This window comes from Castanea sativa, chromosome 2 (assembly GCF_040712315.1).
Source record: "Castanea sativa cultivar Marrone di Chiusa Pesio chromosome 2, ASM4071231v1".
NCBI lineage: Eukaryota > Viridiplantae > Streptophyta > Magnoliopsida > Fagales > Fagaceae > Castanea > Castanea sativa.
In genome coordinates this window covers 36402935-36545900 of record NC_134014.1, presented here as the reverse complement: position 1 = coordinate 36545900, position 142966 = coordinate 36402935, and the positions used below count along the sequence as shown (strand labels likewise).

Genomic DNA, 142966 nt, shown 5'->3' with positions numbered 1-142966 from the left:
TAATTGAACAAGAGATCCTATTAATTATAGGTCCACCACTGGTTATTGCTTTCTTCTTGGTTCTTCTCTGATTTCTTGGCAAAGCAAGAAACAAACTCATGTGGCCCGCTCTAAACTGAAGCAGAATATTGTGCCCTTGCTAATACCACAATTGAGCTTATTTAGCTACGATGGCTTCTCAAAGATTTAGGTGTGTCCACATCCTCTACTACTCATTTTTATTGTGACAACCAGAGTGCCATTCATATTATTCACAATGATGTCTTTCATGAATAGACTAAACACATCGAAATTGATTGTCATTTTATCAGTTATCATCTTGTCCATGGTACTCTCAAGCTTATCTCAGTCTCCTCTAAAGATCAACTTGCAGATATCTTCACCAAGTCACATCCTAAGGGACGTCTTCGTACTTTGGTTGACAACCTCAAGTTGGTCTCACATCCACCTTGAGTTTGAGGGGGGCTGTTAACGTAGGGTAGGCCCACTCTGTTTACTTGTATAGCACACTTACTTGTACTGCACACTCTGACTCCTATATAAAGGCGCTAATGTATATTCTATTACTTGAGAAATACAATACAATCTTTCAGTATTTCTAACATTGAAAACTCTCTTTTCTTGGAACTTGGGACTGATTGTAAGAGTATTATCATCAGGAGTGTCAAATGCCAAATATTTGGCATTTGACACACCAAACACCAATATTCATACCTCATGAGATGTTCCAAATCTCAAAATTTTTTGCAACATGCTACAGTGTGCTTTCATAAATGAAAGCGCACTATAGCATGTTGCAAAATATTTTATCCTTTGTTTATTTCTTCTCTCTCTCTCTGTCTCTTTCAGACTCTCTATCTCATTTCTTCTCTCTCTCTCTCTCTGTCACTCTCTATCTCTTCCCTCTCCTCCTTGCTCAAGAATGTTGCTCAAGATCACTCCAGTCCTCGTTGCGATCTCGCTGCCTCACTCTCGAGTCTTTGTCGCCAATCTCGCCGCCTCACTCTCCAGTCCTCGCCGCCAATCTCGCCAGTCCTCGCCGCTGATCTCACTGCCTCATTCTCCACAACTAGTCGCCTCATTCTCCAGCCCTCACCCCCGACATCCACAACCCTTACCACTGACCTTCAAATCTCTCTTAATTGGGTTGTGGGTGTGAGATTTGGGATGGGTTCCAATGTGGGTTTTAGGTTGGCGTTGTGTGGGTTATGGGTCGAGGTTTTGGGTTGGTTGGGCTAGGGTTTTAGGCTGATTGTTGGTTGAGTTTGGGTTGGTGTTTTATTCTCTGTTTTGTTGGTTGGTTGAGGGGTTTCCCCCCCCCCCCCCTCTTTTGTTGAGGTTTTTGTATTTGGAATTTGTAGGAAGATCCAATGATTGTGGTTGTAGTTTGTGGCGGTTGATTTGCTGTTAGTGGTGGTTGTTGGTGGCCGTTGTTGTGGCAGTGGTGGTTGTGGGTTTGTTTGATTTGGTATGGATTTTGAGATTTGTGAATGTGGTGGGTTGTTGTAGATTTTTTTTTTTCTGGTTGTGTTTTTTTTTTTTTTTTTTTTAAGGTGGCGTTGGTGGATGTGGGTTTTTGCCCATGGTGGCTGTCAGTGTTGTTACGACAGTGGTTGTTGGTGACCGTTGTTGAAGCAGTGGTGGTTGTCTCGTTGTTGTTGTTGTTGTTGATGATGATGGGAAGGAATTAATATATTATTTTAATGTGTTATAAATATTATTATAATGTATAAAATTGAAGAATAAAACATGTGATGAATGAAATATTGTAAAATAATGTGGTAAAATAATAAAGTAGGCTTTTGGTATGTCAAAATTGCAAAAATTTTTTTTTGTAGAAGAGCTGATGGGAATGCTTTAATAAGCTCAAATTCATTGCTTCTCTGAGTGTGTGTTTAACTCCAGCTTGAAAAACCAGTTTATTTTACTATTCAGCTTATTTTTGCTACTATTCATGAACCTCATCACACTTTTTGGTGCTATTTATAGGTCTTATTGTACTATTTCAGTTAACTTTTACCTTTATTTAGAGTACTTTTAGCAAAATGAGCAGATCTCAAACAGACCTTAAATCGGAGAAACATGATATTAGGATAGGAGGCCATAACATTTTAGCATAAGATCCTCATAGTGGGTTTGTGTATTAATTTTGTATTGACCCTAGAGGCCCCATTATATTGTAAAACTCATGTATACTTGCCCCTAACTTCTAGTGATCTATATATATCTAACTCAAAGTTCATTGTAACAATTCTTGATTATATAATAAAAGTATAGCTGTCAAGTACTTTTTCTGTGAACATAGACCGTCAAGTCGAACATTTTTCTCTCACTAAAATTTTCCTTTACATTATTTTTTATTTCACATTAGTTCCAAACACTTTTTTTTTTTTTGTCTTTTTCTTTCTATCTTATAGTTAATTTTTGTAGCATGTTGACAATATGTATGTAGTTATCTTTCAATGTCATTAATATGATGAGCCAATCTTAATAAATAACCAAATATGATCTACTCAAAAATCTATTGTGAAGATTTTTTTATTATTTTATTTTATATATATATATATATATATATATATATATATATATATATATATAAAGTGTTGTGAAGAGATTCTAAATTGACACACTATCACTTATATTTATTTCATGGCATTATAAAAAATTAAATGGAATTTAGTCATAGCAAAAGAGAAAACAAAAAACACCAGTATACAAGTTATAAGCCAATAATTTTCAAGTAGCATTTTTGAGGGAATTCTTGAATTTCTATATAAAGATGAATAAATCTCTCTTAAAGGCACATTTAGGAGACACTTTGGTTAGTTTTGATACTAACAAATGTTCACAAGACTCACTACCAGTTTGATACACTTAAAAATAGTTTTGATAAATTCGGAAGAAAAACTACTTTCCCAAATCTCAACCAATTAAGATGTACACTTCAATTGATTGAGATTTAATGACTCAATTGATTGACCAGCTATCAATGCATGTATTGAGTGAGCAGAAAGGTACTTCAAAAATAAATGACATTTGTTAAGTCTCGATTGTCACTCAACCGAACCTCATGAGTATTAAAGTTTAATAATTAAAATTCTCTCCAATTTACCTTTTAAAGTAAACTTAGTTACACATATTGCAACCCACTTGTATATATCTATAGACACTTTTTGCACATAAATCCATAGGCGTTATTGGCCACATTAGTATGTTGTGAAATTATGTGCGAAATTTGATTTATCTAAAGTATTGTTCAAAAAACACAATAGATAGATATAACTTAGCCAAATAAAAAAACCTAGAGAAGAAAGAGCAATGCTACTAACACAAAAAAATTTGACTTAGCCAAATAAAAAAACCTAGAGAAGATTAGAGTAATGCTAGTATGCTAATAACACAAATAATTGATAATTTTTTTCACACATGTTGACTTGACAAGTTTTTACTGGCCCACCATTCACATAACTTTTTTTACCTAAATTTTGCTAGTGTCTAAGATTTGTTGTTGCCTGTCTTTACTGCTACTGTCTAAGCATTGCATGTCCATACGACTGTGTCGTTTCTGGTCTCACTATGTGTCGCACAGCAGAAGCATTTCCACACTACGAGTCGTTCAGTTATAAGGCCGTTACTTTTAGACTGAAGTGTCTGTTAACAAAAAGCCCAAGTCCAAGAGGGATATTTTGGGAAACACATTTTGGAGCTTCAAGCATTTGTGTTTGTTTCCGTTTTTAAGCGGGCAAAATCAAAACTCGCACAGTGTACAGCAATGTCCTCTGCCGAAGAAAACCCTAGAAAATGGCGGTTCACATGGGAAGCTCAATCTCAAATCCCAATCCTCCGCTTATTCCTCTTCGATTCCCACACTAAGCCCTCAATTCAGTGCCAAAATCTCAAGGTCGACCCAAATCTCTCACAATCTCTGCTTCAGCTCAGCTGGTTCGATGACCGCCACGTCTCGCTTAGGGTTCCGATTCCCAGGGTTTTGCTCGACCCTGAGTCGCCGCTCAGTTTCACAGCCTTCGATGATCACATTCAGGTCAAGCTCGTCCTTCTTCTTCCTGTCGATCATCCAATCGTTTCCAGCTTCGATTCCGTCTTGAATTTCTCTCAAGGTTTGGAAAATGCTTCCTTCGATGCTTTGAAGCCGCTAGAAATGGACTCTGGTGAGCTCTCTTTTAAAGCTTTAACAAGATATTAACGAAATTCGAATGCGTTTGGTTGCCGTGAAAGTTAGGGAAACAGATATAAGAAAATTAGAGTAATTGTAATCATGTTATTATTATGATGTAATTGTAATCAGCTTCATTGTAGAGAATGAAGTTCATATGAATGATTTTTTCGCTTTGCTATAATTTGTTGTTTAGCCTACTAAGAAAATGTTGGTTCTTTGGTGCTAATGGTTGTGTGGTTCAGATCTGAAGACGCTATCTTCTAGTGAAGGAGTTCATTTTCACTGTAGAAGTTGCTCATTCAAGCTGACTAAAACTCCTCTCAGGTAACTTATTATGCTACTATGCTTATGTTCATCAATTTACACTATATTCACTGCTCACTAGTATATCTCGCTATTTATTTCGAGTTAAACTATGTATTTGTTTATTTGTTAAGAGTTTATTAAAGTCGCAAATTTGTTACCTTTAAAAAAAAAACGTTTATTAAAATATATTTACAGAAAAGGGGAGACTTAAAACAATGTACATAAGCAAATAAACTAAAAAAAAATCAAAAGAAAAAGCTAGCGACAAACGTACACTATATTAAACGCGTCTACACGTAACAATTTAACAATATATTTGCTAATCAGTAATTGCTAATATTTCTTGCCATTTTAGTTCAAGACAACTTCGCCACTTTACTATTGCCACCAGATTTGCGTCTTGAACTTGCATTGGAAGTTCCATGGCCCATAACTTTAATCAAAGAACCAATGAGCTCTCTAACTCAAGTGGTCCCTCCTATTATGTGAACAAGGTGGATGGGTGCATGAATAACTTACAATCATCAAACATGTAATGCAAAAGAGGATTAGAGGTGTAAAGACTGATATATTTACTTATCTAGGTGCATGGTTATGACATGGGACCATGAGGCTACTTAACATATGGTTCTATTCCGCTTTTATGCCTTCATTTTGTTTCTTTGTTAAATCCAATTTGGTTCAAGTTTTTGGTTCCTTTACTGAGATCTGATTTTTCTAAAATCTTCTATTTGATTTTTCTTTGAATAAATTGAAAAGAAAAATCCACTGCTATTGGTCAGCTAGTTTACAGACTTTCATTGGACCTTACATATGATTGTTCCAGAGGTACAGGGTTCTTATATATGCTACCCTAACTTGGTAGCTTGCATTCAACTATTTGAATCCATATAACATTATTTTTGCCCACTAAATTTATGTACGCAGAAATTTTGTGGAAATGCCATCAGTCAACTGGAGAGAGGCGGCTGATAACTGGTTTGGAAATTGCTGTTGTTCCTTTGGAGGTGTAAGTGAGAAGCTGGTGAATGGGTATGCAAATTCTTATACATATGCTAAGGGTATGTGCCACTTAAGTTCTACGACTGTTACCCTTTGCAAGGATGACCTTATGGAGTGGAAATTTCCTGACCAGGTTGGATGCCAGAGGTATGATCCTGAACTAGATTTCAATGGTGATAATGTATTTACTGAAGCAAGTCTAGATTCTAGAAGTAATTGTGGAAGAGTCATAACCTGTGATGAACCAAGTGAGGAAATGCCTGCTTCTGATGAATCAAAGTTGATGCATTTTAAGGACGAAAATTTTGCTGCAAAATTCTGTTGTGAAGTTACTGAGGAAGAAACTAATGATGATGCTTCATTTCCTTTGTTGCTAGAATCAGTTGATTCAGATCTCTCTAAAGATGTGGCATCAGCACCTGGTTGTTGTGTTCATGTGGAAAGTAAAGTTATAAATCATGTTGATAAAGATTGGAAACATCAGGTATCTGAAACTACAGAGATCAAGGCAAATCAGAAATCTTTTCTCAATGGCTTTCTTGGAAATATTTTCATGGTTAGATCCTTCAATTATTCAGTAGATGTTGAGTGGATTGAATATGTTTGCCCTCAATGTTCATCTCTTCTTGGAGCTTACCCTTGTGGCAATGGTTATGCACCTGTAGATTTTGGAGTTCGATTGTTCAAATGTTATGTTTCCACTTGTTTGCCAGTCAGTGGATCAGGGGATTTATTCAGGTATGCAAAAAGTGATCTACAGTTCCTACAGTTCTGTCTTTAGTATGATTTTGGTTGTTTTATTCATTTTTAATCAGCCTTGTTATGCAAAATTTGGACTCTTCAATTTAGAAGTATTTTTCAGGTGCTAAGTGGTTCAAGCTCTGAGCTCAAACTAGGGAAGATGACTGTGATTGGAGTTGTTGGCTAGATTAGCTATAAGATTCAATCTCAATGGAAACTAATTTAAGTATCCCTAAAGACTTGAGCTCTAAAAATAATTGCACATGTACATTTGTATCTAGAAAGTAGTATTATTTGCTTATGTAGATTGTCCTTTAAGGTGCAAGAACAACTGCTGAGGGTTTTATGGAACTGAATGTATGTCCTTAGATTATGGGCTTGTAGTGTTTTGACATGGACCTGGCTACTCCAAAAAAATCTAGACATGATATATATATTTGTGAATTTGTAATATTAAAATTCATGTTTACATGTACTTATCACCAAAAAAAAAAAAAAACTTGTGTTTACGTATGTTTGAGTGTATGTTTGCTTGAAAAAGAATCAAACATGGTAATACTTAGGAAATTAGACAGAAGGTCTAGAAAAAATTCATTATACCTTTATGTACTGCATTCTGCATATATATTTTAAAATGCGATTTTTTTTTTGGGTCTCTGAAGTATGTAAAAGTCACAGTTATGTGACATTTCAAATAGAAGAAGTGCACTACAAATCATAGATCCCAAGATATAACATTGCAAACTTGTTGAAGAGAGACATTCTTATGGTGCTGCTGCATGTATCTAAATTCTATTGATGCTGCTACATGTCCTCTCTCTCTCTCTCCCTCCTTATAATTTGGGCTATTATTTTCAGTTCTTCTTTAACTAGTCACTGTAGATATACCTTGAATAGGAGTTTTTTTGGAGGCAGAATAAATTTTGAAGTTTTATTCTTGACTATTAATTTGATTGTCAAAAGTTCAGTACTTAAATTTTTTTTGCTTTTATGGACAGGAAGTATACCTTGGAAAGAATGTTTGCAAGTCAGCTCCTGGAAAGTGCAGAGGATGAATCAACATATCGAACTGTGGTTAGGGATGTGAAAACCAAATCTCCCTTGCTGCAAATTGTTCTTCTAAATCCAAATTCTTGGTCCTGTACTGGTTTCTGTGTGGCTGCAGAGGGGGCAAACACAGGACCAATTTCAAAGATGGATCTATGCCCTGTCATGAAGGTGCTTTTTTCTGACTGCAGCAAAAACACAGATTTTCATTCAAGGTTGGTTAATTGATTTTGCTCTTTTGGTATCTGTTTTTAACTCCATCATGATTGAATAAAAACGGGAGAGGGAGGGTGTTGGTGTTGAGGGGGGGGGAATGGGGAGGGACTGTGTGGACTGAAAGCCTATGCCTTCCAGTCTTGATTGATAATAGTACCATATTCAACAGAAAGGCGAACTACATTTTATTTTCACCGTAACATTGTTGACACAAACAAACCAGCAGCACTTTCTCTGTGGAGATAGTTGTTGTCCTGTGGCAATCAGAAATTTGAACTGATATTTAGTCTCATCTACTTTTTTATTTCATTTGAGATGACCAAATATAATTTTATTTCCATCCTATTCCTAAAATTTGCCTTAGAAAAACATGCATCCTTTGTTTTCGTGACATGTTTATGTTTCATGTGTTTACCATTTTGGTGAAATCTAAATTTTCATCTGAGAGTTCCTTTGCCCCTCCCTCACTCCAATGCTTCTATACTTATTAATGTAACTGAGGTGTATGCAGGATGATAAAAGACTGGGAAACAAAGAATTTAGCCGATGAAGTTTTCATGTTGACACGCCAAATAAAAGAACTAATTAAATCCCTGGTGTCAGGAAAGGATTTACTTCCACCGTCATGTTCTTGCCTCCAGGGTTTATCTTTGTCATCTATACAGAGGTAATAGTACGCCTTTTGAATGGCTTAGATCTTCTGTAACTTCAAACTTGATGTTTGGCAAGGAATAGAGCTTTGTTTCTGGTCTAACCTTATTTGAAGACCAAGAAAATGCACTCTCTAATTTTAGTTCTCGTGATTCTTCAAAAATTAAACATTGATGATATCAAAGAGTAACAAAATAGATTTTTCCAAGTTCTAAAGGAGTCCAAATACCAAAATCATTAAGTATGTGCTAACACAAATTGTATTAACACTTCGTGCCTATTTGGCTCAGCTGTTTGCATTGCAAAGTAAAATTAGTATTTTCGTTATTCGATGGTTTTAAAAGACTAATCTCTATTCATAAAATCATCTACCTAAGGTGCATGCCCTGGACCACTTTTGCTATGCAAATAAGTCATGGCAGGTCTGTAGATGAAGTGGTAGGAGAAACAGGAACATACTCACAGAATCAGGAGGTATAGTTGCTTAATCATTGTGGGAATTTTCGGTTAAAGATTGTGCTTAGTATAAGGAAAGAAGATATAGAAGCGTAGGCCAAGAGATGCCAAGGGCATGCTCTCCTGGAGGACAATGGATTTTTCATTATCCTTCTAAACATGCAGAGAGAGAGAGAGAGAGAGAGAGAGAGAGAGGTCCATGTTGGTTATACATGCTACGTCCATCTGATATATAAAATCTATTCCTTCATGTTAGTCTTTTTTTTTTTTTTTTTTAGTGGATTTTTAAAGATGGTAGATCTCTCTCTCTCTCTCTCTCTCTCTCTCTCTCTCTCTTTTAATGAAGTTGGTAGCAAATTTATTGTTAATATAAATTTTTTTTTGATAGGTAAGAATAATTTTATAGGTATTTACATGGTGGATATGTTAGGGAGAACACAAACCCTTAGTGTCCGTTTGGTTGAAGGAGTGGAAAGTGGGAGGATAGAAAAAATTTGATTTTTTTCTCATATGTGTTTGGTTGGAGGAGTGAAAAAGTGGGAGGGTGGAAAACTCTTTTATTTGATTTTAGAGAAAAATGGAATGATGGAAAATGTAATTTATATAAATTGATTATTATACCTTTATTACATAATATGTGAGGGGTAGGGAGAGGGTATTTGTGTAAAATGAATTTTTCATCCCTCCTCATTTTTCTCCAAATTTGGGAGAATAAAAAAAGTGGGCCTAGGAGGGAAAACTTTTTTCCCTATTTTCTGTCTCTCCTATTTTCCTTCCTTAACCAAATAGTGGAAAACAATATTTTCTACCATATTTTCCTCTTCCTATTTTTCATCCTCCCTACTTTCACCCCAACTAAACACATCTCTATTTTCACCCTAACCAAACACACCCTTAGGGTGTGTTTGTTTGGGGTGAAAACAAGGAGGATGGAAAATAGAAAGAGGAAAATAGGGTGGAAAATGTTGTTTTTCATTGTTCGGTTGGGGAAGGAAAATATGAAGGATGGAAAACTTGGAAGAAAGTTTTCTTTCTGGACCCACATTTTTTTCCTCCCAAATTGGGAGGAAAATGTGGGGAGAAAAGTGCTAGAGTAGCACTTTTACAAAAATGCCCCCTTCCCACCAACTCATTCATAACCGAGTCCAAATCTTCTGTCCCACTTTTCCTGCTCCACTCTATACTCCACCAATAAAAACTTGCCACGTGTCCATCTAATTAATTAAATACTACTATTAATTAATAACGGTAGCATTAATAAGTCAATAATGATAGTATTACTCTCCAACTTATATAACAAGGGTATAATAGTCAATTTATATAAATTATATTTTCCATCAATTTCTATTTCTCTCCAACCAAACAAAAGAGTTTTCCACCTTCTTACTTTTTCACCCCTCCAATCGAACACACAAGAGGAAAAACTAAATATTTTCCATCCTCCCACTTTTCCATCCTCTCACAATTTTTCATCTTCCTACTTTTCCACTCCTTTAACCGAACGGACTCTTAGAGAAAACTACAAGTAAAATAGCTAAGCAAATAGGGCTATTGAGAAGTGAACCGCTTATAATCAAATAGCATTACAAATTGGAAACCATAAATAGATGACCAACACAATTTCAATCCTATGACATAAAGGGTCTGTTTGAATAGGTTGTTTTGAAAACTGTGTTTTTAAAAAATAACGATTTTAAAATGTACGTTTTGAAAACATAATTTTGAAAGCCACAATAAAACATCTGGTAAAACTTGTGAAAATTGCGGTTTAAAAACTATAAATATTTTGTTGTGGGTGCAAATTACCAAAAAAAATTTAATTTTGATGTTGAGGATATACTGTCGTTTTAAATGTAGTTCATGCTAAACATGTTAACATAGTTACCTAGTACCATCACTTCCCTTGTGCGGCTGTGCCCCACTACAAAGCTTTTTATTATTATTATTTTTTTATATATGATCCCCACTACAGTGGTAAAAACAGCTAAACAAAGTAGTAATATTATATATGTTGCTACTTAATATCAACCACAAAAAAGAGAAGTAAAAAGTCTAAAAAGTGAAGAGACCAAATAGAGGGAGAGAGAGAGCAGTGGGTCTCTTCTCAACTAAATAATTTGCAGAGTTCACCATTGAACTCATTCTCACCACTTCTAGTGTGTGTCGCATGATCTTCTTTCCAGCAAAGCTACTTCTGCCAAGGAGTTGCAAGCACTGGAGAGTCGGATCAGACACAGGTGAGAATTTTAAAGGTTGATAAACTATGAAGCACGGGTGCGTTTCCGGATTCGGGTGCGGGTGCGGATGCGGGTGCAAAACTCGGCAATTTTTGAAAAAGTAGGGTGCAGGTGCGGTGATTAAAAAATTATTAACTTTCTATATATTTTTACTATTAAAATATTTTTAAAAAATACATTACTATGCCTTGATTCACATAACAAAGAAAGAAGAAGGCAAGAAACACAAAACAAAAAAGAAAACACAAGAAGCAACAAATATTCAAAATAAAATTGAGGAAGGACTGGTTTACGATGTTTGGGCCTCATTCAAAGCCGATTTTGCTATTCCGGCATGGTTGAAGGCTGATTTCGGCCGTATCGGTCGCCGGCCGATACGACCTAATTCTGCCAATACGGCTTGATTCTGGCTGAATCTGCTTGGATCGGCACGAATCAAGCCGAGTCAACGCGAATCCGTGAAAAAAAAAAAAAAAAAGCTCAGACGCGGCACCGACGAGCGGGTAGCCGCGTCGGACGGTGCACCTCGCGTCAGCTCTGGTGCGGCACCCTCCCAGCCACATCCATGCTTCATAGTTGATAAATTTGTTATTAAGCAAATACTTGAGGGTATATTAGGTATTGAGACCCCTAAAACATTTGTGTTGCTTTTGAGTGATGAGTTTGAAACTAGTGTTTTCATAAAAAGCTAGTTGGAGGCACGGTTTTAAAACTTGATTTTTTACCGTTTTGAAAAACATATTTTGCTGAAAACGTGAGACCAAACACATTGTTTTGCGTTTTCTTCCAAAAATGCGCGTTTGTTCCACACAAACACCTATCCAAATAGGCTCAAACTCTAAAATAGAGAAAATGACAACGATCTCCACAAAAAAGAGTTGCTATATATAAGATCCAAAAAGGACAGTCCAAATAAGTTGATTTCCGAGCTAGACATACAGGGAGGAAAGGATGGCGACCCATGAAGGTAGAGAAAAAGGTTGCAAGTAAAGCAATGAGAGAACTATAGCGATAGACTCCAAATTTGAATCGGTGAATGACCCATAAATGAACTGAACCAAATTGAAATCGACTAAAATGCTAAAATAATATAGCTCAACATGAATTCAGTAACAATAAATACTAAGTTTCAGCTTTTAGTATTATATATATAGATATAGATATAGATATATAGAATCATAGATAGGGCCATAGGTTACTTAGATTACACTTATTTGAATCAATTATGTTCTTTTTTCTTTTTAAAAAATTAAACTTTATTGTTTAGTAAAAAGTGATAACAATATGACAAATTGAGGTCACACAAACATAATTAAGAAATATAATTTAAAAAGCATAGGGCTAAACCTGAATCAATTTTATATATATATATATATATATATATATATATATATATATATATATATTTGTATTAGTAAAAATTAAACTTTATTATCTAATGAAAATTGATATAACAACATGACAAATTAAGGACACACAGATAAATTAAGAAATTTAATTTAAAAGCTTATGGCCATAGGCTACATTACAGCTCTTTCTTTTCTAGAAAATCAGATGAGAATAAAAATGTAAAAACTAATGTAAAGAGACTTAATGAAAATAAAGACTAATAATATCTTGATGTCTCGAGTGCTAACACATAAGTATTGCATCTCCTCAGTTGTTCTGTATCCAGTTATGTCATTCCATTGTATTTCTTCTAGGAAAAGCTAATAAACAGGAAGCAAAAGATATTGTTAGTAAAATTCAGGTCACCTAGCTACATCTAGGTCAGATAAATGGACCTCATTTCACTCTCACTAGGCTGCCCATTATCCTGGTCTCCGCTTAGTTTTTCTTCTTGTTTAGTGTCTTTTTCTTCCTTCTTGGTCTTGGCCTCATCAACTCCGTTCTTCTTTGCACTAAGCTTTTCCTCTTGTTTAGTGTCTTTTTCTGCCTTCTTGGTCTTGGCCTCATCAACTTCATTCTTCTTTGCACTAAGAAATTCCACAAGACTTTCAAGGGCGACTTCAGGTTGGTCACTCTTCATAATCTGCTGTGCTACTTCTGCAGGAGTAATCTCTACCGCTTGAATAAGCTTTTCAATCCTTACAAAGAGATCATGTTCTTGAATTCCAAGATATGTTGAAACAAGCACTCTAAATCCTGCTGGGGTGCAATAGCCCATGTTAATGTGAACATCCATGCGTCCTGGCCGCCTTAAAGCTGGATCCAATTTTTCTCTGAAATTGGTAGTAAAGATGATGATCCTCTCTTCACCACAGCTTGACCAAAGTCCATCAATGAAATTGAGCAGCCCTGATAGTGTCACCTATTGCATTGTGATGAGGAAAAAATGACAAATAAAAAGAACACATAAATGTGAAACGCTGGTAAATGAAATGTCCAAAGCTATTCACAATTGTTTGCAAACACAGTGCATATATATACATATACATGATTCGAATATACCAATAAAAATTTCAAACAATTTACCAAATAAAACTACCACAAAATATCAAATTAACCAAGTGACTGTAGTGTAAAACAAAACAAAACATAAAAGATAAATGTGAAAAGCTAGCAAATGAAGTGTCCAAAGCTATTCACAAATTGTTTGCTAATACAGTGATTAGAATATACCTATAGCATATCCAACAATTAACCAAATAAAAATTACATCGAATTAATCAAGTAATTGTAGTGTATCTATATATGCATGTATTTTAGGCTCTAGTAAAGTAAATTAACTTTCAGCCTCGCTATGATAAGATCCCTTCCATTTTCTTTTACCTTTTGTTTAGGTGAAATGAGAGAGTATTTGTATTTTTTATTTTTTAATCAATTTCAATAATTGTGGAAAAAATACTAGTAGGCTTCAAGCTAAGGCCGATGTAAGATCCAAGTACAGTGCAATTTGACTAGCTTGAAGAGGGCCTAACTCTTTGGTTCATATGAATAAGATAAAACGCACAGAATCAGAAAAGCAGGGAACAAACCATAAAAGAAATTGCCCTAGTAGGAGGGGAATAGAGATTTATGGCAATGTATTATTGTATCATATTATGTAAGAAATTCTATCTGCTCATAACTTGTGTAAACAAATTAATGTATGTACTTTATTCTTATTGTCAAATAACACACATTTGTCAATATCTATATAATTTATTAGGTAGAGGTGAGATGAGGTGGGTTTATGAAGTATATATGTGTACGTGTGTGCAAATTACTTAATATTGTTGAATAAGATTATTATATAAACAAAACCCAGAAGAAATGAGCAAGAACAGATATTATGAAAGCATTAGTTAGTCACCCCTTGAGACGATGGTGGCATAGACTTCTTCTTGACTTTGGCTTTGGCATTGTCATCATCATCATCATCATCGTCGTCATCACTATCCTTGGGACGTTCCTGTGCTACCTTTGAATTTGAACTGCAATCAATGTCTTCAATGAGCAGAATGGACCGGTTGGTTGTTGAGGTAAGAAGACGCCTCAAATCGAAGTCCGACTTAACAGTTCCAAGCTGAAGGTCATAGATATTGTAGCGTACATGATTAGCAATTGCCGCGACCAACGATGATTTCCCAGTTCCTGGTGGACCATAAAGCAAATACCCTCTCTTCCAAGTCCTCCCCACACGTTCAAAGAATACTTTCCGATTCACAAACATGTCAAGGTCTTCCATTATGAACTTCTTCAGGTCTGGCTCCATAGCTAGAGTTGCAAATGTTGATGGGTGCTTGAAAGCTGTGGATTCCCAATAGCAGTGGCTTTGGTCATAGGTGTAAATCCTAAGACCTTTACGATTGTTCAAGATGGACCTTGCAGTGAGAGCAACGTGTGGAAAGTAGTTCTTCATGACTTTGTCTCTGTGATTCTTGTTGCATGTTAGATGAAAGAACTTTCTTTCACGAGAATAAAGCATATTCTTCGACTTTTTTGATTTAAGTGTCCATTTGAGCTTCATGTTTTCAAACTCGTCCACTACATGACCCCAAACTGGAACACCTGTTTCAGGCGGTGTTTCAAATTTGTGTTTTTCTTTGAAACCCAATAGGACAGTTTGGGTGGAAGGGCCTATTTTGGTAGGCAAATAGACCATGGCAGCTCGGAATAGTGCATTGTCTCCAAACTCCCATTCCTCCTCTATCACAAAAGTGAAGCTTGTGAAGAAACGAGAGATTATGTGCTCTTGAACTATTGCTATTATACTCTCCCTCGCTTTTTCTGGAACCATCATATCAAACATGCTCTTGAGGAGCATGAGAAAGGTGGAGATGGTGGCATAGGCTGCGACAAGGCTAGATGTGGATGGTAAGTTCTTTAAGAAAGATGACATTTTTCTTTTCTGGGTTGGTCAAAAAGTTATCGACTTGGAACACAGGCTCACACAGAGAACTCAACACAACAAACACTAAGTGGTGGATTTTATAAAGGAGAGATGAATAGAAATGTGCAAGAAAGAGAGGGACTAGAAGTTATACAGAAAGCAGAGAGAGACTACTTGTTTGTAAAGGAGACTCGGCAAACAAGAATGCGACTTTCCCTTGCACATGACAGTGCAATATATATTTGGACAAGTCACGGCACAACTTGATTGTTTTCTATTTAACATGAAAATGATGTTCTACAAATAACAAACACTTTTATAACTAGTAATAAAAAGACTATTATTAATAAGAATAAAGTATTTGCAGTGGGATTAATTGAAAATTTTATGAAAACACAAATCACATACTAGCGAAATAAATGGACAATGGGTCCTGGCTATAACACATTGTTATTGATAAATGAGAAAAGAATTGGTTCATGATTCATGCAAAAGTAATGTTAAATGAATTACAACTTATCACATTAGTAACCATTGAAAAAAAAAGGAAAAAAAAAATGCAATCATGAGATTTGCTAAAAAGAAATTTCAGAACACAATAGTTTTGTGCTCGGTGGCAGTACAGTGACTACGGTCATTTTCTTCCACATTTGTATAAAGAGAGAAAGGTCCCCACTTCGCAGCCTAGAGTCTGTTGCACTAGTGTCATGTGCACTGCAAGTCTGCAATGATTCTCAGAGTAGCTCCTACTCCAAGCCTTATTTTCTCGTATCAAAAATGGCAAGTTCTAGCTGGAAAATTTTACCACTTTTTGGAAGAGAGAGCTATATTTGGATCCCGACTTCTGAAACATTAGATGATCTTATTTATGCATCTACACTAGGCTGTCCATCACCATCAGTGAATACTGAATACAGCTACCACAAAAGGCCACCTTTCGGGTCAAAAATTGATCAGTTTTTGTATTAGTAATCAACTTAAGACGAAATCAAGTCCATTTTTTGTTGGCAAGGCCTAAGGGCCCAATAAGGTGCAAACTCTATATTCTCAACGAAAATTTTTAAATTTACAATATGTAGCAATTTATTCGAAGGTTTGTATTCGGCAAATGGGGAAGACAATTTGTTTGCCAGCTGGATGCATATGGAGTTTTGCTTTTTTGGATGAGTATGTATATGGAAGTTTTAAAATCTTCATATCTTCCAGATTCTCATTTGGATCATACCAAAAGTAGCGTGACCCATTTAAGTTGTGGAATGCTAGGAAGCACTCTCTGTTCCTTTGAACGATTTATATTGCATTTATAACATTTCTTGATATTCGCCCATGAATACAACAAAACTACAAAAATTATATGATTAAACTTACAAAATACACCTCCAAAGAAGAAAAAAGTGGGGGATGTCATATTCAAAATTTTGAGAACATTACTGGTAGGTAATACTGTTCCATAAAAATACGTACTCTTCATGTCGAAAACAGAGATGACTTGCTTATGAGAAACAAAAATTTCTTTCATCTTCCAATTTAATAACATCAAGAGCCAGATTGAGGTATCTTCCGCTTGATATAGTTCCCAAATCTTTGATGGACCCTATCATCAGATAATACGTCCCATACCTACAAATTCTCAGTGATATCAATCATTATCATCAATTACACAAGGAAAAAAAAAAAACTCAACCAACAAATTCTCAGTGAGATCAATCATTATCATCAATTACACAAGGAAAACAAAACTCAACCAAGTAACAAAATATCAAGATTTTTTCACTCACTTTCAATTTCCCCTTAGAGCCTCCCATAGCCAGCAAAAATGGGCTGTCCTCTGAGAAGGACATGGAAAAGACAGCTCCCTAACAACATCCACAAAAAAGCATGAGAATTTATCTAGAACAATATTAGCTCTAATAAGATGTTTAATAAATTCTTATTTACCTCATGACATCAAATATTAAAAACTATAATAATCACTTACTACTTTAGGATTTGTGGATGCAACACATGAAGGTTGATTGTTTGATAGATCCCAAAGCTTTACCTGCACCAAATGAAGAGCAGCCAACAAAAAAATACAAAACATTAACAATCTGCAGGGTTTATGAATGTCTATGACAAATAATAATAATAAGATAACAGCCACAATTTTTAAAATACCATTTTATCCTCGGATCCAGTTGCAAGAAGCTGTAGAAGAACCCATCATAACCGAAAGTTATACCTAGGAAGTTAATAACGCAAAAGATCTGACCAAGAAATGAGGGGGGGAGGGGGGGAATGATAGTTACGTACATTAGGTGCTGAAGGATTATAGGAGACTGTGCAAACGGCTTTGTCATGTGCATGGAGAGTAAAACTAGGTTTTAACTGAGAAGTTGCATCAGACTTGGCTGCCCGGACATCGAAACCCTGGACAGTACCATCTTCAAGACTCACCTAAGAATACATCGTCTTAATAACTCTCCAACCAAAAACTAATATCTAAAAAAAGATTCTGAAGCAACAATAACAGTCTCCTCAGACAAAAAATGAATTTCGCTTCTTCAAAAGGAAAGCCAAAAATAAATATTGAAATCACCTATATAGGAAGATAGTTTCAACTAAGAGGGCTAAAGCACTCACCACAAATAAGTTTTGGTTGTGTGGATCCCATGCCAAGCTTTCTACATCAGCTGTGACTGACCATTTATAACCAGAATGCTCTGGCATTCTACCATCCTTCTGCAATGCGCAAAACATGATAAATACATCAAGTCACTTTATCTTCAGAGCAATAAAAACTAAAAATTAACAGACAAAGCCAAATTCCTAACCCTCAAATCACTCATTTCAAGCAAACAAATCCTCCATTGGTGGTGGCTCGTGTAGAGGCGAACATATTTATATTCTGAATATAATAAAATAGTTTCGTATTTTTAAAATTGATTTTTTGATTTTATAAATATTTTTGATATTTAATCCAGGTTTCATAACTGTGCAGTAGAGTATGATGACATTTTAACCAAAGGGGAAAAAAGAAGTAATGCAAGTAAAATGTTTATTACCATGACTACTGAACGATCGAAAGATCCACTAAGAATAACTCGTGGTGCATGATGATTCCATGCAACTGCTTGAACCTGCAAGGATTAGGAGGAAGAAGGTGAAAGTAGAAACTCATTAGACATGTCTGCTGTAGAGATTATTAAGATTGCATAAGGTAATATTAAGGTATCTAATATGGAGTCCTGCTTCATTTATATATTTATTTTTAAATCAATAGTAACAACAATAGGGAGGGGAGGATTTGAACCTGGACACATCTCCGTTGGAAACACTATAAAGTGCCAGCTGAGCTACAAGGCTCTTGGCTTACTTTCATGTTCTTGCTAACACTTTTAACAATGCTAGTATCATTTTTTTCTCAATTAATTGAGAAAAAAATCTATTGATTTTTAGATCAATAGATTGGAAGGAAGTCACGCACACAGTGAAAAAAGTCTGCTTGGAGAAAGGAAATTTACCATGGAATCCACATGATTACTGGAAAAAGGCCATTTTGTATTCATACAGACAGATTCGATAAAATATCCACCCACAAAGATGTTCCAACAGGAAAAATTTTCCTCCTATCATATTTTAAATGCATAGAATTTTCTGAACAGAGCATTTATATGTTACAAATCAAATGGTGAAGGGTAAACTCTATAATCAAATGCAACCAAAGCATACAGTTGAATATATATACATATACATGGTGATCTGTCCAGGCCTGGAATGAGACTGATAATGAATGATTGTCATGCATGAAGGCTTCTAGCATCTCAGCTAGTACTTCTCCCCCACTGTTCTTCATTTTTGTCTGTCTTTTTCAATTTATAATTAGTCCTTTAGTTTCTCATCCATAGTCTAAAATCAAACCCAAGGTCACAAGCCCATTTACAAATACCAAAAGCCTAACAATTAGCTTGAGAAGATATAACCCTTACAGCAGAGACTGAACATCAATAACCATTTACATCAGTTACCAACCTTAATTTATCTAATAATTGCTTAGTCTCATCAGCCTAATCTACTACAAAAAGGAGCTTCTGATATCATACCTATATTATTAGTACTTCATTTTGGACCAGTAGATAGCAACAATGTGTGCTCTAATTTATCATTCAACTATGTCATGAAAAAGAAAATATACAAAATCGGACTTAATTCTAACCTTGTCCGTATGATGCTCCATGGTAATATCACATTTTCCAGTAGCCACATCCCAAATTTTAACTCGTTTGTCAGCACTTGCACTAGCAAGTATATTCCTGTGTTATTTTTCATAAAAAGCAAAAGAGAAACAGAGAATTATATCCAGTATACACACCCCAATGAGCCAAGAGAAGGTAAAAGATAGAGTAGAAGGCAACCTGTACTCCTTGTTCCAAGCAAGACCAAGCACTGGACCTTTGTGACTGTCTTTTTTGTACTTGACTGATATCTAACACAAGCAAGTAATAAAATTGGAAAAAAGTTCACTAGAAATTAAATATTTATCAGGTCTATGAAAACATAATTTGGTCAAGAAGGAAACCATAAGAATACAAACCTTCATATTTGATTAATGTAAATTTTTTTAGAAGTTACTTGATGTTTTTCATTCTTTTTTTGATAAGTTAATCGATATTTTCAACACTTATGAGTTATGAGGTAAGTTCAGCATAAACAGGTGTATTGGAGCCATATCTAGACACGCCCATTTTAATACCAACATGACCATAAAATAAAAAATAAAAATGACAGCAGCCCAAGAAAGAAACGTTCTGTCTAGAAATCACAGGTTAATTCACCAAGCATCAAAAGGCACACCAACAGACTTTGATATCCCATTTGGAAAAAAAAAAAAATACAAGTATACAACAACAACAACAAAACCTTAGTCCCAGATTTTTTTTGGAGTCGGCTATGTATCCTCCACAAATTAGTCAAGGTTGGTCACATGGATTCTTTTCCTCCATTCTATTCTTTCCCGAGTCATAGTATTTGTTACTTCCTTATGTATCCTCTACCTTTTTCATTCCTAAAATTGAATTAACTCACTCTTTCTTACCGATGCATTAATCAATCTCCTTTGATCATGATCAAACCATCTCAAGTTACTCTCCCTCATCTTCAGGGTTTATGGATTATCCTAATGATAGTAAATCTCTTGAATTATTAGCACATGAATTTTCCAATTTAACAGACAAATGGCTAACTGCTGGAACAGGAAATTTTTAAATTTTTTTTTTCAAAAATATCTACAACATACACACAATTCAGGGGTGAATGTAATTGAGTTTAGTTTCTGAACACATACCAAATACATAAAGCTGTCAACATGATAATTTCACATGTATCAAGCCACATGCAAGGACATATCACTTACATGTAAAAATTTTAATGGACATCAATCTGCATCAATCTTGAAAGGAATTTACTGACAAACCTTATTTTTTTTCTCCTTCCTCTCAGCAATGCCACCCAGCACCACACATGGTTGTACTTCATCAATCTAAAAAGAAGAGAACAAAACTATAAAGTTTGCAATGACATCTTATTTCGACCTATAGTCTAAACTCCAACTGGATTAATATTAATAATCAACATACAATGTCAAGATCCCATATTTCGATAGAAGGTTCCATTGAGCCAACAGCTATAAAATTCCCTGATAACAGACAGATATCTTTTAGCAACTGCAGAAATTAGAAAACAAACTGAACTTCAAGTGTAAAATAAGTTGTAGGAAACCATCCTTTATGAAGTGAATGATTAATTTTGTCCAAAAGAAAGCTCATAGTTAAGAAAAAAATATAATATGCTACATTGTTTGCTATAGTTTTCTCTTCCAATTAATCATATTATTTTTATAATTTATTAGAACAAGTATTGAAAAATATTTTCAAAGATTTCTGAAATTCTTTTTTGCATTCCACACAAGGGCTGTCAAGAAGTCCAGATTAGATATAATTCAGTCCAAAACTGATTAAATGGCTGGAATTCAAATTCAAATCTATATTTGGTAGACCCAACCCAAACAAGTTCAGACTAAAAAAGAGGGTGGAAAAAACAATAGTCTGGCATGGGATTCAGACTTTTTATTATACCATGCACACACCCCTGTACGTGTTTTAATGGGATTCAGATCTTAATCCAATCTACTCAAGTCAAAATACAAATAGAGAAAATCTATTACATTCAATGCAACCAATTGGATATGATGGCAGATTAAATTTCAATCAGATCTGAATCCTGACCAACCCCATTGATATCCATCTCTTCATTACAATAAGAAAAAAAAAAGTTAATGAAATATAACAGTGAAAATCAAGTGCATCAGTGCTCTTGGATGAACTGCAAACTTCAAACAAAATTAGTATGTCATACCTTTTTCTCCACCTTTAAGTGGACAATCTAGCCATGCAGTACAAAGAGGATTTGCTGAAATGATGATATCATGGTGAACATACATGTTTGAATCACCATCATCAGATTCCTCATATATCCAAACCTGCAAATAGACAATGGGATCACTTAGGACTTAGGAGTGCCTGAAGAATTGGGGAAGGTGTTGGTGTCTGGGTAGAGAAAGAGAGAGAGAAGAAGTAAATTTTAGCTATTACATACCTCAAGCTGACTGACTTCATCCCCACTATGTGCACAAACTAGGACAGCATCAGTTGGATTAATAGTCATGTCCTCAACCTCTTCAGAGTCATCGTCCTGGAAAGGAGTAATCAACAAAGAAGTTGATGTTTTAGAATCACAAGGCAAACAAGTAATGAAAAGCAAGAACACAGCATACTGAAGGAATCCGACTTACACCCTTATCTTTTAGATATGGATCCATGTCATTACTTGGGTAGTAAAGGTCTCCAAGCCCCGTGCTAAATAACTCAATGCCTGAAGTAAGCCATGAGAAGATGCAAATATGTTATACATTGAATATGGCTTTTTTTCTTTTTGTAGGTGGGCGGGTGTGGCATGTGGGGACCAATCAAGTCCAACACAATATTTGATTCAAGGAAAAGGCGGTGAAATAACCTTATTTATAACATAACTTCCTAAGGAATTTATGCAAATGAATCAATTTCATTAATGTAACAATAATTCAACACTGCTGTATGTTTTGATAGTCCATTCCTCTTTAATACAATAAAAAGAAAATAAAACTTAAGAGAGAGGAGATGGGATACCATCATCTTCTTCATCATAATTTTCCATGTCAAGTTCCCTCAAACCATCAGTTATGCTGTCAAAACTAGTCCCTGACTTTGCAGTATTGGAAGGTCTGCCAAGTGCATCTGCTACCTCTAATGCCTGGGCAACTTCACCAGCCTCATTGGACGCATCATCACCATCCATATCTTCATCACCGTCCTCATTGTCACTTTGTCCACTACATAACCCCAAGAGCCTCATAAGTATACAAAGCCAGGAATTACACCAACACATTTATAGAACAAACAACATCAAAATCCAACCTTTTCTTCTGCAATCCAATAATGTTTCTTTACATATCTCCAACTTGTAAGAACAGTGTAATAATGCGGTACATAGTACATACATATCAATGAAAACTCAAAGATAACTACAAATCCCACATAGTCACAACAAAAGCTCAACAATTATCGCACACGCCTTTGAACTCTCATTTTCATCGATGCCCTCATGTTTAATTGCTGTAACATATACATATTTCTTCTCACTCTCAATAAATTTACTTTGAACAGCATGACCACCAGCATTTGTATGAACAAAATCAATGACAAAAATACACTAACAAGCAACATGCATAATAAATTAAGAGTGTTTAATTTCAATAAAATAACGGTTTGGAATTTGAAGTAGTAACTGATTATTATAAAATACAGTAAGTAAATGAAATCAAAGAATGGTAAAAAGGAATAGACCTTTTGTCGAAAGCGGTGGACTTGACGATCTCGTCGATTTCTTCTTTGGAAGGAGGGTCTGCTACGGCGGGTACAGGGTTGGCGGCTCCTTTGGGTAACCAAGAAATTGATGATATCATTTTCTTTTGTAATTTTGGGATACGCAACAACAAAAACACAATGGAGTCTTGGAGCGGTATTTAACAAGAGTGTTGAGGAAATAGGAAAGCTAATTAGCAGCAGCAGCAGCTGCAGCGCCCCAAGGTTGAGGAGTCTCTCTCTCTCGGTGAACAACAAACAACAGCGGTTATATGGGGGGTTTAAGTTTTATGGGAAAAGCCCTCTCTTCTCTTGGTGGCTGGCTGGTGGAGCTCAATGTCTTTTTATTTTTTCATATTCCCAATTTACCCAAAAATAAACATTAATTAATATTATTAGGGTGGGGCTTGCTTTTTATCTGGGCTTTTTAGCCCACGTTAGTTAGACAACTTATTAGTTGCACAGAATAGAATAATAATCACTTATCGTTAGGCTTGGTTGGGCCAGCCCAAATAATCTCTATTGAGATTGAGAAGGTCCAACAATCTCTCTAGACTTTCTTGTTTTCTTTGTGAATCAACAAGCTCTCTGGACTCGAAGCTAGGATATATACACAAGAGGAAGAGGATTAACACCAAACTAGGGGAGGCAGAAACTTTCAAAAGGCCACGTGGACCAAGATTTCCAAGATATCGAGAAGGGTGGCTGGAGAAAGAGATATACAGAATCATTGTCATTGATAATCCAAAGTACCAAATATTTTTTGAACTTACCCAACCAAGTAGAGGCTGAAAGCATCGAAAATACCTTCCTGAAGCCGCCGAAGTTGATTCGTTTTTGGGTAGAGTAGAGTTGATTAAAAATAGGTTAATTTTAAGTCAAATATATTCTACTCCCCTCAATTCAAACAAACCCTCAATTGGGTTAGGGTAGAGATTTTGGGGATGGTTTTTTTTTTTTAATTTTTTTTTAATGGGAAGAGAATTGACACCGTATGGTAATTGTAAGTGCACAATTGCACCTGGCCCCAAGAACAGTTACGGGCTCAGGCCCAATGAGCCTTAAACAATATGAATTTGTAGAGTGTGGGCTCGAAACCCAGGTTAGAAGTGTGTGAGGATTAAATGACAAGCCAAAGATTGCAAATACTCAAAAACAACGGGGAATATTGTAAATCAACCTCCTCGGACGAAGCCAAGAGTTGTTCTTATATTATCTCTTTCTCTTTCTTCTTTTCCTTTTAGATTACAAGGTAGTTCCTCTCCATTTTCAGTTCTAGGTTGCTCCTTAAATACTCTTCTTTTTGATACTTTGTACACGTGTTGCCCCAACTCCCCCTTAGCCTAGATATTTCTTTTCTCAGTGCCTTTGAATAGTAACCAGAAGTTTCCCTTCCACTGTTCAGGTGTCACTTCCCCATTAATGCGGACAGGGTGGTAGGTGCAGGGTCTTTAATGTGGAGGTGGCAGCCTTTATCTTTGGTATTTCTCTAACATCGATGCTTCCAGGACATTCAAGGGTTCACCCCTTTTAACCAATGGTCTTGACCGTGTCCTTCCCTAACCTTTACCATGAAGTCCCGGGTTCTCCGATGTCCGTCCGAGGGGAAGTTCACCCTCGGCTGGATCCTCGGATCCTCGGCGTATGGGCCGACCCATAGTACTAACAAGTTCTAAACCCAGGAGAAGGTCGGCCTTCCTTAGCATGGCCCAAAGGCCCATATACCCATCAGGGTCTTTTTACTCCCCACAGTCATTTCTAGACATTTTTCAAGGTCAAATTGCAAAACTGACTTTCTAAATTTCTTTAGATTTCATTTTAGTCTTCTAACTTCACTTTTGTTCGTTTCAGTTCTCTAAGTTTCAGATTTATTCAATTAAGGGCTTTTCATCAACTTTTATTAAAAAAATTTGAAAAAAAAATTATGGATAACATTTATCAATCATTAATTGAATTTTTTCAATTACAAAAATTTAAAGACAGGTTTAAAAAATTGAAAAATTAATCACAACATATAGCAAAAGTTGATGGAAAAGTTTTGATTGAATAAACTTGAAAGTTAGAGAACTGAAATGAACAAAAACAAAGTTAAAGGACTGAAATGAAATCTGAAAAAACTCAGAGGGCCAGTTTTGCATCTTAGCATTTTTTTATAAATTAAAAAATAATAATAAATATTAAATTAGGGGCAAAAGATGACGTTTTGGAAATTTAACGACAATAGTGGATGTCTACCTAACAAAGGACTGAATTGGGAAGTTTTGAAACTTAGAAGACTGAAATGAGAGAATGCAAACAGAAGATTGAAATGAAAAATAGTGAAACTTAAAGAGTGAGTTTTGGAATTTAGCCTTATAATTTATACAGGGGTTTAACTTTTAAGGGGAAAGCCCTCTTTTGGTGGCTGACAGAGCTAGCTTATGTTTTCTATATCCATGATATCCCTAATTTACCTAAAATAAATATTAATTTTGCTTGACCATCCCAAATTTTCTTTTCACTATTGTGTGAGAGACTGCAAAACCTGGGTGCTTTTAAAAAAGAAATTTTGGTACTTTTTAGTGCATCTCTCTTTTTGGGTAAGTGCTGTGGGATCGCCACTTATTTTTTATACAAAAAAAATAAGAAAAACTAAATACAAAAAATACATGACTGAATTGTACCATTCTCATTGATTGAATGAAAAAATACATGTTTGAGAAATTGAAAATTACAAGACTTTGGGTCTTAGTTACAAACTACTAAATAATTACATAGCTTTGGGTCCTAGTTATAATCTGCCAAAAATAAAACAAAGATAATGCTAGATCTACCTATCCGAAAGACCTAAATTCGGAGGCTAGGTTACGGAATGAGAAGGTGTTAGGCACCCATTCCGCCCAGACAGAGTCTGGTCTTCTAGACTCTTGTGACCAATGTACCCATTTTTATGCATGCTATGAATGATATGTTGTACATGTAAATAAAACTAAATCACACAAATTTATTTATGAATGCATCCTCTTTTTTGTTTTAAAAAAATTCAGATCTGTTGTTTTGAGTAAAAAATTAAATTAAATTTTGGTTTATAAAAAAAATCAGATTTGTTTTTGTGGTGTAAGAAAAAGGTGGTTTTTAGGGAGAAAATTCAAATTTGCTTTTAAGAACTTAAAAAAAAGATTTTGGTTTACAAAAGATCAGATCTGTTTTTATATGTTCGAAGAAAATATGAAAAAGATTGCTTGAGAAGAGTATTTCATCCATGGAATAAATTTATGCTACATATATTGAGTAAAACAAACACAACAAACGCAACCATTCATGATCTTTTTCTTTATTTCAAAATCTGCTATGTTAAAAAAAATCAGATCTATATCTAAGGAAGATATAAATCAGTTTTTGATTTAGGAAAAATTCAAATCTGCATCTAATGAGGATGCAGATCAGTTTTTTATTTGAAAAAAAATTCAGATTTACATCTAATGAAGATGTAGATTCATTTTTATTTTAAGGAAAATTCAGATCTACGTCTAATGAAGATGTAGATCCATTTTTTATCTTAAGAAAAATTCAGATCTACATCTAATGAAGATGTAGATCCATTTTTGAGTCAAGAAAAAGAATTGTTTGCATGAAGATTTTTGAAAATAAGAAAGAGATCACAACAATAATAAAAGAATTAAGAACATGTTTTGACAAAATAAATCAATAATTCATGATATGAATACTTTAAATAGAGAATACCTAAAAAAAGGGATGAGAAATTTGACAGTGTGAAAAGGTGTCTCTCTTAGAGCGTAAAAGAATGTGCTAAATTTTTGAGAACCAGTCTCTATTTATAGAGGCTGGAATGCTTAAAAAATAAGCAACCACAGGTAGAATGCGAATCAAGACACGTCTTTCTGCGAAAAAGTCAAAAAGGGTGTGCTTTATCGGCACCCAAAGAAAATTGGGCCTTAGCTCTTAAAGGTGCAATTTGGCACTTTTAAAGTGCCGATCAGCAATCCAAAAGTGCCGAATGGCACTCTTAGGGCTGATTGCACTTTCGTGTTCGGGTGCATTTTGGACACCTTTTTTAGGTTTCCTTGAGCCGGTCCTTGCACTTAGACATGTTTTCAATCGGTATTCTAAGATTTTTATCTCTTTTCTGGATAGTTCAGGTATTTTCAGGAACAATTATCTTGTAGATAAATACCCTAAAATATGTCTTGATAAAATTCAGATTATCCACAATTTTATTGTTATCCAATTATCCCCTTTAATCCTATGCAAACAATCCTATTTTAGACACTAATTATCAACTAATTACAAAATTATTTAATTAATTTTAATTGTTTAACCAATCAAAATTAATTTAAATTAATCATGCGCGGTCGACTCTGCCTAGACACAATGCATGCTGACCGTGCAAACTTGATTATGTGATATCTTTCGATCCAATGGTCCGATTTGGAAACAGGACATCCCGTCGCGATCATTAGAATCTCAAGATCATTTTTATGATATGCAATGAATGAATTAATGCATGTAATGAATCATGATTTTTGGGGTACATCGATGATCACTTTAGTCATCTTCCTTGATTAAATCATGAGTGCAAAATTGAGTGTCTATAGAATGCCCCATCATTGACAAAGCTTGGAATGCGAATGTCAATGTAAAACAAAGACACTGATTTTAGCAGTCATGATTTAATTGAGGTTGAATTTTTAAAGATTTCCCAGCTTTTGAATCTAAAACTTTGGAACATAAAACTAGTGCCTTACCTTTTGACAAAAATGAAAATACTTGACCTAATTGACAACTGACGAATTTTGGAAATGATTCTTGACAATTGATGTGACCAAGAGGCTTTTCCATCTTGATCTTGATAATGGAGTTGTTTGCGACCAAAGGGCTTTTCAACCTCGATCTTGACGAAGGAACTATTTGTGACCGCGATCTTGACAAAGAAACTGCCTGCGACCTCGATGTAGACAAAGGAACTGTCTGCGACCATGATCTGGACAATGAAATGTCTGCGACCAAAGGATGGACTAAGAAAATGTGACCAAAGGATCTTGATCTGGACTAAGGAAATGTTTGCGACCAAAGGATCTTGATCTTGATCTTGACAAAGGAAATGAAGGGCTTTTCATCCTTGAAACCTAGTTGTTGCTTGCAAAAGTCAAAATTTGGAATTAGTTTTTAACTGATGGGTGTTTTGTTGTTCCCTTGCTTTTTTCAAATGTGTGATTTCATTTGTCTCTTCTTGATTTGAACTTTTTTTATTTTCATCAAGAAAACTTTGATTGTTTCTTGATGGTCCTTTGAAAAAGATTTGAAATTTTGGAGACTTAAGATTTGGAATTTGAAACCTTCAGATTTTGAAAAATTTAAACTTGAGATTTTGAAATTTAAAATTTTGAGACTTAAGGTTTGGGTTTTGAAACTTGAAATTTTGAAAAATTGAAACTTGGAATTTTGAAAATCTGTGATTTGAAATTTTGAACATGAAATCTGAGATTTGAAATTTTTGCAACTTGAAATTTTGGGGAATTTGAATTTAAAAATTGGGTATTTAGAATGTGAAATTTTTAAACTTGGGAATGACAAATTTGAATTGAAAATTTGGGATTTGGAGTTTTTAAAAGAAAACTTGAACTTAATTCATTCCAAAATTTTTTTATCCTTTCTTTTTTTTGAAAATTTGATTTTTTCTCTTTCCATGATGTGATTTTGATTTTTTTCTTTTCTAGGAATGGAAAAGAAAAGGAAATAAAAAAAAAAGAAATTTTGGGAGTTGACTGAGTCAACCCAGTTTGACTCAGCTACTCGGCTGGTTTTTTATGTGGGGGCCGAATTTTGGCCAAGGAAGTCAATACCGTACCGGAGGCTATACCGGTTTGGCCAGCGGTACGATATATTTCGGATACTGGTCAATACCGGTGTACCGTTTCGGGTTTACCGCTATTTTATATATTTAATATATATAAATTATAAATGTGCTACGTCCACAATATTTTCTCAACACTTAATACAACAAATCATATGTGACTATTTTTTATTAGTTCTAATTTGAACCTACCACTAAAATAACTTTTTTACTCTACCAATAAAAACTCATAACAACCTAAAACTTAAAATTTATTGTGAAAATATTGTAAAAAAAATTTTTTAGATACATGTATCTCAATTTTCCACTAATCTCTGCCAACAAATATTTTTTAATAACTCACTTTTTTTTCTTTTTTTTTTCACCTCCATTCATTTTCTTTTACTTTTACAATTTATTTTTCTTTATTTCTATCTTGATTTTATCTCCTCCACATGTTTAACTCTACTGCTGGGTCTTGTCTCATTTCAAATTTCAAAAGGCTAGTACTCCTTGACTGACCATCACGTGGGCACCTGCAACAAGACATAAAAAAGAAAAATAAAGAAAGCATTGGTATCTAAACTCCAAGTAAATGCATCAGATGGGTATACTGACTTTCTCCCCAAGAGTCCGAGTATCAGAGCTCAGACGGAGTTGATTTGCGAAGAAACAGAGCAGAAGCAGAGCATAGAGACAGGTGTGACAGTGGAAGAGCCTGACATTATCAATGTTGAGGAGCTTATGCGAGACCTTGAAGATGAAGAAGATATGGATTTTGATGACGAAATCAACAGCAAGAAAAAGAAGAAGAAGAAGAAGATTAGAGGAACACAGAGTCACAAAGATTAGAGGAGCACAGATTAGGTGAGTGAAAAACTACAAAGAAATCTGTGTTTTTGTTTCAGGCCGGTATCAATTTTCCGGCCGAAATCTGGAATTTCTGCCGATACAGCCGAAACGCTCCCGGTATTGCCGGTATTTAAACCGGTACGAAATGAGGAAGTCTTTGTACCGTTTCAGGCACCGGAATGGAAAATATCGGCCGTACCGGCCGGTACGGTACGAAACTAACTACCCTGATTTTGGCCCCCCACTTCTTTTATCTTTTTTTTTTTTTTTTTTGCCTCTTCCTTCATCACCTTCTCTCTCTCCATTAACACCATTCACCTTCTTCTTCCACTTGATTTTTCTTCTTCATCTCACCATTTCTTCTAAAATAAAAAACACTTTTCTAAGCTTCTCAACCTTCCCTCATCCATCTCCCTTAATATTTCTTTAAATCCTTGTGTTTTTAAGCACTTTTGCCACACACCCATTTTTGGTGGAACCCATTTTCAAACTCATTTTTCTTTACATCAAAATGTCTTTTTCTTCCAATGGATCCTCTTGACTTACTTTTCATGGTAAGAAATATGATCTAACATTTGTTTGGCATGATGAGGAGGGGCTCCTTCAAGACCCCAAGACCCATGCTCCATATTTTCACATGGACATCAAGATGAGTTTTTCTTTGGTTTCTTTGCTTGGAAAAATGTTGTTTCATGCTTCATTGAAAGTTTGACGGTGAGCCATTGTCATTTTGTTGTGTGTTCTTGTTGAAATTTGGGGCATTGTATGATTGATCATGTTGTAATGTTGGTTTTGGAGCATTTTTGAAGTGTTTATTTTTTATCATGGTGTAACTTGGACAATGTTGGTGGCTTATGGAATTTCGACAATGTTGGTAGTTTGTGATGTTGTTGGATGAATTTTGGGAGCATTGGCATTGTGAAAAATTTGTGTTGTGGGCTTGTATGAATATGCTCATGATATATGTGGAAAAGTTTGTTGGCATGTGTAAACTTTGTTTTATGAACATGGCAAAATTTTGTGGGTATGTGCATGGATAAATTTGTGGGTATGGACGAATTTTATGGGCATGAAATTTTGACTTATGGAAAAATTTTGTTGGGTACATGATGTTGGTTCATGGAAAATTTTTGTGGTAATTGTGTATGGACATGTGAAAAATTTTGATTATGGTGAAATTTTTGGTGGGGTATTAGTTTTTTTTTTTTGGTTGTGGTGGGGCATTAACCTTTTTGGGTGCATGATTTTTGGTTGTGAACAATTTTTGGTCATGTGGGTTTTGGTTGTAGGAATTTTTTTGGACATGTGATTTTTTTTTTGGCATGGAATTTTTGGACATGTGGGTTACCCAAAAAGAGAGGTGTCCTAAAGGCACACCACAAAAATCTCTCTTTTTTTTTAGAGGCAACTCAATTTTCGAGGTCTCTCATAGTTTTTACTTTGCTACTTTTTCTTTATTCACCCCTTTTTCATATTGTTGGGATTATTTTGTCATTGAGCCCGTTTGCCAAAATGGGCATCAACACTTGTCTAACCCCGTTTAACTTATAAAGTTATTAGCTTTTGTTATTATTATTTTGTCATTATTGCTTCATTTTTTGTTGTATTTATATGTTAATTACTATATTTATAGTTGTTATTGTATTTTAATTTTAGATATATGGGAATTGATAATAATTTATTCAGGTTAGGTATGACCTATTAATCAAACGGGTTATTAAACGAGTAATTTGTATTGACTTTTACTTGACTTGTTAATTAAATGGGTTAAATGAGTCGTGCCGGATCAACCTGTTTAATAAACAGACCAATTTAGGGTTGAGGATTTTTGACAAGTTTATTGAATAGGTCGAGTTCAAGTCAACCCATATAGCCAAATATTCATAATTCGACACGACACAATCATCACTTAACACTATCTGAAAAATTCTCATAATCCCCATGCTTCCTTCTCCATATCTAGTTTTAATTTATCTACCATTGGCTACTTAAATACTCTCCCACGCATTAATTGTAATAATACAATCACTATGAGACCTATGCAAACAAAACCAGTTGTTGGAAGGAAATAGGAGACTTGGAGGAGCACATAATTTTCAAATAATGTTAAATGTCATTTATGCTTAGGGAGCAAACTAGAAATTTTAATAAATTTAGGTTAATTTTACTTCAACCCCCCCTCCCCCCTCATCCCTCTAAGATGGTACCTAATACACGACACTCAAACTTTTTTGTGCAATATAGAGAATGTTATTGTAGGCAGTCTTTTTTTTTTTTTTTTTGGTGTGTGGAAAAGATTAATTCTCAAACTCAAATTTGTGACCTATTGCTTTTAGTAAAAGACATTTGTCATCGCTTCAAGGCTTGACCTCTAGTTTATACTTACAATGTTAATGATATTTTGTAGATTATTTTTGTCATCTCTTTTGATTATATGAAATATACCGGTATTTATTTGATATTACGAAGAAACATAAGTATTGTCCCAGCTTAATCATAAATGAACTTGTATTTTAATCTTGTTGCAAATCATAGCTTAAGAAGGAAATTTTAATTTTCATCTATAGTACAATTCAACATTGTATTTTAATATTGCACCCATTTGAACCAAAATGATGGCTTTGACACTACTAATGCATTATTATTTGATCATTTTTAACAGGTTTATTTTACAAAATATGAACCTTATTGAATAAATTAGGTTTAATCATTAAAACTCAACATGGTTTTTTTGGAAACTTAAGAGTCAAGAAAATGTATTATGGGATGACTTAAGTGTAGCTTGTCATTTTCAAAAAATTTCTAGCTCAACTAGCACATCTTGGTCTTTTTAATTAAGATGTCTGAAGTTAAAATCTCTCATCTAATATCCAAGTTGGGCTTGCATTTATTTGAGCTTAGCCCACGTTAGACACATAATTACACAGAAAATCACTTATCCTTAGGCATGTGCAGGGCAGTCCAAATAATTTCTATTGAGATTGAGAAGTTCTAACAATCTTTCTAGAATTTTTGTTTTCTTTATGAATCAACAATCTTTCTGGGTAAGTTTCAATTAGTTCAACTGATAAAATATCTGATAGTTGAATAAGAGATTTAAAGTTCAATTCCTGCTTACACAAAAAACTGATTGATGTCTTGGAATAATAATAAAGAAATATCATCATTCATCAAGAGCGGACCCTATAAATTGGAACTCTAAAAAAAAAAAAAGTCTATGTACTATTATATGTGCACAAATTTCTTCCAATGGTTATCTACACGTGGGACCTATGAGATGATCAAATTCGTTGATACCTATACAAAATGATTAACACCAAAATAGGGAGGCAGAAACTTTCAAAAGGCCACGTGGACCAAGGTATTCATCACCGGGGTCCAAGGCTATTCACATGCTTCTATATATAGAAGCTTTGTCCTTGTTTTCATGAATACCGCCACGTGTCGCCACAATTCTTACCTATGGCAGGCATAAATCTACTATCGTATTAGAGTAATGCTATGGACACAAGTTTTTCTTAAAATTTTTTTACAAATTATTTATGTGGAAAATTTACATTGGTTCTCATATAGGTCCACTACTGATAACATTTTGTTATTTTCCAATAACCACTAATAACATTAGCAGTTGTAAAATAATTTGTACCTCTAGCATTTTTCTATCATAGTAACGTGGAAGGTGCTTAAAACTCATGCCACATGTAACAACCTAAAACCATGCACGTTCAATTCCTCTACCACATTTTCTAGCCTATATAAACCCTAATCCAAAACCAAAATTTTCATCCATCTTTGAATATTCACAACCTACTACATAAGACACTTGTTCTTGTTACAATCAATCATTAGCCAAATTGGCTAGCTTTCAGTTTTGCCAGAAGCTCTTGCTTTTGCTCATTATCTTGAAAATGTCAAATTACGAAAACCAATACTCTGGTGCTACACCCGTAGTTGATGAATATGGCAATCCAATTCGCTCAGATGAACATGGGCACCGAACTCATACTGGTGAATATGGCAACCCAACCCACCAAACTAACACCGGATATGGAACTGGTGGGTTTGACACCACCACTCACCAGGGTATGCGTACCAATGCAACCGCGCCTACTTATGGCGGTGATTATCGTAGTGATCAGCAACAAAACCAAGGGCTTTCTGGCACGCTTCATCGTTCTGGAAGTAACTCCTCTAGCTCTGTAAGTCATACTAGCTAATTTTTCCTTTTAACGAGTTTCTTTAGAGGATTTGCTTAAGAAATATTTTTAAAAATTTAAATGAAAAAATAAAAATGAAAGTTATTTTTTTGACATTTTATATTTTTTATAAAAATAGTATCAAGACTTTCATAAAATAGTTTATTAACAAATGCCTTAAGGATACTTATTAACTAGACCCTTTTAAACAATTAACCTAATTAGAATATGGTTAAATGAGTAAATTCATACTTTTATTTATTTTTTAACTGTTTTAGCTTAAGTTTTTGGAAAGTTTTTGAATCATTAGTTAATTTGATATAACTCCACTTTTGTTGACTGTTGTCTTTATGCATTTGTTAATGATCACTTTAAAAGGGTTTAGAAGGGCAACCTTCTTTTTTCTTACTAAATAAAAAACTAGTAAAAGGTAATTAACAAATTTCCTTTAAACAAAAAGTTAATTGAATATCCATAGAAAGATAATCGATTGTATTGTAAAATTCAGTCTTAATAAATGCATTAAGTAACTATTAATTGGATCCATTTAACATAATATCATACTAGTGTGTTATATATCATGCATACTAGTGGGTTAATACTTAATCCTACATTGAAAAATAAGTGTGAGTTAAAGAGGTTTAAAGCATGTGCTGTATATTCAATAATTAAGCTCTTTTAGATATACACCACTGTAAGTTTCTTTAAAACTTTCTCCACTCTTTCTGTGTGTGTTAAAAATATTTAGTATTCTCAAAAAAAAAGAAAAAAGAAGAGATGGTAATTTATAAGCCCTAGTGATATTCGTTTTTTTAATAATTGTTAAAGGAAGGAAGATTAATTTTATTTAATTCATTGGTGAAACACATGTGCAGTCTGAGGATGATGGAATGGGCGGGAGAAGGAAGAAGAAGGGGTTGACAGAGAAAATAAAGGAGAAGATACCAGGCATTGGGCACAAGGATGATGATTCGTACCAGCAAAGTCATGCAACTTCAACTACAACCCCAGGTTACTATGATGGCCAACAACATGAGGAGAAGAAGGGAATAATGGATAAGATCAAGGAAAAGCTTCCTGGACACCACTAAGAGTATCGCATACTCGCATTTATATATGTTCTTTCTTTTTTATATGTAAATAATCCTTGTTTGTAGCCTAAGCGAGTCCTATATATATGGTACCGTTTTTGTTACAAACAAGTGATGTGGTATGATTTTTTGGTTTAATAAGTGATGCATACAAATTTGGTACGATGAATATTAGGTTGTATGCTTCCAATTTTTTGGGTTAAGTATTGTGTTTTGTGTTGTTATTGCTTTCTATATGGTGGTCTACTTTTGTTATTTCTGGCTAATATATGATATGCAATTTTTTTTAAATTCATAATTTAGCTTTGTATTGAGGCTTAAAATTGTATGCAATCGCGTGAATTCATTGCTCAAATTTGAACTTAAACAAAATAATACAATAACACTGATGTAATTATGATGTAATTGTTTATATTTTTCCATGTATTTAATGGACACATTTAAGTTTAAATCTCCCAAATCTTTCATTTCTAACTATTGAATTATTTAAAGAAAAAAAAATTAGAAAAAGGAAATTACTTTCTCATTTTTCTAGAGTTTGTCCCACAAATCCTAGGAGGGATGTTATCTCATAATTGTTGGTAGACTTTTTCATGTAATATAGGCCCACGGTCCTTGATACCACTCCACTTCCTACAGTAGCCCAATGCACGTGTTGGGCCTTTGTGATTGAATATCATTCCTTTATGGACTTCAGTGGTCCAAAAATTTCAAACATGATCCCAATTGAGAGATTTTATTTTCTAGATTTACCAGTATACAAACTGTTGTCTCATTTGAAATTAAAAGTATCATCTAATCTAAATTTAAATTTAGGGTAGTCATCCAGTCATAGCCAAGTTTTAGAAACTCATATTTAAGCTTGTTTGGGCTTGTATTTAGTGGCCAGTTTCACAAAACACGTATCCATATCCTAATGTGTCCAGTAAACTGGCTATTATAAACAAGTTTCACTCCTCTAAAGCTTGCCCAAGATTCGGGTGGGGCTTGCTTTTATCTAGGCTGTAGCCCACGTTAGACAACTTAGTTGCGCAGAATAATCACTTATCATTAAGCTTGGGCCAGTCCAAATAGTCTATATTGAGATTGAGAAGGTCCAGCAATCTCTCTGGACTTTCATGGTCTATTTCTGAATCAACACACTCTCTGGAGTCGAAGCTAGGATATATGTGTTCACAAATTTCATCCAATGGTTATCTACACGTGGGACCTACGACTATGAGATGATAAAAAAAAATCTTTGATACATATCCAACTCCTACAGTAAAGGATTAACACCAAACTAGAGAGAGGCAGAAAAATCAAACGGCCACGTGGACCAATATTCATAACCTGGGGTCCACGGCTATTTTTTTCAAGCTTCAATATGTGGAAACTTGGTCCTTGTTTTCATGAACACGGCGACGTGGCACTACGATTCTTACCATCGCCGACATAGGCGGACACTTGTCCTATTTTATCATAGTAAAAGTTGCAGATGCTTTAAACTCTTGCCACGTTTAACAACCTAAAAGCGCGTCCAACTCCTCTACCACATATGCTCGCCTATATAAATCCTAATCCTAAACCAAAGTTTTCATACATCTTCGAATTTTCACAATCTACTTGCTTTGACACTTGTTTTTGTTATAGTCAGTAATTTGCCAAATTAGTTATAGCTTTGAGTTTTGCTTATTAGAAGCTCTTGCTTTTGCTCTTTCACTTTGAAAATGTCGCAATACCAAAACCAATACGCCGGTGGTACACCCCAAGTTGATGAATATGGCAACCCAATTCGCGTAGATGAACATGGGCCCCGAACTCACACTGATCAATATGGCAACCCAACACACAACACTGACACCAGGTATGGAACTGGTGGGTCTGACTCCACCACTCTCCAAGGTCTTATGCACCCTGATGCAAACGTACCTACTCATGGCGGTGATTATCGTCATGATCAGCAGGGGTTGACACAAGAAATAAAAGAGAAGATACCAGGTGTTGGGCGCAAGCACGATGATCCGTACCAGCAAAGTCACACAACTTCAACTACAAACCCGTACCAGCAAGGTCACACAACTTCAACTACAGCCCCAGGTTACTACGAGGGCCAACATAATCAGGAGAAGAAGGGGTTGACAGAGAAAGTAAAAGAGAACATGCCAGGTGTTGGGCGCAAGCATGATGATCCGTACCAGCAAGGTTACACAACTTCAACTACAAACCCGTACCAGCAAGGTCACACAACTTCAACTACAGCCCCAGGTTACTATGAGGGCCAACATCATCAGGAGAAGAAGGGGTTGACAGAGAACATACCAGGTGTTGGGCGCAAGCATGATGATCCGTACCAGCAAAGTCACACAACTTCAACTACAAACCCGTACCAGCAAGGTCACACAACTTCAACTACAGCCCCAGGTAACTACGAGGGCCAACATAATCAGGAGAAGAAGGGGTTGACAGAGAAAATAAAAGAGAACATACCATGTGTTGGGCGCAAGCAGGATGATCCGTACCAGCAAAGTCACACAACTTCAACTACAGCTCCAGGTTACTACGAGGGCCAACAACATCAGGAGAAGAAGGGTGTGATGGAGAAGATCAAGGAGAGGCTTCCTGGACACCGCTAGGTGGTGTTGATGTAGCATACTCGCATCATTTATATATGTTTTCAACTTTTATATGTAAATTACGCTTGTTTGTAGCCTAAGCGAGTCTATATGGTACCGTTTTTGTTACAAACAAGTGATATGGTATGTTTTTTTTTTATTTTGGGTTTAATAAGTGATGCATACAATCTGGTATGATGAATACTGTGTTGTATGCTTCCATTGTTTGGGTCAAATATTGTGTTTTGTGGTGTTATTACTTTTAATATAGTGGTGTGCTATGTTATTTTTTTGGCTGATATATGATATGCATTTTTTATTTTTATTTTAATTGAGCTTCATATTGAGGCTTAAAATTGTCGGAAATAGCCTGAACTTCTGCTCTGATTAGGATTGTAACTTTGAGAAAAAATGATAGTAACACAATTGTTGGGAGTTGGGACTTTGGGACAAGTGTGTCCCACAAATCCCAGAAGGGATGTCATCTAATATTTGTCGGTAGGTGTTCGTGACAAAATATCCCATAAATCCCAGAAGGGATGTCATCCAATATTTGTCGGTAGGTGTTCGTGGCAAAATAGGCCCATGGTAGTCGACACACTAGTCAATTCTTTACAGAGGCCCAATGCGATTTCTGGGCCTTAGTGAGCTAATACTATGAGTAAGTGAGATAATACTATTTCATATTGGTCCAAAACTTTGAAACTGCTTTTGCTAGGGGGAATTCTCATTACCACGCAAAATAATGAGAGATAAAAAGTTAAGAGACTAGTCAAAGTCACCAAATATGAGGCGAGAAACAAGGCAAACGCAGGAGTATATGATTTTGTTGACAATCACTAAGAGCATCTCCAACAGGAGAGCTAAACACAAACACAAAATACTCTAGTTTCGAGGGTGAAACCACAAAACATTGATTCAACAGTTTCTCTAAACCTCAAAAGTTTTTTGGCTCATATATGGTTCCTCTCCAGCCCTGATGGGTTATTGTAGATTAGTAGTTGAATTTCTTCTAATAAAAATTCCAGTAATTGAAATATTATATCAATTCTTTCTTTCTTTCTTTCTGTATCACGCTCTTTCCATTTCATTTTTTTCAGTCTCTAAAAATTTCTCTAAACGAAGATGAATAATCAAAATACAATCTAATTCTCATAAAAATAGTCAAATTGTAACACCAAAATTGAATCAGAATAAGAAAAGAAGAAGAGGAAGAAAAAAAGAAGAAGACAGAAGTCGATCTGACACGACCTAGTACGCATGCACTTGGAGCTTGGAGGACGGGAGAAGGGCGAGTGGCGGAGTGTGGACAATCTCCATCAGCTTTCACGGCAATCTCTCCCTCTTTCTCTCAACGAAATATGAGTCTGTTTGGATAGAACTTATTGCTGAAAACTGAAAATATTATAGCAAAATAATTTTTAAATGGGTAAAAAATACTGTTCATGTCAAAAATCACTGTTCATTGGCCTAAAATCACTGTTCATGGCCAATGAACAGTGACAGACACGCTGAAAAAAAAAAAAAAAAAAGGAAGCCAGACGTGGAAGCTGAATCCAAACACATTCTATATCTTTGTGCGCTCTCTCTCTCTCTTGCTCTCTCTCTCTCTCAACGAATTTCGTCTTTGCGCTCTCTTTCTCTCTCAATTTGATATTTTTAGATACTGTTTTTGCCGATACTAAGTTTGAAGCTTTTCTTGAATCATCGCGGTTGTAGTATGAATCTGGCAACAATCTCTCTCTCTCTCTCTCTCCCTCTAAGAATAAAAGTGAGTAAATAAATTTGAGGTTGAGAGTAAACGCTTGAGTTAATCCTTGGGTTTTTGTAAGAGTAATTGTGCGGTCTTTAAAATTAGATAGGCTTTAAAAAAAAGAAAAGAGTAAATATAAGTGAGTAAATAATAATAATAATCTAAAAGAATGAGAACTAGGCAACAATTAATGATTTTTAAATGAAAATTTTAATGAATAAATTCATTCCAAATTACTAGATTTCATAAATTTAATGACTAATATAAATTTCATAAATAGAAACTATGATATTAAAAAAAATGTTGGAAAGTACGACTTTTGAGAATCTTTTAAAATATAGCATTTAATAGTCTATAGTTTAAAAGTTGGGAATGAATAAAGGAAGAATAAAAAAATATTAAAAAAATATAAAGGAAGATTAAAGAAATATAAAGGAAGATTAAAGAAATAATATTTAAATGAGATAGACTAAACCGTGAAGCTGACTTAAATCATGGACATCTTGTGTCATGTTTAATTACCTTAAAAGATAGATGTAACTATTCATTCTAAATAATACAAAAACTTAAAAAGACGGTTGAAAATGTTCTAATACACACTTTTGGATATTAAGAAATTGAGTTAGACTAAACCGTGAAACTGACTTAAATCATGGACATCTTGTGTCATGTTTAATTACCTTAATCTTCTTAAACAGCCTGATCCATAATTAAGCTGTTCTTATATACTCGGATCTCGATATTGATAAATTATAATTACTTTGATACACAGGCCCTTAATACTGGAATAGATATCATAAAATCCTTTCCTTTTAAAGAGTACAGTGGTCCTGGTGGACTACAATTTTTGAATGAGTTCATTTTCGCTCACTTAATTTCTTTGTGAGAAGTGTGTGTGTATATATATATATATAGCTTTGATATATAGAGTCTACTACAAGTGCATCAGGACAAACTTAAATGTCCAAGCCCTTAACAAGAAAGCAAGAGGAGAAACCACCCTTATTCAGATCACAACCCCTAGATCTCAGATTCAAGTACCTAGGACCCTTAAGTGGACAGAGGTCTCATTTCCACAAGATTGGACTCTGTAAAATGAAAATTATTCTTTTCAAATCCAACACCCTACTTAAACCCCAGATCTTGACTTTGTCCATCAGTTAACTGTAAGGCTAAGTTTTGACCAGTCCATGTTTAGATTTCCCCTGGATCTTCAGCAACTTAGAATGCAGTCCCCTTTTCTTCTTAGAGATAAACCTGCATCCCAGTGTAGCTCATCCAGACTCCCACCCCTTAAGAAAAAATTGGACCTAGAACTCCAAGGAGTCAAGATTAGATCCCAAGTTAGCACTCCCTATTACATAGCTAAACAAGAGTCAGTGGTAGATAAGGATGAAAATCATGGTCAATCTTCTTTAACTCAGTCAGACTTTGAGCAGACTAAACCCCCAGTAGGCCACCAGCTCAATGTCATAAAAAAGAACTTCACCCCAGATCATAATATATATATATATATATATATATATATATATATATATATATATATATATATGGTTGTACGGTGCACGGTCATCTGCCCATTGCTGTTGGGCCCAGTTAGTATGGATTGCACGATAGATTAGGCCGAAGCCCGTTCGGTTCTAGGTGCTGTTGTTACTCAGATGCATTCCGGAATACATCGGTAATGCCTTAGGGAATGTCGCCATCGAACACCATTCAGTGGCTAGCATGAGTTCCAATATTCAAGTTTCTGTTTCCAAAGTAGGACCCACCTCTATCAGGAATGATCCAAACGGGCCCCACCCACACTAGAATTGTTAGAAAATAATCATTGTTGACCCACTAAAGGAAGACTATAAATGGAGGGAAGGTAAGAGGGAAAGGGGTTGGATACTAGATGGTGGAAAAAGAGTGAGAAAAGAAAGAGAGAGAAAGAGTAGGGAAACACAAGAGTAGTAGTGTACGGTCAGCTCAATTAGCATTCTTTGAGGGTTTCAACCTTCACCCTAAGGAACTTCCCATTGTAGGATATCCTTAACCCATAAAAACAAATAAATCGTAAGCCCAATCTCTTTAGTGGCCCATTAAACGAGTGTGAGGGTCCTTTTTTGGACAGTACCCAAGCCCAAGTAGAAACAAGGATCCTGGGCCCTTTATTTGTTGTTTGGTGGATTGGGTTTGGTTCACTGCAGCTAAATGGGGGCTAATTACGAACCAAGTTGTGCGCAAGTTACATAAATCTCCTCAAGGAAAAAAATGTGATTCCTCCTAAGCAATAAAATACCATTATAAGTGTTTTAGTGTCATAAAATGACCCTTTACTCTTATGAAATAAGTAAAATAAGTATTCATAATATTCACAATGAGAAGGAGATTGAAGTAAAATATTTGAGGCTTATCTTTTATTATGTGAACATTTAAAAGAATTCCTTCACTTGGTACCTCAAGTGTAATATCGTGGTACCTTGGACGTGATGTCATGGTTCTTAGGAGCACTAGGCCTGTAAGAACCCCGAATGCTGATTCTCTGAACTATACTATCTTTCTCCATGCTTATCATGCAATAGAGTTTTGTCATTTCCCTTTACCTCTATAGGTCATGCATAAGAACACACTATACAATACACATATCTTCAAATAATTGTTAGTTTCTTAGGTTAGGATATACATTTTAATACATATACATATATATAAATGAATTTCATGAGAATGATTCAGCCACGAGGATCCTGGCCCCAATTCTCACAGACTTAGCGCTTTTGCACAAAACTTGTGGGATTTGGAACTCAAGTCCAAGTGGCTTTACTTGGGCATTGCCTTCCAAGATAGTTACGTGAGGAGGATTTTTGTAGGAGAGAGTGATATCTGATGTGTGCATGTTTTGACATATGTTTCTTTGGAGGCTAAGTGATATTGATCTCAAGGATATGGGACAAATTCCTCCACCTTGGCTCTCTTATTTTGTTTCTTTATTTTTCTTCCTTGCTGGACTATTAAAGCTCTAAGAATATATCTTTTGAACCCCTGAACTATCCCTCTGAATCCCTATTTTCTCCCCTCCCCCTGCCTGCTATGCCTTAGTGTTCTTTTTATAGTGAACCTGGTTTGGTACCACGGGCGAGGACGTCCCTGGTCTGCTGGGTAAAACCATATCCTCTAGAACCTGAAAAGGTGCATTGGGCAAAAGTTTAGCTTATTTAGGCAATTATAACTCAAAATGGGCATTTGACTTTAGCTATAAATGAAAGATTCCTTCTTAGAAAGTTAAATGAGTGGGTGGGCTGCTCAATGTACTTAATGATAGCTATAGTTGAAAATGACAATTGAGAGGAAATCGTGGGGAGGTGTCATACACATGGGGGAACTGAGTTTTCCATTGGTTCATGCATTCCAAGCAAATATATGAACCAAGGAAAAGTTTTAGGATCCTTTTTTTCACCATAAATCACTCCCCTACCATCTAAACCACTTCTCCCTTACTATTCACTTGGGATCCTACGGGATTGGACCATGGGTTACAAAGAAAATACCTATTTTGTTGGATTTTTAATGGCTTTTTTGCTGGAAATCTGAACATACATCTTGGTTTTCCCATGTTCTAGCCAATGTCCTCTTCTCAAGGTTCAAAAGGACACATCAAGGTCCTAGGGACTTGATGTTCTTTTTGCTGCATATCCTCTAACCGAGATCTTTGCTGCATGTCCTCTGACTGAGATCCTCTTCTTTTTATTATTATTATTATTATTATTATTATTATTATTATTATTATTATTATTTATTTCTTTTTTCTTCTTTTGGGGATTTTGGGCCTTCATGGTCCTTCTTAGCTTCATGAATTAGGTCTTCTTTTGTTAAGGCCCATGGTCTTTCCTTACTTTTCATGGAATGGGCTTTCTTGTGAAATTTTGGTCCTCAACAACGAGAAACTGGGCACGTACAATTGGCGCTATTTGTGGGAATCTCCTACTCAGTTGTAGTTCCAGCGAAATTCGACTGACTGAATGTCTGACCATCATTCGGCGAGCTTTGCAAATAGCAAATCTGGGGGCTTCTCCAAGGGCTCAAGTTGGCGAGAAATGAGGCATAAGGGAGATTAGGACTGGTGGTACGAACAGGATGGGGAGTGCTTCGGCTCGAGAGAAGGATCGTCGTAGACGTATCGATCAGCATCTGAAGTTCCTGAGCAAGAGCATCGTGATAGGAGAGATCAGGAACTAGAGCGCTTACACATGCCAGTTAGGGACTTAGAGCTAGAAGTACGAGGTAGGTGTTGAAGAAGGAACAACGGCAAATCCCCTGAAGGATCTGTAAATACCGGGGATAGTTACGGAGAAGCATCCTACCAAAGTGGTTCCTGCCGATCAAGGGAGAGATTGCAGGACTTTGCTGATAGAATGTCGACTTCTCCCGAGCGGCGTAGGCACCGAAGCTCGGCGATGGATGCCATGAGCTGAGCTTTACACAGAGCGGTCTAATCACTGTTTTTCGATGAAATTGAACACGCACAAATTCTGATGAGGTTTAATAGACCACCGTTAATTTTGTCTGATGGAAAGGCCAACCCCGTTGAACATGTTAGCCATTATATCCAAATGATGTTGCTGTATAGTCAAAATGACGCGCTTATGTGTAAAGTATTCCCTTCCAATCTCAGGCCTACTACTTTAAGGTGGGTTAAGGAAATGATCAATTCATAATTTTGGAGAGTTAATACAAGAGTTCGGCGCTTGGTTTATGGTGTGTAGTTCGGTGCCGTAGTCGGTGGACGCGCTGCTGTCTATGAAGATAGGAGTTGGGGAAACTCTTCAGAGCTATGCTAATAGATATTGGAAGTTGTCCAATGAAATTGGTAGAGGTAATGAGAAAGTAGCGGCTAGCACTTTTAGATTGGGGCTTCTAAAGGACCCAGAGTTAAGAGATTCGTTGACTATGAGGCCTCTTGAGAACATGCAGCAGCTGATGAGGCGGATTGAGGAGTACAAGAGGTTGGAGGATGATTGGTAGCAAAATAAAGGCAAGGCGCCTGCCATTTCGCAGTATGCAAAGGATTCACGGACAGGGGGTTTTCAGTCAAGACCAAGAAGGGAGTTAATAATTCAAGAACCCAACGTCCAGACCGGGGAAGTCAATGTGGCGTTTAAGGAGGTTGTTCATAAGATCCTGGAGAGGATCAAGAATGAGCTGTATTTCTAGTGGCCGAGCAAGATGTCGGGTGACCCGACAAGAAGGAACCAAATACCATCGTGATAAGGGGCATACTATCGAGCAATGCAAGGTATTTAAGGATCACTAGGAGCAATTGGTGAAATTCGAGCATTTGAAGGAGTTTGTCGTGGCACCCGAGGGCGGAGTTACTGGGCAGGTGTCGAAGGCTCGAAGGGACACGCTCCCATCACCATTGGGGGTAATCAAAGTTATCCATGTGGCTTCAATAGGCACAAGTGTGAGCCGACGTAAGGGGGTGTTAAGTGTGGTCTCAATAAAGAACGCAGAATGTGGAGCTTGGCCTGAAAAGAAATTGAAGTTGGCTCGGGGACCGATTGACTTCAGAGACGAAGACTTGGAAGGAACAACCCAGCCACATGATGATGCTCTCATAGTTACTGCCAAAATTAATGACTTTATAGTGAAGAGGGTGTTAAGGAAGGGGGTTGAGGTGATGTACCCTGACCTATTCAAAGGGTTGGGATTAAAGGCGAAGGACCTCTCTAAGTATGATACCTCCCTAGTAGGATTTGATGGCAGAATTGTGATTCTAGAGGGGCAGATTTCGCTACTTGTGAATACAGAAGGAAAAGAGGTGATGGTAAATTTCATTGTGGTAGGATATTTCTCCCCGTACACAACGATCCTAGGTAGGCCTTGGATTCACGCTATGGAGGTTGTTCCGTCAACTCTGCATGTGAAGGTAAAGTTTCACACCGATCAAAGGATTGCCGTGGTAAGGGGAGATCAGCAGGTGGTGAGGTAGTGTTTGGTTGTGGCTGTTAATTGGGAGGTTAAGCAGAAAGAATCAGCTAAGCATGATCTTACATAGCAATTATAGGAGCCCGCAGAGGGCAAACGAGCAGATAGCACCGAAGACCTGGTTAAAGTAGGCATACTTCCATACGAGAACCGGAGTTTCCAAATAGGGGTGAGTATGAAACAAGAAGATCGGGTGAATTTGTTATTGACGTTGGTATAGAATTTGGACATTTTTGCTTGGAGTCCATATGAGGTACCCAGGGTGGACTCGAAGTTTATTACCCACAAACTTAATGTGGATCCTTCTTTTCTCCCAAAGAACCAAAAGCCGAGGAGATCGGCCAAGCAACATGTTGAAGCCGGGAAGTAGAAGGTTGAAAAGCTAAAGCAAGCATGGACAATCAAAGAAGTCTTTTTCCCAGAGTGGTTATCTAATATCATGGTGGTAAAGAAGAAGAACGGTTAATGGAGGGTTTATGTAGACTTTACCGATCTTAATCGGGCTTGTCCTGAGGATCCATTCCCGGTGCCGAAGATTGATCAGCTGGTAGATGCCACGTGCGGGCATTTGAGGATAAGTTTTTTAGATGCTTTTCAAGGCTACCATCAGATTGCTTTAGCCACCGAAGACCAGGAGAAAATGTCGTTTATCTTCCCAGATGCCAATTATCACTACATGGTAATGCCTTCGGTCTAAAAAATGCGGAGGCTACTTATCAAAGGATAATGACTAGGATGTTTTGAGACAAGATTAGGAATACGGTGGAAGTGTATATAGACAATATGGTGGTGAAGAGCAAAGAAAATCAGAGACATGTTGATGATTTGACAGAAGTATTTGAAATACTTAGGTAGCATAGGTTGCGTCTCAATGCTGATAAGTGCGACTTCGGTGTGGGGGCCTGTAAGTTTCTCGGGTATATGATGACACATCGAGGAATAGAGGTGAACCCCGATCAGATAAGTGCCATAGAGCGACTCAGGCCGCTAAGCAATCCAAAGGAGGTGCAGAGGTTGACTAGGATGGTGGCTGCATTGAACTAATTTGTTCGAAGTCTGCCAACTGGTGCCACCCTTTTTATCAGTTGCTTAAGAAGTGGATTGGATTTCAATGGACCAAGAAGTGTGAATGGGCTTTTCAAGATCTGAAGAAATACTTGATGGGCGCGTCGATACTCATTTTCCCACCTTCCTAAAGTTGAGATCCACTCTTGAGTATTTCAAATCTATGGATTTCTTTCTCGATTTGGAATATAAATATTTGTGAATAAGTTTGTGGTTATGAGCATCAACAAATTCCCTAGTAAATTCGCTAACAACTTTATCATCACTGTTGCCTCCTTCAGCAAATTCCTTGTCTCTGACTCTGAATCCAACGCCAAAATCGTCTTGGTGGCTAAGGAGTTGTTCACTTGTAGAGCCATTTAATTTTCAATCATCAATAAACTCTGAGATATTATCTTGGTGGCTATGAGGTTCAAATTAAAGAGGAGGGAGGGTCAGTCCTAAACCCTATCCATTTTCTTTGTCATTGTGCTTAATATCTTTTTTTGTTTCACAAGAAAATGGAGGAAAATATAAACTAAAATATTGTTTAGTTCAAGAGAAAATGGAGGAAAATATAAAACAAGTAGGAGTTTTCAATCTCTTAAAATAATTAGCTCTTTTCTATCTTTTAATATAAAAAAAATAAAATGGTTTATATATTTTTTTAATTTTTTTCTTGAAAATGTAGTCCTCAACTCTTAATTGTCTAATGGGTTAATTGGGTGGGTTGTAAATGGGTTGGTGGATAATGAGTATATAATTTATATTTACACACACACACACACACACACACACACACACACACACACACACACACACAAGAGAGAGAGAGAGAGAGAGAGAGAGAGAGAGAGAGAGATGAGCCATTTTTTTATTTGTGTTAGCTTGTGTGGGCCTCATAGTTAAAATAATTACAAAATTGTCATTTTATCTACATTAAACAGTTGTTAAATATTATCCCTTAATTTGAGGAAATATATCCTAAAAAATAATATAAAATTAATTTACAAATTAAGGAAAGTAGTTATTTAGCGCAACTACGGCTTCTAAGCCCAACTTTTATGATATAATAATATATGATATATACACACACACACACTAGACTCATTACATGCGCTTTGCTCGTACAATAATACTATTTTTTTTTTTTTTTGTATTTTTGGTTTAGTATTATAATGTTTAAAAGTGATATATATATATATATATATATATATATATATATATATATATATATATATATATATATATAACAGTTTGTATTTTTTTTTTTAAAGAAACGTAAAATAATGTTTAAAATGAGATGGTGTCCTAAATTTTAGGCTGAACTAAGAAGATAAAAGAAAAAAAAGCTTAAAATTTAGGAATAGTAAATTACTTTTTTAACTAGTTTGTGTTTTTTCATTTAAAATTATTTAACTAAAAAATATGAGTATTTTAGTAAATTAATTTTTTAACTAGTTTGTGTTTTTTAATTTAAAGTTATTTAACTAAAAAATATGAGTATTTTAGAGAGTTTAAAAATTAGTGTGAAAGTATTTTAGTAAGTAAAATGTTGAACCTCGAACAGGGATGCTAAAAATATGAGTATTTTAGAGAGTTTAAAAATTAGAGCGAAAGTATTTTAGTAAGTAAAATGTTGAAACTCAAACAAGGATGCTATAGTAAAATCTAAAAACTTGATGACTAATCATATACTTGCATGCATGATAACCACACGTCACACAATATTCTGTCAGACCAACCAGATTAATGAAACCAACCAAATTTTGCTAGACCAACTAGTTCTGGTGCCACAACTTGTGTCACAACTTGCCCATGTAGCAAGTTGTGGTTGGTGGAGAGATGTTAGTGGGTCCATGTGGAAACACCCCTCCATCAACCACAACTCACCACATGGGCGAGTTGTGGCACAAGTTGCGGCACCAAACGTTTTCCCAAAAACAAGAAATAGCAAGTCACATAGCCCCACCATCTCCAAATTGTCATCGCTAACATCATTAATAATACTCCTGCCCAATCCACTCACTTTATATGCATTAGGGCCATTCATCAATTTCTCATCCTCACATACCTTTTGCTTATTAGCATAATAGAATATTCACAGTCACACCCACTATCTGATTTGATTTCCCAGTCCAAAAAGAAAGGAAATCATTCATGGAGCAGCAATAGCCTCACTTCCTTCTCGTGACATATCTTGCACAAGGTCATATCAACCCAGCTCTCCAATTCACCAACTGCCTTATTCACTTAGGAGGAGGAGGAGGAGGAGGAAGAAGAGTGCATGTCACCTTTGCCATCACCATTAGTGCCCACCGTCACATGATCAAAAGCCCTCCTTCTGATGCCTTGTCATTTACGACCTTCTCCGATGGCAATGACGATGGTTTCAAACTTGAGGACAAGATGTAGGAGCACTTGGATCAACTCAAGCGCAATGGCACCAAAGCTCTAACTGAACTCATTGTGTCTAACGCCAACCAGGGATGTCCCTTCACCTGCTTGGTCTACACTTTGCTTATACCTTGGGCTACTGAAGTGGCTCGTGAGCTTCACCTTCCTTCCGCACTTTTCTGGATTCAGTCTGCCATGGTTTTGGACATTTACTACTACTACTACAATGGTTTTGCTGATGTTATTGGAAACTGCAACAATGACCCATCGCATTCGATACAATTACCGGGTCTGCCATTACTCACTAGCCGTGAACTTCCCTCTTTCATGCTTGCTTCAAAAGCTTATGATTTTCTTCTCCCAATATTTCAAGCCGACCTTGAGGCCCTTGAAAAGTTGAGCAAACCAAGATTTCTAGTGAATACATTTGATGCACTAGAGATTAAGGCCTCAAAAGCGATCGAAAAACTTAATTTGGTTGCAGTTGGTCCTCTAATTCCATCTGCATATTTGGATGAAAGAGATCCATCGAATGGCTCCAAGGATTATATGGAATGGCTCAACTCTAAGCATGAATCATCAGTAATTTATGTTTCATTTGGGTGTGTATCAATGTTAATGAAGCAAAAAATGGAGGAAATTGCACGCGGATTATTAGATTGTGGGCGCCCTTCTTGTGGGTCATAAGAGCTAAGGAAAATGGAGAAGAGAAAGAAAAAGAGAAGTTGAGTTGCAGAAAGGAATTGGAAGAAAAAGGTATGATAGTACCGTGGTGTTCCCAAGTGTATGTTCTGTCCCACTCTTTAGTGGGATGCTTTGTGACACATTGTGGATGGAATTCAACTTTGGAGGGTTTGTTTTCAGGGGTACCAATGGTAGCGTTTCCACAATGGACAGATCAAGGGACGAATGTGAAATTGATTGAAGATGTGTTGAAGACAGGTGTGAAGGTGACAACAAATAATGATGAGATTGTAGTAGGTGATGAAAGTAAGAGGTGCTTGGAATTGGTCATGGAAGATGGAGAGGGGGAAAGAAATAAGAAGGAATTCCATGAAATGGAAGGAGTTGGCTAGGGAGGCTGTCAACCAAGTTGGTTCTTCCTATGGGAATCTTAAGGTTTTTGTGGATGAGTGTTGTGGTTAGAATGATACAAACCCAAAGGCAGATTATTTCAAATAATAATATCTCGGCGAGTCAGTAATCAATCATAGGGAATGATTGATGTAAAAACCTCTATTATTAAGCAAAAAATAAAATTACTTGTTAGTTTTTTCACTCAAAGATAAAGCAAAATAATTATGAATTGAAACTACAATTGAAAATAACATAATAAATTTGAGAGAAATTAATGGATAAAAATACTAGAGATTCAAAGATTCACCTAGTATTTTATCATATGAACTTAGATTATATTTAATTTAATAAGGGTAGAGATTCAACTCACCTAATTAGAAGATAAAACAATAAAACACTCAAAAAACATGTAGAGTAGATTAAATGTGAGTGATTGAGCAAATAATTCAATTGGTATGTTAAATGGGAGATTAAGAATTTAATATATTCTCAAAGCATTCAATATATCTAAAAATCATATTGAATCTTAAAAACTTGTCAACATGTAATAATTTTATATAGTAAAATCAATCTCAAATTCAATCATTAGTCTATAGAAAACATATAGATAATCCTAAGAACACATGAAATGGTGGACTAAGAAATTCTTTTCAAGTGGGACCAAGCTAATATATATAATATTTATTTATTGTTTATGCATGGAATGTTTGTCATTTTTTTTAACATATGATATTTTCTTACGTAACAAGAATATTTACATTAAATAAGTCTTTACATCTTTGCAAAAAAAAAAAAAAAAAAAGTAAGTCTTGACATGTATAAAAATATACAAGTCAATTTAATAAAAATAAATTATTATTAAATTATGTATGGTATACATTATACATTAAATGCACTTTTATTTTTACCAAACATAGAGGGAGTATTTTTGAAAAGTCAAGGGGGAGGGGGATGATAAAAGTACGTTTTATCTTTAACCTTAATTATTTAAAGATTTAGCTCCACATAGTTATGCAAAATAATTCATAAAAACAATGCTAAACGTCTAAATGAAATAAATAATAAGATGAAAAACATTCTAGGGTTTTTGTGTCTCTATAATTAACCTTAGCCTTCTCCATAGAAAAAGAGGAAATCCCTCAAATTTAGGATGTGAATCCCTTAAGTTTTGGTTTTTTTGTTTTTGTTTTTGTTTTTCACTGTTTGCTTCCAGCCCATGTTTGACCTCTTTCCAAAGTTATGAATACCATTTTGGTTTGTCTATTGGAACGGAATGTTTTGGTATCGATTTATTTTAGCGTGCTTTTGGATATATATTACCGATAAAAATCTCATATAAATTATTACGCTCTGTTTGTTTTGCTGGAAAACTTTCTGTAAAGATAGTTTTCCACATTTTCTAATGTTTGGTAGCACAAAAAAAAACTAGTCAATGGAAAACTATCTTTAGTCAATGGAAAATCCTAATATAAATAAAGCTTGTGTTTTATAGCTTGTTTTCCAAAAAAAAATTTTGGAAAACAATCTCTATCTCACAGTACGCTCTCTCACTCTCACTCTTTCTCTTTTCCCTTTTCTTTTTCTTTCCTCACACCCTCACTATCACTCACTCTGGTATCTCCTCTTCCATAGATCTCTCTCCCTCACTTTCTTTCCATATTTCTCTTCCCCTTTATAACACCGTTTTTTGAGTAGATTTTTTTTCCTTCATTGCTCAGTAATTATTTCATTCCTCTCTACCAACTTGCAAAAGAGAACATATTTGCAACGGTAATTATTCATTCCTCTCTACCAAAATCTCAATTCTTTACTTTGAATTTCAAACTTGATTTTATTTTTTTCTCTAAGAAACTTTTGGTTTGATGGATTCCATGTATAAGTTTTTTTTTGCACATAAAAGTGCTAAAAAAATATATAAAAAATAAATAAGAAGAAAGAATGAAGGAAGGAAGTAAAAGACGAAAATTTTAAACATAGTGCCTATATGGCTAAATTACTTTTACATAGCATAATCTTTTTTATTGATAGATACATTATGCAGATATTATGTAGTGATGATATACTATATAGATACATTATATAAATACATAATTTTGAGTAATATTAAAGACTTCTGGTTGACCATAGTAGACAATTAGTGTACTAGTAAAAAGAGTAGACAATGAAAAGTTATTTTTATTTTGTACTTATTAAAGATGTATTCTCCTGTCAATTTTATGTATATAGACAAATGGTTAATATATATAAATGTGTGTGTGTGTGTGTGTATGTGTGGACGTTCTTGTCCATATATATAAGTAAAACGAGTGGTAGAGATCATGAAAATTTGACAACTAATTTTTATTGTATCTATTGTCAAAATTTTAGTATGAAAACCAAATTCATCCTTGGTTTTTTTTTAAATATTGATTACATTAGTTAGTTTACATAATACGCATGTTTTAAATTACACAAGAAATATAAAAAATAAAAATAAAAATTTGCATACCAAACACCAGAAAACATTCTCAAGCTCATTTTCAAGGTCGTTACCAAACACTGGAAAATGATATAATTTTCTAGAAAATGCTCTTTAAAAAATGAACCATTTTCCAGAAAATGTTGATGCTGAAACAAACAGAGCGTTAAAAGTTAAAAAGGTATAACTTAAAAGTACATATAAAGCCAAATATCAGTTTAATATCATGTGGGTTCAAAAAAAAAAAAAAAAAAGGAAAATTTTTAATTTTAAAACACAAGTGGGTAAAAGAGCATTGAAAGAAGAGTATTACACCAAAGGAAAATACTATAGACGTAAACTATTTTACAAACTGCTAATATGATGAATGATTATTGGTATGTAAAAAAATGATGTTAGTGATGGGCCTAAATGAAACCTAGTAAAAATTTGCCACATAAACCAAGTGGAGGACAGAGCATGCATTGATGGAAGAGTAAAGGAGAACATATCACACAAAATACAAAAGTAAAAAGCAGATACAAATTGACATTTGATAGAGGACCAAAAGTAAAAAAGTAGAATATATATATATATATATATATATATATTATAAAAAGATTCCAAAATTGGCACCGGTCGAAATTCCTCTAAATTGGCCAGTTTTTTATCCAAGGTAGAACATGTGGTATTACCATTTTGGATTGCATGCCAGTATAAGATATTTTAGCTGTTTTGACTGGAACAGAACATAACTAATAACATTGATTTTTTCTGAATTTGTGATGAACTACAAAATTGTATATCTTTGAGTCTTCTTTTCGTGGTCACAAGAATCAGATCAATCAAAAATTTGTGCAAAAATTTATGGTAAAAATAACAAGATAGCGCAGGATCTTTCTAGGTGATTAACAATATTCCATTTTCTGTCTGCTGGCTCTCGCTTGATGAACGGTTCATGAACTTACTCTTCTGTCTCTCAATTGACATTAGAACCCGACACTACAAGATCTCTTTTGGCGATGGCATAAAAAGAATTGGAATCAAACCTTCGAACAGAGAGACTCATAGATATCAAGGTTTTTCCAATTTCGGCTTGAATGAATTTTTTTTTCTTTCCTTTTTTATTCTCACACATCTTTGTCTTGTTTAATACTTTAAAAACCATGTCCTAATTGATCTTGAACTTTGGATTCTTTGGACTGCATATATGTATGATTAGCTGATTGGTTTTAATTTCCTATTAGATAACAATACACTAAATGAGTATATTTCAAAGAAATATTTCAAAATCATATATTTACGTGTAATTAAACATTCAATTGACATGATATTTCCTACCAAAACTAAGATAACAATGTAATTTTAAGCAATTATCAATGAGATTGAAGATGTTTTTGTTAAAAGAGTGTAGGTTTGCTAATGAAATGAAAGCAAATATTTTAGGTGGTTGATTCTTGTTGGCTAGGGAGGCTGCCAACGAAGGTGGTTCTTCAATTTACATAAAGACAATTGTACGTACATAAATACACTAGATCGATGACTATAGAAGAACCGTTATGTAGAAGATGAATTCCCATGAATAAAAAGAAAATTGATAAAACTGAAGGTTTATTCATTTACAACTTATAAAAAAAAATTATTTTTAATGTTATGAACTATAAAAATAAAAGATAACTTAGTTGGTTTGAGGTGACTGACTTCCTAAACTTCATTTTTTTAGGGAAAAGCCTCTTGAACTTGAGAGGGAGAGTATACTTTTTGGGTTAATTTTTTTCTTCACCTTTCATTAATTTTTCAAGCACAAAAATAGCAAAAGCTGAAATCCTAACCACTCCTAAAAAACAAGAACCAACTCCTATTTAAATTTAAATTTATATGAATTCAACTTATGAACTTTTTTTTTAAGATTTTAACTTGAACCGATCCTTATCTTATGTTGTTTGATTTTTGAACATAACAATTCCCAAGTGGATGTTCTATCACATCATTCAGTGGGATGCATGCTTTGTGACACATGGAATTCAACTTTGCAGAGTTTGGTTTTAGGGGTGCCAATTGTAGCATTTTCACAATGGCTGGATCAAGGGACAAATCTGAAGTTGATTGAAGATGTGTTGAAGACAAGTGTGAAGGTGACAACAAATAATGGTGGGATTATAGAAGGTGATGAGATTAAGATGTGCTTGGAATTAGTCGTGGGAGATGGAAAGAGAGGGAAATAAATGAGAAGGGACTGCCATGAAATGGGAGTTGGCTAAGGAGGCTGCCAACGAAGGTGGTTCTTCCTATAACCATGTTAAGGCTTTTGTGGATGAGATTGGAGATGTTTTTGTTAAAAGAGTGTAGGTTTGTTATAAAATGAAAGCAATTATATATTTTAGGTGGTTGATTTTTGTTGGGTTGGGGGCTAGGCTGCTAATGATGGTGGTTCTTCAATTTGCTTTTTTTACCCCCTAAACTTGAAATTTTTGAGATTAATTAAGATCTGTTAATTTTGAGATTAATTTCTTATTCTATTAGTTAATAATTTTTATATTCATGGGAATTGAATTAAGGACTTCACTTTATAATATTTGTTTTAAGTTTCATTAAATTTATGTACAATTGTGTTTTCATGGGTTAGATCAATGACGGTAGAAGAAAAATTCCAAAGAACAGTGATAAAGCGGCGAAAATGGGCTTTTGCCCATTTCGTGCAAAAAAATTAGCGTGTTGCCCCATTTTCCAAACTATCGAGTTAAGCCCTATAGTGGCGTTTTAAAGAGCCTATAGTGATGTTTAAGGAGCCTATAGTGGCGTTTTGGAACTCGAGCTCCATGAACTCGAGTTATAGGTAAAAAAAAAAAAACTTGCATGGAACTCGAGTTCATGGAGCTCGAGTTCCAAAACGCCACTATAGGTCCTTAAAACGTCACTACAGGCTCCTTAAAACGCCACTATAGGGTTCCATAATTTTTTTTTTTTGAAACTCGATTTTGAGATAATCGAGTTTCAAAAAATGAGCATTTCTCTAATTAGTTTGAGAAAGGGGGCAACACATTAATTGTTTTGCACGAAATGGGCAAAGGCCAATTTTCTCCTAATAAAGGTGAAGGTTTATTTATCCACAACATATAAAATCTGTTATTTTTGACATACCCTCAAAATAAATTCCATCAAGTAATTGTCCCACTTATTACAATGTACCTCCACCCATGAAGGTCAAGCCCCTACTCCAAAAAGGCACTTCCATCTCATGCCAGCCATGCAATGTTTGCAGGCAAAAAACTGCTCCTAGCTTCCTATTTTCTATTTAGTTCCACCAAGTCTGAGTTGGGACAGCTTCCAAAATACTTTATTATGGCTTGATGGAACTGGATAAGTCTGAGTTGGGGCAGCTCCCTATTTACTATATCTACAAAAGAACCTAATTATTTAGTTCTTCCAATGCTGAGTTAGGGCAGCTTCCAAAATACTTAATTATGGGTTGGTACCAAGGCTTCTAAATCAGTAATAGCTTGGTCAACTGCATAGATCATTTTCTTGATCTCAAGTTTATCTTCTCTAGCCTTGTGGTTAATAGGAAGTTGTCGGAACTCCTCAGTTAATCGGAGGCACTCGTGGACATTTTCAGGAGAGACAAAGTCAACAGCAACTTTTGTACATGACTTGAGATTCCTAACTTGGTGCGAGCATCCAGCAGGTATAAATACTGCTTCTCCTAGCCTTTGCACAAAGGTCCACGGCTCAACACCAAATTCTTCTTTTAGCTTCCTTTTGTGCTAGCTCCGAAGTTAAATAAAGGATTGGTCATGAATTGGGTGAACAACCTGTACAACAGGTGAACAATAGGTGTGCCTAAATTCGTTTGCATGCTTTCTAAGATATGCCTCTAATTGAGGAACATCTTCCCTCCGAAAAATGTCCCATAAAGCACTGCCTATTTCTTCTTTTTCTTGTTCTGTGGAGAAGCCAGGACAAGTAGCCCCTTCTATGTCACTTTTTGACATATCAATTTTACCATCAATATCAGATGGATTCTTGCTCATATCTGCAATTTCTAGGACCTCCATGTCCTCACCGTTGCTATGAACAAGTTTTTCAGTTGGACAGCTTAACTCCTCTAAAACTATCTGAACACTAATACATAACCCAATTGGCTTTAGTTCAGTTCAAACTTTAGGAGTGTAAATTTAACAATTAAAATTTTTAATTATATTGTGACATGGTCCAAACCACAAGAGGGTAAATTGGAAATGACTAATTATATTTAAGAAACTAATCCTCTCTTTAAGTTGGCAAATCAGTAGCCTTAGCAACAGTTTGGACCTTCTCAAAAAAAAAAAAAAGAAAAAAAAATAGAGCAATAGTTTGGCAGGTAGATACTGAATAGGACATGTTTGTTCCAAAGTATGACATCTGGCCCTCTTCTCTCAATTGTGAACCCCACATACCATGAGATGATTCTCAGTAAATATGATGTCCTAACTCACTCAAATGAGACTCATAATTTAATGAAAAAGTGCAGTTTCATGCAAACAGAAATCCTCTGTGCCACTTTGCATTCTATTTTATGCTCCACTAATCACAATTGTCACAAATTCTTTTTTTTATTTCTTTATAAAATAACCAAAGAATAAAAAATAAAAAATAAAAAACACATGAAAATTTATGATTGGTTGAGCCAGAAGGAAAAATCAATAGGTGGATAGAGTCATAATAGATTTTCTTCTTTTTATGCCAATCTAAAATAAAATAGATCTATAGCCATTACATTAGAAAGAAACTACTTTGTTCTTTACTATCTAATGCTGTGTTTATTTTAATGTTAGATTTTTTTTCCAAGCGTAAAATATATTCACCTAACATTATTTTCTAGAAAGTAATTTATTTTTAGTGTTAAATTGCAATTCAGAAAATGCTTCAAAAAAATTTTCTAGTGTTTGGTTCCTATGAAAAATAATGACGAAAAAGCCTCGGCACCAACAAGTTCACAATATCAAAATCATCGAGATCAAAATCAAAATCACAAAATCAGCTTCACATAGCTTAGCACACAAAACCAAAATTAAAATCACAATATCAGCTCCACATAGCTTAGCCACGCAAAACCAAAACCAAAATCACAAAATCAGCTCCACATAGCTTAGCCACACAAAACCAAAATCAAAATCACAAAATCAACCCCTATACCCATTTGAGAGAGAGAGAGAGAGAGACGTGGGTCGTAGCACTTCTGGTGCCACCACTACTAGTCCCACCATAGCTCATGGTGGTGGTGCAACCATGGTTTCGTCCTATGGTGCTTCTTGATCCTTCTTTACACCCATCTCCTCTTAATTAACTCCTTCATGTTTGGTACTCAATTCTTCTAACCCCAAGATTGTGAAAACAAACCTCACATTCTTCTTTCTTTGTCATTCTCTTTCTAACCCACTCTTTAGTATGTTTGTAGTATGTAAAATGTTGTAGTAGAGTTAATTTGACAACCAATATATGTATTTTTTTTAGATAATTACAATATGCTACTAACCTTATAACTCGAACACCTTCTTTTCTTAAATCTCAAACACTTTGTGCATAAAGAGATGCCAATTAAACTACAATGCTCTTCGCAACCATTAAAGTAAGAGTAAAAAATAATAATAATAAGAGAAAGAAAGAAAAGAAATGAATGGAAAACAAGAGGAAATGCTAAAGTTTGTTTTTGTGCAATTTTAATGCAAATATAATTACTGTTATTTTTCTTTTATTACCTTAAGATCTGATGTTAGTTTTTGTAGATGGGTGTGCAGTTCAATTTAAAGAAAGAGAGATCCGTTGGACATAGGTTTGAATTGAGTAGATTTAAAAAATAGAAAAGTTTGCTTCAGATGTGAGGTTGATGTGTACCTTTTTAATATTAAAAGATTTGTCGTGTCACTTAAAAAAAATTAGCAAGATAGTTAACTAAAATTGACAAGATACTAATAGCGCTCATTTTTTAAAATTTAAAAAGCAATAATGCTCTAGTGAAAATTTAGAGATCAAAATGAAAAAAAAAAAAAAAAATGATGCATGAGCATCATATATGCAATTTCAAGATATTAAGAAGTCAATTAAGTAGCTGCAAATTGATTGAGAAAGTCCTTTTGAAGCTTACACTAGTGGAAATAGCAAAGCAGCTATGTAGCTTGGAAGGTCTTGTGGTTAGTTAGTTAGTTACACTTTCCTTGTTTCCAAACAATGGGCTTCAGGCAATTACAAGGGAGGCAACCACTCTAATCTGTTATGACAGATTCTCATTAGCTAGTTTGTTATTTGGAACAACATTAGCCAATATTAGTTTGACACTTGGCATGCTCCTAAGTGGCTGCCAATTCCTAACATCTATAAATAATGTAGGACTCCATTTTGTACTTAGTTTTTTAACCTGATTCTCCTCAAACTATACTCAAAGTTTTCATCAAAACTTAACACTCAAAGCAACACCTGAACATATTGTTTGCTCTACTGTAAGAATAATACCAATTCAAACTCAAATTAGAAGTAACCCTTGACACAATATTTGAAATCCCTGCATCACCAATCAACAAAATCCGAAAAGAAACTAACCGTCACGATCTAGTCTTCAAGAAATTATACAATCCTCATGGTGGACCACGCTATTTGTCCACCATTCTAGTAAAAAACTCCCACCTATTTAAAATTCCTGAGTCAGTATTAAGTTTTTATTTAAAACTCCACAATTTTAAACAGATGAAAATCTTTTACTGGAATGGTGAACCACATCACTTGTCCACCATGAGGACCTTATAATTTCTCCTAGTCGTCTTGGACCTAAGAGCTAAAACAGGTTTATGGGTTTGAGTCGTTTTGAGCTGAAGGAGGTTTTTCTTTAAAAAAAAAAGTTAAATAATCAACAAATTTTATTAGCAAAGGAACAGAAACTACAAACAAAAAAACAAAGGAACAAAAACTACAAACTAGAAACCATAATCTTAGCTTGCTCAACAGCTAATACATCACAAAAAACAAAAAGGGTAGAGCTAAGAACAAAACAACCTGAGTACTTATTTTTAAGAGACCAGGAAATCAAAACATGAGTAGCTTGATTTGCCTCCCCATTTAAACTAAATAGATTGACAAAGAGCTGCCAACTTGGTAGTGTCTAAACATAGAACTTGGATCCTCCAGGAGATGCTATGGATGGTCCATTAATAGCATCAATACAAATCTTAGCATCACTTTCAACAATAGCTTGACTAATATTGTGTGACATTAATTTTTGGGTTGCCTAGTTGAATGCTTCAGTTTCTATCACAGCCAACTATAGTGTCACAATTAATCCTAATGACTCCTTTCTCTGGATGAGACCAAGTTGCTGCCCTTTGGGGTGATGGATTGGAGGAGACAACAGGTTTGACTTCTCAATACTCTTGGAATCTTCTTTTGATTAGCTGCAAGGATCTTCATAAGTCCAAGGAAGCCCTTTCAAATAGTACTATATTCCTTGACCTCCACCATTGATCCAAAACCAGAATTCCATAAAGCAAACAGGCCTCTGAGTTAAAAACAGTGGCTAATCCTATAGGTGGGGATAACACTAACTCAATTAAATTACTTGGAGAGCTTAGTTACACGCAATCAAGTTTTAGACCTCAACCACTTCCAAATAGCATGACAATAAACAAAAACATGGAGAGTAGTTTCAGGAGACAAGCCGCATGAAGGGCATGAAGGATCAATGCTTGGGTTGAATATGATGATTTTATCCTTCGTTGGAAGGATATCTGAAAGTTGATTTAGGTTTTGAGCTGAAGGAGGTTGTGGTATGTGATTTGGGGAATGGGTTGATGCGACCTCATTGAACAATTTTGTTTTGGGTTTTGATTTTAGCAAAACAAAGTCATTCCATGGGCTGTCAGCAGAGCATTTTATTTTATGTAAAACATTGTCGTTTTAGGAAGCTCATTTAGCTATTTAAAAAAACCAAAAAAGAAAAAAAAAAGACACATCAGACGCCAACATGTCACTTAATGACCATGTAGGCAAGTAACTAATGAAATTGTGAGTTTTTTTGATACAAGATAAAATTTCTACTCTAGCTTAATCTAAGTGTATATGTGTGTGAAACTCCTTCCTGGAGACTTGAACCCCGACCCTTGCCGCCTACACCCTACAAGCAATTATACTTGTAGAGTGACCACCGCACCAAGGGGAAGCGGTGGTGAAATGGTGAGTTTTGCTAATGGCGGGAAACTTCATGATATAAAATCCAATTATTAAAATTCAAGCAACCCTAAACTTTAAGAGTGTACTTTATATAGATAACAAGTTTTCATTCTCACACATTTGCTATTTTTTTATTCACTTTTAGGGGTTAAAATGTTGACTTTATTAAAATTTAAAATATTTTTCATTAATTCGTTGATATATAGATATATATATATATATATATATATGTGTAAATTAGTAGATGTAAACGAGTATGAAAAAATATTTTTCCTAGATAATATGCTAAGAAAGAGAAGTGTGGATACTTTCTGCTTCCCACGAGTCTTTGACAATTGGTGGTGTCAAGGCATCCTGTTATGGATGATCATTGATTAGTTAATTTGGATTGCATGCTTTCCGATTATTATGTACAAAGTTCTAACGCTGCATTTGTTTCAGTGTAAAATATTTTCAGGTGAAAATATTTTTGGGAAAGGAAAATATTTTCTAATGTTTGGTTGCATTTTAAAAATTATATTAGAAAATAATTTCAAGTGTTTGGTAACATTTTGAAAATGCAAATTTTCTACTAGTTTCTCACATTTTTTCAGCCATTTTCTCAGCTTTCAAACAAATTTTATAATAGAAAATTGCAATATATAAACTTTTAAAGAAACAAAAATCAAAACAAAATCATTCTCAAAACAAAACCATTCGGTCAAACTGAACTGAGAGAGGAAGGAGGAAGAGAGAGTGATCGCAACCCACCACCACTGAAACCCATGAATCACCCCAACCACCAATCCTCCAAAACCCAAGCAAAAATGTTATTTAACAATTAAAAAAAAAAAATTAAGGCAGCAACGACGTGGGTGGTAGAAGGATAGGTCTGATGAGTGAGAGAGAGGACGACGATGAGGCTGTGGGTTGAGGACTGGGATGTGGTAAAATTAGGGTGGGTTTAGCTGGGTTCATCGGAGATGGGTTTGAGCACGACGGAGGAGCTGAGGCGGCGCGATCAGATCGGTAATGGGTTTGAGTGGCACGATCAGACCGGTGGGGCTGTGGGTTGGGGACTAGATCTAGGCTTCGCTGGTGATAGCTCTCTCCATCGGATTGGATCGGCAGTGCTCATCAGACTATGGGTGGAGCTCGGACTGGCGTGAGGGAGAGGGTGGAGCTGCGTTTGGAGTGAGGGAGAGTGTGGAGCTCGGATTGGCGTGAGGGAGAGTGTGAGAACCTTCGAGAGAGTGTGTGAGAAGTGGAAATGAATTGAAGATAAAATAAAAACGGAAATGATTTTACGGGTGGGAAGGGGTATTTTACAATCAAAGTGTAAGCAATTTTCAGTTTGACCATATTTTTAGTTGGTGCCAAACACACACATTTGTGTAAAATATTTTCCGAAACTGGTTTTCATGTGAAACAAACGCAGCCTAAAAAACTCATATTGCTAACCAAACCCAAATTAGAATAGCCTACACACTTCCCTGTACCTCATAGACAAAAAAAATGTTTCAGTAGATAAACTTTAGAAATCAATAGTATATTTCAACAAAAAAAAAAAAAAAAAAAAATTTTGACTGCCAACAATTGCCTTATCCAAAAAAAAAAAAAAAAAATCATAAAAAATAAGGCGTTTGGAAACAAGCTGAGTTCCATTGGCAAGTTATGCAAAGGCAATATATAATAGATTGATTTGCAAGTCTTATTGCTCAGTAATACTGCCTGGTTCTTCCATAGAAGAGACTCTTAAATTTAAAACCCTTTCTCCCACTTGTTATGAGAGAGAGAGAGAGAGACACTACAGTGACTAACAACTCGTATTTTCAATCAAAGCCAATTCAAGACGTATCTGTTTTGTTGAGGGTGCATACTGCATAGTTTCCACTTTCCGGCAAAACAAATAGGCAGGGAATGATAGAGCAGCGGACAAGAATCATGTTTGCTGAGATCACATACTCCTTCAAAATCTTCTATTTATGCAGTTATCAGATTCTTTTGATATAACATTCAATCTGGCATATATCAGAAAACTAAAATTGGAAGGACCAAAAATAGATGTGAAAATGAAGATAGCTTGAGTTATTTTCATTCTCCTCTAACTTTAAGCCTCTATCTACTTCAGTGGAGTATGTTATTTGCTTCATCCCACTCTGCTATGTTGTTGCTGCTTCATCCCACTCCGCTGTGTTGTTGCTACCTCTATTTTAAAATCGGCAGTATGGGGCCAACAAATAACTTCCTCCAAGTTGATGTCTCTGATTCCTGAACTCATGAGTCTCTACCTGTCCCCCTATTAAGTGCATCGATCAAATTATACTAATTACATACTAATGGCTTAAACATTGATGTGACTAGACAACTGGTTGATCTAGACTTGTCTCTTGTTTTTACCAATACTAACAAATTCACCTTTCAAAATTTCTAGCAAGATGAAGACCAATTACTTATTCAACACCACAATAAATTTCCAAACAATCAAGCCTATCATTATATTGACTCACCAGTGGAAAGTTAACGATGTCCTGAAAAAATAGTGACTTCATTGTCTTACAAAGGAATGACTGTGTGGAAGATCTGAACTTTTGTCACTCTACTTTGTCATGTGTAGAAAATCCTCAAGGGTTGAAGTAAGACAAAATAAGGTTTATGATAGGCGATCTGTGTCCTGGAAAAACAGCAAGTTCATTGTCTCACAAAAGGTGCAACTGTCTAGATAAGCTGAACTGTTTTCACTCTACTTTTTCAGGTGTCGAAACTCCTCAAAGGTTGTAGTAGACACAAAAGAAGGTGGTGAATGCAAATTAACAAATGTAATCTTCTAGCAATGGTCTTGCATATATCATATGAACTCAGAAGCATGCGTATTAACGACCAAAACAATCACATGGCCGCCAGTTTTCCGCAAAAAGGATTCTAGTAAGTTTGTGTCACACCCTCTTCATTATTTAAATTCCAGCATCAATCACCAAAAGTTACCACAAGAGCATGCCCCATCACTAAAGTGGTGAAATCTCATGTTATCCCTGACAACAATCTCCCTCCCCATGACTTGGGATGCACTACACATGAATGCATGGCAATCTTCACATATTCTCAGGTTCTTCATGATCTTAATGGTGCAACCTGCATCTGAACTGAGCAGCCCATATGCCAAAGCTAGCTTCTCACTGTGATTCATTAGTATACGCTTCTTTTCATCATCACTTAGATCATAAGTGACAGACCCTAAGTTTGGCTGATACCCTTTGGCCTTCAATCTGTCCAGAAGATCAGACAATGCCCGCTTTATCTCACTGGATTGTGGATGGTTCATATCACCTGCAAAAAACTCATTAACTATCCCTTCTTTTGATTCAACCCAGCTACATCCAGGATTCTTTTTAAAACCCTTTTCTCTCATCAAGATTCTCAGCCTTGAAACATCATCCCACCTTCTTGCCGATGCATATATGTTAGATAGCAAAATGTAGTTTCCAATACCATTGGGTTCGAGTTCAAATAGATGGTTAGCAGCAATCTGAGCAATGTCAGGATTCCCATAAATGCGACAAGCTCCAAGCAGTGCTCCCCACACGCCTCCATGGGGCTCCATCGGCATTGTTTCAATAAGTTCAAGTGCATCTTCCAAGCGTCCAGCACGACCAAGGAGATCAACCATGCAAGCATAGTGATCTGCTGATGGAGCAACACCAAAACATTTTTCCATGGTTGCAAATAATTGCCGACCTTGTTCCACCAAACCTGCATGGCTGCATGCTGTAAGCACCCCAATAAAAGTGACTTTGTTGGGTCTTATCTCAGTCTTCAACATCTCATGAAACAATTGCATCGCTGCATGCGCACGACCATGCATGGCAAACCCCACAATCATTGAACTATAAGAAAACACATTCCTTTCCTTCATTCCTTCAAAAATATTATATGCCTCCACCACACTCCCACACTTTGAGTACATATCTATCAACGCAGATCCCACAACAACATTCTCAGTCGGCCCAAATCCATATCTCTCAGCAACATCCCGAACCCAGTTCGCATACTTAGCCACACCCAATAGCGCACAAGCCGAAATGACACCAACAATTGTAACCTCATCTGTCTTCACACCCAAATCCTGCATTCTCCGAAAGCAATCCAAAGCCTCCCTCGGCCTACCATTCTGAGCATACCCTGTGACCATTGCAGTCCACGCCACCATATCCTTCACGGGCAATCCACTGAACAATTCCCTCGCAGAATCCATATCCCCACTCTTAGCATACGCAACAATCAACTCAGTCCACGAAACCACATCCCTCTCAGACATTTCTTCAAACACCTTGCGTCCACAATCCAAAAACCCGCATTTCACATACATATCAATCATAGTATTACCAACATACAAATCAGAAGCAAACCCACCAATCAAAATCGTCTGGGCATGAACCTGACGCCCCAAACCCACATCCAGAACAGCACCACAAGCTTTAAAAAGCGCTGAAAATGTAAAAGACACAGGCCCAGTACCTTCACTTCTCATACGATTATACAACACAACTGACTCCGAAAAGGGTCCTTGGGTAGCGTAACCGCGAATGAGTGCAGTCCAGAGAAATGGGTTTGGGTACTTAACCTGATGAAATACAAGACGAGGGTAAGAGTGAACTGGGACATCGAGTTTAGTAAGCATACGTATAAGCTTAGTGAGAACGTAGCAGCATTGTTCGAGACCCTTACGGAGGATATGGGCGTGGACTTGTTTGATTTGAGTGAGGTGGGTACAGCCATGGAGAACAGAGATGAGGTGTGACTCGAAAAGCTTTCGTTGCTGAAGCTGAGAGAAAGGTATGAAGATATGAGTAGTAGTAGTAGCAGCAGTAGTAGTAGTAGTTTGTGGGTGTCGTTGCAAAAGCTTGCTGGGATTGGGAATAGCTGTGGCGGAGAATTTGCGGGAGAGAGTGACCATTACACAATCCAATTCCCTGTTGATAGATAGTGCAGCGCTCTCAGACTCAACGATGGCGGCATAGCAATGCGCAACAGATAAATTTGTGAGCTTCCAAAACGGTGCGTCCAAACTCCAAAGGGAATAGTTAAACTAGGGAAAAATTAAAAATGCAAGAAAACCCTTGGTTTGGAACTTTGGATCAGTTTCAAAAAATATATTAGCAAACTAACATCTCGGGAGTTTCCATGTCTCCAGATGCTAGTTTACAAAATATTTTTGCAAACTTAATAACTAACTAAATTGTTTGTTAAATAGCAAATATCCTCAGCTCTCAATACAGAGACCACCCAACTCCTTCTCACGTTTCCCTCAAAACCCAAACACATAAAACAAAACAAACACTCTTTGCTTCAGGTTTTTTCGATTGTCGCAGTGCTCCCACTTAGCGCATCAAACCAATGTAGTAAGTCCTTTTCCTTTTGTTACTTTCTTTTGAATCTCTGTAATTAAAAGCTCTTATCTTAATCCGGGGGGGAATGTGCAGATTAGGCATGTGAATGGCATGAATATAGTAAGTTAGGCATAGTTTGAAACTATGTAGGAAAATAGCAACTCGAGTTTTTGAAACTCGAGATTTACATAATAAATCGAGTTTCAAAAACTCGCTTTATGCGCGCTTGGGCTTGCTGAGGTGGACAAAATGCCACCAGGATCTCGAGTTTTTAAAACTCGTTTTACTTCCGGTAGAACTCGAGTTTTATAAACTCGAGTTTTACTATATCTTATTTTAAATTAAGTTTAAAATTAAGTTTATATACGCATGGAACTCGAGTCTTAGAGACTCGAGTTTTTATGAGTAACTCGAGTCTTATAGACTCGATTTCCTCTGGGCATATTGTATGCACCTCAGCCCGTGGCATTAACTCTCACAGAAACTCACACCCTCAGTAACACACAGAGAAAACCTAAAACAGAGCTCTCAGCCTCACTAACTCTCTCACTCACTCACCCTCACTAACTCTCACTCACCCATAACTCTCTCACACCACTCTCACACCACTCACTCTCACAAAACCACATTCTCCACTCTCACTGCTCTTCCCTCTCAGCAAATTCATATCTAAGGTAAGGGTTTGCATAATTTGATTGTCATTGTAGTTGGGTATGTTGTCTATGGGTGTGGGTTAAAGAGTTTTACCATTTATTTTGTAGATAGTTAACATAACATAGTTAATTTATCAATATTGTGAATTATAGAACTTTGTTTTGTTAGTGTTAATTTTTTGAGTATTTATTTGTATAGTTTTTGTTATCAAAATTTTATTCATCATTTTATTTTTATCATGATCTTACAAATTTCTTTGACTTTATTTATCATTGGTTTGGGTATGAAATGGGTAGTGAATGAATGTAATGAATGGGAATGGGTATGTAATTATCAAAATTTTATTCATCATTTCTAGGCTTTTATTTTTATCATGATCTTTCAAGTTTTTTTTGACTTTATTTATCATTGGTTGGGGTATGAAATGGGTTGTGAATGAATGTAGTGAATGGGTATGTAATCATGCTCCTCTACCCACCTAGTTCTTTCAGAACCCTTTTAGGCATTATAGGTCACCACACAATGGAGTAATAGATAATTCCGTCTCTCCATCCACTAGGATTAGAAGGTTTACGTCTTGGCCTTTAGATATTAATGGGCACTCTATAACCTGGCTTGAATATGTTCATTGGTAAGATTGCATTACTTTTTTCCCTCACTTTACGACTATGTGATTTAACTAACATAGGACTTGACTTGAACAGGTTCACAATGCCTGATATTCTTATGATCATATACCATGGTGGTCCGCTTAAGAATCCCAATGCCAACAAGGGATTGCCATTTGAGGGGCCGGGTATGAAAACCTATTATGCCGAAGTTGATCGTAGGTTGAAAACCCTTGATGAATTGAAGATACTTGTCATGGAAGAGTTGGATAAGAATCCTGATGCGTACAACATGCAAATTACTTATCGTATGCCAAATGAAATCATGAAGCACCGGATTAATTACAAGTATATGCTGATAGAAAAAGACAAACATGTGAAGATCATGTTTGACAAGTTGGAGAGTATAGCCGAAGTAAGTAATATTGAGTTGTACATACGCTTGGAGCCGCGTGCGGGATGGCAAGAGGATATCCAACAAACAACTAGAAGCTTACAAGTTGCGCTTCCGGATGCTCAATATGAGTATTCTACACATGTAGAGGATGATGATGTTCATGCCGATGGAGATGATGATGATGATGACGACGACGACTATGTTGATGAGACTACCGCCGTTAACAATGATGATGACGATGATGATGACGACGACGACTATGTTGATGAGACTACCGTCGTTAACAATGATGATGACGATGATGATGATGATGATGATGATGATGATGACGACTATGTTGATGAGAATCTTGCCATTAACGGTGAAGATTTTGCCGATAAAGATGACTATGAAGACATGATTGAGAGAGGGGACTTTCGGGACTTTGGGGACTTTGAGAGGGACATTGATGACGATGAGACATTGGACGGCGGTGAACCTAATGCATACAATGTTATTAGTGTCCAAAACATAACAAACACAATCCTTTCCTACGCACCTCCTGCGTTGTCATTCTCTGCAAATACTTGGGAAAATATGGTTGATCCTTCGCATATTGAGATGCCATTTGTGTCTACTTGGAGAGAGGGGATGAATTTGTGCAAAGGGTTGACTTTTGCGAGTAAAGTGGAGGTGAAGCGCGTATTAACAATTTGTGCCCTCAAGGAAAACAAAAACTTTAAGATCACTAGGTCGACGAGGAAAAATTTTTGTGCGAAATGCGTGCATGAGTCGTGCAAGTGGTATGTCTACGCAGCTATGAAGCCCGAGCTCCATAAGCTATGGCTGGTCACCGTGTATGTGGGTCCTCACACGTGTATACCGACCGGGGTGCGAAATGATGGTAGAATGATGAGTTGTAATTTTATTGCAGCGAAATCCATAACAAGTTACTTGAGGATCACACCACTCAAATTAAGCATCTCAGATCTCTGATAGAGGCGAAATATAATGGCCATAAGCCTTCTTACTACAAGGTATGGGATGCGAAACAAAAGGCGATTGCGCTTATGTTTGGAGATTGGGAAGAATCTTACCAAAGGCTGCAAAAGTTGCTAATGGCGTATATTGATCAGGACCCGACTACCCAGTTTTGCTATCGTGTCACACCCACCGATGAAGATCACACCGTATTGTTGCATTATGTGTTTTGGTCTTTCGGTCCATGCATATCGGGATTCAAAAACAGCAAGCCGGTTATCAGTATTGATGGGACCCATCTGTATGGTAAATATCAGGGAAAGTTGTTGGTCGCAATGGCAACCGATGCTAACAACAAGGTATTCCCTCTCGCCTTTGCTGTTGTGGATTGTGAGTCAGGGTCCAGTTGGAGGTGGTTTTTACGATGCCTCAGAGAAACGATTGGCCACCTGATACGACGACGGCATTTGCATAATTTCTGACCGACATCTCGGTATCAAAAACGCCATTGCAAACTGGCCTAGAAGGGATGATGAAAAAGCAAAGGTATTTCATAGATATTGTCTTCGACATGTTGCTAGCAACTTCAACACCCATTTTCAGAACTCGACTCTAAAGTCAGCGGCGTTGAAAGCGGGATATGCTAGTCAGGTAGTTAAATTTGCTACCATAATGGACTCCATTAAGCAGGTGGAAATTGAGGCCATTAGGAAGAAGAAGAAGGTGACGGGGAGGGATGGTAAGGAAAAGAATCAAGATTATCTTCCATACACATACCTAATGAGCGAGGATGTGGACATGTGGACCCAGTCATACGATGGTGGGAGACGTTTTGGAGCAATGACAACCAATATATCAGAGTGTTTCAATGGTACTCCCAGATCTTTCAAAGAAACTATTGAAGTAAAACTTCAATTCTGCTGCTGAACACAAGCGACGTGTAATGTCACCTGTAGGAGATTGAAAACCACCATGAATAGATGAAGCTATAGAGATTTTAACCTAAAAAAAATTTCAAGTAGATTGAGAAAAGTCAGCAAGGACAAAAAATTCATTGTTGGTCAGATTTATGGAGAAAAAATTTCTAAGACCCTCCTTCTTACAACTTGCTGAAGCAATGCAATATCAGGAGGACAGTGGCAAGAGCAGCTTACTAATTGGTAGCTAGAAGAAATTGATGGTGTGTAAATTGACTCGCATTCTTAACATACAGGAAATGAATTAGTGTGAACCATGGAAATCTTTTCCTAATAAGTAAGTATTCGTTGAAGTGCGAGTGATCCTTGTCAGTAACAAAATGATAGTTATGTTGAACTCAATGTGCCATACAATTACTGTATTTTCACAAGAAAAGAAAAGAAAATATACATCTATCTAGCAACCCAATAATCAGGCATGAATGACCACTAAATCATTACTCTTTCACAGTTTTTACATTGGTTCACTAACAACATGCAGCTCCTGGCTGATTGTTGAACATCTCAATTGGTTGCCGAAAATACTGAGGTAAAAAAAAAGGATGCAAACATCAACAGCACATGATTAATTCACTTGATGAAGCTATCCAAGCATTTGCGGTAGGAAAAGTCTTCTTTACGACCATTAATTCACTTATTCATTACAGGAAAAAAGATCAGATTAGACAATACCTCTGTAACAAACCTCTTTTTCAAGATTCACCAATTTTGCGTTTTTTAACCCTCGTGTAATGTTTGGGCGGGGGAGGAGGCTGCGGGGCATCATCCTTAGGCTCATCATCGTGCTGCAAAGACATTAGATTCATACAATCAATATTTGGTGTAATGATAAGATAAAATGAACTGCAAAATAGGCCTATACATCATAATTACTGGTATCGTACCATAGAGCTGCCTTTGTGTCCTATTTTGTGTCCACCTGTCCCACAAGTGGGAGCTCTTCTAGCACATTGTGGTCTACCTCGTGGGGGTGAAGGCTGATGAGGGGGATGCTCGTCCGGTACATCGCATCTGTAGAGTGTCAACTGGAGGTCCTAGAGGGTCAGATGAGGATGAGGTAGGTGGGTAATGATGCTCTATGTATAGGCCAGGAGTGGGGCTCATTGTCATGGGTTCAGTACGGGGTGGGTCAATGGGGAAAGTGGGTGCACTGGAGCTGGTGGATGGGTTTGAGGGTGTCTCGGGGTGCATAGGAGGGGTCAACTGAGAATGAATACCGAGATCGAAACTGGGCTGCGAAGGTGGGGTGGGTGAAGGGACCTCGGGCTGAGGAGCTGCATCTACCATGGGTGGAGGGACCTCGGGCTGGAGAGATGCGTGCGGGATGGGTGCAGGTATTTCAGGACTACTTACAACCCGAGCGGTTGTTGCACACCGACCACGGCCCCTAGCTGCACTTGTGCTTCGGCTTGCTGTAGCAGGCCGACCACGGCCCCTAGCTGTAGTTGTGCTTGGGCTTGCTGTAGCAGGCCCACCACGGCCCCTAGATGCAGTAGCACGGGTCGGTGTACTTACGGGTGCTGCGCTTGTGCTTGGGGTTGCAGTAGCTGCTGATTCAGTCTCATGCCTGTTGTTTGCCTCCCCATTCGCTGCAGGACCACCACCAAGCCCAGCCAGATCATTTAGGACACGTCGGACATGGTTGTGTGCTCGGCTGCCTACAGGAAGCATCTCCAACAGCGCAAAATGACTTTCAATCTGAAACCGAGAAAGAACCAATACAATCAGATGAGGCATTTACGTATCAATTGTAGAATGGATAATATAGTACTTATTAATCTACCCAAATACTCAAGTAAGATATATCTAATTAGAACACATTACCGATATATCTAATTTTGCGCTGTTGCGGTCGACATACTTTCGAGTGACCGGACGGTACTAGCGGTAATAGTCATGATTGCGAGGCATCTCACCAGTCTGAGGAGGTGCATGGCAAAGTCGTTGTTGTCTCATATCCCATGTAAGGATATACGGTCCATGCTCCTCCCTCCAATTCTTTTCCACCTTTCCCCGCAAGTCTATTCTATGCAGTCTTTCATCATACACAACATGGTCGGGCCGCTCTTGCGCCAACCCAAATTGACGAAGGACACGATCTGGGTGGTGCATCTCTACTATGCAAAAACACACGAGTGGCACCCTTGCCGTCCACGTATCCCTCCCTGCAACGCAAAAGTCAGGAAGGTGGCCGAAGTCTGCCTCGTATGGCTGCCACACAATCTACAATAGAAACAAAAAACAATTATCATAACATCAAGGAATGTGAAACAAGGGAGAATACATCGATAAAGGGAAAAACAAAAATTAAAACAAAAGATGTGTTAAAGGATGAAGCAATCATATTCTTAAGGAAAATTAACATAACCAAACAAAATTTTTGTTTCCCATACTTGGTCCGGCTGCATTCTAACTAATTGCTCGCGATAGTGAATCAAGGCTATGCCGGATGGCCTACTCTTCGAGCTTGGCACCCGCACCCACCTACAGTTACGAGCGAATAACATAAGATAAGATAATATCCATGTTATAGTTACTAAGAAGAGTACATTGCAGAACACACACAATATCAGAAAAATACTTACTTAAATGCAAGTGGAGCATATGGCCATGGGCCATAATCACATCCAGGTGGGGGCTCTATCCTCGGGCACAAGAATGGCAACCTTGCCCATGCCCAATACTGGACCAATGTGCACGCCCCACCAATCTGCGATGCCCCTTTCTCGCTTGCCCGACACAACTCTCTGTACAACCAGGCCAAGCAACCACTACCCCAACTATACTGTGGTGGATCACGAAGGTCACGCATGAACGCCAAGAACATCAAATGCACCCTATCTCCCGACTTGTCGATGAAAAGCTTATCCCCTAGCAGCGCTAAAATATAACACCGGGCATACTGGTGTATCTGCATCTCCGTTGCGTCATGAGGCAGTGGCGCTGCAATGGCATCAACAAGGCGGCTGATGAGAATTCTTTGCCCCGCCAAAGTTTTGTTGTCATTCGCCGGAATAAAACCAAGCAACTCCATGCACAGATCTCGCCAATCCCCATCCACCACAAAGAAGCCGGCCCAACCAAGACTTCACCGTCTATAGGAAGTCCGAAAATGACCTCCACATCTTGTAGGGTGATTGACATCTCACCATGTGGAAGATGGAATGTATGCGTCTCCGGCCGCCATCGCTCAACTAGGGCCGATATTAGGCAATGATCTATCTCTCTAGAAGGGGCCCTAAACAATCCTTCCAGCCTTAGCAACTTGATAATGTCAATCACTCGATTATCTCCCATCTGAATGCTTGCCATCTCCTTAGTGCGACCACGGCACGTAAGTGGGCCCGGGTCCTGCAAAATCCATAAAAATTATAGCGGTTGTTACAACTACAAATACAACTTTGAAAGAACTTGCTAACTAAAAAACAAAGACAACGTAAAAATTAAAGCGGTTGCTAGAACTAGATATTTCACCTCGCCATTCCAAATGTCCTCTGATCGATGATATCGTTGTCGTGTCAACAATGACTCATCAAGCGGACCAGGGTGCAAGATCTGTGGCTCGTCATCAATCCGAGGCTCCATACTGCAAACATTCAAATACTCAACTGTGAGATCATTAATAGTGTGGGGGCAAAGGAATGCTATTCTACATGCAATGAAAATCTATTCTGAAGAGCAGCTTATTGGCATTATTTAAAAAAGGATGCTAAAAGAATGGAAAGCAAGAAGAAGTACAACCTTGATCTTTGATGTTCCTATGTTTACCTATTCATTTGAGTTAAGTTGAGTGGTATTGAGTTTGTACACTAAAGATTCATTGTTGAACACTAATGCAACAGGTGTTCATTGGCAGTTTGACCTTTGAATTTGTAGGAATTTATAACTCTCGAGGAGATTTATATATTTTATGGGGATGTGGATGAATTAATCAATTTTTGGAGCGCGATGTCTATTGACTATTAGGTTTAGGGCAAAGATTTTTTTTTTTTTAAAATTGACTATAGAGTTATTATTAGATTAATAATTTCTAAGTTTATGCAATATGGCAATCTAAGTGGCATAAAAATAATATTTCATTATAGTCATTAGCTACTTCAATATTTTTCATCAATTATATAACAAATATGACTACTTTAACATAAGACAAAAAGTTAGAAACTGAACTTTTACATTTGAAATATTAGGGAGAAAAAAACATAGTAATTTACCCAATGTACGGCTACTTTAGCATCAATTTCAATAATTATGTAAGGAGTGTCAAATTTATCAACACTTTAGCATCCATTTCAATTATTAGGTCATGAGTGCCTAATTGCAAGGCTTAATGTAGGAAAGCTAATCAAGGGTTGAGCTGTTTCTAGTCAAGGGCCAACTTGTACTTATACGTATAGCAAAGAATAGAAAAAAGCTTCTAAAAATCTTAACTTCGAGTTCTCTGTATTGTGGCTATATTATCTCAGCAAGTTAAACTAATATTGGGTATTTTTCAAGGATGTAGGATGGGCTCAAAGGCCTCTTTCAACATCATCCTAAATCCAAAACCATGATCCCATCCCATTTTAGGCCCACATGATCCAACAACACTAAAGTTGGATTTATAATTTCCCCATTGGTATTACAAAACTAACAACAACTCACGATGACAAAAAGATGATTCTTTGGTATGACTCAATAACCAATTTATCCCCAACCGTTGAATCCAGCGTAGACTATATTGACTTTGTCAAATCTAACAGTTGAATTATGTGTTTCACTAGAGCCATACTTTGTCAAATCTAACAGTTGAATTGTGTACAGATTTTGACAAATAATTTTCATCATAGATCTCATGTATTGAGACAAATATTACTCAATATGCTATGAATTTTAGTTTATAATTCAATTTCTTCAAACACCAGAAAAACTTCTGAAGTATTGCCATATTATTTATTCTGCCTCAATTGAGCAAGTCCGAATTTCGTACCTATAATTAAAGCTATTAATTTGATATGACAAGCCAAATGCAAGTAGTTGAATAAAAATAGAATGCTATTTTTCCTCTCTCTATATTTATGTTGTACCTCAGCTAAAAATCCTTAAAAATCAGAAAAACAACACTGAAACTCGAACTCAACTAAAAATCAACACCGAAACAACACGAAAAACAACACTGAAACAACACTGAACTAAAAATCCTTTCTTTCCTAATTTGTACTGGGTCTCCACTCTCCAACTCAATCAAAATTTGAAAAAGCAAAAAACAAACTAAAACAAAAGCAAAGCAAACGCTTGGGGACCGGTGTGAGAATAGAATGAGGGAAAATTTCTTAGCATTCAAGAGGGAAAATTTGAAAAGGATTTACCTTGGTACAAATACTGTGGAATAAACCGAATCGGAGAAAGACTGAATCTTGAAGGGACTGGTGTGACAGTTCACAATGAGGAGAGTATCCGTTAGAGTGAGAATCAAAGAGAGAGAGTCGAGTGAGAGAAACTGAGTGGGAGTGAGAGTAACTGAGATTTTAGGTTTTAAGTGGGGAAAAACGTGTTTCTGAAGAGTGATTTAAAAACGATGATTAGATATCGAGTTTTAGAAACTCGAATTTGTCTACATTATCGAGTACTAAAAACTCGATTTTTAGGTGAACACGAGTTTTAGAAACTCGATTTTTCAAGTATACACATGGAAAAATTTGTCCACGTCAGTAAATGAAAAACCCCATAATCGAGTACTAAAAACTCGAGTTTGGTTTCAATCTCGAGTTTTACAAACTCGAGTTGTTAGTTTCCCAATTTCTTCCAAAACCAGCCAACTAACGAAATCTTTAGCACACTAATGTTATTTGGAAAGAGTGTTCCTTAATCCGGTCGCTGCTGTGAGAATTTACTGAATATGTTTTTATTTTGGTAAAAATGTAAAACTGTCCCGTAACTTTTAGTCTTTTTCATTTTAGTCCTCTCATCTTTTAATTTTATCATTTCAACCTTTTAATTTTCAATTATTATCTATTTAGTGCTCCGTTAAAATCTAGTTATATCCCGCCCGTCTTTGATTGAGCCAAAACGACATTGTTTTCGTTTTTTTAAATAAATTTCGGAATTTAAAGAAAATTAAAAAAAAAAAAAAAATTCTGAGGAATCATTCCACACACCCAAATCACTCACTGAAAAAGCTTGTGAATTTTCTCACCACCATCAATCTACTTCCGCTGCTTCTCACTGAGGTCAGTCCCCATCCCACTCATTCCCATATCTCTCATCTCTGATATATATCTTCGATTCTCTACTTTATGTTGATTTTGACACTGACCCATTTGAGCTTATGCTTTTTGGTGAAATGGGTTTCCTGTATTGTGATTGGTTTTGGCGAATTGGGTCTCAAACCCCTGAAATTGTTTAGGTGTTTGTTCTGTAAAAAATTGGTTTTTGTGAAATGGGTCTGCCTCCATCTTGTACTTTATGTTGATATTGACATCGAATCATTTGAGCTTATGCTTTTTGGTGAAATGGGTTTCTTGTATAATGACCGGTTTTGGCAAAATGGGTCCGAAATCTCTGAAATTTTTGGGTTTTGTTCTGTTATAGATTGGTTTATGCGAAACGGGTTGTACCCTCAGAACCCATTGAACCAGTCGCTATTCGATATTCTTCAGATGCACTTCTACGAAACCTGCCCTTACCTCAAATTCGCTCACTTCACTGCCAACCAAGCCATTTTAGAAGCTTTCTAAGGCAAGAAATTCATGTCATCGATTTGTCTATGAATCAGTGTATGCAGTGGCCAAGCTTAAATGATTTGGTTTGAGAAGTGTGTAGGAAATTTACAAGCTTTTTCGTGAGTGATTTGGGTGTGAAATGATTCCTTGGTTTTTTTTTTATAATTTTCTTTAAATTCCGAAATTTATTTATAAAAAGAAGCGCCAAAACGAAGTTGTTTTGACTCAATTAACGATAAAACATAACTACAGAATACCAAATTAACAACAATTGAAAGTTAGAGGACTGAAATGACAAAACTGAAAGTTAGAGGATTGAAATTAAAAAAACTGAAAGTTAGAGGGTCAGTTTTGTATTTTTGCCTTTTATTTTTTATAGGTTTGAGAATAATTTTTGCTGTACTCTCCTGTCTCCTGCTTCTTTGTGCTCGGGGCTTCACTGTTCCTGTCAATAAGACATTCAGTAGTCATGAAAAAAAAAATCTAAAACCACAAACTATTACACAATTACTTTGCCGCAATTGTGATGTGGTAGAGTACGAGGGATGAAAAAAAAATTGTGAGATCATGTGTAAGTAATAAGCAACCGCTCACACTCTGCTGTATCAAAATTGTGGCAAAAAATTGTGGAATAGTCTGTGGTAAGTAGTCATTAGTGTTTTCAGTAAAGATTAGGCAACTTGCCCCAAACTGGTATTTGTTCCTGCTCTGCCAGATTGTCCATAGATTCACATCTTAATTTGTCATTTTTTATCCCTAAGGTCAATAATCCCTGTACCATGCGTTTCAAGAGGGTTTTAATTTTTATAATGCAATTTATTTTTCTCTTTTTTCTCGTCTGCATTATAAGTTTATGGTTTAGAACTAATTCTTTTCTTTTATGTTCTGCCATTTCCCTTCATTTCCCCAATCTGATAGCCAGTGTCCTATTAGCCAATCTAAGAATGTGTTTGGATAGAGAGATTATTCAAGTCTGCGTTTTCAATGTTGCGTTTTCTCCTCCTTTTTTTTTCTTCGTACAGTGCGCGCACTGTGCGCGCATTGTTCATGTACTTTTTCAACAATTTTTTATTAAAAATGAGTCCCGCAGTACTATTCACACATTTAAAAATTATTTTACTACAGTGTTTTTAGTTTTTAGTTTTCAGCAATAAGTTCTATCCAAACGGACCTTAAGTACCTTCAATTGCTATAAATTTTATTTTTTCTTTATTATTATTGTTATTATTATTGTTGTTATTTCTTTTGTATAATTGTGCCTGACTAAAATTTTCATATACTGGGATTGGTGCTTTTAGTTTGACTGAAAAATAGTGAGTTTTTGAGATTGGGGAGAGCACTATGTTCGGGACGGCGATTAGATATATGGCGACGAAACCGAAGCCAAAGATGAAACCTATAGAGCTGAAAACTCCACCGGAGCAAACTCAGACCATAACAAGGGTCATATTCGACGTCGTCAAGGAGCATGGTCCTCTCACCATTGGGGACACCTGGGATCGGGTTAAGGTACTTTCATCTTCCTCCTTTTTGTCTCTTTTATATGAATCTTTTGTTGTTATTGTGAAAAGTATTATTATGCGTCTGTACAAGTTTGAAGGCTACTAGCTAATAGAAATGACTTTTTGATTGCATAAAAGGCTGTAGAGAAGGAATTTGGGCAGTTGAGTAATTTTAATCCCAAGGGTTGTGAACTTAGTTGTACCCTATTCTCAATTTTGGTTCATAACTTCAAATATAGTTTCTGAGGTTTTTGGTGAAGTTGATTTGTACAAATTCAAAGGATAAAAGATGTTGGTTCATTCCCATTTGAAATTGCTTGATGTGAAAAATGTTGATTGTGTAAACGGTTCTTGGTATTCAGTTCAATATCACAAGTATGCAACAGGTTGAGAATTAGATAAGTAAATGATTAGGCCATGTCTAGCAAATAAATGCTTCTTTGCGTGTGTTAGGTTCTATTAGGCCATGGCAATGGTTATGCTATGCACAAGTCGTATTATGTTTCTCTAATGTGGGATGAGCTATTAGTTTACCTGTAATTTATCAAAAAAAAAGTTTACCTGTATAAATGTGTGGCAGCATCAAGCATAGTGAAAACTTGAAAAGTCTCTGATTTGAATGTTATTAGTCTCATTTGTATAACCTATGACAATAGGATAGTCTTTTTGGTTTGTTGCATTGGATGCATAAGGATTATTGGCCGGAAAAGCTGAGCTCAAGTTGAGTAGTGCTATTCCTATTGCTCTTCCTTTTTGCAATGAATTTCTCTTTATTGCTTTTGGTTCAAGATCTTTCCATGCCTTAACTATCTTTCTGCATTCTCCATCTTAGTTTCTTGATGCCAAAAGTTTATCTTCTGCAAATTTTCAAAATGCTTTTGACTGATTCATGTGTTAAATCATTTTCAGGAAGTTGGTTTGAGAGGATTGACAAGCAAGAGGCACATGAAAATAGTGTTGAGATGGATGAGAGAGAGGCAGAAGCTTAGGCTAATATGCAACCATAAAGGGCCTCACAAACAATTTCTATATACGACTTGGTTCACAAAATCCAACATCAACCAGGAAAAACCAGATAATAATCCCTCACAACCAAAATTCCCTTAAAATTGATGTGTTATTAACTAAGCAGCTTGCTCGAGAATTTTCACTTTTTTTTTTCCAGTCCACAATTACTTTGCACAATCATATATGTAGAACTACAGGCTAAATGCCACAACAGAGAAGTGCTTGATTGTAATTTTACTCTTTCAGTGTATATAGTGGCTGTTTGAGTTATATTTGTTGATCGGTCAGTTCCTATCCAGTTTATGTTTATGCTGTTCAGGCTGCTATGATTCTGAATTTATAGTTTCATGGGCAAAAGGCAAGTGTCTGAGGGGAGAGGATATGTTTCCTCTGAACGCGAAAAATACATGGTGAAATGCAAGTGGCCTTGTGCAACTAACTATTATGGGATTTGCTTTACACGAATGCCCAAGATGTCTTCTATTAAGGCTATTTTCAGGAACTTCAAATCCACGAACAATGTGTGGGTGTGTACTTTTGAACGAGGGAACCAACATATTTGTACGGTTGATTGTGGAGTTGCTTAACATGTTGACTTTCAGTATATTTCCATTGCACTCAAGGACTCCGGCCCAGCAGAATCAGTGAGGGAGATAATTAGCCAGGAACAATATGACTTGTTCAAGGGCCATCTCTGAAGGATTTGGCGTATTCTATCTCAAAGGAGGAGTTGCTTAGAAGCATATAGGTTGGAGTTGGAGGGTGAAAATGGCCAAATACCATCTTTCGCCAAAATAATTAGTGTTGTACCACTATTTACGAAATATTTAGTAATCTACCATTGTTTCAAAACTCGAGTTCATGAAAATCGAGTTTATGAAAATAGAGTTCCAAAAAAATGTAACACTACACTTGTAATATAAAACTCAAGCTCTTGAAACTTAAGTTCTTTAAAAAGATTGTTATTAAAAAAACATTTAATTGGTTCTTTTGTACATAACACTAACATTTTGGGTATTTCTAAAGAATGAATCCTCAGCTATTTAAAATAATTCCCTTTAGTCTTTCTTTTACTTCCAGTCTTTTTTCCTCAGTTCCTCAGCAATAGATGCAATACCGTAGGTCTCTGGGGTTTGTTCTCCTCTTCTTCCTCCTTTTCTTTTTCTTTTTCTTCCTCTTCCCTCACACCCCCCCCCCCCCTTTTTTCCTTTCAAATGTAAAACCACCATTGCTTCATCTTGCCCTTCCTTTTTTTTTTTTCACCTTCTCTGTTCATAACTTCATACATGTATATATGTTAGTGAGATTTGAGTGAGATTAAGGGTCTGGGAGTGAGGGAAACTGGAGCTTTGTTCTGACCTAGATCGAAAAATGGACAAAAAAAAGTTTAAAATAATGTCCCAAAATCAGAAAATTTCATCATCAATGAACTTAAAATTTATACAAAAGCACAGAATTTGAATTTTGTAAACTCAAGCTCCGCAATTTTAATTCTAAATTCTAGGTCAACGAATGCCACCATGGCAGTTTTTTATGGAACTCAATTTTTGAAACTTGAGTTGTATGTCAAACTCGAATTTCACAAACTCAAGTTTTAAAAAGGTGGTATAACTCAAGATTCACAAACTCAAGTTTTAAAAAGGTGGTAAATCATTAATTATTTCTCAAACAATGGTAGAACACTATTTATTTCGGCCAAAGATAATATTTGGTCATTTTCACCAGAGTTGGAGCAACCTGAAAACATCTACTTGGTATTGGATCACGAATAGTTTGTGGGATAATAATGACCCCAATTTATTGGTCAATTTCACTCAAGAAGTGTTGAGATATGGGAGGTTGGCTAGCAAATGCCCTCCAAATAAAATCGTTGATGAATGCAAAACATGAGCCAAAAAAAAACCCATTTGATTTAGACGACAATTGACAGCTTGCTGGTTATAATATTGCATCTTCTTCCTTGTATTACAACCAAAAGCAGATATTCCGCACACATTTCAAGTCAAAAAGTTCTCCATCATTTCCATCAGAAAAGTTATCTTCATCACCGTAATATAAGAATGAAGAGATTTAAGGGCCAACAACACCATTCGAGCAGGGGCCACGATAGTGCCCATCTAAGTGAAAGTTGGGGCTTTCTAAGAGTTTCTTCATAATTAAACTGCCAACATTTTGCATTACAATGCTTGTAAAGCAGATCCCAGAGAAGCAATATGTCCATAATGCCAGAACTGATGCATTAATCACGCACCCCATAGCACTTAAAAAATAATAAGGAGAAGCATTTTGTAATTTTGAAATTAGTTTCAAATCATTAGCCTGTTGCCATGAGATGACAAACTATAAGAATAAAAAATTCCCATGCTATACAAAAACTATATGAACAGGCCACTAGCTCAATTTCTTATCTATACATAATCTACAGCCCTTTCAAAATTCGGAGTATAGATGGCAACCTGGGGTAGGTTTTGGCCATTACAACAAGAATAGTGATCTCTCAATTTAGCTTAAACACGTAGGGTTCTACTTGACAGTTAAGGGGCCTTCCAAAGCATCAAGAATGTGAGCTGGTCTTTGACTTATGCAACACTTCCTTCAGAACTGCAGCAATTCGATGAGCCATGTGGTGCTCTAAAAACATTTCTTTGACCCTCTCATAGCCTCTCTTCCCCATTGTGAGCCTCCTCTCAACATGAGTAGCAAGTTTGACAATATTTTTGGCGAGCGGAGTAATCCCTTCTTTCCCAATAGGATGCAACAAACCTGTTGTCCCATTCACTACAATCTCTGTGGTGCCACCTGCCGCTGTTCCCTGACAAATGTTTTGAAAAGAAAGCAATAATATATTCTGTTAGTGCTTAAGATTCAGATAAGAATTCTAGCTAGAGCCTTAGGATATACATATTGAAAAGTAACAAAATGGAATTAATTACCAGTACAGGCAGCTGAAACGCCATAGCTTCGATGGTTATCCTACCAAAGCACTCTCCACGTGCCTACATGGAAAAAGTACATTTTTAAAAAAAAAAAAAAGAAAAGGTAAAAAGGAAAAGAAAGGACTATAAGAACAATGTACTCCAGTCTGCTGCTAATTCCTAGTAGGGAACAAGGTGCATTGACATGTAGTAATCATAAATGTAATCTCACTTATTTGTTCTAAGGAAAATCTATTTTAAATTTTTTTTTTTTAAAAGGATAGACTAATATTGTAATGTTAATTGACAGCAACTTTATCCACCATTAGCCTCATAACGATGCTGTTGCTGTTGTTAGAACCAACCATCAAAACAGAAATAACCAATGTATACATGATAATTGCAAAAAGATCAACAAACAAAGAAGCAATATAAGATACATAACTAATCCACTAATGCAGAGCAAGGGGGTCAGGCCTTGATGTGATGGCAAGTGCCTTCCACAAAAAGCAGCAGGTGAGAGAGAGAATGCTATGAGCATAGGTAGATTACCTGGGAATTCTGCACAAGAACATCAATTGCAGCTAGATAAGGGGCTACTGTTAGAGTTTTATTGACAAAGTGAACTCGATCTTGAATTTTCTTCAGCACTACAAAATTACGTAATTCTGATTCAAACTTAGTCTGAGCAGTCATGTCACTTCCAACAATTACTGCATGCATTGTTGGCACCTGCAACTTCTTTTCTTGGATCAATTGCAAGCTTTCATAGAATGAACGCAGAAACAGATCCTGGCCTTTTCCACGTGATACACCTATAGTTATATTGAGTAATTTAGTTTCAATAAGCTATGCAAATACCAATAACTAGCATAAACCTAAGAAGCATTCTTTTGGTATTAATTTTCCCTCTTTTTTTTTTTTTATTGTGAAAGAGGGTAAAGGAGGTGGGGTAAAGGATGTTATGGTAACTAACAGAAATTTCTCATGCACAATAGGAGCAACCACATATGAAAAAGAAATTAGCACTAGCAAAAATGCAATTATGGTCAAGCATTTACCAAATAATCCATGGCAGAGTAAACAAATATAGCATAGCATGAGACCACATCATTCATTAATTACAGACAAGTGCCTTGATCTGTACAGAAACAGTTGAAATAGCAAAAATCTTGCATGTGATCTCATCAGTGATGAATGCTTACTGTTTATGATGGCAAATAGTAAATCTTCATTTCGCACTCCAAGAGACTCCCTGACATGTTCACGCAAAACCCTATTAGCTACACTATCTTCAGCAACTTCCATAAGTTCCTTGCTATTTCCAAGGTGAACAACATAGGTCTCAGGCATTTTAATCCTGCAGAGAGAAAATAATTAGATAAGGTTATCCTTAATATTTTATAGATAAACTATAAAAAATAAAAAATTGAGGGAAGAAGAACATGAATGCTGCATTTGAAAATTTATGACCCATTCAACCCACCGAACCTGCCAGACCTGTATTGAATCAGAGATTGTATGTGTGGGGGTTCTAATAATGAATTTGGGTTGGACTTTCATCACCTATTAATCAAGCCTTCAAGTTATGATTTTTGCTTTTCCAAACATCAGCCAGTTTCTAATAAAAAAAATTCTATTCCCATACGGACCAAGTTTCCTTTGAAAGGTCATGAGCATCAGGATATGCATTGAATACTACCATACTGGCAAAAGTGATGATTGTCTAACCACAATAATCATATTAGGGTTATCCTCAATATTTTATAGAAAAACTATAAAAAATAAAACAAAAAATAAAAAATTGAGGGAAGAAGAACATTAATGCTGCATTTGAAAATTTATGACCCATTCAACCCACCAAACCTGCCAGATCTGTATTGAATCAGAGATTGTGTGTGTGTGGGTTCTAGTAATAGATTTGGGTTGGACCTTCATCACCTATTAACCAAAGCCTACAAGTTATGATTTTTTTCTTTTCCAAACATCAGCCAGTTTCTAATTAAAAAATTCTATTTCCATATGGACCAAGTTTCCTTTGAAAGGTCATGAGCATCAGGATATGCATTGAATACTACCATACTGGCAAAAGTGATGATTTTCTAACCTCAATAACCATATTAAGGCAAAGCTAGATGGAAACAGACAGGTAGCACCCAATTAAAAGAGAGCGAGTATCATCATTTGAAAGGAGAAACAGCCACCCCTAAACAAAGAGCAGGTGATGATATTCACTATAGTGGGTCATATGGAATTTTTTATTAGTTGGTAATTTTCTGCTTGGGACATGTTCTTCAATTGAAAACTACCCACCATTGTGGATCACCTGCTCTTATCGGATGAGGAACTTTTTCTCCCTTTGAACATGTTACCATTATAAGAGCAGGTGATCCACAATAGTGGGTAATTTTCAATTAATGAACATGTCCTAAGCAGAAAGTTATATTTAGGTAGTGACCTAGTGGCTTCAATTGTCCCAGGAAGTACTATTTTCCAACACAAATTACTTTTCTCTTTCACCTTTCTTTTTTTTTTTTTTTGCATTGGCACTCAAATAGAATCACTATCATCAGAAACATGTTGATGGGAATATATCTGCTTCCTTTCTATAATAACAAATGCCCTTAAAGGGTTACATCAATAAATCAGGTATCCTTACTCCATTTTCCAGTTTTCCCAATTTTCATGTTCTTTTTCCATGTAGTAGTCTTTTTTTAATGAAATTTTATCTTACCTATCAAAAAAGAAAATTGTCCCCTGTTTTTCAAATTTGACAACAACCTCCCTGAAATATTTATATTTATAAGGTAATTAATTATCTACGTCACTTGCCAAAATGCAAAATCCCGCCAAAATTACTAAACACTTCCGTACATAAGGAAAATTTAGAGGTAGTGACTTTAAGAATTAGCAAATACACTTCATGAAATAACAAAGATAATTCAAATGTCATTTCTTTAAACTTGATATCTGAAAGTAAAGGCTTTATAAGAACCAAAAATACAAGTATACTGACTTGCCTAGGCATCATCTAGGATAAGAACCTATGCATTCATGATGCCATAGCTTTATCATACTTGTGCCTAAGCCATCAAATTTGAAAAGTATACATAGAACAATATATTCCAACAGAGAATATGTACCAGAAAGCAACTAAGTACAACATTTATAAGAACTAAACTAAGCAATTTTACATCAACAATTTATAAGCCTACCTCAAGCGCTCTTGGGTCCTATTCTTCCAGTATTCTGCTGTTACATGTGAATCAATCATGGCACCAGCAACCAAAGGAAGGTGCTTGACATAGTCCAATTTGAAATAATGACCTCGCATTTCATGGATCCACCACAACACCTTCGGGAGAACACGAGGAACATTTTCCTTGAGAACAGTATCAAGCCATTTTCCAGCAACCGCTGTGTTCAAAACAACCAAATCAGACTTAAGAGCGGTGTCTATAGCTTCCTGACCCTTGGCAGAGAAAACCTAAAACAATGTTTATGTGAAGGCATAATTAGAAACTAACTCAAAAAACATTAGACAAGACAATCAAACCTTCAAAATTAGCACCAATTAATACATTGTAAGTCCATACTGTTAAAATTTTAACACTCAAATAACAAGATTGGTTTACTTAAAATAACAACTACAGCATTTGGCCAATAGCAGTGTGTCGAATAATAGAATGGCAGACTGCTTCTACAATCATAAAAGAAACAATATAAAAACATATAGCCACTTGGAATTTCGCTCAAATAGTAAGGGGTGTCGTGAATTGGAGTATACCTAGGTTTAATTCTTCAGTCACTATAGCAAAGAAAAACATTAAGTACATAAGCCACTATTGGAATTACCTGCACTCCTCGGTTCAACATCTTATGCTCCAAACTATATATCACCCCATCTGCTTCTGATGTCTTTTGGATTGTAATCCAACAAACTTTGGTACCAACACTTCTTAGCAAAAATGCCAGCTCCATCAACAACAATGGTCCACCTTAAAGAGAATTAACAAAAAGGAAATAAATAATTAAAAAATCACGAGATGATGTGAAAGTAGACACCCATGTGGCAAACAAGATGAGCTCAAACATAATAATGTGTTTGTGAACAAACATATACGACAATGAAAAAAAATGCAACTACCCCTCAAAATATATACCAAAAAAATGAATAAAAATCCTTTGTCCTATTTTCCGTATTCCACTTTATAATGTACCAATCGCAACTTGCCACACATAAATTTTTCTTTCCTCATAAAATAACATAGTTTAAAATGAATAAATAAATAGATATATAATCTCGAACACATATACATGGTTTTGCAGTCATTCCAAACCGTTCTGAACACTAAGACACAGTCTCTAAACAAAGTCAATGATAGTACAAGTTATGCAATTGAGTTATGCAGACGATAAATTAGTGAATTTGGCTAAAGCAAAGACAAGAACGAGAATGAGAGAGTACCAGAAAGAGAGAGCTCGTGGGAGACAAGGAGGACGAGTTTGGACTTCATGAAAGCGAGTGGACTCGGCGTGTTCCCGATCGGCGAGGCCGATTTAACGTTACCCGGCTTGTCCAATACCGAGAGAAGGCTCCGATCGCAGGAGGAGTCGAAGGCTGATCTGATGAAGAAGGCGATCAAGGTGGAGATGGAGAGCATTAGAAGGAGAGGCAAGAGCCATCGCTTGTGAAAGTGCAGCAACGCCCAGCCAGAACCGTTGGAGTGCGAGTGCTGCAGCTGCTTCGCCATTTCTAGGGTTTCGCGCGAGCTTCGTTAGGAGGAGCTTCGGCATTTTAGGGTTTCGAATTGGGAGACTTTGCACATTTGGCTATGTGGATTGGACACTTGTAAAGAGTAAAAAGGGGTTTGGGTTTTGAAATTGGAATGTGTTTTTTGACTGTGGTTGTCTTTATTCGATGTTCTATGTTGGAACTTGGAATAGAATAGGCAAATGGAATTGGAATGAATGAAAACAGTGCGCAAAGTATGAAATGAATTATGGGAGTTTGACCCTTTGAGCAGGAGGGAGAGCGTTCTTTCAAGTTTCCGGTTTCAGAATCAGAATATTGTAGGTTTGTTCATTTTCTCGGAAAAAACAAGGGCGACTTTTTCAATTTGTTACGTCGATAACATTTATGGGCTCGAGATTGTTTTGAGCAATGATATTATCCAACAATTTTACAGTCCAAAAATTATATACTTCCACTATCCACTAAGAGACTGGAGTCAACTTAAAAAGGAAGTTGGTTTCTGTTTTGGTTTTTGTATAAATTTTTTGTTTTTTAGAAAAATGCTAATGGATGCTTAAGGCTATTGATTAACAATATATATAAAGAAAGTTTTTATGAAAAAAAAATTAATATTTTGAAAAAAATTTTCATTTTTCTTAAAAATGGTATCAAAATTTTACTAAAATAGATTATTAACTATTATGTTAAATGTACTTATTAGCAAAACTTTTTATTTTTATTTTTATATATCATAAGTTGATGAAAGTTATTTTAGTGGAATGATTTTTCAATTTGTAGGTGACATTGACTGATACAATAACCTTCTTTTTTTTTTTTTTTTTTTTTCTTTGAAGTATTTTATTGATCAGCCCGCAAGCGGAACAACAAAAGGGAGAGGGCCTATCGCTATGAATTGGGTGATTGGGGGGAGCGGAGGTGGACACAACAGATGGGAATCCGCCTAGTCTAGTTACCCTATATATATATATATATATCATATTTAGTTAGAGAATTCTAGATAAAATATTTTTTTTTTAAAAAGGACATTTCACTTTTTAAAATATAGATTTTTTTTATTAACTTTTGTGTTAATTATGTGAAAAAAGAAAACTAAAAGTTGGCTTATTTTTTTTAAAAAAAATAGTTTAGTTAAATTTTTTAATTAAAAAAACTAAAAATATATTCTCTTACTTAACTTAACCGACATAGTACACTTTTTAATTCGAGGAAGAAAACAAAAAAATAACAAAACAAAACTAGATTTCCATTACTACTTCCTTGCTATTAATTTTAGAGCAAGTGGCAAAAATTCAATATAAAATTTGTAATTTTTTGGTACTTGCACTTTACATCAACAATTATAGAAACTTGTGATCATCGCCCTAACCATTGCAAACCTTGCAATAACATTTTGCAATAACATCTCACCTACATTGAAGATCATGGCAAACAAGCTTAAAAGAATAAAAAATAATAATAAAAAACTTTCAATAATGAGGGGCCTTTGTACCAAATAGAGTATTAAGACAGCACCATAATAGCATATAAGATAACTTGAGCAATGAAAATGAAAAGAAAGTAGAATTTTATAACTCTGGTAATAATATATATATATATATATATATGTGCACGCGCGCGCAAAAAACATATAAGATAACCTAGACAATGAGGATAATGGAAAAAAAAAAACGAAGTTTTATAACTCTCAAAATAAATATTGTAAGGGCACGAAATCTTGGTGGCTCAAACCCACTTAGAATAGTGAGATTGATGTTCCAAAACCTGACCCAAATAAATAAATATTTGTAAAGAGAGTGGGATGAACAAGTTGGGCTTTGCCCGTGGACAAAGATAAAGAAGGATGAGGCAAAAGTTTAATATTTAAATGTGTAGATGGATCTTTACAAGTTTGCCCGAGAACAATATTCTTGGATTATTACATACATTATTCACTCTTTTTCTCTCAGTTACTATTCTGGCTCTAATCCCTTTCCTTGATTTTTTTTTTTCCAAATCTCCTTTATTTAAGAGTCTCTTGTCTTTATATATTCCATGGCTTCTTGCATCCTAATCCTCCATCTTCAATTCTCTTAAATCTCCTTAGGACACTTGTCCCATTAAACTTCTGGTGAAGGTGGTGGAAGAAGCTACTAAGTTGCGAATCTATTGTTCAGGTCACTTCCACATTAATGCAGCTGATAAAGTCGTTGCTAGCCATTTAATATGAAGACGTAGGTGAGACTTTACAAGAAACCTCCCACAAATATCTTGTTTATCCCCTATGGCGCCCACCTTCACCTTTTATACTCTCCAAGAATGCTCTGTCACTTCTCATTCTCTCCTTGGGCAACCTCACTCCTCGGGCTATAGATGCTTCTTCGTGAGGAACAACTAAAGGCTACAATGGTGCTACAGCTAAAGGCTACAACGGTGCTTCCAATCTTCAGTCCTCAGGCCCCCAAACTATCAACTTATTTAAAAATTCGCAATAATCTCTAGATTTTATTTTTATGAGAGGTGAAATAGTGAGAGTATTGTGGTCAATTTAGAGAGTGCAAGCTAGAAAGAGAGGGTATTAAACTTGGGGATCATTGTTGGTGATAATGGTGGCCAGCAACATTTATCGTGGCAGGCCACGAAGGTTTTAATCAAAGAAAGTTTGGGTGTGAGAACTAGAGAGAGAATGAGAAAGTTAGCAAGAGAGAGAGAGAGACAGAGGGAGGTAAGTATGAGAGCCATTGCTAGGGACAACAACAACAATTGGTGATGGGCAGAGCTTAAGTCATGGTGGTTAGTCTAATCCAAGAGATAGGTATTAATGAGAATCAATTTTTTGTGATGCATTTTATTCATTAACTAGTTATAGTCAGTAAGTCCTACAATACCTTGGAAAGTAACATAATATGGTTTTTCTCTCCTTTTTTATTATTTTAATTAATTTTTTGTAAATATCAAATTTTATAATTATGATAGTTATTAATAGGCATTTATTATAATTGTGTGTTTTTTTTGTTTTTTGAGGATCTTATTATAATTGTGTTTGTATATAGTAATAGAACTATATGTGCGTGTATATATATATATATATTATAGCATTGCATATTTATTATGATTATATATTTACTTATGAAATTATATATTATACATAAAGTGGAGAATTTAAATATAAACATGATATGCCAAGATTTTAATGGAAGTTTAAATATAAAATTTAAATGTTAATTTAATTAAAATAGTGCCTTAAAAATTATGTGGCACCATATTATATTATTGATTCATGAAATACTGATGTGTAAGGTTGAGATAAAATTGGGTAAAACATAAATTTTTTCACAAGATCTTAATTGATTTTTTAAAGAGGATTATTTGAATTTAAACAATTAAACTCATATAAATATTTGATAGAAAGAAATTTAATACATAAATTTTTTACCTAATTCCGTTCTTCAGCTAAAAAAAGAAAAGACAATGCGTAAAATGTTTACTTGGCGGTGCTGGCGGGAGCCAACAGAACAATGCATTGAGTAAGAGGAATCGTAAGGGCATTTTTGGCAATGAAGATCTCAGTTAAGCTAAGAGAAAGCTGGGCAAGTCGCAAGTCGCAAGTCGCAACACATTTTTCATTCAATACCGGAGCTCGTTTCTTGATTGATCTCAGCCAAAAGCAAAGGGCAAAAGCCACTCGCTACTTTCCAGGTATTTGGGGTTTCATTCAATACATAATCCAAATGATAATAATGCACAATTCTTCTTGTTACGATTCAGACAGAGAAATGCAATCTCTAAAGCCAATTTAGGTTTCTCATTCTATACTTCTATTTCTCAGCTCACCAAGTGGATTTTCTAGACATGCACTATCTATCTTGGTTACTTATTATAATCAGCACAAGTACGTGAAATCTTTGCTATTTATTATTATTATTATTATTGAGATATGCTTCTCTTTGTTGTGTCTGATATGCAATCTTTCACTTGGTTTCAGCTGTTCTTTTACAGGCACTCGGGGCTGCCTCGGTTGCGGTACCGAGTTCAAATTGCTACGTTCTTGACAACTCTAGTCACATTCTCGATTTCGTATCCTACATACATTATAAGTATCAATAAAATTATATGTGAATTGTTTTAAGACGAGCTTTGTTTAGGGCCATTATTATTGAACAAGCCTCTATTAGTTTAAGTCGGATGTTGAGTAATCAATGAACTGGTTTTTAACTAATGCTATGTGTCCACTAGAGATGAAAGTGTGTGATAAAGTTGTTTTCTCTTGAGCTGTTAATCAGAGTGACTGGGTTGGGCAGCCTTTTCAATATGAAGGGAAGGTAATGCGTTACGATATCTGAATGAATGGTCCATAGATTTTCGATTTTGGAGGGTTTTTCATTTACATTTTGTGTTTGTCCTGCTGCAGGACTCTGACTTGGTGGTTCGATTTTGCAAAGATGTGGAGAGTAGATCACAAAAGGTAGTCCTTCCAACCACGTTCTGAAATACTCTATCCTTATGTTTCCATTTTGTCAATTATTTATTTATTTATTTATTTTTTTAATGTTATAGTATATGTTTTTATTCACTTAATGCGAATACTTATGATTTCAGTCTGGAAATAATTTCATAGCATGTTGTGGTTGATTACCTCTTGAATTTAAGGCACCTGGCCTAACCCATTTATTCCAAGTTTACAACCGACACTCAGGAAACTGATAGCTAACAGAATAAGAATTACATTAAATTTTCATTATTAAGTTAGTCCAATTTCTTGAAATTTTGCTTGACTCACAAGATATTAATTGCTTCTACAATTGAGTGGCGATTAAGTTTTTGCACTGTACTTAGTCATGATTCTGTTCATTCCCTAGTTAATCGGTGAATAATTAGAAACTTTATATTCATTCTTGTTGTGTTTAGTACTTAACAACATGCATAATTCATGCATATGAGGACGAATCTAAAAGTATGAGAAGAAAAATCAATGCCGTGACATAGTACTCTTAATTAAACTGAAATTACATGACTTATAAACACACATGAATATATTCAAATAGATAATTGAAAAGGGAAATTCAGGTTCTAGGTTGATTGGATAGCTTTATTTCAAGCATGGATGATAAATATAGAAGATAGGTGCCCCCTGCATAAAGAGTCCATTTTTGTGACTCTAAAGTGACAAGGGGAGTAATATAAAAGCTGTGATGCATGAAACTTGGCTTTTCTGTGCACCCGACATTGATAAAGATGCATAAATATGAGTCTTTTCAGTTTTCAGTCCATTCACATAAATCCTTGTAACAACTGCATCTTGTTCCATTGTGTCATGGCCTTTTGTTCAAGTAAAATTGATCGGTTTAAAATATCATTCATATTTTCTGTTTTAGTAAATTACACAAGCTGTGAGTTATGCACTCATGATCTTACACTCCATCCCTTTTTTTATGGAAGGAGGAAGTGCTAGTTGATAGTTTTAAGAATCATTCATGAAGATCATATATATTGTACTGTGAGATTCTATATATTGTAATGTGAGATAATATCAGAGTTGTGTGCGCTTATGAATTGCTATATGGTGAAGAAAGACATAGAAATTCTTTGTCACTGTATGCTTCCTGCATTTTCTTTACTTATACACACACAAATAACAACTTCCTGAATATTCTTCTCTCTAACAAATATGATTCACATGGTGTGAATGTGCTTATACTTATGCAGGGATATATAGATTTTGGCCAATTTGATAAGCTCAACTACTTCGTTACTGGTTCGGGGAAAGTTGACTTTGTTCAAGTAAGCTGTATTTCAACCTGAACAGCATCTTGAGAAACTTTGTAATTATAAGCATGAGTAATGTATATGTTGCACTTTCTGTGCATTGCAATTCGTTTTCTACTGTGGGAAAGAGCTGTAACAGATTGTCACTGTATTTATTTTTTTCCTGTGGTGGGGGAGGGTGGTTAAGATGACTAGCAAGTTGATGTTGAATCTGTAAAAGAATCAACCACAGAAGAAGAAGCAGAACTGCGAAAAGGACTGCACATCTTTACTTTTTCTGTAAAATTTCAATGTTATGATATAGGAGTCTGCTTGGCTCCTGCTTGTAGAGCACAGCAGAGCTCCAGAATTCGAATGGTATAGCAGCTAAAGTTCCATGAACCCAATTGCAATAAGAAATATTTTATATGATTTGAATGGTAATGACTACTTTTGGTTTGTTTTTTAGACAGCTATCACCACTTCTCCACTCTCTCTTTCTTTAGCATACTGTGCCTTCACACTCTTGGTTTACAAGCAGAAGGAAGTCAGACATTTCTGTAATGGTTTCCGGATTAAACTATTCTTGTTGAAGTTTTCACTCTGTTCTTGTTAGAAATTTAGACCTAATGTCTTCATGGATAAGTTGCCAAATTTGTAAACATGATTGCCTTACTTATCATTATTTCTCTGTATATCCAGGACTTTTTCAATGGCGACCTGATGAATTGTGAGCAGAGTTATGACAAAATGGGACGTACAGCTCAGGTTGGTTTTATTTAAACTATTCTTTCATGTTGGTAAATTCATAGAATTCTGTTACATTACTTCTGTAAGTTCCCATTTCTTTTGGTCAAACTCTCTTGTTCTACCAACTCCCTCAGTGTATTCTTTTGTTTAATTTCAGGTAAATATTATATGTGGAAGTTGTTTAAATGGAGAATGTAAAGGTCTGTGAACTCTTCATTTCTAAGTTTCAATGTGTAATTGCTTCTTACACAAGGAGATGTGACCCCATTGATATGTGATAATTCATGAATTTCTGTAATGTTGATAACTCTATATCTAGTTGTTTGTAGCAGAATTGATTTGCAAGTTCATGATATCTAATAGAATAATTAAATTGATCAAATTAGAAATTCTATTGAAGAACTTATGAAAAGTTAGAATAGTAAGACAAGTTTAGTTTGTGGCACATTATTGGTATGGTTTTATTTGTCTTCTCTTAAGACATTTTACCACCTGGGCAAGAGCAAGTTAGCTAGCTGCTGTATTTTTTTCAACCTATATTGGTTGTTTCTTTTAGCTATATATGCCAAAGAACATGATGTTGGTTATAAAGCACATACTTCTTCTTAAGTGAAATTGATGATATGGAACCCAGTGGGGTTGGCTAAGTGGTTGGGCACTTGGTCTCAAGGTGGCTGTCTTCAGTTTGACTAAGAGCTCCCTAGTTCAAGTCCAGGCACCAACACTTTGAAAAAAACTCCCTGGGCCAGCGATTTACCCCGTTATGGGCTCACCCGTTGTGAACAGTGATTAGTCTCTGGTTGAAAGTTTTGAGGAAACACTGTGGGAAACCAAAAAAAAAAAAAAAAATTGATGATATGGGTCCTAGTTGTGACTGGTTCATTATTCTATTTGATAAGCTTGAATGGCATGTTGCAACCATATTTTTATGATGAATTTTCCCCTTGAAATCTTTTGCATGCCATGCGATGATATATCACCACTTAATATTTTTGTTCAACATGTATGATATATGCATTTCTGATCCTGAAAGATAGGGGACAGGTTGCCTTAAGTTATTGGATCATTTCATTTTGGTGCAATCTTTGTTTTGCTTTCTACAATATACAATTTTTCATTTTTTTATACATGTTATTTTGCTTCTGTACCTCTAAATTTATGTTGCCTCTGTAAATATAAGATTCATATATATAACTAACTTATGGCCCATGCAATTATCTTTGTTGTCTCATCTCAGGTGGGCTTGGATGCATATGCAATGTTACATATGAGTCGACTTGCAGGTCTTCTACACTGTACCTTGAGTTTTGTTAGATTCATCATCTTTTTCTTCTTCTTTTTCTGTTATTTAGTGTTGATTCTTGATATAAAATTCAGTGAACTGCTACCTCTATGTTACAAATGCTTGCTCTTTGGACTTGATATGCTGAAGATGCATGATTATGGGAATCTTAAGGCCTCTTTTTTTGAAAGTAATGAGTGCTATTTGCAGAAAGTGTGTAACTCTGACTAGGGGAGACATATTCTTGATTGCTATAGCTTTTATGATTCCATCTTTACCAAAAACGAATGCAGTGGAAAATAACAAATTATCAAGACATGTTAAGTAAACTTGTTTGCTGTTGTGAAAAACACGCAAAACAATAAAAGGCAAGGTACACAAGACATGGAATTGAACATGCTTTGGTAAAATGTATGCCTGCATCATGAGTAATGGCAGCCCAAAAAACCTCGTTCAATGATAAGGATTACAACAACACTCACAAACATAAATTAACTCAAATTCCCAATACACTCTAAAGTGCTCACACGCAAATATACTAGACAACTTACAAAACTGTCTTCCACTCTCAAACACACAAAGACTAGAACACCACTCTAATTACAGTGACTATCACACCCTCTAATTATATTAAACTATTCCATTATTTTATTATTTTTTAATCAATAAGGATTTGCACTTTACTAGGAACTCATCTCTTTATTATTCTTCTAACCGATAAGGGATTCAAAAACCAACTACAAAAGCTATAAACTACTTTGTGTGGAAAAGATTTAACAAATATTCACCTTCAGCCCATGAGGTATTTGCACTAGTGCCTATTTCAGCCCAAAATCTCTTTCCTACCTTTTGCTCCTTTATGCACTCAACCATGTGGTACACCTTTAATTGTATCATCAATCAACTTGTACAAATTCTTGAAAGTCTTATCTCCCTTCATTACCACCAAAGTACTTCTTGTAACTTTTATAATTCCAGCTCTTGCAGAGTCTCCATAGCCAGATAGCCCAAAGAATCTAGCTAGACTAAAGAAATTAAATTTCTTCGAAGTTGGGGCATGTCTGATATAGCCCAATTTTTTTTTTTTGATAAGTAAGAATGGTATATATACGAAGGTTACTCTATGCCTGAAAAACACAGAGCAACCCAGAAATACAAGAAAAAGAAAACAAAAAGAAACAAGAGAGAAAACCAAACAACAGAGAAATTACAAAAAGAGAAGGGAACAAAGAAAAGAAGGGAGGGAATCACTAGACGTGAGTCCCCACGCCCGAGACCAATCAAATAGAGTTCCACAAAAAGAAGCAAGCAACTGATCCCTAGAGCTATCCAAATCCTCAAAAGTCCTCCGGTTTCGCTCCTTCCAAATACACCGAAGGATGCACAACGGGACTAAATTCCAGATCTGAGACGAGTGCTTCCCCAACCAATTCCACCATCCAAAAAGCAAGTCTGGAACCGAACTAGGCATAACCCAAGCCAAGCCAAAAGTTATAAAAACAAAGCTCCATAACCGATAGGCCACCTCACAATGAAGAAGAAGGTGATCTACCGTCTCTCCACCATGACGGCACATAATGCACCAATCCACAAAAACCAATCTCCTCAATCTCAGATTGTCTCTCGTTAGGATCTTATTCCAAGCTACGCACCAAACAAAAAAAGAAACTCGCCTAGGGGCCTTAACTCTCCAAATAGCTTTCCAAGGAAAGATAGTTGAAGGAGAATTTCTTAATTTGTAATAGTACGACCGGATGTCAAAAGCCCCATTACGCTTCAATTTCCAGCTCATCCGGTCACCAACATCCATAGGAGGGATTATAGCACCCAACATACGAAGAAACCGCAGTCCTTCATCCATCTCCCAATCATTAAAAAATCTACTAAACCGAACATTCCAAGATCTTCTATCCTCCGCCCCCTGCCTATGCAAAGAAGCTTCAACCGTAAGCCTCCTTATCAATGGCAATGCCATACAAACCTAGGAAAAGCCAACCGAAAAGGTTGATCCCCATACCACCCATCCCCGCCAAAACCTCACCCTATTCCCCAACCCAACCACAAATTGACAATTTTTACCGAAATCCTCCCAACCCATACGGATGCTTCTCCACAAACCACACCCTTGAGCTCCCCTACCCAGCTTTGAGGTCCATCCCCCCCACTCTTCCCCATATTTTGAAGCTACTACCCGCCTCCATAAACGACCCTCTTCCTTACCAAACCGCCACAACCATTTCCCCAATAGAGCCTTATTAAAGGTAGTGAGTTTCCTTATCCCTAAGCCACCATTGGCTATAGGCGCACAAACTTTGTCCCATCCTACCAAGTGAATCTTGCTATCTCCCCACAGGAAATCCCTTTGCATCTTTTCAATTTTATTAGCCACATGAGTAGGAATAGAGAACAATGATAGAAAGTAAGTCGGAAGACTAGAAAGCGTACTCTTGAGTAATATCAAACGACCCCCCTTAGACAAGTACAACTTCTTCCATCCAGATAACTTCCGGTTAATACTTTCCAAAATTGTGTTCCAAATTGAAGGGGAGTTGTGAGGAGCCCCCAGCGGCATGCCAAGATACAACATAGGTAAAGATCCAACTCTGCAGCCCAATATATCCGCCGCAGCATGCACATCACCAACCTCCCCTATAGGAACCATTTCGCTCTTATGCACATTGACCTTCAAACCTGTTACCGCCTGAAAACTAAGGAGCAACAACCGAATATGAAGAATTTGCTCCACATTTGCATCACAAAAGAGTATAGTATCATCTGCAAATAATAGATGTGAAACACGTTCCCCACCATCCCTCCTACCCTCAAAATTAAAACCACGGATCAAGCCAGCTCCCTCCATTCTTCTCAACATCCTACTAAGCACCTCCATCAAGATCAAAAATAGCATAGGAGATAGCGGATCCCCCTGTCTTAAACCCCCGAGCTACCAAAGAAATCACTCGGGGACCCATTAATCAAAACAGAGAACTGAATTGTGGATATACAAGAACGGATCCACTTACACCACTTCACTCCAAAACCCATCCTGTTCAGCAAATACAACAAAGCCTCCCAATTCACATGATCGTAGGCTTTCTCCATATCGAGCTTACAAATGACTCCAGGGACCCTACTCTTCCCACGACTATCCACACACTCATTCGCAATGAGAACCGAGTCAAGGATTTGTCTTCCACCCACAAAGCTATTTTGATTCTCAGAAATCAATTGATCTAAAACCACTCTCAAGCGATTGGCCAAGACCTTAGCCAGGATTTTATACACACTCCCCACCAAACTAATAGGACGAAAGTCTCTGATGTTGGAAGCACCATTCCTTTTAGGAATTAAAGCAATGAAGGTTGCATTAAGGGATTTTTCAAACTTGCAATGATGGAAAAATTCTTCAAAGACCGCTAAGACATCTTTCTCCACTACCTTCCAGCAATGATGATAGAACGCCATAGTGAACCCATCCGGACCTGGAGCTTTGTCCCCTTCCAGATCCCTAACAACTTGAAGAATCTCCTCTCTCTCAAACTTCCTTTCAAGCCAAACCCTTTCCCTGTTCTCAATGCGATCAAACTCCAAACCCTCCACAAAAGGCCTCCACTCCTCAGTCTCCTTGTACAAATTTTTATAAAATTGTACAGCTTGAAAAGTTACCTCGGAGGCCTCTTCAAAGACCACCCCATCCACCTCCAAAGTCCTTAGATGATTAGAACGTCTATGGGAGTTAGCCAATTTTTTCACATTCCCATCAAACATTCTAAATTTAACCATACTTGTAACTATAATTTGTGGTCCATATTATTAGTCAATGTAACAATCCTTTGTTACAAGCCTTGTTCATGTCCAACCAAACTTTATTCCAACATATATGAAAGAAACAAGAAAAATATATGACCCTTTTTATGTTGAATCCACCTTTATTAACCATAAACCATCACCACAGTCTTCATCTTCATTATATTTTGTACCAATCATTGCATCTACAAACTTATGACTATCATAACTTTTCTTAAATCCCCCTAACTCAGCTCTCAATTTCTTGCATTGATATTGATAATGTCCCATCTCATGATAATAATAGCACTCCATGCCATTTATATCCTTCTTTGGTATAGATTTTGATCTTGAGTTCTTTCTGTCAGAATTCTTCCTAAGTCGCGAGACATATTCCTTCCATGACTTGATTCGGACTTCCCAACTTCTGAATTATTCTTCTTGAACTTCTCTAGGAGACCTGATATCACCTCTTTTTAACTTGAGTGTCTCCTTATCAACAAACAGTGTAATGACTAGATTATCATACAAAGGTGGAATGAGGTTAAAAGCAATAAGGCTTGATCCTCCTCCTCAATTTTAGCCTCCACACTCGACAACTAAGTAGTCAATATATTAAAAGCATTCTGATAATTCTAATCTTAGCTCCTCTCTCCATGCTCAAATGACGCTAACTCTTTTATCAAGTACAAACAATTTGTAAGCGGTTCTTGGGGAGAAGTTTCACATGCTATAATTTTACCTTTGGGACAAGACTCAAGGGGATAGTATCCAAGTTTTGCTCGTTCATCATTTGACATAGTGGCTGGCTTTGTCAACTTCTCATACAATGCCTTAATCAATCCTGATTGCATCAAGATATCTTTGATAGTGCTTTGCCAAAAGCTAAAATTATTTTTCCCATAGGAGGGCTTCACCTCAAACTTTGTGTTTGCCATCTCCAAGAGAACAAACCAATAGTTCTGATACCAATTTGTTATGAACAACAAGAAAAAAAAATACAATTCCAACACCACAAAAAACATAACAGTTAACGTGGTTCAACAAACTCTATGCCTACATATATGAGTAAAGCCAACAAAAAATTCATTATCAATGATATGGATTATTACAATCATAGATTCTCACTGACTCTCACAAATATAAACTAACCTTAGTCACAATACACCAAAAGGTGCTCTCATATGAACATACTAGACAAAACTTGGTATTCTAACTCTCTCACTAGACAAGCTTTGTCTTCTAATTCTCACACACAACAACTACACTACTATATTTGTAGGGACCATCACACGCTTCCCTACTTCTTCTTTTTTTATCAATGTGAGATTAACACTATAATAGGAAGTCATCTCCTTATTATTCTTGTAACTGATGTCGCATTCCAGAACCAACTGGGAAACCTCTAAACTATTGCTGTCATGGGCAGGATGTAACAGATCCAAATTATAGAAATGCAATCTCAAGCTTCACTCTGTTAAATTTTGCACACCCTTCTTAAAAAAAAAAGGTAGTACCTAGTGCATAAAGCTTCCACTTTTGCTAGGTCTAGGAGAGATGATTGGTAGACAGCCTTACGAGGAGGCTGATTCCTTGTTTGCACACCCTCCTGAATTTGATACAAAAGTTACATAAATCCATAGGGTTTCTCTTTTTAAAATAAACCAATTAAAGAAATGACTAATAATTATTTAGCAATATGTTAAACTGAGAAATTTCTCAAGTTATAATATATAATGAGTATCAGAAGTCAAAAAGTGATATTAATGATATTACAATGCTGGTGTTAGTTACTCATTTTCTTCAATAATCATTATTATATTGCTTTAAGATAGTGGATAATTCTCTCCATTTTATATCTCTTTTCCTATCTGATGTTTCAACTTCTTGATAATTGTGGTTGTTTCTGATTGTGTCAGAGTTTTGGTTGAACTTGCCATTCCATGTGAGAGATCGGGTCCAAGGGTATTTGAGGGCTTCACTGTTGGTTTTCATCCACGATCATGGGAAATTGTAAGAGACTGTGCTATGCTTAGTGATGTATATTAATTTGGTATTGTCAAAGGGAAGATGTACTCAGCAAAAAGAAAAGAAAAACAATTACATTTGATGAACTTGTAGGTTTACAATGGCATGACTCAACTGGGATTTGAAAAGTCTCACCATGATTTCAGGTGTGTGATCTTTCTATGAGTTGTTCTGCTTTGCCTTGTTTTCTTTTTTCTAACTTCTGTCATCAGTGGTACTGAATTGGTGCTTCATACATAGAAGGGTTTTTCCCCTCCCAATAATTTTAAGAATAATATATTGCCCTTTACAGCTTCAGGACTGAACAGGTTCATGTAACCCTTTATATGACTGCTATTGCTTCTCTTTCAAATTTGGTGCGGAATCCTATTATTAAGGTACTCTACTTTTTAAAACAATTTTATGTTTTATTATCAAAAACAAAAATTAATGAACTCTACTTCTTGCTGTTCCAGTCGGTGGGGAGCGTGTTATTAAGCAATATATCTGCCTAATATCCTATATTTATTTCACTGCTTCCAGGTTTTTCCAGAAGATGGCTTGGAGGTTTCATTATCTGGCTCAGGGGCAACAGGGAAACCTCCCACAACTTTGTCGCCCACAGTGTTGATTGTGGATTGGAGATGTATGGATTCTTGCTGCAGTACTATCTTTACAATGTATAGCCTTCTAATCTTATTGTTCAACATTATTCCTTTTTCTCTTCAGGTGAGAAGGCCCGTGATACTCCTTATGAAGTTAATATCACTATTCCAGTAGAGGGTTATGAGCCCATTCAGTTCATTCTTACAAAAATGTGTGGTAAGCTCATATTTCTTTCATCAAGGGAACCACTCTCTCTCTCTCTGATTTATCAACATTTTAGTAATCTCTATTAAATTCAAGAAAAAGAACCAATTGATTAATTTCTTGATAGTAATTTTGTCAAAAAAGAAAAAAATGGGAGACCCCAATTCACAGGAAGCCTACAAGGGGTTAACACCCCCCACCCCACACCCGAGGTAAAGAGAAGGGAAAAAAAAGGAAGAATAATAAAAAGCTCATAAAGCTAATCCTGTCCAAGAAATCCAAAAGGGGAAGACTTGCAGACATGAGAAGTAACAGACATCCAAGTTAGAAAAACCTATTTCAATTTAACGAGTTCTGGAGATGAGATGTGTTCCTTAGTGGGTAATGTGGCTTTGCTCACATTGTAACTTGCTAGTTGATATGTGATTGTGGAGGATCTTATAATCTGCCATATGTGAACAAGTCCCTAAATTGCCCTATGCCTTTTCAAATGGATAAAACTTATGTACAGTACCTTAGGTACAGTACACTAAGTTCCCCAAATACATTGAAACACATGGTTGCATTGATCAATTAAACACAAGCAATGTTGTCTTTTTCCCAGGACAATTAAATTTAATAAAACTACGTGTTTAACTTTAATTGGGGAAGTTAATTCAATGAACTTAAGGTATTGTACCCAAGTTTACCCTTTCCAAATTTATTATGCAATGCCACTTGTCTCTTAAATGGCAATAAGTAAAGGTGAGACAAAGGGTAAAAATTTGTTATTGAGCTGAATAGCAGCAGTACACAATATTGACTGAAAGCCCCTGATGTGTTTAGTTCAGTTTATGTTTCTGTTTGATTGTTTTCACGTTCAACCTCTCAGTTCCTCAAAAACATAGTCCTGTTGTCCATTTGCAGAATATAGGCAAGATCAAAGGGAAGACGGGACAAGAGGGTGGGCTATATTTGGAGTGACATCCTGCATGTATGGCTTGCTCCACTGTATATTTTTTTTTCTGCATTTGACAAGTACAAAGAGTATATGCTCAATTATGAGAAGTAAAATAACTAGAGCATGTGATGCAGGAATCTGCATGATATGAGGTTGGTGTTATGTAGGCACATTTTCCCAACCTACAGACTGATTTTGATATGCTTTGAGCATGCATATTCACTGAAAAAAAAGAGGCTTTGAACTTGTAATATGAGAATATACCTTTGGCTCGTTCATGACTTTGCGTATGGCCTGAAGTTGCATGTGATGCAGTTGTAATGTCACTCATTTTATTACTTTTTTGAAGCAAGTATTGATCTCTATCTTCCTACTTACATGTTATAAATCCTTTTGGGTATTTCTTTGCTATCTGAATATTGATGGTGGACACATTTGAATTTTGCTTGGAGCAGATGCATTGTTTTATCCTCATTGTTTTGTTGTGGAGGATTCATTTACAATACTCGAGTGGAACGCCTGGTAAGCTGTTTAGCTTTTACTTACAAGTATTAAATGGTCCTCTAGTTTCCTATTTTTGTCTTATTTTACAAATATAGATTTCTGCAATATCTCTTCATTTTTTTGGTTACATGCAGCATGGGATTGATGCGTTACCTGGCATGACAATTTTATCTGCCTGCTTGGAAACTGTAAGTTCACGATATTTAGGGCAATTATGTAACCGGAACTCTTAGATTTGGCGGTGGTCAGTTATTAAATTGATATTGATTAATCATTAAATATAAGGGACTGCTTGGATAGCTACACGTGGAAATATCTTATTATTTGAGTAAATATTGTTTAAAATAGAAATATTAATAGTTTCTTGAGGGGAGCTTTGTCACTACGCAGTCTACGCTGAATTAGTAATGATACTGCTGCTGACTATCTTAAATTGATGGTGCATTATGAAAAAAGGTGTTTGACATTTTTCTGTGATGTTAGTCTAAAATGGTATCAGTTCAGGAGCTTGTAAAAAGCAAGGCAACTCCGACCAATTGATAGTCTATTGCCGTTCTGACTTTGATTAGCATGCATGTATTCTGCCATTTCATGTTCAAATTTCTAAGGGTTAGTTGAATTTATGGACCTATAATAGGTGAGTGGAGCAGGGCAAAGCTACTCGCGAGCAGCAGATCGTAACAGTGCCTTTGCCAGTGAAGCCTATTGGGAAGGCCCGCCAGTTCATGCTCAAGAAGAAGGTAGAACAAGTGTGAGAAAATATGGTTCCATTTGATTCAACATAGCTTGCCACACTCGGAATTTTTAGCAAATTTTGTACTACAGATTATACATGCATGAACCAAATATATGAGAGATTGTGAAATTAGATTATGAAATTTCACAACGCGTTGTATCGTACTGTAAACAAAATTTATAGCAAGTCTGTAATCATCCATGTGAGAATATTCTCTGAATTATTTGGTGCGTTCTTTCTTCTTGTATTTGTTCCTTTTCATCTCAGAGGCTGTCAACAATATTAGAAAATGAAACTCTTTTAAGTGTTTGTTTGTGTCGCATGATTTAGTTTCCTATATTGTAATATGCATTAAATTTATTTTACACATTTTTCTTTACATATTTCCATTATGATCTATCTTTTCCATTAATTTCTTTCAGCTTAATATTTTTTTTTAAAAATACCAACAAGCTTTATCATTTTCTTAATTTCTTTTTAAAATCTTCCCATATTTACTCCTCTCTCCTCTATTTTTCTTCAAAACAACCAAACAAGTATTATTTTATTCTTCAGAGGACTGCGGAAATTTTTTATAAATTATGTAGAAATGTAAATTGGAAATTGGAATACATGAAAATACTTAGACAGTTCTACAAAATTTGTCTGGAATGAATAAGTCACAACAAAACCATGAAGTCTAAGCAGTTTGATTAGGTCATACGGTTAAACAATCTATTTAGACAAGTAGATTGGTGTCAAGAACGGGAGTAAGAACTCGGAGTTTTGGGGGTGGCTCTGATCTCTGGCCAGGATCAGACAAAATTTTGTTTAAAAAACTTTTTAAAGGCTAGATTTTGTTTAAAAAACTTTTTAAAGGCTGCGTTGTTTGTTTTGAGTAAAATTGGTTAATTGGGCTTAATTTTTTTTTAGCTTTTTTATTGGTAATTTTTGTTGTCGTGTTAATTCTTTTGGGCTTGTATATTTTGTTTTAGATTTTAGATCTATAAAATTTTTAATGGCCTTTAAAATAAAGAAAATGCTAGAGTTACAAAATTTTTTACAAATTGCTGATATGAAGAGTAGTTGTTGGTAAGTAAAAAAAGTGATGCAATTGGTGAGTCCAGATGCAAATCAGTAAGAATTTGTACCTCAACAGTTTGTAAAAATATTGTAGATAAGTTTGTTGCTTTAACATTACTCTAAAAAAGAACCAATTATATTGTTAAGGGGGGCAATATGTAATTTTATAGAATGAAATTGCTAAAATTAGTACACACATACACCACTAATATATATATATATTTTTTTTTTTTAAATTGTGGATAGTCAATGTATGCCTCCATCCTTGATTGGTGTAGGCATTGGGTTAGTGTGTCCTTTCCCCTCCATCTCTCTAAAACTATACCCAAGGCATTGCCAAGAGCTTTCTTCATCTCTCTAAAACAATACCCCGTGCATTACCAAGAGTTTTGTAATTTAATTAGTAATCTCTAATGTTTCTAATAGAGACGTTTAAAGTTCAAATATCACTTCCCCTAAATACCAAATTATCAAAAAAGAAAAAGGAAAAAGAAAAAAGAAACTCTCCGTGCATTTCCTTTACAATTTTTCATTTTGAATAAATTTGTATTTTTGTACTATTTATTTCTCTTAAAAGCCATTACCTTTTTCTTTTGCACAAACACCTTGTAGATGCACAACTTGACCCACGGCCCAAAAGTGGCTCGAACAGTGGCCCAATAAACCCACCATAATAGATTTGTAGAGAATGGTATGGATATTGATTATTCAGTAAGTTAAAGTTAATCACAATGAGACAAAACATGTATGAAATGACTAGGGTTACAAATTATGATGAAAAGAGGCTCCTTGGTTTGACATGAGGAATATGTATTTTATATATATGTATGTTTCTTTCTCACTTATACAAGTATTTCAGCTACTCTGTACCAAGTTCCTCCTCCTTCTCTCCTCCTTCTCCTTTCTTTTATATTTCAACACAAGTCATCCTAATCCTACACTGTTCATGCTTATTTCCTCATTAATGCGGTCAATGAAGTAGTTGTCTTGCATTTTATGCAAAGGGGATGGACACCCCTCTTCCTTCATCCATCTCGTGTTCTGTGCCGAGACTACCTTCTTCCCTTTGTGATATTTTAACTTCATGCGCCCCAGACAACTAATGCTCGTCCCCAAAGTCTAAGGTGTATCCTCGGGAATAACATTGGTCGCCCACTTAAGTTAGATTAGGGATCCTCGTCCTCACACACCTAATTATCTTTATACTTCATTTAGAACTATAACCTTTGTAAAATAACCTTCATTTAACTTTGGTCTACATATAAAGTTATATGAATTGCATCTTCTATAGCTTTTTGTTAATTTTACACTACTAAATAAATTTATATTAATATTTTAAAAATCCTATTATCGAATGTCACATTGCTATGCAATATATAAATTCATATTTTGTGCATAAAAAAATTTAAACTTTTTTTTTTTTGATGAGATAGTTTTTTATTTTTAATCTTTGATAATCTTGATATTTTACAAGAATGATGGATATAAAAAGAGAATATAATAAAATAGTGGGTTTATAAAAAAAACAATTTCAATATAGAAAATTATTAAATTTTTTAACATAGACTAAAGTCTTGTCACATGAAACATGAATATATATATATATATATATATATATATATATATATATATATATATATATATATATATATTGTAAGTGCACAATTGCGCCTGGACCCAAAAACACACGTGGGCTCAGGCCTAATGAGCCTTAAATAATGAAATTTGTAGAGTGTGGGTTCGCAATCTAGTTTAGTGGTGTTCGAAGCTTGATGAACAGGTTGGAATGTTATACTATTTGCAAACAATGGACGAATAGGGCAAATGAACCTCTTCGGACGTAAGCCGAGGATGATTTATGTATTCTTTCTCTTTTTCTTTCAAAGATTACAGTTCTTAGTTCTTGTCTAGTTTTTTCTTTTTTCTTTCTTTACTCTCTTCCCTCCTTAAATACTTCTTCTTCTTCCCTCTTTATCCACGTGTAACGCAAATTACACTATTTGACACCTGTCCCATCCACCACCCTCTGGAAGTCTTCAAATGATAGCAAGAAGGCTGACTTCTACTGTTCAGGGGTCATTTCCCCACTAATGCGGCCAGGGAGGTAGATGCAGGGTCTTTAATGTGGAGGTAGCAGCCTTTTTCCCCAGATATTTCTGTTACACCTTTGCATCTAGAGGGTGTTTAGATCACCCTCTTACCCTTCGATTTTCCCAGAGTTCTACCTTTAATCTTCTTAGCCAGTTTCAAGGTCATTGCTGGGCTTGTCCGAGAAGACAGTCCTCCTCGGACACATCCTCGGACCATTACAACGTAGATTAACTTGTGGGCCTGGAGGCCTTAATAAAAAAAAAACTGGTATCCATCAAAAAAGCCCCGAGCCCAAATGTTTTTTTTGGGAACTTCTACCTCCCACAATAGCCCCTCAAAACTTTATTTTTCCCGTCCATTCGAGGTGAGAAATAGAGTTTTGATCTAACCAGAATACCTCTAGCACATTTTGTACATTGCCACGCATGTGGGGGTCTTTTTGTTTCCTATAAAACGTCGTTTGGCGCTTCGAATCCCGAAACGTGCACATTTATGACCGCAAGTTACACCCTGTTCCCCACGTTCAACGGTGAGATGAACATCTAACGGTGCAGGTCGCCCCCCAAAAATTTGAGTGGGACAAATCCAATTTCGAGGCCGCCTCCAGCACGTCAAAATGCTTGGAAATCTGCGCCTTCATTCATGACTCAATCTCAACCCCTTCAAATGTTTTATCCCTTTTTGCACACTATTATTTCTAATTTTTCGCGCTTATCACAAATCTAACCATATTTGTCTCCTCGGGTGTTGCTTTTCGCAGATAAACAGCTCGTACGCCCACTCTTGAGCCACTGTAACGTCGCCGACTTAAACCGCGTCCTTCGTTCAAAAGTCTTCGTGAGCGAAGACTTGCAAGTAAGAGCGGCTCACTTAATACTAGGATATAACCCCATATCCTCGGATTTCCAAGAGATAGAGAACGCGATTATAGCGGGGGACAGGCGACGCCGGAGAATACACGTAGCAAGGCCGCACTTTCTCACTGACCACGACATTCCTGACGAGCCCAACACCATCCTATACATGCGACCCATCGCAGCGATACCTCTCTCAGCGCACTCTCAGACAACCGCCGCCCCGGAGGAGCAAGTGTCCTCGTCGCATTCGTTGGACGAGGAGATAGACCAATTTCAGCTCGAGGACATCGAAAGACCCCGAGGAAACCAGTATGTCGTACTCACTGACGAGGAAGACGAGCCCTTTGAGGCCTCCGGAATTGCAGGTTTAATAGTTGCATGTCCTGACGACAATTCCGAGGAGGAAGAAATGGACGTGCTCAAAGGCCTTCTGACCAAGAGAGGCGAGAGAGTCGCCAACAAAGGAGCGGGAGGGTCTCAAGTTCCTCCGTCCTTGCCACCACCCCCTCCTCCAGTCGATCCAAAGCCTCCAGTTGAGAAGCCCAAGAAGAAAAGAAAGGGGGAGGCCGAGGAGGCTGGTGGTGAAAAACAGAAGAAACTAAAACAGCAGCCACAGCAAGCTCAGCAGCAGAAACTGGACAAAGGCAAGGGACGTGCTCGTTCAGTTGAAAGCGGGGAGATTAGGGACTTGGCCGAAGTGCGCCGAGCACCGGCTACCTGGTCTCCCGAGTTGAGACTGGACGGAGCACCAATCTCTTGCCAGTCCAGCATTAGGGCACTCCAACAAGGCCACGCCTACCACCTCGCCGATGCGTTGGAACGTCCCCTTCTACTGCCCAAGGATATGGAAGCCTTGGAAAAAATGAGCCAGCCCCAGCTGTTCCTTTCTTTGAAAAGGGAATTAGCCCTGGTAAGTTTCACTCCTTATGTACATTTCATTTTTCTTGATATCTGACTATTAGTGAATGTCTTCCTATGTCTAACCCTCTGATACTTTGTCACAGGCTGTTCAAGAGGTCTTTGCTGCCGAGAAGTTCGTGGAGGATTCTCGGAAGAAGGCTAGAACGGGGCAGGAGATCCGGATGGAGACTGAGAAGTCCCTAGGCCAGACCCTCGCAGAAAACTAGAAACTCTCCTCTCAGCTAGCCAATCTAAAAAGAGAAAGAGACGGTGCCGAGGCCAGCCTGAGAACCATGAGAATTCAAGTAGAGGGGCAGCGCAAGCTTCTTCATCAAAAGGATGAAGAGCTCTCCAAAACTCAAAAAGCACGCTCTGACTTGGAGAAGGAGCTTGCGAAGATGAGGGAGGAAGCTCGCACCTTCAGGGATTCGCTGAAGGACGCGAAGAAGGCTGGATACAAGGAAGGGGTGACGACGACAGAAGACCAGCTGACAGAGGCGTTCACGGCCTTGTGCCGAGAATACTGTCAGCAGGTATGGGGCGAAGCCCTAAACGTAGCAGGGGTTCCTTCGGCTTTCGAACTGAGGAAGCCCGAGAATGTTTGGCTTCCCCTTGACATACAAGAGATAGAAGAGGCTCCTACTGTCGTACCTGCCCTTGAGACAGCCCCTTCTGCTCTCCCTCCTGCGATCCCAGAGCCCATTCCGGATCCTACAGAACCTATAGGTTCCCATAAAGAGAAGGAAGTGGATGGAGGCGCTGAGAAGGACCTAAGCCAAAGTGCTGAGCCCATAGTTCCTCTGTCAACTACTGCAGACAAAGGGAAACAAGTCCTGTCTTCCTTTGAGTTTGAGTTAAAAAATACTGAGGCTCCCAGCACTTCCCAGCTAGACCCCCCTTCCAAAGGCTTAGGGCCGAACCTAGTGCTTCTTTTTTTCTTTGTAATTGAGATTTTCCATGTAATGTATATCAAAACAATTAATGAAAGTCAGTTTCATTTGATCCTCATCTGTCTTCTATTTATTTTATCTTTGTGTTTACCATTAGAGTTCTCCTTAGCACACAGCGAAAGAATGAATGGAACAACTAACTCCACTTTCAATAGCTGATCAATTACAACTTTAAGCAGCAGTACGCATACTTGCCTTGTACCTCGCAATTTACATCTTAGGAGTGTAGCAAGCATAACACAATAAAGAACGCATAACAAGCTAACTTAACTTTTTGCTAACATCTGTGAAGTAAAGTGTTCAAGAACCTAACCAAAACAAACTGGGTTTAGATGATAAGTAGTGCCTCACCTTGCAAAGCAATGTGATACTTAGAATTTGTAACCTGAAACGTTAATTTTAGTAAAGTGTGGAGTCCGAGGACCCTGCGTTCCCATCTCTCTTTTTGATACTTAAAAATGTATAACTTAAAATTCTATTTAACCATGATTCCGCTTATCAAATAATAAGATATCAATTTTCATAAGGTAGGTGGTCCGAGGACCAGACATAACCAAGTTTTTATTTGATACTTAGGAACATATCAATTTCCACAAGGTATGTGGTCCGAGGACCATCCATTACCAAGTTTCTGTTTGATATTTAGGAACATATCAATTTCCACAAGGTATGTGGTCCGAGGACCATGCATTACCAAGTTTCTGTTTGATATTTTAGAACATACCAATTTTCACAAGGTATGTGGTCCGAGGACCATGCATTACCAAGTTTCTGTTTGATATTTTAGAACATACCAATTTTCACAAGGTATGTGGTCCGAGGACCATGCATTACCAAGTTTCTGTTTGATATTTTAGAACATATCAATTTTCACAAGGTATGTGGTCCGAGGACCATGCATTACCAAGTTTCTGTTTGATATTTTAAAACATATCAATTTCCACAAGGTATGTGGTCCGAGGACCATGCATTACCAAGTTTCTGTTTGATATTTTAGAACATATCAATTTTCACAAGGTATGTGGTCCGAGGACCATGCATTACCAAGTTTCTGTTTGATATTTTAGAACATATCAATTTCCACAAGGTATGTGGTCCGAGGACCATGCATTACCAAGTTTCTGTTTGATATTATAGAACATATCAATTTTCACAAGGTATGTGGTTCGAGGACCATGCATTACCAAGTTTCTGCTTGATATTTTAGAACATATCAATTTCCACAAGGTATGTGGTCCGAGGACCATGCATTACCAAGTTTCTGCTTGATATTTTAGAACATATCAATTTCCACAAGGTATGTGGTCCGAGGACCATACATTACCAAGTTTCTGTTTGATATTTTAGAACATATCAATTTCTACAAGGTATGTGTTCCGAGGACCATGCATTACCAAGTTTCTGTTTGATATTTTGAGAGTTGTAATTTATAAGCCCGTGAACATTCATAATTTAGACCACGAACGACAAAAGTACCTTACATTAATAATAATACCTTTGTAGGTTGTTTACATTCCACGGGCGTTGTACAACTTTTTCATCTAGATCAGCTAGCCTATATGACCCTATGCCCGCTACAGAAATAATCCGATATGGTCATTCCCAGTTCGGTCCTAGCTTACCCCAAGCTGGGTTTCTAGCAATACCCACAACTTTTCTCAGCACTAGATCCCCAGGCGCAAGTGGCCTTAGCTTCACATGGGCATCATACCCTCGTTTAAGCTTCTGCTGATAATAAGCCATTTGGACCATAGCTGTCTCTCGCCGTTCCTCAACTAAATCCAGGCCTTTCTCCAGGAGGCCGTTGTTATTTTCTGGACTAAATGAACTCGTCCTTAGTGTGGGGAAACCAGATTCTAAAGGTATCACTGCCTCGGCCCCATAAGTCATAGAGAATGGCGTTTCTCCTGTGGATTTACGCGGCGTAGTTCGATACGTCCATAGAACATGTGGTAGTTCTTCTACCCATCTGCCCTTCGCATTGTCCAGCCTTTTCTTGAGTCCACTAACTATGACCTTGTTAACGGCCTCGGCTTGCCCGGTTCCCCGAGGATAAGATGGAGTGGAGTATCTATTTATGATGCCCATGTCACCACAATATTTCCTAAAAGCTCTACTATCAAATTGAACGCCATTGTCCGAAATGAGTGTGTGTGGTACCCTAAATCTAGTGATGATGTTCTTCTAGATAAACTTCTTGGAATCGACATCCCTAATATTTGCTAAGGGCTTAGCCTCTACCCATTTAGTGAAGTAGTCGGTCCCTATAAGCAACCACTTTTTGTTTCCTACAGCCCTCGAAAATGGCCCTACTATGTCCAATCCCCATTGAGCGAAAGGCCAAGGACTGGAGAGAGGATTAAGGACTCCTTTAGGCTGATGAATGTTAGGAGCGAACCTCTGGCATTGGTCACACTTTCTTGCATAGTCTTGAGCTTCCCTCTGCATATTGGGCCACCAATATCCTTGAGTCAGGGCCCTATGAGCTAGGGACCTTCCGCCAGTATGGCTCCCACAAATTCCCTCATGCAGTTCTTCCAAAAGCGCCTTTGTTGATTCGGGGTGCACGCATAATAAATATGGTTCGGAGAAGGATCGTTTATACAATTTCTGATCCTCAGACAACCAGAAACGTGGTGCCTTTCGACGGATCTTGTCTGCTTCAGACTTGTCCTCGGGAAGAATGTCGTTTTTCAGAAAAGATATCATAGGATCGATCCAACTATGTTCAGGCCTTATTAAGTGGATCCGGGCTGCACTAATAGTGGTAAGAGCTGACTCTAGCAAATCTTCGACAAGGATAATCCTAGGCAAACTCTGAGCTGAGGACGTCACTAAGGTAGCCAAAGAGTCTGCATGTCTATTTCCACTTCTAGAAACGTGAGATAGGATAAAGGAATCGAATTTAGATTGTAAACGTTTGACCTGGGTCAAGTATTCTTGCATTCTTGGGTCCCTAGCCTCCATGGTCCCCGTCACCTGGCCGACCACTAACTGAGAATCCGAGAGCATGTGAACTCCCTTTCTGCCCATCCTATGCACCATGTTCATACCGACCAAGACTGCTTCATACTCGGCCTTATTATTAGTAGCCGAGAACGCCAACTTTAGAGATTTTTCGAAGACAATTCCCTCGGGGGATACCAAGACAAGTCTGATGCTAGACCCTCTCTGGTTAACTGCCCCATCAACGGACACACCCCAAATGGGAGGTCGTATGCCCGTGATCACGCCAACTGATTTTTCATTCATGTGTGATTCCTTCACAGTTTCCTCCAACAATGGTTCCACGAACTCCGCCATCAAATCTGCAAGAACCTGGCCCTTTATCGAGGTGCACGACATGTATTTTATATCAAAAGCTCCTAAAATAGTTCCCCATTTAGCCATCCTTCCAGAGTAGTCAGCGCTGCGCAACACTGACTTGAGAGGCAATTGGGTCAAAACTACAACTGTGTAGGACTGGAAATAATGAGGAAGCCTCCGCGTGGTATGAACTACGGCTAAAAGTGCTTTCTCCAAAAGTAGGTAACGCACCTCGGCATCATTCAGAGTTTTATTGACGTAGTAGACCGGTCTTTGCACCCCATCGTCATCCGTTATGAGGACCAGGCTGACTGCATGGACGGCCACTGCCAGATACGCAAACAGGACCTCATCTACCTTAGGCCGAGACATAATGGGTGGTCGAGAAAGATATTCCTTAAGTTGTTGGAAGGCCACGACGCACTCCTCGGACCATTGGAACCCCCTCCACTTATTCAACAGTTGGAAGAAAGGCTTGCATCGGTCAGCTGACCGAGAGATGAACCTGCTGAGAGCAGCGATTATTCCGGTCAATTTCTGAACTTTCTTTGGATTCCGAGGTGGCTGTAAGGTTTGAATAGCTCTGACTTGTGTCGGATTCACCTCTATTTCTCTATGAGTAACCATATAACCCAGGAACTTCCCAGAACCCATACCAAAAGAACACTTTGAGGCATTAAGACGTAACTTGTACTTTCTAAGTACCTGAAAAGTGTCGTCCAAATCTTTCACATGTGCAGATATCGCCTTACTCTTCACTACCATGTCATCCACGTATATCTCAATGGTCTTTCCAAGCTGCAATTCAAACATTCTGGTCATCATCCTTTGGTAAGTAGCCTCAGCATTCTTCAATCCAAACGGCATCACTTTATAGTGATAATTTCCTGTTGGAGTAATAAAGGCAGTTTTCTCCTGATCTTCTGCCGCCAGTGGAATTTGGTGATAACCCTGGAAGGCATCCAAAAAACTAATCCAAGGATGTCCAACGGTGGCCTCCACTAGCTGGTCGATGCGCGGCATCGGGAACGAGTCCTTTGGGCAGGCTTTGTTTAAATATGTGAAGTCCACACATACCCACCATTTTCCATTTTTCTTTTTGACTACAACCGTGTGTGCCAACCACTCCGGATAGAAAACTTCCTTAATAGCCCCAGCCCTCTTGAGCTTGACCACCTCTTCTTTAACGGCTTCGGAGTGCTCCTTGGAGGAACGCCGATGGGGCTGCTTTCTAGGAGGAATAGCAGGATTGACATTCAAATGATGACAAATGAAGCTTGGGTCAACCCCCGGAGTCTCGTAGGGGTCCCAAGCAAAAAAATCGATGTTGTTCTTTAGAAACTCCACCAATTCCATCTTCTCTTGGTGTGGTAAACATACCCCAACCTGGAAGAACCTTTCAGGATCATCCGATATCAGAAACTTCTCTAGGTCTTCGCATATGGCCTCCTCTGCTGTCACCACGTCGAGCACATCCAGAGTCATTAATTGCTATAAGTCTTTCACAGCCGAGGTCGAGGACTGTGCTTCGGTCTGATGCAACACTGCGGCCGATATGCATTGCCTGGCCACCAATTGGCTGCCGAGAATCTCTCCAATGTACTCCCCTGAAGGGAACTTAACCTTCACATGCAAGGTGGAGGAGACAGCCCCCAGAGTGTGCAGCTAGGGCCGGGCAAGGATGGCTGTGTATGGGGAATATCCATCGACCACAATAAAATCCACCTCAACCGTCTCCGAGCCAGATTGCACGGGCAACCGAATTTGTCCCTTTGGTATAATGGCCTTCCCTTCAAAACTTATTAACGGCGAGTCATAAGGGGTGAGATCCTCCAATTTCAACTTCAGCCCCTTAAATAAGTCAAGATACATGATATCCGCGCCGCTGACTTGATCAATCATTACCCTTCTCACATCATAATTCCCTATCCTCAGAGTGACCACTAGGGCATCGTCATGGGGTTGGATGGTCCCAACCTTATCTTCCTCTAAAAATCCCAAGATGGGCACATTCAGCTTCAATCTCTTCGGCTTGGAGCCCCCCTCCTCGGCTTGGGAGTGCGAAACTGCCATCACCCTGGTGGGACATGAGCTAGTCCTGCCAGGCGCAGCAAAGATAACGTTGATCGTTCCCAAGGGAGGCCAAGATGAATTATTCCTCTGATTATTTGAGCCAGACTGACTGCCCTGTCCACTAGGTTGGTACAGGTGCTGTTTTAATTTTCCTTCGCTGACAAACTGCTCCAAATGGTTCCAGAGGGTCCGACAGTTCTCGGTAGTATAACCCACGTCTTGATGGTACTGACAAAAGAGATTCTGATTGCTCCTGGCAGGATCCCCGCCATCTTACTAGGCCATCTGAAATAGGGTTCCTTACGAACCTTCTCTAGTAGCTGGTGCACCGGTTCTCGGAATACAGTATTAACAGTCTGAGGTGCTACTGAGCCAAACTGCCCGGAGTAATCTCTTCTCGGCCTGTTGTTGTGGTATCTGTCTGACCTGAAATCCCTTCTCTCCTGCGGGATAACCTTCGCCTTACCCTTCCCCTGCTGTTGGTCTTCCTCGACCCTTTTGTATTCGTCAATACGGTCCATGAGGCGGCGTACACTCCGTACGGGTTTTTTGGTCAAGGACTTCCTCAATTCATGATCAGTTGGAAGGCCTACTTTAAAGGTATTGATCGCCACCTGTCGTTAAAAATCTCCCAATACCTGTCAGAGTATGCTTTCAACGTCTCGCCCTCCTTCATAGCCATAGACAACAGTGAGTCCAACGGTCGAGGAACTCTGCTGCATGTAATAAACCGTGACGCGAATGCTCTAGTCAGTTCCCTGAACAAACCTACAGACCCTGATTTAAGACCGTTGAACCACCTCATAGCAATAGGTCCTAAGCTAGAAGGGAAGACTTTGCACATCAGGGTCTCATTGTGAGAATGCACCACCATTCTCTGGTTAAAGTGGCTAACATGTTCCACCGGGTCAGTCCGGCCGTTATAAATGGTGAAGGTGGGCTGGGTGAACCTTCTAGGGAGCCTCTCATTCTCAATCTTGCGTGAGAATGGCGATTTGGAGAGTTGGTGCAGCGCCCGGCTCATGGCATCGTTCCCTAAGCCCCTGGAGGGGAGCTTCCTGTTCCTACGACCCGGTGGGTCATCCTCTTCGTAAGAGGACGTTTTACTGGGGGGCGACCATGACCTCGAACTGTAACTACTTCCCTGGGCTTCCCCCGAAGAGGTATTAGATGAGGGTGAAGCACGCCTCCGCCTGACACGACGCAGCTTCTTCTTAAGTAGATCAATCTCCTTCTGCATGGCTTTAGCATCATCTTCGTGGGTGGCCTTGCCTCCACTGTGAGTATAACTTGCTCTAGGATATTCAGTGTAAACGCTACCCTCTCGATCCTCCCGGCGTTCAAGACGTTCGAAAGGATCCTCAGGTTGCGATCCCTGAGATTCTGCATGGTACGAGCTTAAGCCTGCCATGGTGTACGAGTTCTTTTCACACTAGATTCCCCACAGACGGCGCCAATTGTAAGTGCACAATTGCGCCTGGACCCAAAAACACGCGTGGGCTCAGGCCTAATGAGCCTTAAACAATGAAATTTGTAGAATGTGGGTTCGCAATCTAGTTTAGTGGTGTTCGAAGCTTGATGAACAGGCTGGAATGTTACACTATTTGCAAACAATGGACGAATAGGGCAAATGAACCTCTTCGGACGTAAGCCGAGGACGATTTATGTATTCTTTCTCTTTTTCTTTCAAAGATTACAGTTCTTAGTTCTTAGTTCTTAGTTCTTGTCTAGTTTTTTTCTTTTTTCTTTCTTTACTCTCTTCCCTTCTTAAATACTTCTTCTTCTTCCCTCTTTATCCATGTGTAACACAAATTACCCTATTAGACACCCGTCCCATCCACCACCCTCTGGAAGTCTTCAAATGATAGCAAGAAGGCTGACTTCTACTGTTCAGGGGTTATTTCCCCATTAATGCGGCCAGAGAGGTAGATGCAAGGTTTTTAATGTGGAGGTAGCAGCCTTTTTCCCCAGATATTTTTGTTACACCTTTGCATCTAGAGGGTGTTTAGATCACCCTCTTACCCTTCGATTTTTCCAGAGTTCTGCCTTTAATCTTCTTAGCCAGTCTCAGGGTCATTGCTGGGCTTGTCCGAGAAGACAGTACTCCTCGGACACATCCTTGGACCATTACAACGTAGACTAACTTGTAGGCCTGGAGGCCTTAATCAAAAACAAACTGGTATCCATAAAAAAAGCCTCGAGCCCAAATGTTTTTTTTGGGAACTTCTACCTCCTACACACACACACACACACAGATATATATACATATATATATATATATATATATATATATATATATATATATATATATATATATATATATATATATTTGTGTGTTGGGGGGGGGGGGAATTTGCATCTCTTTGCATTAAACATTATGTTGTCAAAAAACTAAATTTCACAACAAAATGTAAGGTTTTTAAGGGACTAATTCATTTTATACATTGAAGAGGGAATTTTGTAGCATTTAGTAAAAATAACTATAGATAATTCTCAAGATATAAAAGACCATTGAGTTTCATTTTAATAGATAATTGTATTCTAATTTATTAAGAAACAACTATTTTGTTGAAAAAAAAAATTGTTCGACTGTGGCTTTTTTTGTTGTTGTTGGGAAATTACACTTTACTAGCCTAAATTATACACTAAATTACATTTTGCACCCTAAATTATTCGAAGACACATTTTACACCCTAAACTATCACACTTATAACACTTTGCACCTTAATGTTAGTTTCACTGTTAAGTTAGATAGAAATTAATAACACATAACTTGTACATGATTTTTGCTTAAGGTGGAACAAAATTAAAAGACAAAAATACCCATCTTCACAATCAATTAAAACAAAAACTTTTCCTTATTTTTTCCAGCTCTCTCTCCCTCACACATCATTGATGGAAATCAAGGACCTCCATTGCAGACCCTGCATAAGCATTTGGATATCAAGGACAATATGACCCAATCTAGATACATGAGACCCAAAATCAGTAATGACCTTCATAACATTAGTATTCTCCCCTTTAATGACCAGATCAGTAAAGCCAGCTTCCGTAGCAAATTCAATGGCCTTGGGACAAGCTAAAATCTCCACCTCATCAATATTAGTCACTAAGGGACCTTTCGCAGATATGGCACCTCATCGCTATTGCTCCTTTTAAAATGAAAAATCACATACTAAATATACTATCACTATAGGTTCTATATAGTATATATTTTGTTCAGCGGAAATCATTGGATCGGTACCTGTAATGTAATGTAGTGCTGGCAAAATTGGACATGACCCGTGAACACGACACGACATGACACGAAATTAGTAGGTTATGGGTTGAGACTTAATAGGTTCGTGTCATATTTGTGTTGACACAACTGACCCGTTTAATAAATGGGTTGGGTTAGGGTTTAACCCATGGACCCCATTTGACCTATTTAATTAAATGACATTTTATCAATATATCATTCAAACCTTAGGTATATAAACTTATTAGTTGTTGTGGTTTATTTTTTTTAACATATTGTGATTGATTATTTGTGATATTGAGATATGTTTTAGTTTTGAATAATTATTTTTTATATAGTTACTTGTTAGTTATGAATTTCATATTAAAAATATTTATTTGTTGTTTTTTCATTTTGATAAAATCTGATAAACAAGTCGACACGATTGACCCGTTTAATAAATAGATCATGTTAGGGTTGAGGAATCTTGACCCGTTTAATAAACATGTCTGGTTAGTGTTGACCCATATAGTCGGATACTCATGAGTTGACACGAAATGAACCTGACTCGCGAACACGAATTTCCACTCCTACTATAATGAAATAAGCTTATGTTTTAAATTTTCTGTGAAGAGGGTGTTTTTGTCTTTAAGTAGTGTGCCATCTAGGCAAAAATCATGTGTAAGTCATGTGCTATTAATTTCTGTCAAACTTAACGGTAAAACTAACATCAGGGGTGCAAAGTGTAATAGTTTAAGGTGCCAAATGGGATTTTTTTTTCCTTTCAAAATAACATCAATTTTTCAAACAATTTTGTTAGTTAGCACGTTTTCAAAACTATTTAGGAAACTAACATCGCAAGTGTAATAGACTCGATTTTAGAGTGCTAAATTGGGGGAAAATGGCCCATTAGCCATAATTGCTCAAGAATATAGTTAGTAGGAACTGTTTTGGAAGAATATACAATACTAACATCTCGACTCTTAGAGAGTCGACTTTGAGACTATAAATCGACTCTTAGATACTCGATTTGTATGTGCTGATTAGATCTGATGTGGCGCTTTTCTACGTGGCGGCCACCTGGAAATCAACTCTTAGAGAGTCGATTTACATGTGAAGAATTAAATACCCTATTTATGTTGCCAGTTGGATCAACGGGGACTCTAGGTAGATATCGAGTCTTATAGACTCGGTTTTTAAAAAGGAAAATCGAGTCTCAGAGACTCGAATTGCAATGGTTGGTCCACTTTACTCCACGTGGTTAGGGCAGCTGCTTTTTATCATACAATACCTATTTTCTGGGTTCTGCCGTTTGCCACACCAAAAAATCCAATAGCTCTCTCTTCCTCTCTCACTCTCTCTCTCTCACTCTCATACAAAACTTCAAATCAAACTCACCCTCCATTTACACATTCTCATGTCAAGTAAGGTTTTTATACACTCTCTCTAGTTGTTAGTTTTTTTGTTTTTTTGTTTTTGAATAGTTGTTAGTTACATATATGTAACGTTAGGGTTTTTTTATGGGTAGTTGTTAGTTACATATATGTAATGTTAGGGTTTTTTTATGGGTATTTGTTAGTTACATATTCGTAATGTTAGGTTTTTTATGGGTATGTATCATGATTTTTTTTGTTTGGTTTGTTATTTTTCTTTATATTTTTTATAGAATGATTTGAATATTTGTGTGTTTAGTTTTTTTATTTTATTTGAGTATGATTAATGATTTTTTTGTTTAGAAACAAATGGTAATGATTGAGTATATATGCTAATGTGGGGTTTGTACATGCATATGATGTAACAAGTTAGTGTATATATGCTAGGCTTTTTTTTATTTATTTTTTTTATAAGAAGTAAAAAATATTTAAGATATATTTGTATTGTTAGTCTTTTATCATGCCTGTTTTTGTTGTTGTTTGGTTTAATATTTTTCATTATTTTTTTGTTAGAATGATTTGAAATTTTGTAGTGGGGGTAAGTGTTGTCTTTAATTTTTTTATTTGTTTGAGTATGAAATGAAAATGATTGAGTGTGTTTGTATGTGATGTGGAGTGAGTATATGCAAATGTGGGGTGTGTTTGATGTAAGAAGTTGTAATTTTTGTACTTTGAGTACATAAAAATATTTTGTAATTGTGTTAAAATATGTCACTAACATATTACCTTTGACTCTAATAGGTTCACAATCTCTGAAGAATATTAACATAAATGTATACTACGGTGGACCCCTTTTCAATCTTGAACAGATTGACGGATTCCCATTTCAAGGGCTGAGTATCGAATGCTATTACATGATGATATATCGTAAGTTGAAGACATTGAATGATTTGAAGATGAAAATAATGAAAGAACTGAGTTTGAGCCCTACTTGTTATGACATAAATATTGTTTATCGTTACCCAGAAGAAGTCCTTCATGAACGGATAAATTACAAGTACATGGCGATCAAAGAAGATAAACATGTAAATGTCATGTTTAATAGGATCCATAAAATGCCCCAAGTAAATGCTGCTGAGTTGTACGTAAGTTCCGAGCCGCTCGCAGAAGTTGATGTCAAGGAGTTGTAACAAATAACTACATCTTTGCAATTTACAGCCTTAGACGATGGATGCACTACAATGGGAGGTTACACATTCTCATCTCAAGATTATGCTGTCAATATTGGTGAAACACTGCAACCTCAAGAGACATATTTAGGGGTGGAGGATGAAGACCATTTTGCGAATAATGATGAAAATCTCGATGATATGGATGAGTATAATGAGAGGATTGAGCGAGGCGACTTTAAGAAGGATGTGGATGACCATGAACTTGCTTCCAATTTTGAAGAGGAAAATATGTAGTGCCATGATGAAGGTGATGCGGACGATGATATTGGCGTCCAGCATGTTACAAATACGACCACTGCCTACACACCTCCTGCCGAGTCATTCTCCGCAAATACTTGGGAAAATATGGTTGATCCTTCACGTCTTCAGATACCATTTGTTTCTACTTGGGAAGATGGGATGCATTTTAATAAAGGGTTGACTTTTGCAAATAAAGAGGCGGTGAAGCGTGCATTGATAATATACGCAGCAAAGGATAATAGAAATTTTATAATCCGGAGGTCGACCAAAACTAAATTGTGCGCCGCGTGCATTGAGACCAACTGCAAGTGGTACGTTGGGGCATTCACGAAGGCTAAATTAAATGGTCTGTGGATGGTCACGTCTTATGTGGGTCCACACAGTTGTATACCCTTTGGCCTGCAAAGAGACAGTAAAATGATGGATTTGAATTTCGTTGCATCAGAAATTGTGGGAAAATTGCGACAAAATCACACTGCTCGTATTGATGAGCTCCGGGGCCACATAGATACTAAGTATAATCATTAGCTCTCTAACTATAAGGTATGAGACGCAAAACAAAAGGCAATTGCTAAGATATTTGGAGATTGGGAGGAGTCTTACCAAAGGTTGCGAAAGTTGTTGTTGGCATACTTGGATTAGGATTCGGGTACCCAGTACACCTATTGGACCATACCTAGCGCCATAGATGGTACTACGTTACTGCGCTATGTATTTTGGGCATTTGCTCCATGCATTGCTGCATTCAGATATTGCAGGCCAGTGATCAGTATTGATGGGACTCATTTGTATGGTAAATATCGAGGGGTGTTGATGATTGCAATGGCAACCGATGCTAACCAAAAGGTTTTGCCTCTCACCTTTGCTGTTGTGGACAAGGAGTCAGGGGCTCTCTTACTATAAGGTATGAGACGCAAAACAAAAGGCAATTGCTAAGATATTTGGAGATTGGACGGAATCTTACCAAAGGTTGTAAGAGTTGTTGTTGGCATACTTGGATCAGGATTCGAGTACCCAGTACACCTATTGGACCATACCTAGCCCCATAGATGGTACTACGTTACTATGCTATGTATTTTGGGCATTCGCTCCATGTATTGCTGCATTTAGATATTGCAGGTCAGTGATCAATATTGATGGGACTCATTTGTAACGTAAATATCGAGGGATGTTGATAGTTTCAATGGCAACTGATGCTAACCAAAAGCTTTTGCCTCTCGCTTTTGCTGTTGTAAACAAGGAGTTAGGGGCTAGTTGGGGGTGGTTTTTAGAGTGTCTCAGGAATTCGATAGAGCATGTGATACCTGACGAGAGCATTTACATTATTTCTGACCGACATAAAGGTATCAAATGCGCCATTGCAGAATGACCTATAAGTGATAACGAAAATTTACGAGTACATCATAGATATTGCCTTTGATATATTGCTAGCAACTTCAACACACATTTTGATGACCCGACTCTAAAGACATTGACCTTGAAAGCTGGATATGCGACTCATGAAGCTAAATTTAAGTCTATAATGCAAACCATTAAGGATGTCGAGATTAATATACTCAGGAGTGTAGACCTTGATGATCCCCATCTTGAACGCTATATGCCATACACATATCTAATGAGTGAGGATGTGGAGAAATGTACCCAGTCACATGTTGGTGGAAGATATTGTAGGACAATGACAACTAATATCTCTGAGTGCTTTAATGGGGTACTTAAAGGTGCCTGCAGTTTGCCCATTGCTGCAATGGTTGAGTTCACTTGGTGCAAACTTGTTGCATATTTCCATGATCGACATAAAGAAATTACTTTTGATCGCTCTCAAGGTAAGGTGTGGAGTGATTATGCAATGGGGATCTATACCACAAATCTGCAGAAAACTTCAGGACACACTGTGAGGGAATTTAATCATGAAACTGGTGTATATCAAGTGGTTACCTCGTACAACGACCATAGAGGTGGAGGGGGAAACCACAGTCATGAAGTGCGCGTATTTGCTAGAACATATGGTTGTGGAAAGTGGCAAAACATTAAGATCCCTTGTTCACATGCAATTAAAGTTTTGCAGCAATTGCATCTCAATGCGACCAGCTATATTAACCCATGTTACAGTTTGGAGAACGCCATTCACACATATTCACATCAATTTGTGGTGCCAAAGTCAGAGTCATTGTGGAGGGACGTTCATGGACCACGGTGGGTGCCTGACCCAAGTCTGTTGCGGGCCAAAGGTCATCCTGTGAAGTCAAGAATAAGGAATGAAATGGATGGGGAACGGCGAAAATGGGGAAGCCGGAACCCAGATTCGGACTTGAGGGAGATTTAACCGAGGCAATGATGCGGAATGTGTCATGAAGAGGGGCATAACCGCAGAAGATGTCCCAATTCCCTTGGGGCTTCGACAAGTAGTTCTCTTGGGGCTTCGACAGGCGATAGTGCTACAAACTAGGCAAGTGCCTTTGCTGTTTTGATATAATATGCTCAGAATCTGATTTGGTTGTTGTTCTTCGCATTTAGGAACTAACAACCGTATTTTAATGTTTTTCAGGCGAACGGAAGCTCGATTTTGGAATGGCATTGTATGTGGGAGTTGTGGTTATCTTCAGTATGGACAAGTGCTAGGCAACCATGTTGTATCAGTATGGAGAAGTGTTAGACGACTATGTAGACTATATTGTACCGGCTTAGTTGTTATTTTGTTTATTGCTGAATGTTGTTGTAATTGAACTAGTAGCTATCCATTGTACTCATCACATTAGTTATGTTGTGCAGCTTTTGCTTATAATGCCAGCAACCATAGTACTTTGGCATTAGTAGCACTTACTTCGGCAAGTTCAACCATAGGGGCCTTGTTTGAAGCAATGATAGCTAGTAATCACATTGTATGCCGGATGTACTTTGGTTAAATTTGTATGGTCTGTAGCTAAGAGGGCAACTATACTGCCCATGCCCAGTAACTATTTTAATCCAGTTTCTTGCATTCAATGTACTCTTCAATCAATGTTTGTATACAACCCATGTGATGTGTTCTGGATCTAGTTTACAGCTGCAGGGGAAGAAAAAAAAAATTTTCTGGTATACTGTTGCAGGGGAAGAGTGTAACAAAAAAAAAAAAAAAAACTAGTAGAAATCGAGTCTCTAAAACTTGATTTCTAATTAGATGGCATAATGGTAAATAGATATAGTACAAATCGAGTTAAAAAAACTCGATTTCTATAGGACTTATTTACCAAAAAGCCACTGAAATGGAAATCGAGTTTCAGAGACTCGATTTCCACTGGGAATTTTTCCAGTGGCAGTTGGCCGTAAATATTTTTGAACTCTCTGCCTAGCGTACTCGCTGCTAGGGCACTCGAGTGCTGAATATAAATCGACTGTTTAAGACTCAACTTACAACAGGAAATCGAGTTTCTAATACTTGATTTCCCTTTTCTTTTTTTTTTTTTTTTTTTTTTTCCAATGGGTAATTTGAAACTTCTGGAATTAAATAGTTTAGTTTAAACTTTTTAAAATTGTAAGAAACCAAACCACCTTAAATCATAGGATTTAAATTTTATTAAAAACAAAATAAAATGAACCAAACTAGTAACTTTTTTATTTTTGAGAAGAAGTCTAGAACCAAAAAGAACAGATCCTAGCATCATTAAAATCTCTTAAATAAAGACATAAGATTTCTTTGAGTTTTTTAGACCTAAGCAATGTACCTTCAATTTAAGGTCAACGTTCCTTTTAGGGGGCACTTGGAGAAGCATTTAGCGCGCCGCCATGGCAGCCAATACTGCAACATAAGCCTCATAGCATTTATGGCCTTTCATGATACTTGAGGGAAAGGTAGAAATCTCCTCGTGCCCACCAGGCAACATGTTTGGAGCCCTCAGTCCTCAGACCCTATAGGAATATTATGTTTAAGTTTCATTCAAATGGGATCTGCTTAAATGTGAGAAGCATCATGCTTTTCAGTTTTCACTTACGTTAGAAGTTCACCATACATGTCTTTACTGAATTAGAAAGAAGCAAATTATCAAGAGAGCAAATTTAAGTCCAATATGCTATGGACTGTTAAAAGTGTGGTCTTCAACGCACTCGACCCCAATGGATGCAGAAGTTGGGACCTTCACCTGAAGTCGTAGTGGAAAGGTTGGTTGGACAGAGTTTCATGGGACTCAATAAAGGAATATCTGAAGCAAAGTTGACTCATTTCAAATGCTTAGTTTTGAGAATACAAAAATTATTCCTTTCAAATCCAAAAGAAAATTAATACTTAACTATCATTCCACATTATTGCAATGTTTGCTGTCTATGCTTCTTCCCGTTATGTGTCTGCCAAGTATCAAAGTATATCTCCTACCAACTCATAGTTCTAAGTAATCAGTTACAAATTCAACAATCAATAACACTAAATCAAAATCAAGCTAGTCAACTAAGGACCAAGAGCTGCTAAACATTAGTTACAACGAAGACTTCAAGAGCTGCTAAACCCTAGGAACTGGTCCACAAGTTTGGCCACAGAGTTGGCTAGGCTGTCAGCTGCTTCCTGTGTTGATGCCTCTGCATAAACTCGTATGCCATCCTCAGTACCCGATGGTCGTATAAAAGATTGGCCTTGAGGGTATTTGGCTGCATTATGAATTTATAAATTGAGGTCACTTTCAATTTGATCCCTACATTTTAGTAGTAGTCAATTTGCTATTAGACACAAACAAGGCAATAAGTGAAATGAATCAGTGCACAGTAATATACAACATCCTATGACAAGATCCCAACTACCTTCAATGGATCAACATTTCTAAAAACAATTTCATCCACAACTGCCTGCATGTACCTATCAGATTGTTTTTAGAGGGTGGGAAAACCATAAAAATAAAAATTCAACATTCAAAATGTGATCTAAAAGGACAGAGTAGCACAAATGGAATTACTAAAAACTAAAAGGCACTCACTGGAGAATGTATTGGGAACAACCTTCACTATCACCCATTAAAATTAATTGCCTAAGGTCATAGACATGCTTTCTTTGCACCTGATATAAGAAAATCAAATTACAGATAGATAACTAGCACAAGTTTTTATTTAAATCTAATAAATATCAAAGATCTTTGCAGTGTAAAAGCAATTCATAGGAAAGAATTGTACCAAACATTTAGAAAAGGCACTTCCATGCATACCTCTAATACTTCATCAAACTCAACCAGGATCTTTCTTATGCCAAAAAAGTACTCCTCCACATTGATTTGCAACCCCAAGAGATATAATTTTATGATAATCTATGTTAGCAATAAAAGGAAGACTCTAATCAAACGCAAAACAGAACGCACAAATAATAAAAGAAAAAAAGCATACAAGAATGAGTGGATGAAAAAGATATCATGGAAAAATTAGACCATAACCTGCTTTACAATTGGTTCACCCTCAATTGGTACATCCTCATCATTTGTAATCTTATTCATAAGTCTCACTGCCTATTCAGTGTCAAAATTAAACTTCTGAAACATCTCATCCTGCAAGTTGTTACATTAATATGTAGCATAAGACTTCAGCTAAGACAAGCACCTTACTAAAAATAAGAACATCAGAAATCTGAAAAAGTTCATTTATTTGGTTCGAAGTTCCATGTGGAATCTACAGCAAGGACAAAGTTATAAATTCTAATTTAGAAGTCCACTCCTTGAAAAACATTACAGTTTAAAAATCACATAATTACCAAAAGATCATAATAACAATATCATGATTCAACACGTCAAAACTAACTTTTAGCCAAATGACAAAATGAGATAAAAGATAATATAGATTGGTGTAGCACTCCTTGTTTTATCAAAGCCATTTAATTTATATGGAAATGTCAAAGTTCACTCTCTGAAACTCATAGTTTCAATAATTAAATTATCTCCAATCTTCCAGCAGGCCACATGACCAGCTCACTTCAACATCTACACCTAACTTATCTTTGTCCAACATATAAACATATGAAGCTTCCTTATTCTTAGTTCATAATTTGACTCCATTCAGCAAATCAGACTGAACAGATAACTAATTCATAACAAAATAATATTCGCAATGGTAAATTCACTAGAGCAACATGGGTTTGCAAGGAACAGAATGTGGTCATTAGATGGTGACACTTCGTCTTTGCCTCCAGCTAACAATCAATCATCAGTGGATCTGATACTGAAATCCACAGAAGAAGATCTAAAGACATGGTCACGTAGGTATGCCCTTGAATTATGAGACAACTTATTTTGGGTACATAATTATATGACATTGTCATATGTTATGGACTGATTTGAAAGAACACAACCACCTATCTGGACCTTTAAATATTTGAATGTTGGTTTTTCTGCAGCTTTGAGCTGAGGCTTCGTATTTCTCTTAGTGCGGGAAAGCTAACCTTAATCCCCCGTGTTAGAAATACAGACAATAAGCCCTTCTCATTTACATTTGCACTGCGCAACTACTTATCTGTATCAGATATCAGGTGAGCCTAGTAAATGTAGAAGCTATATGTTTTGAATGCATTATTTATTTTGTGTGTGTGTGTGTGGGTTTGGGGGGGGGGGGGGGGTGGTTGTACGATCAAAATGCTTTCCTTGCACGGTCTTGAAAATCAAGAGTTTGTGGTTTATATGATTTCCTTATCTATTTAGTTAGAACAAAGTCACTTTAAAGCTTTAAACTTTTGTGCTTTGCAGTTGTTTGGAATCCTTGGGACAAAAAGGCCAAGGCTCTTCCTAATTTGGGGGATGTGGACTACAAAACCATGTTATGTATGGACTCTGCAGCTGTTGAAACCCCGATTGTCTTAAAACCTTATGAAGAGTGGAAGGACTATCAAGAACTCTCAGCTGTGTCATCAAGCTATTGCAGTGGACAGTTGGACCCTTGGAAGGTTCTTCATGGCTATCACTCACCTCATCCAGTCAATCATTAAAGGTTTTTATGTCAGCTTTATTATTTACTATACAATAAAAAAGCCCTTACTTGTCCGTGTATTATCATTGTGGAGGCACTTGGGCTTCCCGGAGAGGACTAAATTAACTGCATGTAAAACTTGACAGTATACATGTCTAGGTCAAATTTAAGTTTAAGCAATAGGACCATTTGTATATTTCCAGGAATGGAAGTGTAGACAACTGGTTTCCATTACCATTTTGTATATTGCCACTTTGAAATGGTGTGAAATGTCCTTTCGTATGAAGTGTAAACAACTTATTTCCATTATGTTGTAACTATTTTATTTATTTGTCTATTGGTTCATTCTTTGAAGGAACCACACAAGTTAATGTAAACTTTTGGCTGTTTGGAATCCTAATAATGTATCTAATGCATGAGCAAGTTCCATTTGTGACAGTTGGATTCTACAGTAGAAAGCAGAACACATTCTCATTATCATACTTCTTATTTTGCAATTTCCTAATCTCTAGGGGATAGAATCTTCTGACATTGCCATCTCAATGTTTTTCTCTTTTTCCCATATGCTATATTTAAACAATCAATTGGGAGCACTTATAGCACCAAATCTCAAAGTGTTTTTCATATATGGTATTTGATACTGCCTGCCAATGCAATTTTTAAAAAAAAAAAATTGAGAGGCATTTCTACAATTTCCTTAGGAGGCTCAACTTTTGACGAGACCTTGAGAACATTTGCAAGGAGCAATGTTTATCCCCCAACAGTTTCCGAAACCATAAGGCTTTTTGCTGTATTTCTTTCTATTGAGACGATATTGCAAGCTAGTGGTGATAGTGTTCCTTTTGAGAACTTTTTCCTTATAAGTTGTGTTAGAAACCTAGGATTCTACTTAGGGAAAAGATAGTCATTTACCCACCCTGTCATCGACCTAGTCGTTATTGCCAATGCAGTTAGTACAGTCGTTATTGCTTAACAAAAAAAGCTGCAGCAAACTGATAATTCAAACTGAGGAAACAATTGGCAAGCTTACAAGAAATCACTCTATCATAGGCAACATATTGGAAAATTGGAAATGAATACCCACAATTTTGTGAGGTCCTGCCTATAAGATTTCTTGTGTCAAGAAATTCTCCAATCGCTACATAACCTCACCCACGTGATTTTAAGATCAACAACTCAAGGTGAATTTAAATACTTAAAATAAACATAACATGTAACAGGACAGGACCATTCCTTAAAGGTCTCCAAGCCAACTCAAGGTGGACATGTCAGAACTTCTTTTAGTACTTTTCATCATATAGAGAATAAAGTTGCATATACTGTAAGGCCAGCGACAGGTGATTAAAAGAATATTTGTCCATGAAATTGCCAGACCTCAAATGAGGATGTTGATAGATGAGTGTCAAGGGAAAGAGTTAAAAATAAAGACCACTAAACATGAGTGCCAAGTTTTCTTGGGGCCAAAAGCTCACTGATAAATTTTTTTTTTAAAATCAAATCCTAATTTGAGCACAAATTTCAAAGTTTTATTAATTAGACAATGAACAATCTATCATTGGCTCACTTTATCTATACACTAGGATGCTTTCCCAATGTCACATGAGTTTTATTGGCATATGGTTTTCAATCTGCAAACAGATCCCACAGTTAAGGTAAATTCTAGGTTTAGACTTTAATGTGAGCATTCTTCAAACTTGGTCAAGGTCCAATCAACTATATCACTGCCTTATCTCTATTTTGGTGATCCTTTTGTTAAAGTTTTTTAGTCCTAATGATTCAATTTGGAAGAATACTTTAAGTCCTAATGATCCTTTAAGTTGTACAAACAAAACAGAGTACCGCACGAAACAATCAGTTGTACAGATAAAACAGAGTACCACACGAAACAATCAGTTCAATCATAATTTTTGAACAAAAACCACAAACCCACATGAAAAAATCACACAATTAAGAAAAACATACCTGAGAACTGAATGAGAGTGGAGAGTGGAGAGGGTGCTTGAGAGTAGAGACTGAGTGAGTGAGTGATAAATCAGGGGGCAAGTGAGAGAGGCGCGAGTGTGAGAGGATGTGTGAGGGTGGAGAGGCGAGAGCGTGAGAGGGTGGACAGGTGTGAGTGTGAGAAGGTGGAGAGGTTGTGAGAGAGGTGCGAGAGGGAGAGTGACAGGGTGAGTGATAGAGAGTGTAGAGAGCCGTGAGAGGTCTGCGAGAGGTTTGCGAGAGTGAGAGGGTGAGTGACAGAGAGTGGAGAGAGGCGCAAGAAGTCTGGTCTGTGCGAGAGGCTAGACTTGGCTTAATTTTGCAAAACCCCTATTAGAAATCGAGTCTCAAAGACTCGGTTTCTAGGTGGATCAACTCACATCAGGTAGCTTCCGCGTGTTGTACACGTTACATATAAACTGAGTATTTAAGAGTTGATATATAAATCGACTCTTAGGAACTCGATTTCCAGGTGACCGCCACGTGGAAAATTGCCACATCAGATCTGATCAGAACATGGAAATCGAGTATCTAAGAGTCGATTTATAGGCTCAAAATCGACTCTCTAAGAGTCGAGATGTTAGTATTATATTTACTTCCAAAACAGTACCTACTAACTATATTCTTGAGCAATTATGGCTAATTGCCCATTTTGGCCGCTAAATTGAGTCCACTGAACTTGATTTCAGCATTGTGGTATAAAAATCGAGTTTGTAGAACTCAATTTCATTTAAATTGAAATCGAGTCTTATAGACTCGATTTCTCATCCATGCTTCCGTTACACTCCGTCTCTCACCTACTCCACAACAACAACACTCCGTCTCTTACTCACTTCATCACATAAACCCAACCAGAAACCCAACAATCACGAAAAGGAAGAAACTAATCAACGAAGATAGAAACCCACAAAGACCAAACCCAAACCACGAAGACAGAAAAAACAAGAGAGATCAAACCCAGGCGGTGACAACGAAAGCTTTAGGAGGCGGTGGTGATTGAGCCCAGGCGACGAAGGCTCCAAGCGGCGGCGACGGGGTTTGTTGATGTTTCTCTCTCGATCTTTGGGTGGGTTTCTTGATTCTTGTTGTTGATGTTTCTCTCTAGGTCTTTGGGTTTCTCTCTGGATTTTGTGATGTTTCTCTCTAGATTTCGTTGGGTTTGTTGACAAAGTGTCGTTGCCTTGTTGGGGGTGAATGAGAGAGTGAGAGACAGAGAGAGTTGTTGCCTCGTTGGAGTGAGTGAGAGATGGAGAGACATAGGCAGACGAAGTGTGTTGTTGTGTAGTGAGCAAGAGACGGAGTGTAATGGAAAAAGGTGTGGTTGAGAAATTGAGTATGTAAGGCTCGATTTTAATTTAAATGAAATCGAGTCCATTGCAATTTACCCTTGTAAGCGAGCGAAACTGACTACCAGACCCAACTTCGTTGAGGATGTTGCTATGTAAAAGCCCAATGCAATTAATTTTATGAGGTAGGTTATTGAGGCCAACCTTTCAAGCCTAACTAGTTATGTTAGATGATTCAGAGATGAACATGCAATCAAGGATAAAGCTTCATGAGGGAAAAAAAAAGTGAAAAAGACAAAGATATTGGTATATATTCTTCCTTAGGTTGGTCTGAGGAGCCTTAGCTCATATGATATCACCTTCTCGGTTACAAAGTTATTAATTACACTTTATATTTCTCCCTCTAATTCTTTTGTCCCCCCTTTTTGGAGGAGTCCCTTTCCTTATATAGCTACTTGGAGTGCATCTCAGCCCTCCACTTGGACAGCCACTAATCTTCACCTGGATACTTGTCCCATCAGGACCTTGCTGGAGGTGGTAGAACGTGCTGCAAGCTGTGAGGGCACTGTTCAAGGGTCATTCTGTCATTAATGTAGCTAGTTGAGTTAGTGAAGTGCATTGAATGCGGAGGTGATGGGTACTTTACCTGGAAACTTCCCTCTTTCTTTACTTGTATATCTCTACTTCTTTCCTCGATTTTCAGTCTTATGGCCTCGGTTTTTTTTCTACAGTCTCCCAAAGAGTGTACACTCCTCAGGCGGGCCAACTTCCTCGATTTTACTATCTGGGTTATCCTCATTGTGTTGGGCTAGAGCTTATGAGAAGTCGGACCCAACTGCTCCTCGGGTCAAACCTATATGGTAATATTCCTTCTTCAAGCCTCCCCCTCTCACAACCCTAAATAATTTTAAATTTAAAAACACAAACTAGTCAAAAGATTACTATTTTTAAAAAAGTTCCTAGGTTTTAGACTTTCAAACTTTTATCAATTCTCACCTAGAGAAAGATCCTAAAAATTTAGACACTATCTCTATCTCACTCTTAAACATTATTTCACTAAATCCAAAATAAAAAATAAAAATGAAATCTAATTATTGCACACGCAAAGCGCATGTGATGAATCTAGTATACATATAATGAGCTGGATTCAAGTTATATAGTAATATTACACCACTCAATAAAATCTTTTTTTTTTTTTTTGTTAAGTTCAAATTTTGACAAATTCATCGTTAGATTATATTTTCTTTTAAACCTTATATGCTTACGAAATTTCAAGGTAAAAAGAGATATATAACGATTTCATCTATAGAATGTTCAAATTTCATGTTTAAATTTTTTAGAATTATGCATAAAAGATGAGTTTAGCATGCGTGTCAAGAACTTAAAAAAGATATTATTCAACATTAGAATTTTCAAAATATGAAATTAATAAATAGTTATTAGTGATGGATCATTATTTAAAATGATATTATGTATGACTTAATCTAAGCCATATATATATATATATATATATATATATATATAATACATAATTTATAATAAAAGTGCTTAAGCACTCTTGCAATGCAAATGCTTGTACACAAACTAGTTACTTGAAAGATGGGGTCCAGCTTCTATCCTTTGAGTGAAGCCACTGGTAAATAGCAACGTATGAAGAAAAAGAAGTTTGGCTTTCAAAATCACCGCACGCTTCTCGTCCGAGCAGCCTTTGCGCTTTGGAGCCATGTGGTTAATACTATAACTTATTAGTAAAACAAAATATTGTAAAAGTCGCTGAATCTGCGTTGGAGACTTGGAGGTGACTGATAGTTATTGCTTATTCAACAAAACATAATATAAGAAGTAAGGTAACCAAACATCATGTACCCTTGACGCGATGATAATTTTACAAGTATTAAGTACTTGTGGGGTGTGGGGCTAAAGATTGGAGTTCAAGTTTCTAAGAGGAAATTTCATACATATACACTTAGATTAGACTATAGTAGAATTTTTATCTTATATTAAAAATAAAAAAAAACGCAACCAGCAATAATTTTCACAAATTTGTTTTTCAAGTAGTGGTGATACCGTGATAGTTACACCTTATATGTATGCATGATATACATGGTTAAAATCATGTTTTAAAAAACACGATTTCAATTATAATTGTAAAATCATCACATACAATTGTAACTAAAAAGGTATTTAAAATCAACTTTTGAAAACTAGATTACAGTTGGAATATATGCAGTGCAGTATATAACTCAAAGTGTACAATAATGATAAGCATTTTTTACAATAGTTGAATTAGTAAGTTTTAACTAATTTATTAAATAGTAGGTTTATAAAAAACAGTTTCAATATAGAAAATTATAAATTTTTTTAACATAGACCAAAGTCATGTCACATGAAACATGAATATATATATATATATATATATATATATATATATATATTTGTGGTTTGCATATCTATGCATTAAACATTATGTTGTAAAAAAAAACTAAATTTCACAACAATATATAAGGTTTTTAAGGGACTAATTAATTCTATACATTGAAAAGGGAATTTTTGTAGCATTTAGTAAAAAATAACTATAGATAATTCTCAAGATATAAAAGAACGTTGAGTTTTATTTTGATAAATAACTGTATTCTAATTTTTTTTTTTGTTGCCGGCGACCTAGCCGTGGAGAGAGAGAGAGAGAGAGAGAGATCCATATACCTTTTTTTGGGTTAAGAGGTAAGTATGAAATGTTATAAATAAGGGATAAAAAATGAGATTAATCAGAATATCAGTATTAATGAATGTCTTTTTTTGACCATTGGATCTACTTAAATCCAATAATTTAGAAAATTGTGTAACTTAAACTCATCTCATATATTTATACTATTAAGAGATTAAATTTAGTGAGGATGTGATGTAAAACCCATGTTTTACCCCTTGAATCCCAACATGCCACATCATCTTATCACATATTTAAGAATAAACACAACTATACTCAATAAATTCAAATACCTATATATAAATCCAACCAAATTGGAAGTTTATTGAGATATTATTAAGTGTGATATGATGTATTGAATTTTAAGTAAAATGTTGATGTGACAATCTCTTATTGGATGGTGTAAAACATAAGTTTTACACCCTATCCTTACTAAATTCAGACTCTACTATTAATAACATGATTCCCTGTTTAGGTTTCATCATTTTGCGTACTAAAATATCCTTATACAAATTCTTAAACTCTCTTAAATACTCCTATCGTTTAGTTAAATAATTGGGTAAATTGCAAAGCACACCCCTGAAGTTTGGGGTTGCTTGGATTTTAAAGCCTGAAGTTTGAGAAACTTGATTTTACATCCCAAAATTTGGTTATGCTGTGACTTAAATAATACTCCCAAGTGCAGGATTGTCACGAAGTAATAACTCGGAAAGTCCAAAGTTGAATCCAAAGGGAAAAGGGAATTGATTAGCAAATCACAAGAGAATAAAACTAAAATAATAAAGTTTAACTGAAGAGATTTTTGATAATTTAGTAAATTGAGAGAAAATAATAATATATTAAAGTGCTAAGGTTTAGGGATCCGCACACAACACATCTATTGGTAGTCTTAACAATATTTATTTTATAACTCAACTAAAAGTCATATGAAGGATGATCTTAGTTGGATGATTTAACAATAAAAACTCAAGAATTACTTGTCTTAGGTAGTTTCATGCAATTGATTGATTTTAGGCAAAACAAAACTAGTGAATTAGTTTGTAGGGAATGCTAAGCATTTAACGTGCTCAGAGTCTACGATAAATCAAAAGATTATACAGAACTAAACACTTTTTTAGATGAGTAAAACAATCAAAAACATAAAAATATAAGCATTAAAACCAATAAATAATTATTCAGAATATACCAATAAACGGTTGGGTTTCACCCCTTGTCTTAGCAAGGCTTCTAGCAAGCCATAACACAAATAGAACTCTAAAAACTGTAAAAAAAAAAAAAAAAAAAACTTTAAGAAAACCTAAATTATGTTCTACAGAAGCTCCCCTCTGAATTTTGCCTTAAAGAGCCTTTAAATAGGTCAATGAATCCTATTACAAGTTGAATTCTCGTTTGGAGAAAATCTTAGGTTTTTAGGCTTCACTTAACCGACATTTTTGGCCCATTTAACTTCAGAATTCGGACTTTTGGTAAACTACAAAGTTGTAGCATTTTAAGTTCGCTTTCCAGCCCAACTTTACTCATCTCGATTGGATATCTGAGCCAAAAGTTATGCTCCAAATACTAACTAGTGTGCAAGCTAGAATCCTAATCCGAATTGGACTTGGATTAAGTACAAATTTCCTTTGATTCCTTGCTCCAATTGGACTTGAATTTAATTGGGTTGGTCTTCTTTGACTTCATCATGGCCCTTGTAAAATTAAAGTCCATTAGTTTTCTTCTTTGCACAAATCCACTTATTTAATTTCATTATTCCACAAAAGACAAATTCACACATTAAAATTCAATTAAGCACAAAATTGATTATTTAGCATTATTCTAAAATCAACTATAAAATGCATGAATTAACTCAAAATAAGTATGATAATGATTTTCTAATAATGATATAAATATGCAAAATTAAGCTATTATTAGGTTACGTTAGCAAAATCACACTATCAGTTAGTTTTGGCTGTTAAGTAACACCTCATTATGTTGATATGGTATTTTGTTTTTTTTGGTACCAAATTAGCCCTTAAACAGAGTCGTTTTGCCCAAAACTCATAACACAAATTAACTGCAAAGTTTATACAACACCGTTTCACAGCTATTCCCAAACTCAAAACCCCATGAACACCTCATTCCCAAATCTGTTTTATTTTTTATTTTGTTAATCAAGTGATTGTCATTAAATTTTTAAGATAAAAATAGATTAAACAAATTCTTTTCTTTGAAAGACAAAAGATAGGCAGATTAGTCCAACAATTGGCGTGGCTCACTCAATCCAGTTTGGAGCATTCATCAACTCAAAAAGTTAAGAGTATGTTTGGTAACTATTTTTTCCCCTTATTTTCTATTAATAAAAATAATTTTCTATTTTTGAGACTAAAAAACTTGTTTGGCAACCTAAAATGGAAAGAAAACAAAAACTGTTCTCAAAACTCAATCTGTGAAGGAAACTAAAAACATGCAAAATGCTGTTTTCAATTTCTAATTTTCAAAAGTCAATGAAAATACGCATTTAATTTAATGAATCTATCTCATTTAATGAGTTAGCATTAGAATTCAAATCCTAGTAACAACATAGTTTAATATTTTCTATTTTTTTCTTCAAAAAACTATTTTTTTTTTAATTTCAACTAACCAAATTTTTGATTTAAAAAATATAAGAAAATTGTTTTTTTTTTAATTTATATTCCCAAAAACAAGTTTTTGAAAATAGAAAATAAAAACTGTTACCAAATATAACCTAAGATCTTCAACACAACCCGCAGATACCCAGGATTTAAAAAAAAAAACTCAAAATCAAAAGGAAATTAAAATAACAAACGTTAAATCAATAGAATTCAGAGGGGAAAAAAAATTGAACTAAGAAGAAAGAAGAAAAGGACAGCACGAACGGTTGGAATATAGGGAAACAAGGAAGAAGTAAGATGTGGAGGTTGGGATGGGGTTATGGATTAAAAAGATGATATTGTGAATGAAATCAAAAATTGGAAGAAAGAAAAGTAAAGTTGAGAACATAGTACTTATCTGTAATTTAGAGGGGTGCTCGGTAAAAAAAAAGAAAAGAAAAAAAACTACGTTGCCAAAATTTGTAAAAAACGGATTGGAATGAGGTCTTCGTGGGGGGGTTTGAGTTTGAGAATAGCTGTGAAACAGTGTCTCATTAAAATATGGTTTTCGTTGTCAGTTTTGGGCAAAAGGGCTTCAGGCTAATTTGGCAAAAAAAGAAAAGAAAAAAGTTAGCATGATCAGATGTTTCTTAACCGCCAAAACTAACCAAGACTGTAATTTTGCTAACAAAACTAAACTTTGGAGGTCTAAAATCAAGTTTCTTAAACTTTAAGATGTAAAATTTAAGCAACTTCAAACTTTAGAGGTGTACTTTACAATTTACTCTAAATAATTTTAAATTTAAAAACACAAACTGGTTAAAAGAATACTTTACTATTTTTAATCAAGTTTCTAAGTTTTAAGATTTTAAACTTTTATCAATTCTTATTTAGAGAAAGATCCTAAAGATTTGAACACTATCTCTATCTCATTTTTAAATATTATTTCACTAAATTCAAAATAAAAAAGAGTAATTGCATGCGCAAAGCGCATGTAATGAGTCTAGTATATCTATAATGAGTTGAATTCAAGTTACACAATAATATTACACTACTTAATTTTTTTTTTTTGGTGGGATTCAAATTTTGACAAATCCAACTGATGAAACACAAGTTCGTCAGTTGTATTGAATTCGTCCAGATGGAGCCGGATGTCCGCTTGCGTCGCAATGGAAGTAACGATTCCCTAAAATGGTCACCGGTGTGGTGCATGCCACAACGCCTCCGATGCCAAAGTTAGTGTATGGAAGACTTAAGCAATATTCAAGAGATATAGTAAATAATGTTTTCTGTGATGTTCATACCTCTTGTTGGTGCTTGTGAGGGCCTTATATATGGTCTCATGGCCTCTAGCAGTTGTAGCAGTGATTGTAGCCATAATGCCTCTATTGGTAATGCCTTGTGCCCTTTCAATGCGGCCTTAAATGGGTGTCTAACGGTTTGTACAGTTGTTTTTGTAACCGTCCGGGGTGTTATTGCTTTATTGAATAGTTGGATATCTTCGTCACTAATGTGAATGCTCGGTCGGTTCGTCACAGGGGGTGACTCCATCGGTTACGTTACCATCGTCCATGTAAGATGAAGGTGTCAGTCCCATTAGTTGCCCCCTCGAGTTCCATGGTCGTCGTGGCGTGTCAAGACAACCATGGAAGTTTAAAAGTTATCTGCGGCTTTTGGGGTTCTGTTCCGTATTTAAGGCGTAGTGGCGGCGTTTTGTATATTATGGCCACGTGGCATGTTTCGAATGGAGCAGTTTAATGCTCCCATTGTGACCCTTGGTTTTCCCTCTGGTTTTCAGTTTCTGGTGTTTATCTTTTTAAACTTCTTCATTTCTTCTTTACCTTCTTATTTTCTCTTTTGCTCTGTGATTTTCGAGTCGCCACCGCTGTCGCCATTGTTGTTGTTTTCCTTCTGCAATTTTGCTTTCTTTCTCCGTGGTTTCTTGAGGTATGGCCTTTCTCTTTGTTGTTTGCCTTCCTTTGAGTAGATAATTTTGCAGTAATTTATGATATTCCTTTTGCTTTTTTGTGTTTCCACTTTTCTTCCTTTTTTTTTAGCTCGTTTTGAGTCCTATGCTTAGCAGTTCTGAGGTTAGGGCCCTCTGTCCTTCTGTTTCTTTCCTTTTTGCTCGTTTAGGGGGGTCCTTGGGAGCTTTCCCACACCTTGAGAAGTACGTTTTAGAGGGTAGTGGGTTGAGTGTAGTATTAGGTGATCTGTTGCCGTTGTTGCGTCAATCACTTAGTTGGTTTGAGGACTTGGTGAAGGAAAGGGGTGTGATGTCGGAGGTGAGATCGAGCGAATTAGAGACCGGGCTATCATCTAGAGACAGACCCGTAGAGGGAGACACCACCGTTTCTACTCCTCGGGAGATTAGGGTTTTTCATGCTCTCAAGGCCGTGTGTAGTTTGGACAGCGATACACTTTCTAGGTTCAAAGATAGATTTCAATTCCCGGATAGGGTTAGGGTTCGTCTGCAGAGTGAAGAGGATCGGGCTTGCCATTTTTACCCTGGGGAGGTATGCTTCTATGAGGCTGCCTTTCACTGTAGGCTTAGGTTCCCCGTCCATCCTTTTCTTATGGAATTTCTGGGTCATTTTGGTATTGCTCCAGGGCAACTTATGCCCAATTCGTGAAGGATTGTGGTCAGCTGTATGGGGATATGGCTGGCCACTACAGACGGAGACATGATTAAGGTGGACGAGCTTGTTTACCTATATCGTTTGAAAGCGTCTAAAGAACACGGGTATTATGAACTGGTGCCGTGGGAGAAAAGAACTAGGATCGTCCGGGATTTGCCCTCGTTATTCAGATATTGGAAGTCCCGGTTCTTTTTCATGTCTGGGGACCATTGGGAGACTCCCTCTAACGAGGTTTGGGGTGATCTCCCAAGGTTGCTCCGTCGGTGGAGTACACTGAACTTAGGTGCGTCGTTATTCTTCCCAACCTTTCTGCTTTCTATTTACTTATCGTCACTTGACTCTTATGCCCATTGTTTTGTGCAGTTAAGAGACGACCTAAGCTCAAAAGCAGGTACAAGGATTAGGTTGAGAAAGTGATCAAATATGCCCAGACGATTGAGGATTTCGACGACCTGGTAGATCCCCGGACTCTTGGCTTCTACTGTCTTGGTCTTGAGCCATCCGCTTACGTTCTGCAAAATTTGGAGATAGAAGAGAAAAAGAGTAAGTATTGAGCTCATCCATATTGATGTTTTTGCTATCTTTTCCTTCCCCCCTTTTTTTAACTGTTTGCAGAAATGACTACAAAATTCAAACAGGGAATGTATGCCCAGATGAGGGCTAAGAAGAACGAGTCTTTTTCCAAGCTCGGGACAAGGGGTGTACGAGTGATGGAAAGGGGGACCCCTGTTGTTACAGCCACACTGTCTACTCCTGCTGTTGAGTCGGCGAGGACGGCTTCTCCAGACTTTTCAATCGAAGAGATTCCTTCTCAACGGACAAAAAGGCAGAAAACCGGGGATAAGTAGAAGGAGAAAGTCGACTTCTAGTCTTCTAGCATCTGGGACGATGCAGAGTTGGCATAGGCTCGGGCGCAAGACATTTTTACTGCTGACGACATGAAGGCACTGTCGAGAGTACCGGCTAGCGAAGTTGTGGGTTGTCATCTTCATAAGTGGGTTCAGGTACTATATTCGTATGATTATACTTCTTTCATCCTTTTGTGTTGTTTCCTGACATAGGTTTATTTTCAGGTGCTCGGGGAGAGTCTTCACATCACCTCTAAGTACCTCGCCCAGGATGCGAAGGTTACTTCGTCTACGTCTAGGATAAAGACCCTGGAGGTGGAGAATTCTAAGTTGAGGAAAGATTTAATCTCCTCCATGGACAAGGCCAACTCTGCCAAGGAGAAGATTAAAACTCTTGAGGATGATCTCAGGGTGGAGAGGCAGCTCATTTTAGAGAAGGATGAACAACTATCTGTTGCTTGGGAGAAGCTGAAGGTTATTGCTGCGAAGGCCGTCGAGGGCTTTCAGTAAATAGAAGAGTACAATTTCGTGCTCTTCAATTGGTATTTTAAAGGTTTCGAGCTTCTTCGTCGGTACATGATCAAGCACCCTTCAGGAGTAGACCTCGAAAGCCTCGATATGGAAGTAGTCGACTTGGAGATGGCGGCAGACGAGGCCACCCAATCTGTAGCTTCTGAAGATACTCCCAGGGACACTCCTTTGCCCCTTCCAGATGGCGAAGACACTGCTACAAATGTTTGACCCTGTTTCAAGTTAAATTGTTGTTGTTTGTATTTTTTTTTTTTTTGTCTGCCTAGTGTTGTTTGGGCCTTTAGTTATATTTTCAGTTTGACAACAATGCTTTTAGCCTAGCGTTTATGGGCTTTTAATTTTAATTTTAAAGCAATGGTATTGACCCTTTGTTTTTTGGGCTTTTAATTTTATTCACGATTGCAAACTTACTTGCACGTATTCCGGCTCGTGGCTACTTTTCCTGTAACAGCACTTTATTGAAATTTTGCTTCATCAATAGCCTACGCCAGTCTGGGTGGAATCCCAGCCATTTCCATGCTTCGTTAATAACTTGCGTTTGTCATTAGTAACTTACATCCGTCTTAAGCAGAATCTTGTTACTTTTTGTTATCGTCAGTAACTTACATCTGTCGAGGCAGAATCTTGTTACTTAGCCATTTTTGAGATTATCTTTTGGCTTCGTCAGTAATGCACATCCGTCTAGGCGGAATCTTATTACTTAGCCATTTTTGAGATTTATCGTTTGGCTTCATCAGTAATGTACATCCATCTAGGCGGAATCTTATTACTTAGCCATTTTTGAGATTATCTTTTGGCTTCGTCAGTAATGTACATCCGTCTAGGCGGAATCTTATTACTTAGCCATTTTTGAGATTATCTTTTGGCTTCGTCAGTAATGTACATCCATCTAGGCGGAATCTTATTATTTAGCCATTTTTGAGATTATCTTTTAGCGTCGTCAGTAATGTACATCCGTCTAAGCGGAATCTTATTACCTAGCCATTTTTGAGATTTATCTTTTGGCTTCTATGGCTTACAGCTGACCAGACCTGTTTACACGAAGACGTTAGTTAAAAAATTCTTTTATTAATTTCCAGAATGAACACATTTATTTGTTACATCTATTGGTGGTACTTCTTCAAGTGCTCAATGTTCCATGGTCGTGGGAGCCTCTGTTCGTCTAGGGTTTCCAGGTGATAATTGCCTTGCCTGGAGTAGTGAATGACTCGGTAGGGTCCTTCCCATGCGGGGCCGAGCTTTCCTTGGGCAGAGTCTCTAGTCGCCGTAGTGACCTTGCGCAGGACGAGGTCACCTATGTCAAGTCGTCTGAGTTTTACCCTCTTGTTGTAGTATTTGGCCATCTTCTGTTGGTACTTCGTCATTCTGTTAGAAGTTTTGTCTCTTACCTTGTCCAGGCAATCTAGGTTGATTCGCAGCTGGTCGTCGTTGTTTTCTTTGTGGAATACCTTTCGCCTGATGCTGGCCATTCATACTTCGACCGGGATTACTGCTTCAGTGCCATAAGTAAGCCTGAAAGGGCTTTCTCCTGTTGGGGTTCTTACCGTGGTTCTATAGGCCCACAAGACATTGGGCAATTCTTCTGGCCAGGCACCCTTCGCGTCGTCCAGCCTGGCTTTAATAATCTTGAGCAGTGTTCGATTCGTCACCTCCGTTTGTCCATTCGCCTGTGGATGCCCTGGGGATGCTATCGTTGTTAGTCTCTCTGCTGGAAGTCGTTGGACATTCCCGAACCTCTGACACTTATCACACTTCTTGACGAGCTCTACCGCGTCCATTGGCATTGTTGGCCAGAAATAACCTGTTCGAATGACCTTTCTTACCAGGGATCTACGGCCAGCATGCTCTCCACAAATTCCTTCGTGGATTTCTTCTAGGATGTATTTGGCTTCTTCTTCGTCGACACACTTCAAGTAAGGCATGGAGAAGCCCCTCTTGTACAAAGTGTCATTTATTATTGTAAATCTGGCTGCCCTCTTCTTGATCTTCTTGGCCTCCTTTGCATCTTGAAGGAGGTGCCCGTCTTGGAGAAAAGACACGATCGGTGTCATCTAGCTGTTTATACTCTGGATTGCAAATGCTGGAACTTCTTCGATGCTGGGGCATTTTTGAATCTCCATGCTCGTTGACCCTTCCTCTAACGAGGCCATTTTCGCGATCTCGTCTGCTGCCATGTTCTGGCCTCTTGGGATTTGCACGAACTCCAATTTATCAAACTCTCAGGCTAGATGTTTCGTCAGCTTGGGGTATTTCTGCATTCTTTCCTCCTTTGCTTCATAATCTTCTTTGATCTGCCCTATTACTAATTTCGAGTCGCTCTGGATGAGCAGGTTCTTAGCCCCGAGTGTTTTCCCGAGTCTCAACCCTGTTAGTATTCCCTCGTACTTGGCCTCATTATTGGTGGCTGGGAACTTTAGTTGAACTTCGTATCTGAGCATTTCTCCGCCAGGGGTGTTTATGATGACTCCTACTCCCCCCCACTTTTAAGCTGATGAACCATTAGTCTGGATCGTCCACCGTTCGGTCTCGTTGCTGGGGCTGTCATCTTCTGGGAGGGTGAACTCAGTAATGAAGTCCACCAGCGCTTGTGCCTTGATGGCTGTTTTGGGGTGGTACTCGATGTTGAACTGGCTGAGCTCAATTGCCCACTAGACCATTCTCTTTGCTACCTCGGGCTTGTTCATGGACTTCTTGATGGGTTGGTCCGCCATTACCACGATGGGGTTTGCCTCGAAATACGGCCACAGCTTGTGCGAAGCTATTATTAAGGCAAGTGCAATCTTTTCAATCCTGGGATACCTGGCTTCTGCTCCTTGGAGAGCTTGGCTGATGTAGTAAACTGGGAGTTGTGTCTTGTCCTCTTCTCGAATCAGGGCTGCGCTCATGGCCGAGGCTGACGCTGCCAGGTATAAATATAAATTTTCTCCCTCCTTGGATGGGCTCAAGAGGGGTGGGTTACTCAGGTAACGTTTGTGTTCTTGAAATGCTGCTTCAAATTCGTCAGTCCAGGCAAAAGCTTCCTTCAATGTCTTGAAGAAGGGTAGGCATTTATCCGTCTCTTTAGAGACGGACCTATTGAGGGCTGCGATCCTTCCTGTGAGTTTTTGGACCTTTTTGAAGGTCTTGGGCGATATCATGTCAAGTATGGCCTTAACTTTCTCCGGGTTGGCTTCTATCCCTCTTTGGGACACCATGAATCCCAAGAACTTCCCCGAGGCTACACCGAAAAAACACTTGCTAGGATTCAACTTCATCTGGTATTCTTTGAGGGTGGCAAACGTCTC

At 36.8% G+C, this 142966-nt stretch overlaps 11 protein-coding genes, 3 long non-coding RNA genes and 1 pseudogene across 17 annotated transcripts; 7 read left to right on the top strand and 8 right to left on the bottom strand.

The window, feature by feature from the left end:
- The first annotated feature begins 3724 nt into the window (after positions 1-3724).
- Positions 3725-8366, top strand: LOC142623530 (uncharacterized). 2 transcript variants are annotated; one of them, XR_012842166.1, is made up of 6 exons: positions 3725-4169; positions 4420-4501; positions 5411-6041; positions 6151-6223; positions 7225-7488; positions 8001-8366. XR_012842166.1 is itself a non-coding variant. In XM_075796967.1 (5 exons), exons 1-5 carry the CDS (start codon positions 3773-3775, stop codon positions 8158-8160), a joined length of 1716 nt encoding a protein of 571 aa, XP_075653082.1. In that variant the 5' UTR covers positions 3729-3772; the 3' UTR covers positions 8161-8366. The 2 variants fall into 2 exon arrangements, 1 of the variants encoding a protein (XP_075653082.1); XM_075796967.1 differs by having other exon boundaries at positions 3729-4169; positions 5411-6223.
- A 3962-nt stretch (positions 8367-12328) lies between these two features.
- On the bottom strand, positions 12329-15405 carry LOC142626171 (AAA-ATPase At1g43910). Its single transcript, XM_075799956.1, has 2 exons — positions 14129-15405; positions 12329-13144 (listed from the first exon to the last, which is right to left on the bottom strand). Exons 1-2 carry the CDS (start codon positions 15155-15157, stop codon positions 12599-12601), a joined length of 1575 nt encoding a protein of 524 aa, XP_075656071.1. The 5' UTR covers positions 15158-15405; the 3' UTR covers positions 12329-12598.
- Positions 15406-16424: 1019 nt separating this feature from the next.
- LOC142624735 (uncharacterized) lies at positions 16425-23441 on the bottom strand. The gene is made up of 16 exons (XM_075798470.1): positions 23068-23441; positions 22351-22553; positions 21978-22057; positions 21782-21877; positions 21542-21665; positions 20764-20822; positions 20601-20666; positions 19543-19613; positions 19344-19440; positions 18193-18267; positions 17771-17869; positions 17441-17584; positions 17306-17335; positions 17127-17189; positions 16927-17004; positions 16425-16768 (listed from the first exon to the last, which is right to left on the bottom strand). The coding sequence occupies exons 1-16, from the start codon at positions 23184-23186 to the stop codon at positions 16685-16687; spliced, it is 1488 nt and encodes a 495-aa protein (XP_075654585.1). The 5' UTR covers positions 23187-23441; the 3' UTR covers positions 16425-16684.
- Positions 23442-33576: 10135 nt separating this feature from the next.
- Positions 33577-35310, top strand: LOC142624360 (dehydrin DHN1-like). The gene is made up of 2 exons (XM_075797912.1): positions 33577-33969; positions 34842-35310. The coding sequence occupies exons 1-2, from the start codon at positions 33679-33681 to the stop codon at positions 35055-35057; spliced, it is 507 nt and encodes a 168-aa protein (XP_075654027.1). The 5' UTR covers positions 33577-33678; the 3' UTR covers positions 35058-35310.
- A 1322-nt stretch (positions 35311-36632) lies between these two features.
- Positions 36633-37937, top strand: LOC142624359 (uncharacterized). The gene has a single exon (XM_075797911.1). It carries the CDS (start codon positions 36767-36769, stop codon positions 37670-37672), a length of 906 nt encoding a protein of 301 aa, XP_075654026.1. The 5' UTR covers positions 36633-36766; the 3' UTR covers positions 37673-37937.
- Positions 37938-44532: 6595 nt separating this feature from the next.
- Positions 44533-45375, top strand: LOC142625277 (uncharacterized). Its single transcript, XM_075798961.1, has 2 exons — positions 44533-44679; positions 44728-45375. The coding sequence occupies exons 1-2, from the start codon at positions 44533-44535 to the stop codon at positions 45373-45375; spliced, it is 795 nt and encodes a 264-aa protein (XP_075655076.1).
- A 3200-nt stretch (positions 45376-48575) lies between these two features.
- Positions 48576-54675, top strand: LOC142623344 (phloretin 4'-O-glucosyltransferase-like; annotated as a pseudogene).
- Positions 54676-62168: 7493 nt separating this feature from the next.
- Positions 62169-65671, bottom strand: LOC142625762 (pentatricopeptide repeat-containing protein At5g44230). The gene has a single exon (XM_075799473.1). It carries the CDS (start codon positions 65453-65455, stop codon positions 63473-63475), a length of 1983 nt encoding a protein of 660 aa, XP_075655588.1. The 5' UTR covers positions 65456-65671; the 3' UTR covers positions 62169-63472.
- A 148-nt stretch (positions 65672-65819) lies between these two features.
- On the top strand, positions 65820-78962 carry LOC142625764 (uncharacterized). 2 transcript variants are annotated; one of them, XM_075799475.1, is made up of 3 exons: positions 65820-65900; positions 77481-77691; positions 78594-78962. In XM_075799475.1, exons 2-3 carry the CDS (start codon positions 77524-77526, stop codon positions 78789-78791), a joined length of 366 nt encoding a protein of 121 aa, XP_075655590.1. In that variant the 5' UTR covers positions 65820-65900; positions 77481-77523; the 3' UTR covers positions 78792-78962. The 2 variants fall into 2 exon arrangements, with proteins under 2 accessions (XP_075655590.1, XP_075655589.1); XM_075799474.1 differs by lacking the exon at positions 65820-65900 and having other exon boundaries at positions 77446-77691.
- LOC142623896 (uncharacterized) lies at positions 69386-70433 on the bottom strand. Its single transcript, XR_012842241.1, has 3 exons — positions 70369-70433; positions 70157-70269; positions 69386-69457 (listed from the first exon to the last, which is right to left on the bottom strand). It is a non-coding gene; the product is annotated as an uncharacterized LOC142623896 (long non-coding RNA).
- On the bottom strand, positions 70514-72534 carry LOC142624199 (serine/threonine-protein phosphatase 7 long form homolog). The gene is made up of 4 exons (XM_075797736.1): positions 72070-72534; positions 71878-71968; positions 71309-71707; positions 70514-71182 (listed from the first exon to the last, which is right to left on the bottom strand). Exons 1-3 carry the CDS (start codon positions 72516-72518, stop codon positions 71366-71368), a joined length of 882 nt encoding a protein of 293 aa, XP_075653851.1. The 5' UTR covers positions 72519-72534; the 3' UTR covers positions 70514-71182; positions 71309-71365.
- LOC142626028 (uncharacterized) lies at positions 72563-75008 on the bottom strand. The gene is made up of 3 exons (XR_012842440.1): positions 74830-75008; positions 72959-73070; positions 72563-72835 (listed from the first exon to the last, which is right to left on the bottom strand). It is a non-coding gene; the product is annotated as an uncharacterized LOC142626028 (long non-coding RNA).
- Positions 78963-80906: 1944 nt separating the features above from the next.
- On the bottom strand, positions 80907-86657 carry LOC142626325 (uncharacterized). The gene is made up of 7 exons (XM_075800148.1): positions 86076-86657; positions 85463-85605; positions 84823-85094; positions 82813-82967; positions 82160-82422; positions 81626-81688; positions 80907-81504 (listed from the first exon to the last, which is right to left on the bottom strand). The coding sequence occupies exons 1-7, from the start codon at positions 86359-86361 to the stop codon at positions 81247-81249; spliced, it is 1440 nt and encodes a 479-aa protein (XP_075656263.1). The 5' UTR covers positions 86362-86657; the 3' UTR covers positions 80907-81246.
- A 3147-nt stretch (positions 86658-89804) lies between these two features.
- On the top strand, positions 89805-103221 carry LOC142626266 (uncharacterized). Of its 2 annotated transcripts, XM_075800070.1 has the most exons (19): positions 89805-90038; positions 90169-90231; positions 90325-90416; positions 90623-90661; positions 90751-90804; positions 92046-92120; positions 92787-92852; positions 92992-93034; positions 94072-94117; positions 99822-99915; positions 100024-100076; positions 100223-100307; positions 100453-100555; positions 100639-100731; positions 101626-101692; positions 101794-101811; positions 102115-102181; positions 102298-102351; positions 102801-103221. In XM_075800070.1, the coding sequence occupies exons 1-19, from the start codon at positions 89897-89899 to the stop codon at positions 102936-102938; spliced, it is 1392 nt and encodes a 463-aa protein (XP_075656185.1). In that variant the 5' UTR covers positions 89805-89896; the 3' UTR covers positions 102939-103221. The 2 variants fall into 2 exon arrangements, with proteins under 2 accessions (XP_075656185.1, XP_075656186.1); XM_075800071.1 differs by lacking the exon at positions 101794-101811 and having other exon boundaries at positions 89808-90038.
- A 21426-nt stretch (positions 103222-124647) lies between these two features.
- Positions 124648-125173, bottom strand: LOC142623742 (uncharacterized). The gene is made up of 3 exons (XR_012842213.1): positions 125138-125173; positions 124965-125019; positions 124648-124814 (listed from the first exon to the last, which is right to left on the bottom strand). It is a non-coding gene; the product is annotated as an uncharacterized LOC142623742 (long non-coding RNA).
- Between the last annotated feature and the right edge of the window lie 17793 nt (positions 125174-142966).

Bases quoted from the DNA above. Each gene is read 5' to 3' on its own strand.
- LOC142624360 (XM_075797912.1), top strand. From the start codon at position 33,679: ATGTCAAATTACGAAAACCAATACTCTGGTGCTACACCCGTAGTTGAT. The intron at 33,970-34,841 runs GTAAGTCATACT...ACACATGTGCAG, and splicing joins GAAGTAACTCCTCTAGCTCT to TCTGAGGATGATGGAATGGG.
- LOC142626171 (XM_075799956.1), bottom strand. From the start codon at position 15,157: ATGTCATCTTTCTTAAAGAACTTACCATCCACATCTAGCCTTGTCGCA. The intron at 13,145-14,128 runs GTGACTAACTAA...ACAATGCAATAG, and splicing joins TGCCACCATCGTCTCAAGGG to GTGACACTATCAGGGCTGCT.
- LOC142624735 (XM_075798470.1), bottom strand. From the start codon at position 23,186: ATGATATCATCAATTTCTTGGTTACCCAAAGGAGCCGCCAACCCTGTA. The intron at 17,585-17,770 runs GTGAGTGCTTTA...ATGTATTCTTAG, and splicing joins ACAACCAAAACTTATTTGTG to GTGAGTCTTGAAGATGGTAC. The intron at 17,005-17,126 runs GTAAGTGATTAT...GGATGTTGTTAG, and splicing joins CATCCACAAATCCTAAAGTA to GGAGCTGTCTTTTCCATGTC.
- LOC142624199 (XM_075797736.1), bottom strand. From the start codon at position 72,518: ATGGAGTTGCTTGGTTTTATTCCGGCGAATGACAACAAAACTTTGGCG. The intron at 71,969-72,069 runs GTAAGTATTTTT...TCGTAACTGTAG, and splicing joins TATGCTCCACTTGCATTTAA to GTGGGTGCGGGTGCCAAGCT. The intron at 71,708-71,877 runs GTATGGGAAACA...TTTCTATTGTAG, and splicing joins TTAGAATGCAGCCGGACCAA to ATTGTGTGGCAGCCATACGA.
- LOC142625762 (XM_075799473.1), bottom strand. From the start codon at position 65,455: ATGGTCACTCTCTCCCGCAAATTCTCCGCCACAGCTATTCCCAATCCC.
- LOC142626266 (XM_075800070.1), top strand. From the start codon at position 89,897: ATGAAGATCTCAGTTAAGCTAAGAGAAAGCTGGGCAAGTCGCAAGTCG. The intron at 90,039-90,168 runs GTATTTGGGGTT...TCTATTTCTCAG, and splicing joins AGCCACTCGCTACTTTCCAG to CTCACCAAGTGGATTTTCTA. The intron at 99,916-100,023 runs GTAAGAGACTGT...ATGAACTTGTAG, and splicing joins ATCCACGATCATGGGAAATT to GTTTACAATGGCATGACTCA.
- LOC142625764 (XM_075799475.1), top strand. From the start codon at position 77,524: ATGTTCGGGACGGCGATTAGATATATGGCGACGAAACCGAAGCCAAAG. The intron at 77,692-78,593 runs GTACTTTCATCT...AATCATTTTCAG, and splicing joins ACACCTGGGATCGGGTTAAG to GAAGTTGGTTTGAGAGGATT.
- LOC142625277 (XM_075798961.1), top strand. From the start codon at position 44,533: ATGTGGCGTTTAAGGAGGTTGTTCATAAGATCCTGGAGAGGATCAAGA. The intron at 44,680-44,727 runs GTATTTAAGGAT...GAGCATTTGAAG, and splicing joins ATACTATCGAGCAATGCAAG to GAGTTTGTCGTGGCACCCGA.
- LOC142626325 (XM_075800148.1), bottom strand. From the start codon at position 86,361: ATGGCGAAGCAGCTGCAGCACTCGCACTCCAACGGTTCTGGCTGGGCG. The intron at 82,968-84,822 runs GTAGGCTTATAA...TTCTCTCTGCAG, and splicing joins AGGACCCAAGAGCGCTTGAG to GATTAAAATGCCTGAGACCT. The intron at 81,505-81,625 runs GTAATTAATTCC...AACATTTGTCAG, and splicing joins CGTTTCAGCTGCCTGTACTG to GGAACAGCGGCAGGTGGCAC.
- LOC142623530 (XM_075796967.1), top strand. From the start codon at position 3,773: ATGTCCTCTGCCGAAGAAAACCCTAGAAAATGGCGGTTCACATGGGAA. The intron at 4,170-4,419 runs GTGAGCTCTCTT...TGTGTGGTTCAG, and splicing joins GCCGCTAGAAATGGACTCTG to ATCTGAAGACGCTATCTTCT. The intron at 6,224-7,224 runs GTATGCAAAAAG...TTTTATGGACAG, and splicing joins GGATCAGGGGATTTATTCAG to GAAGTATACCTTGGAAAGAA.
- LOC142624359 (XM_075797911.1), top strand. From the start codon at position 36,767: ATGTCGCAATACCAAAACCAATACGCCGGTGGTACACCCCAAGTTGAT.